The sequence below is a fragment of the Copadichromis virginalis genome, linkage group LG4, assembly GCF_057382275.1.
Source record: "Copadichromis virginalis isolate Kocher_CV1m ecotype Utaka linkage group LG4, C_Virginalis_male_GT1.1, whole genome shotgun sequence".
Lineage (NCBI taxonomy): Eukaryota > Metazoa > Chordata > Actinopteri > Cichliformes > Cichlidae > Copadichromis > Copadichromis virginalis.
In genome coordinates this window covers 3,499,015-3,635,150 of record NC_140621.1, presented here as the reverse complement: position 1 = coordinate 3,635,150, position 136,136 = coordinate 3,499,015, and the positions used below count along the sequence as shown (strand labels likewise).

The following is a 136,136-nucleotide window of genomic DNA, read 5'->3' as shown; positions in this document are numbered from 1 at the left end:
TGTCATAACATTGACTGACTACTACTCCAAATGGCCTGAGCTTGCCTTTTCACCTTCTGCTACTACTGATGATGTCATTCAGTTTCTCTCATCTGTCTTTAGTCGTCATGGCAACCCAGAGAACATCGTGACTGACAATGGTACACAGTTCACCTCTGTAATGTTCACCTCATTCCTCCAGGATAGAGGCATCTCCCACAGCAGAACATCTGTCTACTACTCAGCTTCAAACGGAGCAATCGAACGGTTTCATCGTGCTCTCCACACCTGTATCCAGACAGCAATCCAGCAGTCGAAACCATGGAAGGCGACTGTGCTGGATTGGCTTCAAGTTTACCGTGCAACACAGCATGCAACTACTTCCCTCTCTCCCTATGAACTCCTGTATGGCAGGAAGATGCGTACTAAACTGGATGTCCTCCCTTTGCCTCCTGCTGTGTCTCCACTGGATGACGTTGCACGTCGCTCAGTTCAGAAATATCAGTTGAAAATGCAACGTTACACTGATGGTAGGCGTCACGCACGGAAACCTTCTTTTCTACCAGGAGAGAGTGTGAGGATAAGGAAACCCCACCATGTCCCTAAAGGACATCCCAGATTTACCCCTCCTGTAACAGTAACAAAAGCCAAAGGCTCGAATGCCTTCTTGCTGAGTGATGGGAAGATTTGGAATGCCACTCATCTAGCACGCTGTCGCCCAGTGACTGAAAAGAACGCTGACACTGCTAGGTTGCACCACACCCAGACTGGCTCACCTACTGCTAGAAGACTGCCACGCGTCAAGTACAAGCCTCGTTGGCACAAAGACTATATTGTACCATAATAGGTTGCTTGAAAAGGACATTAGAGAAATGTCATTACTTGTTCTATTTTGGGTTTAAGAAGAACTGATTTCCTGTCACCAATGCACTAGAGAAAAATATTGTAATGGAAAAACGGGAATAATTTCTTTTCATTTTACAATGTCAGGCTTATTTAGCTTTTCTAGCTGTAGTATTCTGATGTTATAACTATTGCGACATTTAAGTTCACCAGTGTATGTTTGGTTTGCTAAACAGTGAATTACTTTATTTCTGTACTATGCTATTTGGTGAACTCGTTTTATAAAGAGAGAGGAGATGTTGTGTTCCGTAATGTTTATATCATATTGCACCACTAGAGGGTGGTGTCGCAAAATAAGAGGTAAAGCGGAGCCGGAAAAGGTTTAGAGAATAGAAAGAGATAGAATACAGTTAGGTGGCTAGCTGATAGCCGATGTGTGTCACTGCTATCCCTTGGATGTTAGTCTGTGCTGAATTCATTAAAGAGCACTGTTCTTCATGAGGACTGGTTATTACCGCCCACCATTACAATGAGGAAATCTGTTTCTTGCACCCATCCTGATTTATTTCCACTACCAGTACTTCCTGCTGGTCCATCTCTGACACAGTGGTCAGCATAATGTATGTGTGGGAACACAAACAGTGGAGGAATTGTGTTGCCAATGGCATTAACCGCATATACAAATGCGACCAGTGAACCTCTCTCTGCTGATGTCGTTGCCCCAACTTGTTTAATATAAGTTAAAGTAATAGTGTGGTAAGTTGTAACATCTGCGTTATTGTTACAACTGACCCCGACTCCTATAGCCATGAACTAGCTAACATTACAGCCAACAGCTAAAACATTAGCACTAAAGACCTACACAGAATATATCCCCATAGACATACAAATAACACAATTTAAGTTTGATGAGTTTAACTGCAAAGCAGATAATGCTATTAGAAATTGAAATAAAGTAGAAAAACTTACTTTTTGGCATACAAATGACTTTTTTTCATGTTAAATTGTCTGTGTTTGACAAAATGTGCTGATTTTTCACATGTGATAGCAGAACTGAGTTGGGCATGCACAGGATGAGTCACATCATTTGAAACTTAGCCCTGATTGGAGAAACTGGAAGTGTTACAACTGACCCACGTTACAACTATCCCCGGTCTCCCCTACACAAAAGAAGAAACAATGTATTCATTAAAGATTATTTTCAGTCATCTTCAGTTACTCCTGTAAAGCTGAAATGTGTTCACCACATATGTTAACCTGTGATTTTTAAACACTGAAATGGAAAATCAGGTTGTCTGCATACAAAAAGCTAAAGACGCCTGGGAAATAGAGACACTAGAGTTTCTAATAGCGTCCAAGAGAAGTGTGCTTGGAGAGACGATAGCTGACTGCAGCCTCAAGATGGCAGTGATGTAGAAGCACATCACTTATGCTTTGGTATAACTGACTAGACAAGCACTGCTTGTCCTGGCTGAACAGTTGAGTTGGGGTTGCTGTAGTTCAGTTCTACTAATTGGAAGGTTTGCAGTTCAATACCAAGCTGCTGCAAAATACTTAGCCTCCCCCCCGAGGATGTAATATTAAAGTGAATACACGTGCTGATTTCATCTCTTTACATGAAAGAACATTTACTTTTCCAGGAGTCACATTAGTGACTTGTAGCTTTAGGCTTAGTAGACGACTCACACATTGACAAATCCAAACACATTTGAGGGTAATACTCTTAAATGTGTAAATGTAGTGCTCAAAGAAAACAGGGAGCACCACAGCAGAGGTCATTCATGTCTGTCACACACAGGACGTGACAGTGAAAAGTGTGGAGACACTGCACACCTGAAGTTTAGCCGATTGTGTTGCGCTGACACTCAGGTCCTTTTGAAGTGTCGTATATTGATTCAATTGTCCAAAACACAAACATACAAAGAATGAAAAATGCTCCTTGTTATAAGAATGCAAGATTCATTTTGATTTGGTTGTCCGCTGAATTTTTAACTCCTGGCTGACCCTTAAAAATGCATCCCTTTAGAGCCCTGGGGACCATAAATGGTCCCGCCCCAAAAGTGCAATAAAAAGATTATATATTCATATTTTTTCCACTTTAAATTGGTCAGTCTTTTAAAACTACTTCTCCCTGAAATATTCATATAAAGTTTTAATTCGATTTTCGTTGTTTTAACCCTTTAAATCCCAGTTTTATTACATGAGCGTCCTGTTTTTTTAGCCCCAAAAAACTAAATATTTTCCAAAAAAAACATTTGAAGTAATATTTGTTTGTTATTATAATTAGGCCTTTAGATGGACCAAAGATTGGCACCAACATTCATTTTGATCGCCTTTTATTTTTTTTGCAGGAGCGCATTTCATAAAATGCACACACTATCGGTCCTAATCGACCACGCCCAAAAAAGTGCTATAAAAAATTTATATATTAATATTTTATTCCACTTTAAATTAGCCAATCTTTTAGACCTACTTCTCCTTGAAATATTCATGTCAAGTTTTAATTACATTTCGCGGATTTTAACCCTTTATATCCCGGTTTCGTCACATGAGCGCACTGCTTTTTTTGCCCCAAAAAACATAAAACTTGAATATTTTCAAAAAAAAACATTTGAGGTAATATTCAATTGTTATTATAATTAGGCCTTTAGATGGACTAAAGATTGGCACCAACATTCATTTCGATCGCCTTTTATTATTTTTTTCAGGACCAGAAAATGGTCTCCAGGTGGCAAATGCTTCTCCTCTAGGCCGAAATAAGTGCATCTTCCCGGGGTAAGTCGCGACGATGACCGGGGCACGATCACCGGGGACTCCTTTTTCCAGCACATACGTCCGGTACCACGTGACAACAAATATGTCATTTCCTGTTGACTAAAAAAAAAAAGCACCCTCTCACGGTCCTAGGGACCGAAAATGGTCCCGCCCGATCAGCGGGCGAAGCCGCTGCTGCACGCCGGAAATGAGGCTTCATTTCCCGCAGGTCTGTCCAAGCAGCCCGCTGTTTTCCAGCAGGGATCAAATGTGGAGCAAGGGCGCCACCCGGTGGACAAATAAAAAAATTACAACTCTAAGGCTCATAGACCAAAACGAAACAGAAACATAAGTAATCACCAAGACATTAACAGTAATAATTCTGCAGTGAAAAATAGCGTTTATAATGGAAGTCAATGGGTCAAAAATGGTCCCTAGGGCTCTAAGAGGATGTGTATTGTTAGCTTAGCCACTGAAGCTAATTTAAGGAAGTCAGACTTGAATTTTGAAATGAAATTATGCCAAACTTTTTTTTAGAGAATTTGGCTATATTCGATTCAACACAGTGCAAATGGCTTGTAACTGAAAAACTAAAATGTACAAAAATGGTCCCAGGGCCTCTTAACATTCTCCACTGTCATTTGAATGTAGAGACGTCTGAGTTACAGAGATAATGAATGAGAACCACACGCTTTAATCCATTTAATGTATGAATCCAGACATTTATTTGGATATTTCACAGTAAAAACCAAACATTTGTTAGAGATGACAAAGGCTTTGCCACATTTAGATGCACTAAAGGTCAGATTTGCTGTTAGTCCTTCATATGTGAGACTCTTTTGCAACAATTAGCAGTTTGCTCGCATAAGCATACTGCAGGTAATGCTGAGTGATGGAGAAGGCTCGGCAGGTTGCCCGAGTGTACGGCTCTTCAAACCAAAACAAAAAGTCACACCCTAACCTCGAGTGTTTTTATTAACACCTTGAGGGGTAAATGCTGGGTTTTATCCCCCAAACATGTAGACTGCTCACTGCCTGATGTCAGATCACATCTGTAGCTGGTGCTACAAAGTGTGCAAACATGTTTCCCCTCTCTAAGCCTTTCTTCTCTTAAGCATCTCCAGATACATCCCCAGGGACTTCTGAATAGAGTCCTTGGTGATGAACTTGACAAAGTTATTGACATCAGCCTCTCTGTTAGCCGCCAGCTTGTCTATGGTTGGCTTCCTCATCATGGACTTTGTGAGCTGTCTGGCGTGATCTGCAAATGAAACAAATGCACATGTAAGGAAGCTGTGCATTCATATACAATTTCTTCTATGAATACTGACATGGGCTTCAATTCATTGCAAAATATATTCAATTGCAGCACTATTGTGGAGCACCTTTTATTTCTTATGTGGGAAAGTGACATTTCTAACAGGTGCTGAAAGCTTATGCTCTTTCTCTGCCTCCTGCACATCCTGCCAAGTACCAGGATGTACTAAATACTGCTGTACAGATGGAAATACACCCATATCGACACTTCTGAGGTACGAGGTTACATCTCCCTACATGCGGGTTCGTGGCACCTCACCTTAAAACAAACATACACTGATAGCAGCTCATTTTTTTCCTACCTGCCTTGGAAATGTTACCTGCAATTTTATTACCCAAATGGTAAATGGACTGGTTCTTATGTAGCGCGTTTCTACTCATCTGAGCGCTCAAAGCACTGATGAGGCCAATCACCGTGGTGTCATCTGCAAACTTAATGATGGTGTTGGAACCATCAGCAGGTCTGCAGTCGTGGGTGAAGAGGGAGTAGAGGAAAGGGCTCATCACACAGCCTTGTGGTACACCGGTGTTCATTGTGATGGTAGATGAGCAGTGGTTATCCAGCTGGACATGTTGGGGGCGGTTGGTCAGGAAGTCCAGTAACCATTTGCAGATGAGGGAACTGATGCCCAGGTCTGTCAGTTTCCTGATGAGTTGTGAGGGGTGGATTGTATTGAATGCTGAACTGAAGTCTATAAACAGCATTCTGGCGTAGGTGTTGTTGTTGTCCAGGTGTGAGAGGACAGAGTGCAGTGCGATGGAGACTGCATCCTCTGTGCTCCTGTTCTGGCGGTATGCGAATTGGTGGGGGTCCAGGGTGGGGGGGAGACAGGATTTGAAGTGTGCTAGGACCAGCTGCTCTAAGCACTTAGTGATGATGGGGGTGAGTGCTACTGGGTGGTAGTCATTGAGGCAAGATGGGTTGGAGTTTTTGGGTATCGGGACGATGGAGGTGGATTTGAAGCAGGCCGGTACCACAGCGTGGGCCAAGGACAGATTGAATATGTCTGTGAGCACTCCTGCAAGCTCCCCAGAACACGCTCTGAGAACACGCCCGGGGATGCCATCAGGACCTGCAGCCTTGTGGACACTGATCCTGCTCAGCACCGCTCCTACATCGGTGGGGGAGAGAGTCAGAGGTTGGTGGTCTGCTTTGGTTGTGGGGTTCCCTCGCTCAAAACGAGCATAAAAGTTGTTGAGCTCATTGAGGAAGGAGACATCAGAGCAGAGGAGGAGCCAGACATTTGAAACACCCGGGGCTTAGCCCTAAAGGGTAGTATGCATGTGGGATTTTTTTTTTTTTTGAGGGGGGGGGGGGGGGGGGGGGTGTAGAAATGACTGAAAGATTAATAGGCTCTGTTTTGAGTTTTGTTCAAAAAAGAATGACTTCATATAGGGAAATATATATATCACACATGCAGGACACCTTAAACTAGTTTTTTAATTAAGCAGCGAGGCAGAACAAACTCGGGGCTGTATCAAGACACGAGGACTAAACCCCAATTCAACCAGACCCAGAACTGATCCAGAATTAAAACAGGACTACAACAGTTCAAAATCAGGACTACTGAGGACTTAACCAAGACATAACCACAATCAGAACTAGATGATAGTAGCACTAAAAATCATCATAGACCTGCACTACACTTATTTTTTAATTCTACCAAAGTACAATATTTAGATTGAGAAAAGTTTATATAATTATTTAGCCTTGTTGTGCAAACAAGCCTGCAGAACTTAATAAATATAGAATTTGAAAAATAGCAAACCTAAAAAGAAACACTAGGTACGAGATACATGAGGACCTATGATACAGTGATACTTTTAGTAAGCAACCATTTGACTAACATGTGTGTCTCACCTGCTCTTGTTCATCTGTTCTGTCCTCATTCTCCATCTCTGCTCCTCTCTCTCCCTCTTTGTGCTGACAATCATCAAATATACAGTTGAAACCAGATATTTACAAACTCTTCAGATCAAAACACAAACACTTTTTTAATTGTAACATCAAATCAGACTAAATGTTTATTTTTTTAGATTGATAAATATAAAAACATATTTGTTAACTTTAAGAGTAAAGAGAGAAACTATCTGTATTTCTTAATTGTAAATGGCACCAAATTGTATTCAAACTGAGCCACACTTATGGAGCTCCACGATTCTTTTCCTGGTGTTTTGGTTGATATCTCTTGATTTTCCCATGTCACAGAAACAGGCTCTGTGTTTTGCCTTATATGCATCCACAGCTGTGCCACCAGTTTACTCACATGGACTCTACTAACCTATCAGAAGCTTCTTCAGCTCAGAATGGAATCGTCTGGAGTTTTCTTATTAATTAACAATAAACTTAGTGTACATGTACTCCTAAATTTAATGAAAGTGATAAAAAATAGACAGCTCTGTCTCTCTTTATTGTGACATTTAACTAATTCAAAATATATTTCAATATTTATCTAAAACAAAAGTTTACTCTAAATTGATGTTGTACAGTAAAAATGTTTTATGTTTTCTCCCTAAAGTGTAAATATCTGGTTACAAATGTGAATATCCTGCTGTGTACTGAAATCCCTCTTGTTTTGCATAGAAATATACTGAACAACATACAAAGCATAATATATAAAATAACATTTACCTGAGTTTTTTCTTTGAAAGAACCCTCTAATGTCCATTCTTATGTTTCAGTGCATAACTGAAACCGAATTAGTCGGGGAGGGTAAGAACTGAAAATATGAAATAAACACACGTAAGCTAAGATTCTCTAAAAAATAGCATTTGTTCGGCTTTTCATTTCGCCATTTGTTGATTCACTTGAAGAGCAAGTAAAATAATATTGGTCAAGTGATCAGTTTCATATCAATCTTTCGTGATGCACCGTCATATTTACATTATTTGTACGGTACGAATGATTTTCTTTGGTACCTGCTCAAACTTAAGCTCTCCTTAGTATGGCTGGCTCCGTCTCTCCAACAGCGCACTCACGGGCAGCAGCTCCCCCCGCCCCCTCGCTCAGTCGCTTAGTGCCTGAGCTTGGATCATACCAATATCAGGGGGGGATTCACGCACAGTCGTAAATTCCCACAGTGTGCACTATGTGCTTCGAATATTGTGTGTACTTTTTGTTTTATACAGTTGTCAGCCAGGCATCTAACTATGAAAAAATTACACTCCAAAATACCCCGGGCTTCTGACAAAACAACCCGGGCTTAAGCCCCGTAAGCCACCCCCACGCTCCGCCCCTGCATCAGAGGATGCGGGGGAGGGTTTGGTGGTCCTGTAGTCTGTGATGGTCTGGAGTCCTTGCCACATGCGTCGGGGGTTGGAGTTGGAGAAGTGTTCTTCTACCTTCTTTTTGTAATGGTGTTTGGCTTTTTTGATGCCCTTCTTTAGATTAGCCCTGGCTGTGCTGTAGGCGTGTGCATCTCCTGACCTAAAGGCGGTGTTGCGGGCCTTCAGGAAGAGACGAAGATCCCGGTTCATCCAAGGCTTCTGGTTGGGGTACATGGTGATCCGTTTCTGGGTGTAAAGTAAAGTGTGCATGTTAGTCCCCGTAGGGATATAGTTCCTCTGCATTTAACCCATTCACCCAGTGAAGCAGTGGGCAGCCACCAATGCAGCGCCCGGGGAGCAGTGTGTAGGGACGGTACCTTGCTCAGGGGTACCTCAGGGTAGCCGTTCAGTGGAGTCGAACCACCGACCTTCCGATCATGGTGCCACCACTCTACCTACTGAGCTATCCCTGCCCACTGTCAGGTGGTGACACTGTCTGTGGTTTTGGAGATGTAATCCAGTACAGATGAGGCGTACTGGTCCAGGTCTGTGTGGGTGAACATATTCCAGTCTGTTGGTGTGGTTGAAGTTCACCTTTATGTGCTGAAGGTGAAAACACTGAGCAAAGGGAGGAGTGTATGATCTGTAGATACTATGGAAGCTGAAGATTGTACCTGACACCGTTTGCTGCTGCCACCTTCTGGCCTTCAGGTGCTCTGGACGTGCTGTTTTTTGTCCTACAGCTTTAAGAGGCTCTGTCTCGGCTCTTAGTTGTTGGCACACCTGTTCACCATAAGTCATCACAGCACAGCTCATGGGCTGGGCTCCTCCAAAGGTAACCACCAAGCTGATGTTGGTTGGAGTTGTTTTATATGTTTAGATTAGTTTGTTGTCTCCTGCATGCTGTCATCTGCTGCTCTCCCTCAGGTATGTTCCCAGCTCAGGTGTGTTTGTGAGGGAGTGTTAGGGACCCGCAGAGACACTGGAGACAATAACTTGTACGAGCACAACTAAACTCATGGCTGCTGATCATTTAAGGTTTACCTTCAAAGTAGGAACTGCTGTCCTCCCTTAAACTGTGTGTACAGTGACTGGAGAACAATCCTCAGTGCTGGCCTACACCTGGGACACTGCAAACCAGGGTGCTTTGCTAGAAAGCAAGTTCAGCACATGCAGGATGTGTTTCTGATATCGCGGTTTCGCAATCTAGCTTTGAGCACATTCATGGTTCCTTTCATCCTCGGCACCAGTTGCTGCTTGTTGGGAACATGACCTCCAATTATCTGTCCACTAACTCTTGGGAAGAGCCCATCAGGATGCTTGGTGAAAAACCTCATTTTAAAAACAGCCCTGCACACTGTTCCTTCACCGTGACCAAAGAGTTCCATGATTCCAGATGCTGACAAGTAATGTCGCTCGATTGTAACAGATCAAGTAGTGTAATTGTGTTTGTGTGCAGTTCTTTATTTATATATTTGGATTGTCCGGGCATACGAGCACAGCTAAACCTACAGCCGCTGATCATTTAACCTTTAGCTTGGCTTCCCAGTTAAAGTGTTTACAGAGAGGGAATGATTGAATCAGGGTGTCATTTCTCATCTGCACGTGTATGTTGTCCATGCTACCTCAGAGATATTTCAAAGGAAAGGTTAGACCTGTCTCCTTGAGGGATTATTTAAAGCTTCAAGTCCTCTGATCCTCCGTCTTGCCATCAGCTCAGTTTAATCTAGACCAGGCTAAAAGTTTATTATCTTAGGATGGTCTAAGTCATCTGGATGTAAAGTGACTTTAATGTGCATTTCGGCTCCGGAGCCTAATAAAGCTCTTTCCTGGCAGGTGTTGGTGGGTCGAGCAGTCTGACGGAGGAACGTAGTCGGCCATCTTGGAAAGAAGAAAATGTTTTCTTCACACACGGTGAGAAAAACATCGTTTTTATAAATCATGAGTCCGAACATTTTACAGACTTTTATACGTGAAATTGTTCGTAGTTTATAAACACATCTGGAAGTGCCGTGCAAACCAAGGCCGAGCTGCTTTTAGGAAACGTGAAAAGTCTATCAGTACAACTTTCATGAATGATCATCATTTATTGTCATTATATCATTATGATTATTGTTAACTACCACCCTTTAGTAATTATTTACAGTTTTCCAGAACATGAGAAACTAAATGCATGTTAAGAAAAGAAAATAGTAAATGGAAAGACGAAGGCTTCAACCTCTTAGACCTTTCCTTATTTCCAACACAGCTGATTTAAATGGTTAAATGACTTCCAGTTCTCCTGGTAACGAACTAATCAATTGATTCAGGTGTGCTGACCCAGGGTGAGATCTAAAACCTGCAGGACACCGGCCCTCGAGGCCTGGAGTTCGACACCCCTGGTCTTACACCAAGGACTAAATGGTTCATTTTTGGCTCGCTGCACTGTAACAGGGACGGGGTGATTTGCAGAGCACTTTGTAAATGAGGACTGTGTGCAAGAGGTGCAAGTGCACGGGTGAAGTCGCACTGTCCCCTCTGCATTTGATTGTCCCTCGTTGGGTCGGGCGTAAAGACTGAGCAGGGCAATCAGCTGGTAGAACCGATGTCCACAAGATGCAATCAGCGATGCACTTGTTTAAATGTATTTTATGCAATAATACAGTCTTTCTTTTCCAAAACGCATCCAAACAATTTACAACACAACAGGTTACTATTATGGGCATCATCCAACAAACAGGTTTCTTATCGAAGCAGAGAGGCCGGCACGACAAAACAAGATTTAACTCAAACACTTATTAAGCTTCTGACTCCCTGCCTGTGTCTTTGTTGCTGTAGGAACAAGACGCCAAAGAGAGCCCAACACCTCAGTGCTCTCAGTTGGCTGAAGATGCTCACTCAAGTGCAAACTTACTTGAGCACTACAGGTGTGATCAGTGTAACAAGAAGTTTCATGCCCCGTGTCACCTCAGAAGACACCAGCGCATCCACAGTGGGGAAAAGCCCTTCAGTTGTGACCAGTGTGGAAAGACTTTTACTCGGAAAAGCAACTTAAAAACACATCACCTCAGCCACAGCGGCGTCAAACCACACATATGCCACCAGTGTGGAAAGACATTTCGTTCTATGGGCAACTTGAGAACTCATCAGCGCCTACACAGAGGAGTCAAACCATACGCATGTAGCCAGTGTGGCAAGGCTTTTACTCAGATGAGCCACTTACAAACCCATAAGATGGTCCACAGCGGAGAAAAACCCCACACATGTGAGGAGTGCGGAAAGACATTTAGTTTGATGGGCAACTTGAGAACTCATCAGCGCCTGCACAGAGGAGTCAAACCATACGCATGTAGCCAGTGTGAGAAGGCTTTTACTCGGATGAGCCACTTAAAAATCCATGAGATGGTCCACAGCGGAGAAAAACCCCACACATGTGAGGAGTGCGGAAAGGCTTTTAATTATAAGAGCAACTTAAAGAGACATAAACTGGTCCACAGTGGAGTTAAAGCACACAAGTGTGACCAGTGTGGGAGGGCTTTTGCTTTGAAGTCGAGCTTGGCGACACACAAGCTGGCGTCGCATGTGACCTTTCTGGGAAAGCCTCCAGCCAGCGACCCCAGAAACACGCCAACAGACGCTGATACGTGATCGGTGCAGCAGTTCAGTTTACACAAACTCGAGCTTAAGTCAACTCTACGCTTACTGACCATGGACACGCACCAGTGCGACCAGTGTGACAAAGCCTAGAACCAGTTTAGAGGTAATTCAGTCAGTTTTTTTAAACAAGCTAATGTGTATATAAAAGATTTGTTACTGGTAATACAGCAAAACTTTATTGTAGTTTTTAAAGTTCAAGTTAAACCATGTGAAATAAGTTGGATAATACACGGTGTTACATATGGGACACAAACGCAGCGTTTTGGGACAACATGGTTTCTGTTGGGTTTACACAAACTGTAAAAATGTTATTACGATGTTATTACGATGTTATTACGATCAATGTTAGCTCTACATGGGTGTTAGATTTCAAAATAAAATCCTTTTAAACGATCGTCTCGTTTCATTTATCACCAGCAGAACAGTCTCCAACAGTGTCCAACTTTATGGCTCATAATGGGCAAAGACGCGGCTACAACTTTGATGCTAATCTGAAGTGAATAAAACTATAATAGGACATGAAATGCATTTAGATCTGTACATATGCTGTAATGATCACATGATGTGGCGCCATCCTTTCTGAAATTAAACCGACAACAGATTTGTTGTCTGGGGCATTTAACACAAACTGATTTGAATAAAACGACATCATGAATGCAAAAAAACGATGCAGCTGCATTCATATTCATATTTCCTCCTCGTTTCCAACTATTAATACAGAAATGCAAATGCATCATTCTTTTCTTGAAATTTAAACACAGGTTTATAAACGGTCTCAGCAGTTCTTAAGTACATTTAGTAAAACGGGTAAACACTTACTAAAACAGTCATTGTGTCCTTACATGCTGTCGTTTTAGCAGACTCTCAAACCAGTTTCAGTCCAGTAGTGTCCGTATCACTGCCGCCCAAAATCAGTATCACGAGCTCAGTGTGTCACATGGCCTTGCTTGACCAGATGGTGCTATTCAAAATGTTGCCAGAAGGGATAATGAGCATCACTCTCATGCCAACAGTTATGGCAAAGATTTTATTCTGCACGTTTGATCTGAGACACGACTGGTTATTAGGGGTGCAACGATATTCGTATCGATATTGAACCGTTCGATACAGTGCTTTCGGTTCGGTACGCATATGTATCGAACAATACAACATTTGTAATTTATTTTATCAATTTTCCTTCTGACGATGCTGTCTGTGTTGAGCGCTCAGAGAATCTGTGTTCGACTACTCCGCCTAGGCTGCACTGTCGAGCGCAGATCCACTGAGCGCTCAACACAGACAGCATAGTCAGAAGGAAGAGCGCAGGGCAAGCTAGCGAGACAGAAGCTAAGCTCTCCTTGCAACAGGCAAATTGAACCTCATTCAGATCTGGCGTTTGGAATTATTTTGGTTTTCATGTGACGTATGACCCTGAAGGTAAGCGAGTCATGGATTAAAGTAAAACAGTATGTTGGATGTGCCATGCAATGCTCAATTACATGGGTGGGAACTAGTGTGTTAGCGCAGTTAGCTCGTTAACGTGTTGGCCATCTAGCCCCATGCACGGGGCGATCGGCGGTAGCTCGTTAACGGAGATTTGCCGTGTTGTGGCGTTAAGGTCATTTCAACGAGATTAACCTGAAAGCACTAGTGGGAACACAACGAATATGACTGCACATTTACACCGACATCATCCTAGTGCAAAGACAAAAACAACAAGCATGCTACTAACTTTAGCCGAGTCATTTAGACAGCTGTTAGCACATGATTCTCCTTATGCTGCTGAGAATATAGCCCAGAAGAAGCGGATAGTATAGCTTTTATTTTGGAAAGAGACATTTCTCTGTAATAAACTCTCTTTTCCAAAGATGAGTGATTCCTCAATCAGATACAGGGCTCGCAATATCGCTAGCCCGACGTCCCGGAGCTAGCGATTTTTTCAGTCGGGCTACCAAAATCTATCTCTGCCCTGCCCGTCGGGCTATTGTAGGAAAAATATATGTCAATGCTTTTGCATTCTTTCAGAAATGTAGCTGGGTAATTATGTCATTGGCATCGGTGAGCCACTGTCAATATGTGACATATTGAAGTCGCGTTTGAATTTGCGCTTGTTTTTTTGCTTTCACTTTGCAATCGTGTGAACTGTGTATAGAGAGCGACAGCACTGATCTGTGAGTGATGATAATTTGCGCACCAATTCCTCTGACATCGTCTTATTAATCGTTAGCTTACTATGCAAACATGACAAGTGAAATCTCCCGCAGCTTAAACATGTGAGAGGTTGATCGCGCAGAGAATCGCTGAGCTTATGTGAGTGCGTGTAAAAGCATTTCAGTTCTGCTGAGCCAAATAAGACAGGTCAGGATGAAGAAGTGACAGCCAAAGAAAAGCTTACCACAAAACGGAGAAGTTATGACCAATCAGACTATAAGGCAAAAAGAAAGTGCAGCTTTATGGTTTCATGGACAAAAGAATTTCTGTGGCTGCGATATGACGAGCTAAATAACCAGGGCTGCACATAAGTGGTCCGCAGGTGCGCATTCGCTGTCAAAATAAAAAACATGCACAAGGGTTAGGGTTAAATTTAAAAACTGTACTTTTGAGTTAAAATATATATTTATAATTTTAATAAATGACAAATTAAAAATGCATGAACATTTTTTTGTATCGAAAAAATATCGAAACGTGACACCAAAGTATCGAACCGAACCGAACCGTGAATTTTGTGTATCGTTGCACCCCTACTGGTTATCCATCAAAGTTCAACACTTTAAAGTCCACAACTTTCCACACTCTGATAAGCACATCCCAGCGGTGACCGCCCCGCCGGTTCCCAGACTGCAGCCTTGCCGTTCGCTCTGGGGCTTATTTTTAGCTACACACATGGCACTTTTCCATTTTATCATTCTTTATTAAACATCTTACAAAGAAGTATTTAACTTTAATTAGTTTTACCAGAGTGTGTATGTTTATGGATGTTAGAGAAAAATACAAGGTGCAGATACTGCACATCTGCAGTCCCCATCAGGTCACATGTGCATATAACCAAAAGTCAAATACAGAAAATGATCCTGCTACTTTGGCCCTAGTGCAACTCTCTGTTGGTCTTTGGTTTAAACTGCAAGAGTGGCTACAAATCTGTGGTTAAGCTGCACTTCCTGCTGTTTCTCCCTCTGTACTCGTTGCTCTTTAGGTCAGTATGTGGTAGTTTTCCATGTCCCAGTGGAGATTTCCTCTCGTGCAAGCTTTCCTCACGCGCACACTGAGCCCTCATCCTTTCTACACAAAATTCGTTTGTCTACTTCATAAACAAGACTAATAGTCAGCAAACATCTTGGCTTCACTTGGATTCTCAAGTTTAAAATACATTGAAAGTTTGGGAAACTATGGTTTACCCTGACGGGAGCATGAATGTGGACAGCAGCGGTGGCACCGAAATTTATTCAGTATTTGCTGAGGCATCAGATTCTCGACAGCTGGCAGTAAAGAAAGAGTCAGGAGGCTGGGTGTAGTGGACACCGGTATATGTCTAAGCACCGACCTGGCAGATCTGATTACAATGTTAAAAACATAGAGCTTAACCCTCATCAGTAACATGACAACTGTAACATGCTGTAAGTATGAGCACTTTTATGAAACTTCACTAAAGTGTATTATTGTGTTGTCAAGCTTGAATGCATTGTAAGTGAATGGGTTCTGTTTGTTCAGCTACAACTGGGAAGAAAAACTTTCTGACCAATAAGGTGGAGACGGTGGCATACTTGTGTTGTATCAGCCTATCGGAAGGTTTTTGAAGGTCTGATTTCAAGATATAACACTGGGACAGATGATAGTTTAACAAGGCTGTAGCAATATTACTGTTGTTATTGCTAATGACTGTTACGTGTCTCTGCTGGAGCAGACCTAGAGTAGATATTATGTTTTGTCTGTCCCTGCTCTCATGAACAAGGCATCTTTCAAACTGCTTGAAGGAATTTCTTCAGTTTCCGTAAGGATTTTGCCAAAGTTTAAGGTCATCCCAACACTGCGACACTCATTCTGAGTTCATTTGTGAAGTGTGACAGAACTTCACACAAATGCCAAACAGGACAACAGCAAGTTAAAACAATGCTGAAGTGTTTTTATTGTATGACGAGCAGAAAAGAATTTGAGGTTGCAACGTTATCCTTGTTGCACTGCAATCTTGGGATGTGAGAACCTGAAAGCCTGAAATCTGTACCCCATCCACAACACACCTTTTCTCTGTACTCCTCCCCAGCACCCTGCAGTCACATGCGCCTGCAGGTAGATAAAAACCTCAAAAGAGACACTGGTCGCCATTCTGCTCAGAAGCTTTTCAGGAGCTTTCAGAAGATTCACGAGTTCAGGCGTCTCCACCGTGCAGACATACAGGAGCAGGTATGGACCTCTCACTCGCTACAAAAACATCTGAGCTGTATTCGGTGCAATACTGTGAGCCAGTTTCTTGTTTAGAGTGGATGTTTCAGGCTACAGCAGCATTACAGTAACTTTTGTGCATTTTTCCTGCAGTAATTGTGCGTTTACAAACACATTTCAGCAGCACATGCAAACCATCACAGTATAAATGCAGCTCTCTGTTTCCATATTTGGCAACCTTTGGTCTTCCACAACAGCTCCAGGACGGTGTAACCAGGGCAACAGAGTAATATATTGTCCTAAAAGGATAATATTTTACCAAGCCTTGCAACATGCTGCAAATAGCGACGCGCTAAATAGCATGTTAGATAAACTGCCAAAAATACATCCAGAGGAGCAGGTGTTTGGTCTCTCACTCTCATGTCATGAGCTCTCAGCAGATGGTGGAACATGAGCCGCTTTGTTTTGGACTAAACTCCATGTTAAACTGGACTTTATGACAGAGAAATATGGAGTGAAAGGAAAGGCCTTACTTCAGCCTGCAAATCGGTTTTTAATGCACAGGACAGATAAAAATAAGAAAACTTTAACTTCAAAGTTGAAATATGTAAGATGTGTGAATTCTTTGAAAAACTAGGGGGTATCTAGGAATGCCTCGAGTATAAACGTAATGAACAAAAAAACACAAAGAAGAAGAAGCAAAGAGCAATGGAAACATGGACGTGTATAACATAGAACAATTACTTCTAGGCTCTGAACACAAACCCTCTGTTGTCAGATCTAGCAGATCCAGTTGTAGTAAAAACTACCACAACTTACAGGCCAATTAAACCACAATATCCCTTAAGCACAGAAGCAAAAACAGGGATCAGGCCAGTAATTGCAGATATGGAAAAAGCAGGCATTTTAGTAAAAACAACTGAAACAACCTGTAACACTCCGATTTTACCAGTGAAAAACGCAAACACGGGGAAATATCGACTAGTACATGACCTTAGATCAATGAATGACATAACAGAACAAATCCCACCTGTGGTGGCAAATCCACACACCATTTTAAATCAAGTAATACCAAAAGAACAGTGCTTTTCTGTAATAGACCTATCAAATGCTTTCTTTTCCATACCACTACACTTTGACTCACAAAAGTTATTTGGATTCACTTTTGGCAACCAGAAGTATACCTATACAAGGTTGCCTCAGGGATTCCAGAATAGCCCCACTCTTTATGCAGAAGCTCTAAGAAAATCCATGTCATTTTGCACGCTTCCTGCCCCAGGTAAACTCCTGCTATACGTTGATGATATTTTGATTACAGGCTACACACAGACTAATTGCGTAGCAAACACACTGACAGTTTTGCAACATCTAGCGAAGCAAGGCCATAAAGTCTCACAGCATAAATTGCACTTGTGGAGCCAAGAAGTAACGTACCTTGGCCACAAACTGACAGGACAAGGCAGACAGCTGTTAGACAGCAGAAAAGTAGCTGTACAAAACGCTCCTAAGCCTGTCACCAAACAACAAATGATGAGTTATTTAGGTCTCTGCAACTTTTGCAGATGTTGGATACCTGAATATGCACTGCTGGACCAACCTTTGCAAAACCTGATCTATGGCAAACACTTAGCTCTGAAAGATGAAATAGAATGGACACCAGAGGCAGATAAAGCATTTATTGACTTAAAACTTGCCCTGCAAACAAGCACAGTTTTAGCTTTGCCTGTCGGTGACAAGCACTCTCCTTCCTGCGGAAGTAGATGGTGCCGAACACAGCTGTATGCTGAAGCTAACTGAAAAAATGAAACCCCGACCAGACATTTTTAGTACACTGCAGCCTACTGTTTTAGAAGTGAAAGCTCTTACTTCCTCTTTTTCAGCACAGAGTGCAGAACTAGCGGCTATCATACGTGCATGCTGCGCAAAGGTCGAGAAATAGAAATATATAAATATTCACACTGACAGTCAATATGCGTTGCACACCAAAAAAGATAATTCAGAAATTACTGAAGGCAATAACTTTGCAGACCGAGCAGCAAAGAGGGCAGCACAGCAACCTGTACAGACTTTGATGTCTGAAACCTCACATCTAATACCACTTGATGTACTTAAAGATGGACAGAAAGCCGCACCCATCGCAGAGCAAAAGAAGTGGTTAAAGTGTGGAGCACGGCTACAAAATGACCTGTAATGGCGAACCAATACTGCCAAAATTGCTACACAAGACAGCAGCATTAGTGACACATAGCTTAACGCATTTGTCAAGGGGTGGAATGATGAATATCCTCCCCAAACACTTCTATACTCAAAATTTTGAAGCTTCAGCACAAGAGTTTATCAGAACATGCATGATTTGCCAGAAACATATTGCACAGGGGAACCTCAGGCCTAAAAGAGGCTTTTCCCCAACACCACCGCACCCATTTCACACAATCCACATGGATTTTATTAAACTGAACGAATGTCAAGCATCAAAATACGCTCTAGTAATTGTGGATGTGTTCTCAAAATGGCCAGAAATCTATCCAGTAAAAAGAGCAGATGCAATCTCAGTAGCAAAATGTTTATGCAACCATTTTATTCCTACTTACGGCATTCCTACTCTGATAAGATCAGACAATGGCCTGAGTGTTTGGGCCTGGTGAAGATGTGGATGCGACTAACCCAGGGTTCGCAAAAGCTCACACCCTTTGAAATCGTTCACGGGAGGCAATTTCCGCTTCCTCTCACTAGTGAGCCTATTAATAAGTCTATAAGAGAAACCACTCTAGCAGAGTGGATGACTAAATTATTTGAGAATAAAGAGATTGTGCTAACAATAAACTGCCGAGCGATATCTCTCCAGTTTCTTGCAGGTTGCACCCAGGTGATTGGATCCTGATCAAAGTGCTCCAGAGGAAAAATTGGAGTTCACCAAGGTGGGAAGGCCAATATCAGGCCCACCACACTGACTGCCTGCAAAATAGCAGAAAGACCATCTTGGATCCACCAAAGCCACTGCAAAAAAGTGAGTGACAACACAAGCATAGACGCCGGTTCCCCCGACTCCTAGGTGTTCCCTGGTGGAGGAAAGGGCTGTTTGGGTATATCCCGCCCTTTTGTCTTCTCGCCAGTGGTCTACTCACCTGGAGCCCGGGTGTGCCTGGTCATCATGAAGAACCTTGTCCTCATAATGACTGGCATTGCGCTCCTAGAGAGCCTACTGATACTCACCTGGAAAGACGAGGACCCACAGCACCACCTGCAGAAGAAATGGTCATATAACAACTTACACCTAAAGGATATGGATAAAGAGCACAACCACCCCTGGCTGAACAATGCCTGGTACCGGTACGTCTACAACCGAGTACATACAGAAGACAACCACACTGGCTGCTACGTCTGTTCACACCTCCCAACAACAGCAATGCAAGCCACCCTATATGGAAAATCACCCAGCCTTTCCGAAGCCCTATGTATATTCTACAAAGCCACCAGCGGAACATGTTCCCCCGAAGACATCTTCGCCTTCAAGTTTGAGTTAAAAAGACAAGGGAAAATCTTTCAATGTCAGGAGGGAACCAGGAATACAACATCCAATGTGTTTCACCTTCGCATACAGCAACAGAAAGCTGGGGATGAACCAAAACTGCTCCCAGACTTTCCGGATGCCGCAGGAAAGACAAGGACCAACCAAGACGCAAGAGGAGCACTGATGACGTGCAACCTCATGATCCAATCTGGGGCAGTGATGTGCCAGCGGAGTTCAAGTTGTGGACCACCGGACAGAAAGTCCTGCACTCACTTTTCCCATGGATCGGGAATGGAAAAAACATGCTAAGGATCGAGACTCTTGACTACCGATTTGGACTTTTCCTGAACAGCTCAACATGGATAAAACAAGGCTCAGAATGAGGAAATCGACGCGATCAGAACAGTGGTCATGCAACACAGAGTCGCCCTGGACATGATTCTCGCTGAGAGAGGGGGCCTCTGTGTCTTATTCAACACCACTTGCTGCACCCATATTCCAGATAGCGTGAATTCCTTGACCATGACCACCGCCCTGGAGAAGTTACGACAACTGAGCAATGCACAGCAACAAGACTATGTCATGAACACAGAGGACTGGCTGACCTGGCTGCTGAGCGGCAGCTGGAGGACCCTCATGATCAAAGGACTTGTCTTGATAGGAGTTCTTCTTTTATTGCTTTGCATGTTCTCTACATGCATTCTACCCTGTATCAGATCAATGATTGGCAAGATGGTACAGGCCACAGTGATCACATATGTTGGACTGCCACAAGAAGATGAACCGGACGAAGAAGATTTAGTATAGGAACACACACACTCACACATACTGAATGATGCTACAATTGAAAAGGTTATAAGCAAGTGATTGTTGGCTGAATAATAAAGTATGATTGAAGTGGTGAAATACGGTAACAACAGGAGGGAATGTCAGGGAGTTTTTATTGTTTTATTTGCTTATGCTTCAAAAGTTATGTTATACATATTTCACCAGACACAGTTTTCTGTTAAAACAGGAAGCTGACCCTGTGACACTGACAAGAGATCAGTACAGAAATACACATCTGCAGAAGTTGACTCGCAGTATATTATTCTTAGAAATTGACTTGCAACACACATACTTTGTGACAAACACACACACACACACACACACACACACACACACACACACACACACAGACAGCATCAGGACCTGCGTAACAGGAAATGTGATTATATTTGCATATTGACGATGTAACCTATAAAAATAAACGAATACTGCAGTTCGGGGTGATTTGCTCTGAGCTTTTCACCCGTGCAGCACGTTAACCTACACAAGTGTCTCAGTGTTGTTTATTCACCTGACTGTTTGTTAACTGTAAATCTCTGACAACCTGAAAATTATTAACCTGATAACCTGGGAAGTCATTAGCTTACATACGTGTAAAATAAATATGAAATCATTTGTAAGCGTCAGTGTTTCATGTGATTTCTAAGTCATTTTTAACATGTGACCTGTTTGGTGTAGGATGCATTTGGTGGGCACTTTGGGGCTTTTTCTGACCTTGCTGCATCTCTCTAACTCGCTGCTGCTGGGAGCCTTTAACATCAAATCCTTCGGAGACACCAAAGCCTCCAACACCACTCTGATGAACATCATTACCAAGGTCTGGGACTTTTCCCTCTTTGGTAGATATGACAGTTTGTACAAAATGTTTACATCCACCCATTTGTAATGCAATTTGGGTCAGAGTGCTTTCAAAACCAATCCAGAAGTGTTATCTTGTGTGTGCGTTTTGAAATAGTTTGAACTGAATTTTGAGAAATGCTTTGGATGATTTGGCCTGTTGCAGAAGTAAACCTGAATATTCCCAGAATATTCCCACCTCTATGCTTAAGGAATGATCAATGAAATAACTGGATGTGCAACAGCTGTAGCGTTGCCTTTACAATCTAAAGCTTAACACATGAATTTTTTCGTGAAAGGTAAAATATAAACAAACGTGATGTTGCAAGATGGACAATCAGGTGATTCATTTTCATTTTTTATGTGTGTTTTGCAGATTGTCCAACGCTATGACGTCATTCTGATCCAAGAAGTCAGAGACGGTGATCTCTCAGCAGTGTTGGACGGTGTTGGATCATCATCACTTAGACCTCAGAGGGTTAAAGAACCTCCCATAAGTTTCTCAAATAACCATTCAAAACAACTTGATTAAAAATTTATATTTCCAGCATGTTTGTAGTGTTTGAGGCATGTTTGAAGTAATTTAACGGCAAATCCTCCGTCTTTGTTCTGGCATAAACATACATCTTATACACACTCAGAATTCAGAAGAAGTGATTTTAAAAAAGGGGAAAAGCAGAACTACAATAAATTTGTCCCGAGAAGCAACTGGACATGTTTAGAAATGAAGTACACACTGGCAGCAAATGAAAAGGTGGTGATTTTCTCCACAGGGAGGCGCTGGTATCGGTGGCAAAAAGCTACACCTATGACGACGGCCCGGAGGAAACTGGACAAGACGCCTTTAGCAGGGAGCCGTTTGTCGTAATGTTCTCCTCCAAACACACTGGTAGGTGCTGTGGCTCGAGTTATACAGCTGTTTCTGCATCACACTGATAATGATGTGGATCCTCATTCAAACATTTGTGCGTGGTAGTTCCTGGGACATGTTAGTCACTAGTCCTTTATCATTCTCATGCGGTGTAAGCGCCTCCGTCACTGTCAACACTCCTTCGTTCCCTTCTCTTCTGTAGCTGTGAGAGACTTTACTCTGATCCCTCAGCACACCTCCCCAGAATCAGCTGTTCGGGAGCTAAATGCTCTCTATGACGTGGTGGCAGATGTCCGCGCTCGCTGGAACAATGATGTATTTACAGCCTACAAGTAAAAATCATTTATTTGGTGGAAAAACACACATTCGGTAAATGCGACTCACACTACTCTCCCTGCAGGACATCGTGCTGCTGGGTGACTTCAACGCAGGCTGTAGTTATGTGTCCGGGTCTGACTGGCAGCAGATCCGCATCTTCACTGACAAGACTTTCCATTGGCTGATCACTGATGCGGCCGACACTACCGTGTCGCAAACTGTCTGCCCTTACGACAGGTAGACAGATTGTGGCAGGTCGTTCTGATGTGTGCACGCAAACTCTAAACTCTAATCATCTTTCTGTGTTTGCAGGATTGTGGTCACTGCGGACATGATGAGAGGAGTGGTGAAAGATAGTGCGAAGGTGTATAACTACATGACGGACCTGAATCTCAAACAAGATCTGGTAACAGATGAATTTCAATCCTTATCTCTGTAAGAATTCATTTGAACTAAAAAGCACAACCTGCCTCATTCCCCGCTGACACTAATGGAAACGTCAATATAAAAAGTTAACATAATGCTGTATTCACTGCAACTGAGACCATAGACTCGTCAGCAAAATGTTTACTGAGCTCCAATCAGAAGAGAGGCATTCTACACAAAGGGCAAAGCAGTCGCCCCATCAGAAATCATGCAGTTTTAAAGCACTTTTGCTTTTTTAATATCAGCTTTGAGCTACAGAAAATCGAGCAACTTTGTAAAGCAGTGGCTGTAGTAACGACCACAGAGATGCAAACAAAATCATAATGCAGTGTATACTGTAGTGATGGCATTACCATGCAGGCACGTTGAGTTTTTCAGCACTGGAAAGAAACCTGTGGAAACTGAAGCCGTCTGCAGCACAAACTGTGAGCCACTAAAAGAACGGTTTCTCTGTCTCTCAGGCGTTGGCTGTCAGCGACCACTTCCCCGTGGAGGTGAAGCTGAGCGGTTAGGCTCACGTTGCTTGAACCGTGACTTCCACAAGCTTTCCACACATCGTGCTCAATCTGCAGCCAGCACAATGATCATTCAGTTGGGGACTACTGTCAGCCACAGCTTCATGAAATGCAAATGCACAATAAAGCCACTAAAAGAATTTCACTGAAAACTTGTGTGTTGTAAAGAATTCGGCTTCTTGTTGCAGTGGAGCACATTTGTCTGGAACATTTACTGAGACCCTTTGTTGATTTGGAAACCTTTAATAACGCGTGTGTATTTTGTTTCACTTCCTTTGTCTGCTTAAATGTCTTCAGAGTTTTGAGTTACTGAAGTTTTTTAATTAATTTCCCAAAACAGCTCAGACACACAGCAAAACACTAACCTGCAAAACTGAGCCAAAAATGTTGAAAAAAAGCGGTAGAGTAATACAATCAGTCATCTTCAGTTACTCCTGTAAAGCTGAAATGTGTTCACCACATATGTTAACCTGTGATTTTTAAACACTGAAATGGAAAATCAGGTTGTCTGCATACAAAAAGCTAAAGACGCCTGGGAAATAGAGACACTAGAGTTTCTAATAGCGTCCAAGAGAAGTGTGCTTGGAGAGACGATAGCTGACTGCAGCCTCAAGATGGCAGTGATGTAGAAGCACATCACTTATGCTTTGGTATAACTGACTAGACAAGCACTGCTTGTCCTGGCTGAACAGTTGAGTTGGGGTTGCTGTAGTTCAGTTCTACTAATTGGAAGGTTTGCAGTTCAATACCAAGCTGCTGCAAAATACTTAGCCTCCCCCCCGAGGATGTAATATTAAAGTGAATACACGTGCTGATTTCATCTCTTTACATGAAAGAACATTTACTTTTCCAGGAGTCACATTAGTGACTTGTAGCTTTAGGCTTAGTAGACGACTCACACATTGACAAATCCAAACACATTTGAGGGTAATACTCTTAAATGTGTAAATGTAGTGCTCAAAGAAAACAGGGAGCACCACAGCAGAGGTCATTCATGTCTGTCACACACAGGACGTGACAGTGAAAAGTGTGGAGACACTGCACACCTGAAGTTTAGCCGATTGTGTTGCGCTGACACTCAGGTCCTTTTGAAGTGTCGTATATTGATTCAATTGTCCAAAACACAAACATACAAAGAATGAAAAATGCTCCTTGTTATAAGAATGCAAGATTCATTTTGATTTGGTTGTCCGCTGAATTTTTAACTCCTGGCTGACCCTTAAAAATGCATCCCTTTAGAGCCCTGGGGACCAAAAATGGTCCCGCCCCAAAAGTGCAATAAAAAGATTATATATTCATATTTTTTTCCACTTTAAATTGGTCAGTCTTTTAAAACTACTTCTCCCTGAAATATTCATATAAAGTTTTAATTCGATTTTCGTTGTTTTAACCCTTTAAATCCCAGTTTTATTACATGAGCGTCCTGTTTTTTTAGCCCCAAAAAACTAAATATTTTCCAAATAAAACATTTGAAGTAATATTTGTTTGTTATTATAATTAGGCCTTTAGATGGACCAAAGATTGGCACCAACATTCATTTTGATCGCCTTTTATTTTTTTTGCAGGAGCGCATTTCATAAAATGCACACACTATCGGTCCTAATCGACCACGCCCAAAAAAGTGCTATAAAAAATTTATATATTAATATTTTATTCCACTTTAAATTAGCCAATCTTTTAGACCTACTTCTCCTTGAAATATTCATGTCAAGTTTTAATTACATTTCGCGGATTTTAACCCTTTATATCCCGGTTTGGTCACATGAGCGCACTGCTTTTTTTGCCCCAAAAAACATAAAACTTGAATATTTTCCAAAAAAAACATTTGAGGTAATATTCAATTGTTATTATAATTAGGCCTTTAGATGGACTAAAGATTGGCACCAACATTCATTTCGATCGCCTTTTATTATTTTTTTCAGGACCAGAAAATGGTCTCCAGGTGGCAAATGCTTCTCCTCTAGGCCGAAATAAGTGCATCTTCCCGGGGTAAGTCGCGACGATGACCGGGGCACGATCACCGGGGACTCCTTTTTCCAGCCCACACGTCCGATACCACGTGACAACAAATACGTCATTTCCTGTTGACTAAAAAAAAAAAAGCACCCTCTAACGGTCCTAGGGACCGAAAATGGTCCCGCCCGATCAGCGGGCGAAGCCGCTGCTGCACGCCGGAAATGAGGCTTCATTTCCCGCAGGTCTGTCCAAGCAGCCCGCTGTTTTCCAGCAGGGATCAAATGTGGAGCAAGGGCGCCACCCGGTGGACAAATAAAAAAATTACAACTCTAAGGCTCATAGACCAAAACGAAACGGAAACATAAGTAATCACCAAGACATTAACGGTAATAATTCTGCAGTGAAAAATAGCGTTTACAATGGAAGTCAATGGGTCAAAAATGGTCCCTAGGGCTCTAAGAGGATGTGTATTGTTAGCTTAGCCACTGAAGCTAATTTAAGGAAGTCAGACTTGAATTTTGAAATGAAATTATGCCAAACTTTTTTTTAGAGAATTTGGCTATATTCCATTCAACACAGTGCAAATGGCTTGTAACTGAAAAACTAAAATGTACAAAAATGGTCCCAGGGCCTCTTAACATTCTCCACTGTCATTTGAATGTAGAGACGTCTGAGTTACAGAGATAATGAATGAGAACCACACGCTTTAATCCATTTAATGTATGAATCCAGACATTTATTTGGATATTTCACAGTAAAAACCAAACATTTGTTAGAGATGACAAAGGCTTTGCCACATTTAGATGCACTAAAGGTCAGATTTGCTGTTAGTCCTTCATATGTGAGACTCTTTTGCAACAATTAGCAGTTTGCTCGTGTAAGCATACTGCAGGTAATGCTGAGTGATGGAGAAGGCTCGGCAGGTTGCCCGAGTGTACGGCTCTTCAAACCAAAACAAAAAGTCACACCCTAACCTCGAGTGTTTTTATTAACACCTTGAGGGGTAAATGCTGGGTTTTATCCCCCAAACATGTAGACTGCTCACTGCCTGATGTCAGATCACATCTGTAGCTGGTGCTACAAAGTTATTGACATCAGCCTCTCTGTTAGCCGCCAGCTTGTCTATGGTTGGCTTCCTCATCATGGACTTTGTGAGCTGTCTGGCGTGATCTGCAAATGAAACAAATGCACATGTAAGGAAGCTGTGCATTCATATACAATTTCTTCTATGAATACTGACATGGGCTTCAATTCATTGCAAAATATATTCAATTGCAGCACTATTGTGGAGCACCTTTTATTTCTTATGTGGGAAAGTGACATTTCTAACAGGTGCTGAAAGCTTATGCTCTTTCTCTGCCTCCTGCACATCCTGCCAAGTACCAGGATGTACTAAATACTGCTGTACAGATGGAAATACACCCATATCGACACTTCTGAGGTACGAGGTTACATCTCCCTACATGCGGGTTCGTGGCACCTCACCTTAAAACAAACATACACTGATAGCAGCTCATTTTTTTCCTACCTGCCTTGGAAATGTTACCTGCAATTTTATTACCCAAATGGTAAATGGACTGGTTCTTATGTAGCGCGTTTCTACTCATCTGAGCGCTCAAAGCACTGATGAGGCCAATCACCGTGATGTCATCTGCAAACTTAATGATGGTGTTGGAACCATCAGCAGGTCTGCAGTCGTGGGTGAAGAGGGAGTAGAGGAAAGGGCTCATCACACAGCCTTGTGGTACACCGGTGTTCATTGTGATGGTAGATGAGCAGCGGTTATCCAGCCGGACATGTTGGGGGCGGTTGGTCAGGAAGTCCAGTAACCATTTGCAGATGAGGGAACTGATGCCCAGGTCTGTCAGTTTCCTGATGAGTTGTGAGGGGTGGATTGTATTGAACGCTGCACTGAAGTTTATAAACAGCATTCTGGCGTAGGTGTTGTTGTTGTCCAGGTGTGAGAGGACAGAGTGCAGTGCGATGGAGACTGCATCCTCTGTGCTCCTGTTCTGGCGGTATGCGAATTGGTGGGGGTCCAGGGTGGGGGGGAGACAGGATTTGAAGTGTGCTAGGACCAGCTGCTCTAAGCACTTAGTGATGATGGGGGTGAGTGCTACTGGGCGGTAGTCATTGAGGCAAGATGGGTTGGAGTTTTTGGGTATCGGGACGATGGAGGTGGATTTGAAGCAGGCCGGTACCACAGCGTGGGCCAAGGACAGACTGAATATGTCTGTGAGCACTCCTGCAAGCTCCCCAGAACACGCTCTGAGAACACGCCCGGGGATGCCATCAGGACCTGCAGCCTTGTGGACATTGATCCTGCTCAGCACCGCTCCTACATCGGTGGGGGAGAGAGTCAGAGGTTGGTGGTCTGCTTTGGTTGTGGGGTTCCCTCGCTCAAAACGAGCATAAAAGTTGTTGAGCTCATTGAGGAAGGAGACATCAGAGCAGAGGAGGAGCCAGACATTTGAAACACCCGGGGCTTAGCCCTAAAGGGTAGTATGCATGTGGGATCTTTTTTTTTTTTTTGAGGGGGGGGGGGGGGGGGGGGTGTAGAAATGACTGAAAGATTAATTGGCTCTGTTTTGAGTTTTGTTCAAAAAAGAATGACTTCATATAGGGAAATATATATATCACACATGCAGGACACCATAAACTAGTTTTTTAATTAAGCAGCAAGGCGGAACAAAGTCGGGGCTGTATCAAGACACAGGGACTAAACCCCAATTCAACCAGACCCAGAACTGATCCAGAATTAAAACAGGACTACAACAGTTCAAAATCAGGACTACTGAGGACTTAACCAAGACATAACCACAATCAGAACTAGATGATAGTAGCACTAAAAATCATCATAGACCTGCACTACACTTATTTATTTAATTCTACCAAAGTACAATATTTAGATTGAGAAAAGTTTATATAATTATTTATCCTTGTTGTGCAAACAAGCCTGCATAACTTAATAAATATAGAATTTGAAAAATAGCAAACCTAAAAAGAAACACTAGGTACGAGATACATGAGTACCTATGATACGGTGATACTTTTAGTAAGCAACCATTTGACTAACATGTGTCTCACCTGCTCTTGTTCATCTCTGTTCTGTCCTCATTCTCCATCTCAATCTCTGCTCCTCTCTCTCCCTCTTTGTGCTGACAATCATCAAATATACAGTTGAAACCAGATATTTACAAACTCTTCAGATCAAAACACAAACACTTTTTTAATTGTAACATCAAATCAGACTAAATGTTTATTTTTTTAGATTGATAAATATAAAAACATATTTGTTAACTTTAAGAGTAAAGAGAGAAACTGTCTGTGTTTTTTAATTGCAAATGGCACCAAATTGTATTCAAACTTGAGCCACACTTATGGAGCTCCACGATTCTTCTCCTGGTGTTTTGGTTGATATCTCTTGATTTTCCCATGTCACAGAAACAGGCTCTGTGTTTTGCCTTATATGCATCCACAGCTGTGCCACCAGTTTACTCACATGGACTCTACTAACCTATCAGAAGCTTCTTCAGCTCAGAATGGAATCCTCTGGAGTTTTCTTATTAATTAACAATAAACTTAGTGTACATGTACTCCTAAATTTAATGAAAGTGATAAAAAATAGACAGCTCTGTCTCTCTTTATTCTGACATTTAACTAATTCAAAATATATTTCAATATTTATCTAAAACAAAAGTTTACTCTAAATTGATGTTGTACAGTAAAAATGTTTTATGTTTTCTCCCTAAAGTGTAAATATCTGGTTACAAATGTGAATATCCTGCTGTGTACTGAAATCCCTCTTGTTTTGCATAGAAATATACTGAACAACATACAAAGCATAATATATAAAATAACATTTACCTGAGTTTTTCTTTGAAAGAACCCTCTAATGTCCATTCTTATATTTCAGTACATAACTGAAACCGATTTAGTCGGGGAGGGTAAGAACTGAAAATATGAAATAAACACACGTAAGCTAAGATTCTCTAAAAAATAGCATTTGTTCGGCTTTTCATTTCGCCATTTGTTGATTCACTTGAGGAGCAAGTAAAATAATATTGGTCAAGTGATCAGTTTCATATCAATCTTTCGTGATGCACCGTCACATTTACATTATTTGTACGGTACGAATGATTTGCTTTGGTACCTGCTCAAACTTAAGCTCTCCTTAGTATGGCTGGCCCCGTCTCTCCAACAGTGCACTCACGGGCAGCAGCTCCCCCCGCCCCCTCGCTCAGTAGCTTAGTGCCTGAGCTCGGATCATACCAATATCAGGGGGGGATTCACGCACAGTCGTAAATTCCCACAGTGTGCACTATGTGCTTCGAATATTGTGTGTACTTTTTGTTTTATACAGTTGTCAGCCAGGCATCTAACTATGAAAAAATTACACTCCAAAATACCCCGGGCTTCTGACAAAACAACCCGGGCTTAAGCCCCGTAAGCCACCCCCACGCTCCGCCCCTGCATCAGAGGATGCGGGGGAGGGTTTGGTGGTCCTGTAGTCTGTGATGGTCTGGAGTCCTTGCCACATGCGTCGGGGGTTGGAGTTGGAGAAGTGTTCTTCTACCTTCTTTTTGTAATGGTGTTTGGCTTTTTTGATGCCCTTCTTTAGATTAGCCCTGGCTGTGCTGTAGGCGTGTGCATCTCCTGACCTAAAGGCGGTGTTGCGGGCCTTCAGGAAGAGACGAAGATCCCGGTTCATCCAAGGCTTCTGGTTGGGGTACATGGTGATCCGTTTCTGGGTGTAAAGTAAAGTGTGCATGTTAGTCCCCGTAGGGATATAGTTCCTCTGCATTTAACCCATTCACCCAGTGAAGCAGTGGGCAGCCACCAATGCAGCGCCCGGGGAGCAGTGTGTAGGGACGGTACCTTGCTCAGGGGTACCTCAGGGTAGCCGTTCAGTGGAGTCGAACCACCGACCTTCCGATCATGGTGCCACCACTCTACCTACTGAGCTATCCCTGCCCACTGTCAGGTGGTGACACTGTCTGTGGTTTTGGAGATGTAATCCAGTACAGATGAGGCGTACTGGTCCAGGTCTGTGTGGGTGAACATATTCCAGTCTGTTGGTGTGGTTGAAGTTCACCTTTATGTGCTGAAGGTGAAAACACTGAGCAAAGGGAGGAGTGTATGATCTGTAGATACTATGGAAGCTGAAGATTGTACCTGACACCGTTTGCTGCTGCCACCTTCTGGCCTTCAGGTGCTCTGGACGTGCTGTTTTTTGTCCTACAGCTTTAAGAGGCTCTGTCTCGGCTCTTAGTTGTTGGCACACCTGTTCACCATAAGTCATCACAGCACAGCTCATGGGCTGGGCTCCTCCAAAGGTAACCACCAAGCTGATGTTGGTTGGAGTTGTTTTATATGTTTAGATTAGTTTGTTGTCTCCTGCATGCTGTCATCTGCTGCTCTCCCTCAGGTATGTTCCCAGCTCAGGTGTGTTTGTGAGGGAGTGTTAGGGACCCGCAGAGACACTGGAGACAATAACTTGTACGAGCACAACTAAACTCATGGCTGCTGATCATTTAAGGTTTACCTTCAAAGTAGGAACTGCTGTCCTCCCTTAAACTGTGTGTACAGTGACTGGAGAACAATCCTCAGTGCTGGCCTGCACCTGGGACACTGCAAACCAGGGTGCTTTGCTAGAAAGCAAGTTCAGCACATGCAGGATGTGTTTCTGATATCGCGGTTTCGCAATCTAGCTTTGAGCACATTCATGGTTCCTTTCATCCTCGGCACCAGTTGCTGCTTGTTGGGAACATGACCTCCAATCTGTCCACTAACTCTTGGGAAGAGCCCATCAGGATGCTTGGTGAAAAACCTCATTTTAAAAACAGCCCTGCACACTGTTCCTTCACCGTGACCAAAGAGTTCCATGATTCCAGATGCTGACAAGTAATGTCGCTCGATTGTAACAGATCAAGTAGTGTAATTGTGTTTGTGTGCAGTTCTTTATTTATATATTTGGATTGTCCGGGCATACGAGCACAGCTAAACCTACAGCCGCTGATCATTTAACCTTTAGCTTGGCTTCCCAGTTAAAGTGTTTACAGAGAGGGAATGATTGAATCAGGGTGTCATTTCTCATCTGCACGTGTATGTTGTCCATGCTACCTCAGAGATATTTCAAAGGAAAGGTTAGACCTGTCTCCTTGAGGGATTATTTAAAGCTTCAAGTCCTCTGATCCTCCGTCTTGCCATCAGCTCAGTTTAATCTAGACCAGGCTAAAAGTTTATTATCTTAGGACGGTCTAAGTCATCTGGATGTAAAGTGACTTTAATGTGCATTTCGGCTCCGGAGCCTAATAAAGCTCTTTCCTGGCAGGTGTTGGTGGGTCGAGCAGTCTGACGGAGGAACGTAGTCGGCCATCTTGGAAAGAAGAAAATGTTTTCTTCACACACGGTGAGAAAAACATCGTTTTTATAAATCATGAGTCCGAACATTTTACAGACTTTTATACGTGAAATTGTTCGTAGTTTATAAACACATCTGGAAGTGCCGTGCAAACCAAGGCCGAGCTGCTTTTAGGAAACGTGAAAAGTCTATCAGTACAACTTTCATGAATGATCATCATTTATTGTCATTATATCATTATGATTATTGTTAACTACCACCCTTTAGTAATTATTTACAGTTTTCCAGAACATGAGAAACAAAATGCATGTTAAGAAAAGAAAATAGTAAATGGAAAGACGAAGGCTTCAACCTCTTAGACCTTTCCTTATTTCCAACACAGCTGATTTAAATGGTTAAATGACTTCCAGTTCTCCTGGTAATGAACTAATCAATTGATTCAGGTGTGCTGACCCAGGGTGAGATCTAAAACCTGCAGGACACCGGCCCTCGAGGCCTGGAGTTCGACACCCCTGGTCTTACACCAAGGACTAAATGGTTCATTTTTGGCTCGCTGCACTGTAACAGGGACGGGGTGATTTGCAGAGCACTTTGTAAATGAGGACTGTGTGCAAGAGATGCAAGTGCACGGGTGAAGTCGCACTGTCCCCTCTGCATTTGATTGTCCCTCGTTGGGTCGGGCGTAAAGACTGAGCAGGGCAATCAGCTGGTAGAACCGATGTCCACAAGATGCAATCAGCGATGCACTTGTTTAAATGTATTTTATGCAATAATACAGTCTTTCTTTTCCAAAACGCATCCAAACAATTTACAACACAACAGGTTACTATTATGGGCATCATCCAACAAACAGGTTTCTTATCGAAGCAGAGAGGCCGGCACGACAAAACAAGATTTAACTCAAACACTTATTAAGCTTCTGACTCCCTGCCTGTGTCTTTGTTGCTGTAGGAACAAGACGCCAAAGAGAGCCCAACACCTCAGTGCTCTCAGTTGGCTGAAGATGCTCACTCAAGTGCAAACTTACTTGAGCACTACAGGTGTGATCAGTGTAACAAGAAGTTTCATGCCCCGTCTCACCTCAGAAGACACCAGCGCATCCACAGTGGGGAAAAGCCCTTCAGTTGTGACCAGTGTGGAAAGACTTTTACTCGGAAAAGCAACTTAAAAACACATCACCTCAGCCACAGCGGCGTCAAACCACACATATGCCACCAGTGTGGAAAGACATTTCGTTCTATGGGCAACTTGAGAACTCATCAGCGCCTACACAGAGGAGTCAAACCATACGCATGTAGCCAGTGTGGCAAGGCTTTTACTCAGATGAGCCACTTACAAACCCATAAGATGGTCCACAGCGGAGAAAAACCCCACACATGTGAGGAGTGCGGAAAGACATTTAGTTTGATGGGCAACTTGAGAACTCATCAGCGCCTGCACAGAGGAGTCAAACCATACGCATGTAGCCAGTGTGAGAAGGCTTTTACTCGGATGAGCCACTTAAAAATCCATGAGATGGTCCACAGCGGAGAAAAACCCCACACATGTGAGGAGTGCGGAAAGGCTTTTAATTATAAGAGCAACTTAAAGAGACATAAACTGGTCCACAGTGGAGTTAAAGCACACAAGTGTGACCAGTGTGGGAGGGCTTTTGCTTTGAAGTCGAGCTTGGCGACACACAAGCTGGCGTCGCATGTGACCTTTCTGGGAAAGCCTCCAGCCAGCGACCCCAGAAACACACCAACAGACGCTGATACGTGATCGGTGCAGCAGTTCAGTTTACACAAACTCGAGCTTAAGTCAACTCTACGCTTACTGACCATGGACACGCACCAGTGCGACCAGTTTGACAAAGCCTAGAACCAGTTTAGAGGTAATTCAGTCAGTTTTTTTAAACAAGCTAATGTGTATATAAAAGATTTGTTACTGGTAATACAGCAAAACTTGATTGTAGTTTTTAAAGTTCAAGTTAAACCATGTGAAATAAGTTGGATAATACACGGTGTTACATATGGGACACAAACGCAGCGTTTTGGGACAACATGGTTTCTGTTGGGTTTACACAAACTGTAAAGATGTTATTACGATGTTATTACGATGTTATTACGATGTTATTACGATGTTATTACGATCAATGTTAGCTCTACATGGGTGTTAGATTTCAAAATAAAATCCTTTTAAACGATCGTCTCGTTTCATTTATCACCAGCAGAACAGTCTCCAACAGTGTCCAACTTTATGGCTCATAATGGGCAAAGACGCGGCTACAACTTTGATGCTAATCTGAAGTGAATAAAACTATAATAGGACATGAAATGCATTTAGATCTGTACATATGCTGTAATGATCACATGATGTGGCGCCATCCTTTCTGAAATTAAACCGACAACAGATTTGTTGTCTGGGGCATTTAACACAAACTGATTTGAATAAAACGACATCATGAATGCAAAAAACGATGCAGCTGCATTCATATTCATATTTCCTCCTCGGTTCCAACTATTAATACAGAAATGCAAATGCATCATTCTTTTCTTGAAATTTAAACACAGGTTTATAAACGGTCTCAGCAGTTCTTAAGTACATTTAGTAAAACAGGTAAACACTTACTAAAACACAGTCATTGTGTCCTTACATGCTGTCGTTTTAGCAGACTCTCAAACCAGTTTCAGTCCAGTAGTGTCCGTATCACTGCCGCCCAAAACCAGTATCACGAGCTCAGTGTGTCACATGGCCTTGCTTGACCAGATGGTGCTATTCAAAATGTTGCCAAAAGGGATAATGAGCATAACTCTCATGCCAACAGTTATGGCAAAGATTTTATTCTGCACGTTTGATCTGAGACACGACTGGTTATTAGGGGTGCAACGATATTCGTATCGATATTGAACCGTTCGATACAGTGCTTTCGGTTCGGTACGCATATGTATCGAACAATACAACATTTGTAATTTATTTTATCAATTTTCCTTCTGACGATGCTGTCTGTGTTGAGCGCTCAGAGAATCTGTGTTCGACTACTCCGCCTAGGCTGCACTGTCCAGCGCAGATCCACTGAGCGCTCAACACAGACAGCATAGTCAGAAGGAAGAGCGCAGGGCAAGCTAGCGAGACAGAAGCTAAGCTCTCCTTGCAACAGGCAAATTGAACCTCATTCAGATCTGGCGTTTGGAATTATTTTGGTTTTCATGTGACGTATGACCCTGAAGGTAAGCGAGTCATGGACTAAAGTAAAACAGTATGTTGGATGTGCCACGCAATGCTCAATTACATTGGTGTGAACTAGTGTGTTAGCACAGTTAGCTCGTTAACGTGTTGGCCGTCTAGCCCCATGCACGGGGCGATCGGCGGTAGCTCGTTAACGGAGATTTGCCGTGTTGTGGCGTTAAGGTCATTTCAACGAGATTAACCTGAAAGCACTAGTGGGAACACAACGAATATGACTGCACATTTACACCGACATCATCCTAGTGCAAAGACAAAAACAACAAGCATGCTACTAACTTTAGCCGAGTCATTTAGACAGCTGTTAGCACATGATTCTCCTTATGCTGCTGAGAATATAACCCAGAAGAAGCGGATAGTATAGCTTTTATTTTGGAAAGAGGCATTTCTCTGTAATAAACTCTCTTTTCCAAAGATGAGTGATTCCTCAATCAGATACAGGGCTCGCAATATCGCTAGCCCGACGTCCTGGAGCTAGCGATTTTTTCAGTCGGGCTACCAAAATCTATCTTTGCCCTGCCCGTCGGGCTATTGTAGGAAAAATATATGTCAATGCTTTTGCATTCTTTCAGAAATGTAGCTGGGTAATTATGTCATTGGCATCGGTGAGCCACTGTCAATATGTGACATATTGAAGTCGCGTTTGAATTTGCGCTTGTTTTTTTGCTTTCACTTTGCAATCGCGCGAACTGTGTATAGAGAGCGACAGCACTGATCTGTGAGTGATGATAATTTGTGCACCAATTCCTCTGACATCGTCTTATTAATCGTTAGCTTACTATGCAAACATGACAAGTGAAATCTCCCGCAGCTTAAACATGTGAGAGGTTGATCGCGCAGAGAATCGCTGAGCTTATGTGAGTGCGTGTAAAAGCATTTCAGTTCTGCTGAGCCAAATAAGACAGGTCAGGGTGAAGAAGTGACAGCCAAAGAAAAGCTTACCACAAAACGGAGAAGTTATGACAAATCAGACTATAAGGCAAAAAGAAAGTGCAGCTTTATGGTTTCATGGACAAAAGAATTTCTGTGGCTGCAATATGACAAGCTAAATAACCAGGGCTGCACATAAGTGGTCCGCAGGTGCGCATTCGCTGTCAAAATAAAAAACATGCACAAGGGTTAGGGTTAAATTTAAAAACTATACTTTTGAGTTAAAATATATATTTATAATTTTAATAAATGACAAATTAAAAATGCATGAACATTTTTTTGTATCGAAAAAATATCGAAACGTGACACCAAAGTATCGAACCGAACCGAACCGTGAATTTTGTGTATCGTTGCACCCCTACTGGTTATCCATCAAAGTTCAACACTTTAAAGTCCACAACTTTCCACACTCTGATAAGCACATCCCAGCGGTGACCGCCCCGCCGGTTCCCAGACTGCAGCCTTGGCGTTCGCTCTGGGGCTTATTTTTAGCTACACACATGGCACTTTTCCATTTTATCATTCTTTATTAAACATCTTACAAAGAAGTATTTAACTTTAATTAGTTTTACCAGAGTGTGCATGTTTATGGATGTTAGAGAAAAATACAAGGTGCAGATACTGCACATCTGCAGTCCCCATCAGGTCACATGTGCATATAACCAAAAGTCAAATACAGAAAATGATCCTGCTACTTTGGCCCTAGTGCAACTCTCTGTTGGTCTTTGGTTTAAACTGCAAGAGTGGCTACAAATCTGTGGTTAAGCTGCACTTCCTGCTGTTTCTCCCTCTGTACTCGTTGCTCTTTAGGTCAGTATGTGGTAGTTTTCCATGTCCCAGTGGAGATTTCCTCTCGTGCAAGCTTTCCTCACGCGCACACTGAGCCCTCATCCTTTCTACACAAAATTCGTTTGTCTACTTCATAAACAAGACTAATAGTCAGCAAACATCTTGGCTTCACTTGGATTCTCAAGTTTAAAATACATGGAAAGTTTGGGAAACTATGGTTTACCCTGACGGGAGCATGAATGTGGACAGCAGCGGTGGCACCGAAATTTATTCAGTATTTGCTGAGGCATCAGATTCTCGACAGCTGGCAGTAAAGAAAGAGTCAGGAGGCTGGGTGTAGTGGACACCGTATATGTCTAAGCACCGACCTGGCAGATCTGATTACAATGTTAAAAACATAGAGCTTAACCCTCATCAGTAACATGACAACTGTAACATGCTGTAAGTATGAGCACTTTTATGAAACTTCACTAAAGTGTATTATTGTGTTGTCAAGCTTGAATGCATTGTAAGTGAATGGGTTCTGTTTGTTCAGCTACAACTGGGAAGAAAAACTTTCTGACCAATAAGGTGGAGACGGTGGCATACTTGTGTTGTATCAGCCTATCGGAAGGTTTTTGAAGGTCTGATTTCAAGATATAACACTGGGACAGATGATAGTTTAACAAGGCTGTAGCAATATTACTGTTGTTATTGCTAATGACTGTTACGTGTCTCTGCTGGAGCAGACCTAGAGTAGATATTATGTTTTGTCTGTCCCTGCTCTCATGAACAAGGCATCTTTCAAACTGCTTGAAGGAATTTCTTCAGTTTCCGTAAGGATTTTGCCAAAGTTTAAGGTCATCCCAACACTGCGACACTCATTCTGAGTTCATTTGTGAAGTGTGACAGAACTTCACACAAATGCCAAACAGGACAACAGCAAGTTAAAACAATGCTGAAGTGTTTTTATTGTATGACGAGCAGAAAAGAATTTGAGGTTGCAACGTTATCCTTGTTGCACTGCAATCTTGGGATGTGAGAACCTGAAAGCCTGAAATCTGTACCCCATCCACAACACACCTTTTCTCTGTACTCCTCCCCAGCACCCTGCAGTCACATGCGCCTGCAGGTAGATAAAAACCTCAAAAGAGACACTGGTCGCCATTCTGCTCAGAAGCTTTTCAGGAGCTTTCAGAAGATTCACGAGTTCAGGCGTCTCCACCGTGCAGACATACAGGAGCAGGTATGGACCTCTCACTCGCTACAAAAACATCTGAGCTGTATTCGGTTCAATACTGTGAGTCAGTTTCTTGTTTAGAGTGGATGTTTCAGGCTACAGCAGCATTACAGTAACTTTTGTGCATTTTTCCTGCAGTAATTGTGCGTTTACAAACACATTTCAGCAGCACATGCAAACCATCACAGTATAAATGCAGCTCTCTGTTTCCATATTTGGCAACCTTTGGTCTTCCACAACAGCTCCAGGACGGTGTAACCAGGGCAACAGAGTAATATATTGTCCTAAAAGGATAATATTTTACCAAGCCTTGCAACATGCTGCAAATAGCGACGCGCTAAATAGCATGTTAGATAAACTGCCAAAAATACATCCAGAGGAGCAGGTGTTTGGTCTCTCACTCTCATGTCATGAGCTCTCAGCAGATGGTGGAACATGAGCCGCTTTGTTTTGGACTAACCTCCATGTTAAACTGGACTTTATGACAGAGAAATATGGAGTGAAAGGAAAGGCCTTACTTCAGCCTGCAAATCGGTTTTTAATGCACAGGAACTGGAAATTATTAACCTGATAACCTGGGAAGTCATTAGCTTACATACGTGTAAAATAAATATGAAATCATTTGTAAGCGTCAGTGTTTCATGTGATTTCTAAGTCATTTTTAACATGTGACCTGTTTGGTGTAGGATGCATTTGGTGGGCACTTTGGGGCTTTTTCTGACCTTGCTGCATCTCTCTAACTCGCTGCTGCTGGGAGCCTTTAACATCAAATCCTTCGGAGACACCAAAGCCTCCAACACCACTCTGATGAACATCATTACCAAGGTCTGGGACTTTTCCCTCTTTGGTAGATATGACAGTTTGTACAAAATGTTTACATCCACCCATTTGTAATGCAATTTGGGTCAGAGTGCTTTCAAAACCAATCCAGAAGTGTTATCTTGTGTGTGCGTTTTGAAATAGTTTGAACTGAATTTTGAGAAATGCTTTGGATGATTTGGCCTGTTGCAGAAGTAAACCTGAATATTCCCAGAATATTCCCACCTCTATGCTTAAGGAATGATCAATGAAATAACTGGATGTGCAACAGCTGTAGCGTTGCCTTTACAATCTAAAGCTTAACACATGAATTTTTTCGTGCAAGGTAAAATATAAACAAACGTGATGTTGCAAGATGGACAATCAGCTGATTCATTTTCATTTTTTATGTGTGTTTTGCAGATTGTCCAACGCTATGACGTCATTCTGATCCAAGAGGTCAGAGACAGTGATCTCTCAGCAACCCAAAAACTCATGGAGTACGTCAACAAGTGAGTCCACACACCGAACATGGAACATTCAGAGTAACACTGAGCATGAAATGCAAACGTATGGAAACATAAAAGTGTGTGTTTGTTTCCCCCCAGAGATTCTCCTCAGTACAAATACATCGTCAGCGAGCCTCTCGGTGCGAGCACCTATAAAGAGCGATATCTCTTCCTTTACAGGTGCACCACGATGAAAAAAATAAGTCTCTACTCTACACACAGTGAAATGATATTTATTCAGTTCAATTTTATTTACACAGCGCCAAATCACAACAAGAGTCGCCTCAAGGCGCTTTATACTGTCAGGTAGACCCTACAATAACACATACAGAGAAAAACCCAACAATCAAATGACCCCTATGAGCAGCACTTTGGCAACAGTGGGAAGGAAAAACTCCCTTTTGACAGGAAGAAACCTCCGGCAGAGTCAGGCTCAGGGAGGGGCGGCTGTTTGCAACAAAACATGGTTCGTTGCAGTGATGCCGTGTAAAAAGCATTTTTAGTTCTTGCTCTAAATATGTATTTTGTAGAAAGGGAAAAAGTCTTTTTCATGGCAGAATGTGAATAGTTTGATTGTTTTCTTTGTTTCTTAAAGCCAAACAATTTAACAAAAATAAAAATGACTTGTTCACGTTGCCCGGGGTTAAAGTCAGGATTGGTGTTGGATCATCATCATCACTTAGACCTCAGAGGGTTAAAGAACCTCCCATAAGTTTCTCAAATAACCATTCAAAACAACTTGATTAAAAATTTATATTTCCAGCATGTTTGTAGTGTTTGAGGCATGTTTGAAGTAATTTAACGGCAAATCCTCCGTCTTTGTTCTGGCATAAACATACATCTTATACACACTCAGAATTCAGAAGAAGTGATTTAAAAAAAGGGGAAAAGCAGAACTACAATAAATTTGTCCCGAGAAGCAACTGGACATGTTTAGAAATGAAGTACACACTGGCAGCAAATGAAAAGGTGGTGATTTTCTCCACAGGGAGGCGCTGGTATCGGTGGCAAAAAGCTACACCTATGACGACGGCCCGGAGGAAACTGGACAAGACGCCTTTAGCAGGGAGCCGTTTGTCGTAATGTTCTCCTCCAAACACACTGGTAGGTGCTGTGGCTCGAGCTATACAGCTGTTTCTGCATCACACTGATAATGATGTGGATCCTCATTCAAACATTTGTGCGTGGTAGTTCCTGGGACATGTTAGTCACTAGTGCTTTATCATTCTCATGCGGTGTAAGCGCCTCCGTCACTGTCAACACTCCTTCGTTCCCTTCTCTTCTGTAGCTGTGAGAGACTTTACTCTGATCCCTCAGCACACCTCCCCAGAATCAGCTGTTCGGGAGCTAAATGCGCTCTATGACGTGGTGGCAGATGTCCGCGCTCGCTGGAACAATGATGTATTTACAGCCTACAAGTAAAAATCATTTATTTGGTGGAAAAACACACATTCGGTAAATGCGACTCACACTACTCTCCCTGCAGGACATCGTGCTGCTGGGTGACTTCAACGCAGGCTGTAGTTATGTGTCCGGGTCTGACTGGCAGCAGATCCGCATCTTCACTGACAAGACTTTCCATTGGCTGATCACTGATGCGGCCGACACTACCGTGTCGCAAACTGTCTGCCCTTACGACAGGTAGACAGATTGTGGCAGGTCGTTCTGATGTGTGCACGCAAACTCTAAACTCTAATCATCTTTCTGTGTTTGCAGGATTGTGGTCACTGCGGACATGATGAGAGGAGTGGTGAAAGATAGTGCGAAGGTGTATAACTACATGACGGACCTGAATCTCAAACAAGATCTGGTAACAGATGAATTTCAATCCTTATCTCTGTAAGAATTCATTTGAACTAAAAAGCACAACCTGCCTCATTCCCCGCTGACACTAATGGAAACGTCAATATAAAAAGTTAACATAATGCTGTATTCACTGCAACTGAGACCATAGACTCGTCAGCAAAATGTTTACTGAGCTCCAATCAGAAGAGAGGCATTCTACACAAAGGGCAAAGCAGTCGCCCCATCAGAAATCATGCAGTTTTAAAGCACTTTTGCTTTTTTAATATCAGCTTTGAGCTACAGAAAATCGAGCAACTTTGTAAAGCAGTGGCTGTAGTAACGACCACAGAGATGCAAACAAAATCATAATGCAGTGTATACTGTAGTGATGGCATTACCATGCAGGCACGTTGAGTTTTTCAGCACTGGAAAGAAACCTGTGGAAACTGAAGCCGTCTGCAGCACAAACTGTGAGCCACTAAAAGAACGGTTTCTCTGTCTCTCAGGCGTTGGCTGTCAGCGACCACTTCCCCGTGGAGGTGAAGCTGAGCGGTTAGGCTCACGTTGCTTGAACCGTGACTTCCACAAGCTTTCCACACATCGTGCTCAATCTGCAGCCAGCACAATGATCATTCAGTTGGGGACTACTGTCAGCCACAGCTTCATGAAATGCAAATGCACAATAAAGCCACTAAAAGAATTTCACTGAAAACTTGTGTGTTGTAAAGAATTCGGCTTCTTGTTGCAGTGGAGCACATTTGTCTGGAACATTTACTGAGACCCTTTGTTGATTTGGAAACCTTTAATAACGCGTGTGTATTTTGTTTCACTTCCTTTGTCTGCTTAAATGTCTTCAGAGTTTTGAGTTACTGAAGTTTTTTAATTAATTTCCCAAAACAGCTCAGACACACAGCAAAACACTAACCTGCAAAACTGAGCCAAAAATGTTGAAAAAAAGCGGTAGAGTAATACAATCAGTCATCTTCAGTTACTCCTGTAAAGCTGAAATGTGTTCACCACATATGTTAACCTGTGATTTTTAAACACTGAAATGGAAAATCAGGTTGTCTGCATACAAAAAGCTAAAGACGCCTGGGAAATAGAGACACTAGAGTTTCTAATAGCGTCCAAGAGAAGTGTGCTTGGAGAGACGATAGCTGACTGCAGCCTCAAGATGGCAGTGATGTAGAAGCACATCACTTATGCTTTGGTATAACTGACTAGACAAGCACTGCTTGTCCTGGCTGAACAGTTGAGTTGGGGTTGCTGTAGTTCAGTTCTACTAATTGGAAGGTTTGCAGTTCAATACCAAGCTGCTGCAAAATACTTAGCCTCCCCCCCGAGGATGTAATATTAAAGTGAATACACGTGCTGATTTCATCTCTTTACATGAAAGAACATTTACTTTTCCAGGAGTCACATTAGTGACTTGTAGCTTTAGGCTTAGTAGACGACTCACACATTGACAAATCCAAACACATTTGAGGGTAATACTCTTAAATGTGTAAATGTAGTGCTCAAAGAAAACAGGGAGCACCACAGCAGAGGTCATTCATGTCTGTCACACACAGGACGTGACAGTGAAAAGTGTGGAGACACTGCACACCTGAAGTTTAGCCGATTGTGTTGCGCTGACACTCAGGTCCTTTTGAAGTGTCGTATATTGATTCAATTGTCCAAAACACAAACATACAAAGAATGAAAAATGCTCCTTGTTATAAGAATGCAAGATTCATTTTGATTTGGTTGTCCGCTGAATTTTTAACATTCTCAACTGTCATTTGAATGTAGAGACGTCTGAGTTACAGAGATAATGAATGAGAACCACACGCTTTAATCCATTTAATGTATGAATCCAGACATTTATTTGGATATTTCACAGTAAAAACCAAACATTTGTTAGAGATGACAAAGGCTTTGCCACATTTAGATGCACTAAAGGTCAGATTTGCTATTAGTCCTTCATATGTGAGACTCTTTTGCAACAATTAGCAGTTTGCTCGCGTAAGCATACTGCAGGTAATGCTGAGTGATGGAGAAGGCTCGGCAGGTTGCCCGAGTGTACGGCTCTTCAAACCAAAACAAAAAGTCACACCCTAACCTCGAGTGTTTTTATTAACACCTTGAGGGGTAAATGCTGGGTTTTATCCCCCAAACATGTAGACTGCTCACTGCCTGATGTCAGATCACATCTGTAGCTGGTGCTACAAAGTGTGCAAACATGTTTCCCCTCTCTAAGCCTTTCTTCTCTTAAGCATCTCCAGATACATCCCCAGGGACTTCTGAATAGAGTCCTTGGTGATGAACTTGACAAAGTTATTGACATCAGCCTCTCTGTTAGCCGCCAGCTTGTCTATGGTTGGCTTCCTCATCATGGACTTTGTGAGCTGTCTGGCGTGATCTGCAAATGAAACAAATGCACATGTAAGGAAGCTGTGCATTCATATACAATTTCTTCTATGAATACTGACATGGGCTTCAATTCATTGCAAAATATATTCAATTGCAGCACTATTGTGGAGCACCTTTTATTTCTTATGTGGGAAAGTGACATTTCTAACAGGTGCTGAAAGCTTATGCTCTTTCTCTGCCTCCTGCACATCCTGCCAAGTACCAGGATGTACTAAATACTGCTGTACAGATGGAAATACACCCATATCGACACTTCTGAGGTACGAGGTTACATCTCCCTACATGCGGGTTCGTGGCACCTCACCTTAAAACAAACATACACTGATAGCAGCTCATTTTTTTCCTACCTGCCTTGGAAATGTTACCTGCAATTTTATTACCCAAATGGTAAATGGACTGGTTCTTATGTAGCGCGTTTCTACTCATCTGAGCGCTCAAAGCACTGATGAGGCCAATCACCGTGATGTCATCTGCAAACTTAATGATGGTGTTGGAACCATCAGCAGGTCTGCAGTCGTGGGTGAAGAGGGAGTAGAGGAAAGGGCTCATCACACAGCCTTGTGGTACACCGGTGTTCATTGTGATGGTAGATGAGCAGCGGTTATCCAGCCGGACATGTTGGGGGCGGTTGGTCAGGAAGTCCAGTAACCATTTGCAGATGAGGGAACTGATGCCCAGGTCTGTCAGTGTCCTGATGAGTTGTGAGGGGTGGATTGTATTGAATGCTGAACTGAAGTCTATAAACAGCATTCTGGCGTAGGTGTTTGTTAGGTATTTTAGTACCATGGTAGCATTTACTGGATATTGTTTTATAGTGACATTATGCAGGAAAACTCTGTCATTCAATAAGGCCCCTTTGTTTCAGTGTTTTTCTCTTTGACCCAAGAATTGATGTGTGAGAATCACAGGCTGGTACAAGGTTGAAATACCACAGAGATCACTCCCTCAGCTACATTAGTTTCTTAATCTTTTAGACGCCTGTTGAAGGCCAAATGGTTTGTTTCAGATTTCACTAATGTAAGAACTCTTCGTTTTGTGCCTTGAAAATATGTCGCTGAGATAATCACAATTGTAGCTGAACTGATACACTACACAAAGGATGCTTCTTCACCCATGGGCAGGAAGACGCTGCCTTATCTTGGTCTGTACTGGTTTAAACTGATAATCTGCTGTCTCATGAATTTTACCCTCTATATAAACTGTTATACTTGTGAATAAAGTTGAGTCACTTTGGGAAGACAATCTAAAGCAGTCTCTGTTTTCTTGTTCTCCCAAGCTGCTCCCGAGCTCGTACTAACACGCTGAATGGCATGCTTGAATATTACTTGAGAATATATTTGACTGTGTTACAGACTAAGGGACATTCTCTGCTGATAGGTGAAGGTACATTCTCTGCTGATAGACGTCCACGCCTCGGAGGAAGCCGATCCACGGAGTAGGCCCTGGAAACCGTTTCCTTCAATTTTGGTGTCAGAAGTGGGATCCTGACGAAGGTAGGCACTCGTCTTTTATTTTATAAGACTGTGTTATGCCTTTCTCAGTGATCCACATAGAAACGGGATACGCTGACGAGGCCTTCTTCAGTGGCCCACATAGTAACAAGTGGGATACGCTGAGGAGCCTTCGTTAGTGGCCCACATAGAAACACAGGAAGTTGCCTGTTGTTTTGTAAATAAAAGCAGAAAGGACACAGGAAGTTGCCTGCTGTCATAAACTAAGAAGTTGCTCACCAGCAGAAAGGACACAGGAAGTTGCCTGTGGTCATAAAACGAGAAGTTGCTCGTTAAAAAGTGAGAAGTTGCTCACTAAAAAGATAAAATTGTTAGCAAAAAGATCAAGTAACCTCAGGTGTGCCACAGCAAAAATAAAAACTAACTTAAATCCTTCAAGCGTCTAAACCCCTCTGGAAATCACTGACCATGGGTCAGAATAATTCAAAGACCTTAGACGGGTCCGATAAAAACTCAAAATTAACTGTAAAACCGAAAAAAATAAAATATAAAATCACAAATAGCGGCTCAGTACGACTCCCACTTCCGGTTACGTTTAACCCACGCTCGCGAATCAATGAAGACTTCCATGATTACGTATCCAGAACATGCGGAAGTGCTTACGTGACTGATTTCGTCTCGAACTTAAGAACTATAACTTTAATGCATCCTAATGTATTTCCGGAGCCCTATCCCGAACGATTATCGCCAGAAAACAGGTCAGTAGAAATGTTAAATACTATTTGTGATAAGGAAAGTAGGCTGATTAAAAAGTCCTGTAAAAAATATATGATAGAATGTCGTGATGTGACCAATCGCATGCTACCGCTATGGAAAAAAGGACCCGAGCCAGACGTAAATGCTTTAAATCAAGCCAGTGTAGGCTCTAGTAAATCCACTGCAGAAAAAACTAGCCTTATATGCCCATCCGTTCAACCTACGGCTCCGCCGCCTTATGATGAAAAGACAGAATTAATAGCTGCTGCGGCGGCTGCACGTCATCAGCGCGTATATCCTGATATAACAGCAGAATCCCAAAAGAGTGAGGAAGGCACTGAAATGACACCTAAATCAGAAGAAGATGACTGGTTTAACCTAGATCAAAGACAGGAACGAGAATACACTGAACGAGAAAGAGAGTTACAGGAACATAAAAAGCAAACAAAACAGTTAATGGCAGAGTGTGAGGAAATCATGAAAGATCCTTTAACTGAACGTACGGAAGCTGAACTGCAGCAAGCCGTTTCCATCATAGATAATCATGTTCAGCGCCACACTAGAGTAGCGAATGGTTTAACTGTGCCAAAAGCAATAACTAACACCAGAAATTTAATAAGGAACTACTTAAAGCAGAAAAAAGAGGAAAAAACTCAAGAGGGCCCCCACAAAAACACCCGTTATAAAGAAAAGCAGGGATCACAATTTAATGACGTCAGCACCTCCCTTCCGTTCATGATAATAGGGGACATGTGTTGCATTCAACCCCCTAAAATTTCAGAGTTAGCAGCAACCATTAAAGAACTTCCCGATCCTCTACAAAATCCTACAGCCTTTGTTTCTGCATTACAGAGAAGTACCAGATACCACCACTTGGGTGGGCCTGACTATAGATATATATTATGTCAACGAATTCCAGGTGTGACTGAATCTCAGCTTATTGAAGAAGTAGAGGAACTAGACCCTAAAAATGACCAAGCAGCCAACACCACCTCGTTTTTGTGGATAAACGATGACAAAATCACAGCCTTTTTTCAAAATCTAAAGAAATTTCTGCTCACAATGTCTAGAGATAAAATTGATTTAAATGCAGTAACCATGTGTAAGCAAAAGCCAGATGAATCTATTCTAGTGTTTATGAAACGTTTCACGCACTGCTGGACTAATGAGGCATGCATGCCTGAAGGAGGAAATGATCAGATTTTCATAACAACATTCTTAAACAATATTCATCCAGAATGTTCACAACTATTGAAGCTGACTGCCACTGATAATCTCTATGACATGAAAATAAAGAACTTTATCACACTTGTCAAAACAAAAGCTGGTGCAGATCTTTTCCCCAACAGCACGAAGGCTAAAAGTGTTAAGATGATGTTGAATTTTGATGTTGAAGGCTCAGAGGAAAGTGAAAAAATGATGTATGCAGGGGCCCCGCCCCCTCAACAAGCGCAGCAGGGAGATTTCAGAAGGAGAGATAGGAGTGGAGACGTATGTTTTTATTGTGGAAAAATAGGACACTGGAGGAGGGAATGCAAATCAGCAGCACATAGGTCTCAACCACAAAACACAGGACCAGCTCCTGCCACTAGGCGTCAGCAGAGCTCTTACAGACAAGGTAACTGGCAACGCAGACAGGAATCACATCAAAATAATGGCCCCTTTGCACTTAGGGAGCAACCTTATAATCCACATTTTAATCCCCATCCATATGATAACGAAAGACTGGACCAACCATAGGGAGGCCCAGGTGATGATGAGGGACAGTGTGAAGCACTACACACGATGCTGCATTTGCAATTGTCCCGTAACACAGAAAGCTTGCCCATGTTAGATATAGAGATAGGTGAAAAGACTTATTCCTTTTTAGTTGACAGTGGAGCCACTAAAAGTTCACTGTCTGGAAAATTCTATAGTGGGCCTGTTTCCTCTGTGTGCATCAACACCATGGGAATAAACGGAACTCTAGTGCAATGCTCCAAAACTCATTCTCTAAAAACACGCTGGGGCCCAAAACCAGACGAAATTACATATCATCCATTCATAATTATTCCAAACTCGCCTGTGAATCTATTAGGCAGAGATTTAATGGCAAAAATGAACTTGTGTATTTCATTTAACACAAAGGGTGAAATGTTTGCAGATACTGATAACAGCTATGTTTTCTCTGCCCTATGCACCGACACCATGGAGAAGGAACAGCCTCTGTGTCAGCTGGACGCCTCAGCGGAGAATGAACTCAATATCCATCTGACTGGTATCCCACGTCACACTCTGTGTCAAAAACATGTGCAAACACCGTTACCAGGTAGCCCCATGCCTGGAAGCCACATATTTGTTTCTCTCACACTGTTCAACAACATGATAACTGCTCACACCAGAGAAGGCCGAACAGTGGTTTTGTCACATAACTCAGACATAGGCTATGACATTACTGCACCATGTCGACACATAGATCTAACCTACCCCATACACTGTACTATCTCTGCTGTCACATTGCCAGCTGAATATCAAAACATGACATTATGGTCAAGAGGTGAGAATGATGTAGGATTTATTGACTGTACACCTTATCATGCTCAGCTGAAAAACAACAAGCCGGTATATGTCAAGCAATGTCCCATTTCCGCTGAAAAAGCCGCAGCCTTAGACATCATCATAGGAGATTTATTGACAGCTGGAGTAATAAAGCCCACAGTATCTCCATATAACACTCCTGTCAATCCTGTGCCAAAGCCTAACAAACCTGGCGTATGGCGTTTCACACAAGACTTAAGGCAAGTTAATGCAGTCATTATGCCTCTGCCACCTATTGTCCCAGATGTTCCCAGCATACTGACATCTATTCCAGCAACAGCCACACATTTTACTGTGGTGGATTTGTGCTCCGCCTTTTTCTCAGTACCTGTGCATGAAGACACACAGCCGATATTTGCTTTTACACATAGAGATAAGCAGTACACATGGACTCGCTTACCCCAAGGCATGGTAGACAGCCCTGCGGCTTTCTCAATGGTGGTACGTGCTACCCTGGACGGCTTCACTCCTCCAGAGGGCTGTACTCTGATCCAGTATGTAGATGATCTCCTCCTCTGTGCTGAAAGTGAAAAACTATGTCAAACTGCCACACACATGCTACTCCAGCACCTCCAACAGACTGGCCACAAAGCATCAGCAAAGAAAATGCAGTACTGTCAGACTTCTGTTCAATATTTGGGATTTACACTGTCTCACGGACAACGTTCCATGACTACAGACAGGGTCAAAGCTGTGACCTCTGTCCCTAAGCCCACTACACAGAAGGAAATGCTGTCCTTCCTAGGCATGGTGAACTATTGCAGACAGTGGATACCAGACTGTTCTTTTCATGACCACATTCTGCGTGAATGCTGCAAAAAAGACAAGCCTCCTCGAATACTGTGGTCCACAGAAATGACTGCCTCTTTCAATGCATTACAGGGAGCGCTGACCTCCGCCCCTTGTTTGGGTCTGCCTGACTACCACTTACCGTTCCACCTGTACGTCACAGAGAACGGCACAACCTGTGCAGGTGTATTGGCCCAAGAGCATGGCTGTGGCTACCGTCCAGTAGCCTTCTACTCAAAGGTGCTGCCAGCAGTAGTTCAGGGGATGCCGGCCTGCCTGAGAGCAGTAGCAGCTTGCTCTATCATGATAAGGGACTGCGAGAAGCTCACACTCTCACATGACACTATTCTACACACCAATCACCAGGTCACGACCATTCTAGCAAACATAACTACACAACACATGACCGCACAACGTCGCTCAGGTTATGAAGCTACACTGACTTCAACAGCAAATCTCACTATAAAAGCAAGCAGCACACCCAATTCGCCAGCACACTTACTCATTCGTATGCTGTGTTCCTCTGACCAACAGGATGGTTCAGACGACCCTGACGATCATGACTGCATGACACGTATACAGGAATCCACAGCACCACGCCCAGAGTTAGAGCAGACACCAATCCCAGACTCAGTCATTGTTTATGTGGACGGGTCCTGTTCAAAACCAAATGACAACTTATTTCTTTGTGGCTATTCGGTGGTGACATTGCCTGACATCATACTAGAGGCTCACTCATTACCATTTCACTCAGCACAAAAAGCAGAACTCATGGCTTTAATACGCGCCTGTGAGTTACATGTGGATAAGCGGGTAACAATTTACACTGATAGCCGTTATGCATTCGGTGTGGTGCATGACTTTGGCACATTGTGGAGACAAAGAGGATTTAGATCTGCTGATGGAAAATCGATTGCTAATTCTGACCTTGTTCAAAGACTTTTGCAGGCTATACAGCTGCCATCGGCAATTGCAGTTGTTAAAACGAAGGGGCACAGCACGGCTGACACAGACGAAGCAGTGGGAAATGCTCTTGCAGACGTAACCGCGAAAGCAGCTGCTGCCTCACAGCAACCACCCAGAAGGGAAGTATTATCTTTGCCTTTACAGCTGCCACTTGTCACGCTCCCAGACTATTTAGAAACAAATGTTGACCTAAAATTCATACAAGAGCAAGCCTCTGCCTTAGATTACACTTACTGGGAAAGTAATGATTGTACCTTAGATAACAGAGACGGCTTATACAAAAACCTTGAGGGTTTGATTGCCCTCCCATCTTCACTACTGCCAATCCTTGTCCGCCATTTTCACGGTGTGAGTCATGTCGGACAAAGAGGGGTAATAGGAGCAATAAAATCAAGATTTGTAATCGAGAAAACATCACACGCAGTAAAACGCATATTAGCAACCTGTCTAACATGTGCACGAACTAATGTAGGAAAACCAAAAGCAAAACATCAGCATTTACCACAACCAGATTTCCCATTTCATACATTACAAATTGATTTTACACACATGCCAGCACAAGGAAGCATCAAGTACTTACTGGTAATAGTGGACCAATTTAGTAAATGGGTAGAAGCTTACCCAACATCAAAAGAAACTGCAGAAGTAGTCTGTCAAAAGTTGTGCAATGAAATAATACCCAGATTTGGAATACCTCACCAAATTAACAGTGATAGAGGACCTTCATTTACATCAGAAGTAATTCAAAAGTGTGCTAAAACTCTAGCAATAGACTGGAAATATCATGTGCCATACCATCCTCAGAGTTCAGGAGTTGTAGAAAGAATGAATAGGACCATAAAAAATCGCCTGACTAAAGCAATGATAGAAACAGGAATGACCTGGATCAAACTACTTCCTCAAATCCTCTGCGAGATTAGAATGACTCCATCCGCAGCAACCAAATTATCTCCATTTGAAATAATCATGGGAAGACCGTTTCCAACACCATGGTCAGCCTCCAGAGGGGCACCGCTATTGGAAGGGGACATAGACACTGCATTGTCTGACTATGTTCATAACCTGGTAGAAACACTGAATAATAACTATCAGAAAGTTTGTCTCTCTCAGCCTCTCCCTTCCATAGATCCAACCCATCCGTGGAAACCAGGAGATGCGGTATTGGTAAAGTTGCTAAAACCAAGGGCACTCGGGGAGGCCGCGTGTTCCAGCCCCCAGACTGTACTTGCAGTGACGAGAACCAGCATCCTAACAGACGGACAACCTCAGTGGATTCATGCCAGCAGGGTTAAGACCAGCCCCACCAAACCACCTAAGGCGTCGGATCAAGTAGATGACGTCTCCGGCGAGCCAGCGCCCGGATTCAATACACCTATAGATGACGACTCAGGCGAGCCAGCGCCCGGATCCAATCCACCTACACACACACAATCACTGATTAACACACAACGCCTGAAAGAACAACAACAAGGTACTCGAACATCCAGCAGGAACAGAAAGCCGAAAGTACCACACAATGTCTAACCTGATAAAGATAGACTCGTTTCATCCTGATAATGGAGAAAATGAAATGCCCATTGTCATCACACGACGCTTATACGGTGTCTCTCGAACCTGGGACCAGGCCAGGAGACGACTAAAGAACTGTCTTTTTTATATATTTAGGTTATTAATCATATCTACTGCATTAACCTTAGGATTTTTATTTACTATTTCGTATTGTAAAGTGCAACCCTGTTCACATTTCTGCAAGCCACATTCTCAATGATAACCCATATAGCTACCAGTACAGCTACTTCAATGTATTTGCAATTAGCACAAATTGATCCTGAGGATGTGCCAGATGTTACCAATGATGTTCCTGATGTGTATATTGAACATTAGGTTGTGAACTATTACATTTTATTATTTGCTTTTTATATTATGTTATTACATTTGTGATTTTTCCTTTCTATTTGAGTTATTATTTTAAAAAATAATAAAAGAGGGGAACTGTTAGGTATTTTAGTACCATGGTAGCATTTACTGGATATTGTTTTATAGTGACATTATGCAGGAAAACTCTGTCATTCAATAAGGCCCCTTTGTTTCAGTGTTTTTCTCTTTGACCCAAGAATTGATGTGTGAGAATCACAGGCTGGTACAAGGTTGAAATACCACAGAGATCACTCCCTCAGCTACATTAGTTTCTTAATCTTTTAGACGCCTGTTGAAGGCCAAATGGTTTGTTTCAGATTTCACTAATGTAAGAACTCTTCGTTTTGTGCCTTGAAAATATGTCGCTGAGATAATCACAATTGTAGCTGAACTGATACACTACACAAAGGATGCTTCTTCACCCATGGGCAGGAAGACGCTGCCTTATCTTGGTCTGTACTGGTTTAAACTGATAATCTGCTGTCTCATGAATTTTACCCTCTATATAAACTGTTATACTTGTGAATAAAGTTGAGTCACTTTGGGAAGACAATCTAAAGCAGTCTCTGTTTTCTTGTTCTCCCAAGCTGCTCCCGAGCTCGTACTAACACGCTGAATGGCATGCTTGAATATTACTTGAGAATATATTTGACTGTGTTACAGACTAAGGGACATTCTCTGCTGATAGACGTCCACGCCTCGGAGGAAGCCGATCCACGGAGTAGGCCCTGGAAACCGTTTCCTTCAGTGTTGTTGTTGTCCAGGTGTGAGAGGACAGAGTGCAGTGCGATGGAGACTGCATCCTCTGTGCTCCTGTTCTGGCAGTATGCGAATTGGTGGGGGTCCAGGGTGGGGGGGAGACAGGATTTGAAGTGTGCTAGGACCAGCTGCTCTAAGCACTTAGTGATGATGGGGGTGAGTGCTACTGGGCGGTAGTCATTGAGGCAAGATGGGTTGGAGTTTTTGGGTATCGGGACGATGGAGGTGGATTTGAAGCAGGCCGGTACCACAGCGTGGGCCAAGGACAGACTGAATATGTCTGTGAGCACTCCTGCAAGCTCCCCAGAACACGCTCTGAGAACACGCCCGGGGATGCCATCAGGACCTGCAGCCTTGTGGACACTGATCCTGCTCAGCACCGCTCCCACATCGGTGGGGGAGAGAGTCATAGGTTGGTGGTCTGGTGTCATGTCTGCTTTGGTTGTGGTTGTGGGGTTCCCTCGCTCAAAACGAGCATAAAAGTTGTTGAGCTCATTGAGGAAGGAGACATCAGAGCAGAGGAGGAGCCAGACATTTGAAACACCCGGGGCTTAGCCCTAAAGGGTAGTATGCATGTGGGATTTTTTTTTTTTTGAGGGGGGGGGGGGGTGTAGAAATGACTGAAAGATTAATAGGCTCTGTTTTGAGTTTTGTTCAAAAAAGAATGACTTCATATAGGGAAATATATATATCACACATGCAGGACACCTTAAACTAGTTTTTTAATTAAGCAGCGAGGCAGAACAAAGTCGGGGCTGTATCAAGACACAGGGACTAAACCCCAATTCAACCAGACCCAGAACTGATCCAGAATTAAAACAGGACTACAACAGTTCAAAATCAGGACTACTGAGGACTTAACCAAGACATAACCACAATCAGAACTAGATGATAGTAGCACTAAAAATCATCATAGACCTGCACTACACTTATTTATTTAATTCTACCAAAGTACAATATTTAGATTGAGAAAAGTTTATATAATTATTTAGCCTTGTTGTGCAAACAAGCCTGCATAACTTAATAAATATAGAATTTGAAAAATAGCAAACCTAAAAAGAAACACTAGGTACGAGATACATGAGTACCTATGATACGGTGATACTTTTAGTAAGCAACCATTTGACTAACATGTGTCTCACCTGCTCTTGTTCATCTCTGTTCTGTCCTCATTCTCCATCTCAATCTCTGCTCCTCTCTCTCCCTCTTTGTGCTGACAATCATCAAATATACAGTTGAAACCAGATATTTACAAACTCTTCAGATCAAAACACAAACACTTTTTAATTGTAACATCAAATCAGACTAAATGTTTATTTTTTTAGATTGATAAATATAAAAACATATTTGTTAACTTTAAGAGTAAAGAGAGAAACTATCTGTATTTCTTAATTGCAAATGGCACCAAATTGTATTCAAACTGAGCCACACTTATGGAGCTCCACGATTCTTTTCCTGGTGTTTTGGTTGACATCTCTTGATGTTCCCATGTCACAGAAACAGCCTCTGTGTTTTGCCTTATATGCATCCACAGCTGTGCCACCAGTTTACTCACATGGACTCTACGAACCTATCAGAAGCTTCTTCAGCTCAGAATGGAATCCTCTGGAGTTTCTTATTAATTAACAATAAACTTAGTGTACATGTACTCCTAAATTTAATGAAAGTGATAAAAAATAGACAGCTCTGTCTCTCTTTATTCTGACATTTAACTAATTCAAAATATATTTCAATATTTATCTAAAACAAAAGTTTACTCTAAATTGATGTTGTACAGTAAAAAATGTTTTATGTTTTCTCCCTAAAGTGTAAATATCTGGTTACAAATGTGAATATCCTGCTGTGTACTGAAATCCCTCTTGTTTTGCATAGAAATATACTGAACAACATACAAAGCATAATATATAAAATAACATTTACCTGAGTTTTTTCTTTGAAAGAAGCCTCTAATGTCCATTCTTATATTTCAGTACATAACTGAAACCGATTTAGTCGGGGAGGGTAAGAACTGAAAATATGAAATAAACACACGTAAGCTAAGATTCTCTAAAAAATAGCATTTGTTCGGCTTTTCATTTCGCCATTTGTTGATTCACTTGAAGAGCAAGTAAAATAATATTGGTCAAGTGATCAGTTTCATATCAATCTTTCGTGATGCACCGTCATATTTACATTATTTGTACGGTACGAATGATTTGCTTTGGTACCTGCTCAAACTTAAGCTCTCCTTAGTATGGCTGGCTCCGTCTCTCCAACAGCGCACTCACGGGCAGCAGCTCCCCCCGCCCCCTCGCTCAGTCGCTTAGTGCCTGAGCTTGGATCATACCAATATCAGGGGGGGATTCACGCACAGTCGTAAATTCCCACAGTGTGCACTATGTGCTTCGAATATTGTGTGTACTTTTTGTTTTATACAGTTGTCAGCCAGGCATCTAACTATGAAAAAATTACACTCCAAAATACCCCGGGCTTCTGACAAAACAACCCGGGCTTAAGCCCCGTAAGCCACCCCCACGCTCCGCCCCTGCATCAGAGGATGCGGGGGAGGGTTTGGTGGTCCTGTAGTCTGTGATGGTCTGGAGTCCTTGCCACATGCGTCGGGGGTTGGAGTTGGAGAAGTGTTCTTCTACCTTCTTTTTGTAATGGTGTTTGGCTTTTTTGATGCCCTTCTTTAGATTAGCCCTGGCTGTGCTGTAGGCGTGTGCATCTCCTGACCTAAAGGCGGTGTTGCGGGCCTTCAGGAAGAGACGAAGATCCCGGTTCATCCAAGGCTTCTGGTTGGGGTACATGGTGATCCGTTTCTGGGTGTAAAGTAAAGTGTGCATGTTAGTCCCCGTAGGGATATAGTTCCTCTGCATTTAACCCATTCACCCAGTGAAGCAGTGGGCAGCCACCAATGCAGCGCCCGGGGAGCAGTGTGTAGGGACGGTACCTTGCTCAGGGGTACCTCAGGGTAGCCGTTCAGTGGAGTCGAACCACCGACCTTCCGATCATGGTGCCACCACTCTACCTACTGAGCTATCCCTGCCCACTGTCAGGTGGTGACACTGTCTGTGGTTTTGGAGATGTAATCCAGTACAGATGAGGCGTACTGGTCCAGGTCTGTGTGGGTGAACATATTCCAGTCTGTTGGTGTGGTTGAAGTTCACCTTTATGTGCTGAAGGTGAAAACACTGAGCAAAGGGAGGAGTGTATGATCTGTAGATACTATGGAAGCTGAAGATTGTACCTGACACCCGTTTGCTGCTGCCACCTTCTGGCCTTCAGGTGCTCTGGACGTGCTGTTTTTTGTCCTACAGCTTTAAGAGGCTCTGTCTCGGCTCTTAGTTGTTGGCACACCTGTTCACCATAAGTCATCACAGCACAGCTCATGGGCTGGGCTCCTCCAAAGGTAACCACCAAGCTGATGTTGGTTGGAGTTGTTTTATATGTTTAGATTAGTTTGTTGTCTCCTGCATGCTGTCATCTGCTGCTCTCCCTCAGGTATGTTCCCAGCTCAGGTGTGTTTGTGAGGGAGTGTTAGGGACCCGCAGAGACACTGGAGACAATAACTTGTACGAGCACAACTAAACTCATGGCTGCTGATCATTTAAGGTTTACCTTCAAAGTAGGAACTGCTGTCCTCCCTTAAACTGTGTGTACAGTGACTGGAGAACAATCCTCAGTGCTGGCCTACACCTGGGACACTGCAAACCAGGGTGCTTTGCTAGAAAGCAAGTTCAGCACATGCAGGATGTGTTTCTGATATCGCGGTTTCGCAATCTAGCTTTGAGCACATTCATGGTTCCTTTCATCCTCGGCACCAGTTGCTGCTTGTTGGGAACATGACCTCCAACTATCTGTCCACTAACTCTTGGGAAGAGCCCATCAGGATGCTTGGTGAAAAACCTCATTTTAAAAACAGCCCTGCACACTGTTCCTTCACCGTGACCAAAGAGTTCCATGATTCCAGATGCTGACAAGTAATGTCGCTCGATTGTAACAGATCAAGTAGTGTAATTGTGTTTGTGTGCAGTTCTTTATTTATATATTTGTATTGTCCGGGCATACGAGCACAGCTAAACCTACAGCCGCTGATCATTTAACCTTTAGCTTGGCTTCCCAGTTAAAGTGTTTACAGAGAGGGAATGATTGAATCAGGGTGTCATTTCTCATCTGCACGTGTATGTTGTCCATGCTACCTCAGAGATATTTCAAAGGAAAGGTTAGACCTGTCTCCTTGAGGGATTATTTAAAGCTTCAAGTCCTCTGATCCTCCGTCTTGCCATCAGCTCAGTTTAATCTAGACCAGGCTAAAAGTTTATTATCTTAGGACGGTCTAAGTCATCTGGATGTAAAGTGACTTTAATGTGCATTTCGGCTCCGGAGCCTAATAAAGCTCTTTCCTGGCAGGTGTTGGTGGGTCGAGCAGTCTGACGGAGGAACGTAGTCGGCCATCTTGGAAAGAAGAAAATGTTTTCTTCACACACGGTGAGAAAAACATCGTTTTTATAAATCATGAGTCCGAACATTTTACAGACTTTTATACGTGAAATTGTTCGTAGTTTATAAACACATCTGGAAGTGCCGTGCAAACCAAGGCCGAGCTGCTTTTAGGAAACGTGAAAAGTCTATCAGTACAACTTTCATGAATGATCATCATTTATTGTCATTATATCATTATGATTATTGTTAACTACCACCCTTTAGTAATTATTTACAGTTTTCCAGAACATGAGAAACAAAATGCATGTTAAGAAAAGAAAATAGTAAATGGAAAGACGAAGGCTTCAACCTCTTAGACCTTTCCTTATTTCCACTTTGTAAATGAGGACTGTGTGCAAGAGGTGCAAGTGCACGGGTGAAGTCGCACTGTCCCCTCTGCATTTGATTGTCCCTCGTTGGGTCGGGCGTAAAGACTGAGCAGGGCAATCAGCTGGTAGAACCGATGTCCACAAGATGCAATCAGCGATGCACTTGTTTAAATGTATTTTATGCAATAATACAGTCTTTCTTTTCCAAAACGCATCCAAACAATTTACAACACAACAGGTTACTATTATGGGCATCATCCAACAAACAGGTTTCTTATCGAAGCAGAGAGGCCGGCACGACAAAACAAGATTTAACTCAAACACTTATTAAGCTTCTGACTCCCTGCCTGTGTCTTTGTTGCTGTAGGAACAAGACGACAAAGAGAGCCCAACACCTCAGTGCTCTCAGTTGGCTGAAGATGCTCACTCAAGTGCAAACTTACTTGAGCACTACAGGTGTGATCAGTGTAACAAGAAGTTTCATGCCCCGTCTCACCTCAGAAGACACCAGCGCATCCACAGTGGGGAAAAGCCCTTCAGTTGTGACCAGTGTGGAAAGACTTTTACTTGGAAAGGCAACTTAAAAACACATCACCTCAGCCACAGCGGCGTCAAACCACACATGTGCCACCAGTGTGGAAAGACATTTAGTTTGATGAGCAACTTGAGAACTCATCAGCGCCTGCACAGAGGAGTCAAACCATACGCATGTAGCCAGTGTGAGAAGGCTTTTACTCAGATGAGCTACTTAAAAATCCATGAGATGGTCCACAGCGGAGAAAAACCCCACACATGTGAGGAGTGCGGAAAGGCTTTTAATTATAAGAGCAACTTAAAGAGACACAAACTGGTCCACAGTGGAGTTAAAGCACACAAGTGTGACCAGTGTGGGAGGGCTTTTGCTTTGAAGTCGAGCTTGGCGACACACAAGCTGGTGCCGCATGTGACCTTTCTGGGAAAGCCTCCAGCCAGCGACCCCAGAAACACGCCAACAGACGCTGATACGTGATCGGTGCAGCAGTTCAGTTTACACAAACTCGAGCTTAAGTCAACCCTACACTTACTGACCATGGACACGCACCAGTGCGACCAGTGTGACAAAGCCTAGAACCAGTTTAGAGGTAATTCAGTCAGTTTTTTTAAACAAGCTAATGTGTATATAAAAGATTTGTTACTGGTAATATAGCAAAACTTGATTGTAGTTTTTAAAGTTCAAGTTAAACCATGTGAAATAAGTTGGATAATACACGGTGTTACATATGGGACACAAACGCAGCGTTTTGGGACAACATGGTTTCTGTTGGGTTTACACAAACTGTAAAAATGTTATTACGATGTTATTACGATGTTATTACGATGTTATTACGATCAATGTTAGCTCTACATGGGTGTTAGATTTCAAAATAAAATCCTTTTAAACGATCGTCTCGTTTCATTTATCACCAGCAGAACAGTCTCCAACAGTGTCCAACTTTATGGCTCATAATGGGCAAAGACGCGGCTACAACTTTGATGCTAATCTGAAGTGAATAAAACTATAATAGGACATGAAATGCATTTAGATCTGTACATATGCTGTAATGATCACATGATGTGGCGCCATCCTTTCTGAAATTAAACCGACAACAGATTTGTTGTCTGGGGCATTTAACACAAACTGATTTGAATAAAACGACATCATGAATGCAAAAAACGATGCAGCTGCATTCATATTCATATTTCCTCCTCGGTTCCAACTATTAATACAGAAATGCAAATGCATCATTCTTTTCTTGAAATTTAAACACAGGTTTATAAACGGTCTCAGCAGTTCTTAAGTACATTTAGTAAAACAGGTAAACACTTACTAAAACACAGTCATTGTGTCCTTACATGCTGTCGTTTTAGCAGACTCTCAAACCAGTTTCAGTCCAGTAGTGTCCGTATCACTGCCGCCCAAAACCAGTATCACGAGCTCAGTGTGTCACATGGCCTTGCTTGACCAGATGGTGCTATTCAAAATGTTGCCAAAAGGGATAATGAGCATCACTCTCATGCCAACAGTTATGGCAAAGATTTTATTCTGCACGTTTGATCTGAGACACGACTGGTTATTAGGGGTGCAACGATATTCGTATCGATATTGAACCGTTCGATACAGTGCTTTCGGTTCGGTACGCATATGTATCGAACAATACAACATTTGTAATTTATTTTATCAATTTTCCTTCTGACGATGCTGTCTGTGTTGAGCGCTCAGAGAATCTGTGTTCGACTACTCCGCCTAGGCTGCACTGTCGAGCGCAGATCCACTGAGCGCTCAACACAGACAGCATAGTCAGAAGGAAGAGCGCAGGGCAAGCTAGCGAGACAGAAGCTAAGCTCTCCTTGCAACAGGCAAATTGAACCTCATTCAGATCTGGCGTTTGGAATTATTTTGGTTTTCATGTGACGTATGACCCTGAAGGTAAGCGAGTCATGGATTAAAGTAAAACAGTATGTTGGATGTGCCATGCAATGCTCAATTACATGGGTGGGAGCTAGTGTGTTAGCGCAGTTAGCTCGTTAACGTGTTGGCCGTCTAGCCCCATGCACGGGGCGATCGGCGGTAGCTCGTTAACGGAGATTTGCCGTGTTGTGGCGTTAAGGTCATTTCAACGAGATTAACCTGAAAGCACTAGTGGGAACACAACGAATATGACTGCACATTTACACCGACATCATCCTAGTGCAAAGACAAAAACAACAAGCATGCTACTAACTTTAGCCGAGTCATTTAGACAGCTGTTAGCACATGATTCTCCTTATGCTGCTGAGAATATAACCCAGAAGAAGCGGATAGTATAGCTTTTATTTTGGAAAGAGACATTTCTCTGTAATAAACTCTCTTTTCCAAAGATGAGTGATTCCTCAATCAGATACAGGGCTCGCAATATCGCTAGCCCGACGTCCTGGAGCTAGCGATTTTTTCAGTCGGGCTACCAAAATCTATCTCTGCCCTGCCCGTCGGGCTATTGTAGGAAAAATATATGTCAATGCTTTTGCATTCTTTCAGAAATGTAGCTGGGTAATTATGTCATTGGCATCGGTGAGCCACTGTCAATATGTGACATATTGAAGTCGCGTTTGAATTTGCGCTTGTTTTTTTGCTTTCACTTTGCAATCGTGTGAACTGTGTATAGAGAGCGACAGCACTGATCTGTGAGTGATGATAATTTGCGCACCAATTCCTCTGACATCGTCTTATTAATCGTTAGCTTACTATGCAAACATGACAAGTGAAATCTCCCGCAGCTTAAACATGTGAGAGGTTGATCGCGCAGAGAATCGCTGAGCTTATGTGAGTGCGTGTAAAAGCATTTCAGTTCTGCTGAGCCAAATAAGACAGGTCAGGGTGAAGAAGTGACAGCCAAAGAAAAGCTTACCACAAAACGGAGAAGTTATGACAAATCAGACTATAAGGCAAAAAGAAAGTGCAGCTTTATGGTTTCATGGACAAAAGAATTTCTGTGGCTGCAATATGACAAGCTAAATAACCAGGGCTGCACATAAGTGGTCCGCAGGTGCGCATTTGCTGTCAAAATAAAAAACATGCACAAGGGTTAGGGTTAAATTTAAAAACTATACCTTTGAGTTAAAATATATATTTATAATTTTAATAAATGACAAATTAAAAATGCATGAACATTTTTTTGTATCGAAAAAATATCGAAACGTGACACCAAAGTATCGAACCGAACCGAACCGTGAATTTTGTGTATCGTTGCACCCCTACTGGTTATCCATCAAAGTTCAACACTTTAAAGTCCACAACTTTCCACACTCTGATAAGCACATCCCAGCGGTGACCGCCCCGCCGGTTCCCAGACTGCAGCCTTGGCGTTCGCTCTGGGGCTTATTTTTAGCTACACACATGGCACTTTTCCATTTTATCATTCTTTATTAAACATCTTACAAAGAAGTATTTAACTTTAATTAGTTTTACCAGAGTGTGCATGTTTATGGATGTTAGAGAAAAATATAATATAAAATAAAATATAAATATAAGGTGCAGATACTGCACATCTGCACCCCCCAACAGGTCACATGTGCATATAACCAAAAGTCAAATACAGAAAATGATCCTGCTACTTTGGCCCTAGTGCAACTCTCTGTTGGTCTTTGGTTTAAACTGCAAGAGTGGCTACAAATCTGTGGTTAAGCTGCACTTCCTGCTGTTTCTCCCTCTGTACTCGTTGCTCTTTAGGTCAGTATGTGGTAGTTTTCCATGTCCCAGTGGAGATTTCCTCTCGTGCAAGCTTTCCTCACGCGCACACTGAGCCCTCATCCTTTCTACACAAAATTCGTTTGTCTACTTCATAAACAAGACTAATAGTCAGCAAACATCTTGGCTTCACTTGGATTCTCAAGTTTAAAATACATGGAAAGTTTGGGAAACTATGGTTTACCCTGACGGGAGCATGAATGTGGACAGCAGCGGTGGCACCGAAATTTATTCAGTATTTGCTGAGGCATCAGATTCTCGACAGCTGGCAGTAAAGAAAGAGTCAGGAGGCTGGGTGTAGTGGACACCGGTATATGTCTAAGCACCGACCTGGCAGATCTGATTACAATGTTAAAAACATAGAGCTTAACCCTCATCAGTAACATGACAACTGTAACATGCTGTAAGTATGAGCACTTTTATGAAACTTCACTAAAGTGTATTATTGTGTTGTCAAGCTTGAATGCATTGTAAGTGAATGGGTTCTGTTTGTTCAGCTACAACTGGGAAGAAAAACTTTCTGACCAATAAGGTGGAGACGGTGGCATACTTGTGTTGTATCAGCCTATCGGAAGGTTTTTGAAGGTCTGATTTCAAGATATAACACTGGGACAGATGATAGTTTAACAAGGCTGTAGCAATATTACTGTTGTTATTGCTAATGACTGTTACGTGTCTCTGCTGGAGCAGACCTAGAGTAGATATTATGTTTTGTCTGTCCCTGCTCTCATGAACAAGGCATCTTTCAAACTGCTTGAAGGAATTTCTTCAGTTTCCGTAAGGATTTTGCCAAAGTTTAAGGTCATCCCAACACTGCGACACTCATTCTGAGTTCATTTGTGAAGTGTGACAGAACTTCACACAAATGCCAAACAGGACAACAGCAAGTTAAAACAATGCTGAAGTGTTTTTATTGTATGACGAGCAGAAAAGAATTTGAGGTTGCAACGTTATCCTTGTTGCACTGCAATCTTGGGATGTGAGAACCTGAAAGCCTGAAATCTGTACCCCATCCACAACACACCTTTTCTCTGTACTCCTCCCCAGCACCCTGCAGTCACATGCGCCTGCAGGTAGATAAAAACCTCAAAAGAGACACTGGTCGCCATTCTGCTCAGAAGCTTTTCAGGAGCTTTCAGAAGATTCACGAGTTCAGGCGTCTCCACCGTGCAGACATACAGGAGCAGGTATGGACCTCTCACTCGCTACAAAAACATCTGAGCTGTATTCGGTGCAATACTGTGAGCCAGTTTCTTGTTTAGAGTGGATGTTTCAGGCTACAGCAGCATTACAGTAACTTTTGTGCATTTTTCCTGCAGTAATTGTGCGTTTACAAACACATTTCAGCAGCACATGCAAACCATCACAGTATAAATGCAGCTCTCTGTTTCCATATTTGGCAACCTTTGGTCTTCCACAACAGCTCCAGGACGGTGTAACCAGGGCAACAGAGTAATATATTGTCCTAAAAGGATAATATTTTACCAAGCCTTGCAACATGCTGCAAATAGTGACGCGCTAAATAGCATGTTAGATAAACTGCCAAAACTACATCCAGAGGAGCAGGTGTTTGGTCTCTCACTCTCATGTCATGAGCTCTCAGCAGATGGTGGAACATGAGCCGCTTTGTTTTGGACTAAACTCCATGTTAAACTGGACTTTATGACAGAGAAATATGGAGTGAAAGGAAAGGCCTTACTTCAGCCTGCAAATCGGTTTTTAATGCACAGGAACTGGAAATTATTAACCTGATAACCTGGGAAGTCATTAGCTTACATACGTGTAAAATAAATATGAAATCATTTGTAAGCGTCAGTGTTTCATGTGATTTCTAAGTCATTTTTAACATGTGACCTGTTTGGTGTAGGATGCATTTGGTGGGCACTTTGGGGCTTTTTCTGACCTTGCTGCATCTCTCTAACTCGCTGCTGCTGGGAGCCTTTAACATCAAATCCTTCGGAGACACCAAAGCCTCCAACACCACTCTGATGAACATCATTACCAAGGTCTGGGACTTTTCCCTCTTTGGTAGATATGACAGTTTGTACAAAATGTTTACATCCACCCATTTGTAATGCAATTTGGGTCAGAGTGCTTTCAAAACCAATCCAGAAGTGTTATCTTGTGTGTGCGTTTTGAAATAGTTTGAACTGAATTTTGAGAAATGCTTTGGATGATTTGGCCTGTTGCAGAAGTAAACCTGAATATTCCCAGAATATTCCCACCTCTATGCTTAAGGAATGATCAATGAAATAACTGGATGTGCAACAGCTGTAGCGTTGCCTTTACAATCTAAAGCTTAACACATGAATTTTTTCGTGCAAGGTAAAATATAAACAAACGTGATGTTGCAAGATGGACAATCAGCTGATTCATTTTCATTTTTTATGTGTGTTTTGCAGATTGTCCAACGCTATGACGTCATTCTGATCCAAGAGGTCAGAGACAGTGATCTCTCAGCAACCCAAAAACTCATGGAGTACGTCAACAAGTGAGTCCACACACCGAACATGGAACATTCAGAGTAACACTGAGCATGAAATGCAAACGTATGGAAACATAAAAGTGTGTGTTTGTTTCCCCCCAGAGATTCTCCTCAGTACAAATACATCGTCAGCGAGCCTCTCGGTGCGAGCACCTATAAAGAGCGATATCTCTTCCTTTACAGGTGCACCACGATGAAAAAAATAAGTCTCTACTCTACACACAGTGAAATGATATTTATTCAGTTCAATTTTATTTACACAGCGCCAAATCACAACAAGAGTCGCCTCAAGGCGCTTTATACTGTCAGGTAGACCCTACAATAACACATACAGAGAAAAACCCAACAATCAAATGACCCCTATGAGCAGCACTTTGGCAACAGTGGGAAGGAAAAACTCCCTTTTGACAGGAAGAAACCTCCGGCAGAACCAGGCTCAGGGAGGGGCGGCTATTTGCAACAAAACATGGTTCGTTGCAGTGATGCCGTGTAAAAAGCATTTTTAGTTCTTGCTCTAAATATGTATTTTGTAGAAAGGGAAAAAGTCTTTTTCATGGCAGAATGTGAATAGTTTGATTGTTTTCTTTGTTTCTTAAAGCCAAACAATTTAACAAAAATAAAAATGACTTGTTCACGTTGCCCGGGGTTAAAGTCAGGATTGGTGTTGGATCATCATCATCACTTAGACCTCAGAGGGTTAAAGAACCTCCCATAAGTTTCTCAAATAACCATTCAAAACAACTTGATTAAAAATTTATATTTCCAGCATGTTTGTAGTGTTTGAGGCATGTTTGAAGTAATTTAACGGCAAATCCTCCGTCTTTGTTCTGGCATAAACATACATCTTATACACACTCAGAATTCAGAAGAAGTGATTTAAAAAAAGGGGAAAAGCAGAACTACAATAAATTTGTCCCGAGAAGCAACTGGACATGTTTAGAAATGAAGTACACACTGGCAGCAAATGAAAAGGTGGTGATTTTCTCCACAGGGAGGCGCTGGTATCGGTGGCAAAAAGCTACACCTATGACGACGGCCCGGAGGAAACTGGACAAGACGCCTTTAGCAGGGAGCCGTTTGTCGTAATGTTCTCCTCCAAACACACTGGTAGGTGCTGTGGCTCGAGTTATACAGCTGTTTCTGCATCACACTGATAATGATGTGGATCCTCATTCAAACATTTGTGCGTGGTAGTTCCTGGGACATGTTAGTCACTAGTCCTTTATCATTCTCATGCGGTGTAAGCGCCTCCGTCACTGTCAACACTCCTTCGTTCCCTTCTCTTCTGTAGCTGTGAGAGACTTTACTCTGATCCCTCAGCACACCTCCCCAGAATCAGCTGTTCGGGAGCTAAATGCTCTCTATGACGTGGTGGCAGATGTCCGCGCTCGCTGGAACAATGATGTATTTACAGCCTACAAGTAAAAATCATTTATTTGGTGGAAAAACACACATTCGGTAAATGCGACTCACACTACTCTCCCTGCAGGACATCGTGCTGCTGGGTGACTTCAACGCAGGCTGTAGTTATGTGTCCGGGTCTGACTGGCAGCAGATCCGCATCTTCACTGACAAGACTTTCCATTGGCTGATCACTGATGCGGCCGACACTACCGTGTCGCAAACTGTCTGCCCTTACGACAGGTAGACAGATTGTGGCAGGTCGTTCTGATGTGTGCACGCAAACTCTAAACTCTAATCATCTTTCTGTGTTTGCAGGATTGTGGTCACTGCGGACATGATGAGAGGAGTGGTGAAAGATAGTGCGAAGGTATATAACTACATGACGGACCTGAATCTCAAACAAGATCTGGTAACAGATGAATTTCAATCCTTATCTCTGTAAGAATTCATTTGAACTAAAAAGCACAACCTGCCTCATTCCCCGCTGACACTAATGGAAACGTCAATATAAAAAGTTAACATAATGTTGTATTCACTGCAACTGAGACCATAGACTCGTCAGCAAAATGTTTACTGAGCTCCAATCAGAAGAGAGGCATTCTACACAAAGGGCAAAGCAGTCGCCCCATCAGAAATCATGCAGTTTTAAAGCACTTTTGCTTTTTTAATATCAGCTTTGAGCTACAGAAAATCGAGCAACTTTGTAAAGCAGTGGCTGTAGTAACGACCACAGAGATGCAAACAAAATCATAATGCAGTGTATACTGTAGTGATGGCATTACCATGCAGGCACGTTGAGTTTTTCAGCACTGGAAAGAAACCTGTGGAAACTGAAGCCGTCTGCAGCACAAACTGTGAGCCACTAAAAGAACGGTTTCTCTGTCTCTCAGGCGTTGGCTGTCAGCGACCACTTCCCCGTGGAGGTGAAGCTGAGCGGTTAGGCTCACGTTGCTTGAACCGTGACTTCCACAAGCTTTCCACACATCGTGCTCAATCTGCAGCCAGCACAATGATCATTCAGTTGGGGACTACTGTCAGCCACAGCTTCATGAAATGCAAATGCACAATAAAGCCACTAAAAGAATTTCACTGAAAACTTGTGTGTTGTAAAGAATTCGGCTTCTTGTTGCAGTGGAGCACATTTGTCTGGAACATTTACTGAGACCCTTTGTTGATTTGGAAACCTTTAATAACGCGTGTGTATTTTGTTTCACTTCTTTTGTCTGCTTAAATGTCTTCAGAGTTTTGAGTTACTGAAGTTTTTTAATTAATTTCCCAAAACAGCTCAGACACACAGCAAAACACTAACCTGCAAAACTGAGCCAAAAATGTTGAAAAAACATAAAAGAGCGGTAGAGTAATACATCTGTAGGGGAGACCGGGGATAGTTGTCACATCTTTGACATTTCTGTCTGTAAATTGGAGCTCTTTTAAGGTAGTGGATTCAAAATGTAATGCAAAGTATTTACATGTCTCTGCTATTAAATAGTGCAGCTACTTTCTCTGCAGCACAATTACCCATTGCATGGTATGGCCTCAAACACAAAGAGTGAAATGTTACAATTAACCCCATAGTCTGGGTTAGTTGTAACATATCCTGGGGTGAAATGTAACACAATGAAATAAGAGTACTAACAAAACATTAACATGTAATCTTTTTTATTCAACACATGAATGCACTTAGAGCCATTTATGTAGCTGTGTGTGTGTGTGACAGAATGCAGAAATCTAGCTTTTGAACATATTCCAACCCCCCAAAAAAGACAAATTATGGAATTTTCTGCAACTGAATATTTCATTAATTTTGGTTGGTCTTCCTTGAGTTTGGCCTCATTGGCTCAGTGGGCATTATAACCTACAACTCTTGCACCAATTTTGAACATAACAATGAAGCTGAAAAAATGTAGTTGTTCACCAGCATCGCAATTCCATTACTTTTTATCATGGCTTACCTTGGTGTGGTTTGCAAAGTGCTTCAGAAAGATGAGTGTTGTGTTCCGTAATGTTTATATCATATTGCACCACTAGAGGGTGGTGTCGCAAAATAAGAGGTAAAGCGGAGCCGGAAAAGGTTTAGAGAATAGAAAGAGATAGAATACAGTTAGGTGGCTAGCTGATAGCCGATGTGTGTCACTGCTATCCCTTGGATGTTAGTCTGTTCTTCATGAGGACTGGTTATTACCGCCCACCATTACATTTTGGCGACGAGTAACCCTGCGTGTTTTTTTTTCTCTGCTTTGAGTTTTTTTGCCGAGTCATCATGACTGCAAACGTCCATCCGCCACCGATGTTTTTGCCTTGCCCTGGAGACCCTCCTTTGCCATTCAACATGTGGATGCGTATGTTCAACAATTATTTGCTTGTGATCAATGCAACAGGGAATGCTTGGCCTGAAGCACGAAGAAGAGCTACTTTACTTCACTGCTTAGGAACTGAGGGACAAAGGATTTTCTACTCACTGCCAAATACAGGTGACACTTTTGCCTCTGCTGTTACTGCCCTAGAACAATACTTTTCACCCAAGGTAAATGTTGTTGTGGAAAGACATGCTTTCAGACAGCGAACACAAGCTTCACATGAGACTGTTATCCAGTATGTGGCCAGCTTGCGTGACCTTGCTTCTAAATGTGAGTTTGATGACAGGACAGAAGAAATGATCCGTGATCAGCTAGTTGAACATGTGTCTAGCCCCAGCATAAGAGAAAGCCTCTTGCTTGAACCTGATTTGACACTAGATAAAGCTGTTACACTGGCAACACAAATGGAATCTGCAGTCCAACAAGCTAAATCCATAGCTGCAGACAGCAGTACTCCAGTCCAAGCTGTGCAGTCTCACTCGCACTCCATGCAGAGGAAACATAAGTACAATGCTCACCCTGCAAAGCCATCTCATGCAACAAAAACATCTAAGAACTGTTTTAGATGTGGTTCAAACAGTCATTTAGCCAACTTTCGTCAGTGTCCTGCTGCCAAAGCTACTTGTAAACTGTGTCATAAAATTGGACATTTTGCTCGTGTCTGCTGCTCATCCAAGACAAGAGATGTACGGGAAGTCCATTTACCAAAACTCACAGTCCTTTACTTAACAGATCCTTCTCATGCATCAAAAGGATTGCAATGCAGCATAAATGTGAGCACACCTACGTCATCAGCTAAGGATATTGAACTGATTGTGGACACAGGTTCTGCAGTTTCTATCCTGCCTAACCACATCTACGAAGAGCACTTCAGTGGTACGCCACTAAAACCACCTGACCTTCAACTAGTTACATACACAAAGAAAACAATCCCTGTGTTAGGCTGCCTGCAAGTCACAGTGAGCAGAGGAAATGCATCTGCCTCAGCTGTGTTCTTTGTTGTAAGAAAAGGAACTCCTCTTCTTGGAAGAGATCTGATGGAAGCGCTGAATGTCAGCATTGCAGGCAATACTGTTCTACCTCCATGTACTGATCCTACTGCTTCTGTGATGTCTACAAACCCATCACCTGCTTCTTGCATCCCTGCTGCCCCAGATATTGGCTGTGTGCGTGTCTTTGTGCATAAAGTGAAAGTTGACCCAACAGTCAAACCTGTGCGTCAGAAGCTGCGACGTCTCCCGTTTGCTGTGAGGGCTTCAGTTTCAGCAGAACTGGATCGTTTACTCAAAGCTGGTGTCATTGAACGGATTGATGCATCACCATGGGTATCCCCAATTGTTGTGACAGGACGGAAAACTGGTGGAATAAGGCTGTGTGCAGACCTCCGTGAACCAAACAAAGCTGTGATCACTGATTGCTACCCCTTACCACATGTGGATGAATTGTTTGCCAGCTTACAGGGTGCAAAAGTGTTTTCTACAATTGATCTTGCAAATGCATACTACCAGCTGCCCCTGCATGAAGATAGCAGAGATTTGACAGCATTCATTACACATGATGGACTCTTCAGATTCTGTAGAGTACCTTATGGACTGGCCTCTGCCCCCTCAGCTTTTCAGAAAATGATGGCTGAAATTCTTAAAAACCTCCCAGGTGTCCAAAACTACCTGGATGACCTTATTGTCTACAGTAAAAGTGCAGCTGAGCATGACCAAAACCTTAGCACTGTCCTGCAGAAGCTCAAAGATGCTGGACTTGTGCTTAACGAAAACAAATGCCATTTTAGGAAGACATCGCTACGCTTCCTAGGTCATGTTGTCACTGCTGATGGCATTCTTCCTGATGAGGAGCATATTGATGCTGTTTTGAGAGCCCCTCCCCCATCCGATGCTGTTGCTCTGAGATCCTTCCTGGGCTTGGTGTCATGGTACTCCAAGTTCTTGCCAAACTTTGCAACTGTTGTAGCCCCTATGCCTGCCTGTGCTAATGACAAGAACACCTTCACATGGACTTTAGATGCACAAGCGAGCTTTGAAGAAGTAAAAAAACTCCTGGTGAATAGTCCTGCACTGGCACTGTTTGACCCTGCCTTGCGTGTCGTGATCTCTACTGATGCAAGTGACTATGGGCTTGGTGCTGTATTTGCTCAAGTGCAACCTGATGCCACAGAAAAACCTGTGGCGTTTGCTTCCCGCACACTGTCTGCAACAGAACAAAAGTACTCAACTGTTGAAAAAGAAGCTTATGCTTGTGTGTGGGCTGCAGAGAAATGGAGAACGTATTTGTGGGGCCGACGTTTTACTCTGCGGACAGACCACCAAGCTCTGACAACACTGCTGAGCACCAAAGGGATTAATAGGGCTGGAATGCGCATCGCCCGCTGGTCTGCCCGCCTCCTGTGTTTTGACTATGATGTTATTTACCGCCCAGGTTCTCAGAACTATACAGCTGACTGTCTCTCTCGCCTGCCCCTGCCTGTTTCTTCCCATCCTACATCAGATGCAGATCATGAAATGGTAGCCCAAGTTTCTGCTGCCATGTCCTCTCTTCCTGTTGCGGACTTTGACTCTGCCTGTTCAACTTGCCCTGAACTGGTTGCTTTGCGTTCACAAATACAAAGCGACTGGCCTGCCTCAATCAAAGCACTTGATGTCACGCTTGCACCTTACTACAAAATCCGTAATGAACTTTCAACCCTAAGTGATTATGTTCTCAGAGGCTCAAGGCTCATTGCACCACTTTCAGTGAGACTTAAACTGATTGCACTGGCACATGAAAGTCATCAAGGGATTGTGCGCACAAAACAAAGACTACGAGACCTCTACTGGTGGCCAAAAATGGACTCACAAGTTCAGTCTGCCATAACCTCATGCCTCCTCTGTCAGTCCAATGACAAAACTGCACATACTAACCCTGCTCCTCTCCAACCCGTCCCACTGCCTGATGGACCGTGGAAAAAATTTGGTCTTGACATTGTTGGGCCTTTTGATACTGCTATACCTGCTTGTAGATATGTCATAACATTGACTGACTACTACTCCAAATGGCCTGAGCTTGCCTTTTCACCTTCTGCTACTACTGATGATGTCATTCAGTTTCTCTCATCTGTCTTTAGTCGTCATGGCAACCCAGAGAACATCGTGACTGACAATGGTACACAGTTCACCTCTGTAATGTTCACCTCATTCCTCCAGAATAGAGGCATCTCCCACAGCAGAACATCTGTCTACTACTCAGCTTCAAACGGAGCAATCGAACGGTTTCATCGTGCTCTCCACACCTGTATCCAGACAGCAATCCAGCAGTCGAAACCATGGAAGGCGACTGTGCTGGATTGGCTTCAAGTTTACCGTGCAACACAGCATGCAACTACTTCCCTCGCTCCCTATGAACTCCTGTATGGCAGGAAGATGCGTACTAAACTGGATGTCCTCCCTTTGCCTCCTGCTGTGTCTCCACTGGATGACGTTGCACGTCGCTCAGTTCAGAAATATCAGTTGAAAATGCAACGTTACACTGATGGTAGGCGTCACGCACGGAAACCTTCTTTTCTACCAGGAGAGAGTGTGAGGATAAGGAAACCCCACCATGTCCCTAAAGGACATCCCAGATTTACCCCTCCTGTAACAGTAACAAAAGCCAAAGGCTCGAATGCCTTCTTGCTGAGTGATGGGAAGATTTGGAATGCCACTCATCTAGCACGCTGTCGCCCAGTGACTGAAAAGAACGCTGACATTGCTAGGTTGCACCACACCCAGACTGGCTCACCTACTGCTAGAAGACTGCCACGCGTCAAGTACAAGCCTCGTTGGCACAAAGACTATATTGTACCATAATAGGTTGCTTGAAAAGGACATTAGAGAAATGTCATTACTTGTTCTATTTTGGGTTTAAGAAGAACTGATTTCCTGTCACCAATGCACTAGAGAAAAATATTGTAATGGAAAAACGGGAATAATTTCTTTTCATTTTACAATGTCAGGCTTATTTAGCTTTTCTAGCTGTAGTATTCTGATGTTATAACTATTGCGACATTTAAGTTCACCAGTGTATGTTTGGTTTGCTAAACAGTGAATTACTTTATTTCTGTACTATGCTATTTGGTGAACTCGTTTTATAAAGAGAGAGGAGATGTTGTGTTCCGTAATGTTTATATCATATTGCACCACTAGAGGGTGGTGTCGCAAAATAAGAGGTAAAGCGGAGCCGGAAAAGGTTTAGAGAATAGAAAGAGATAGAATACAGTTAGGTGGCTAGCTGATAGCCGATGTGTGTCACTGCTATCCCTTGGATGTTAGTCTGTGCTGAATTCATTAAAGAGCACTGTTCTTCATGAGGACTGGTTATTACCGCCCACCATTACAATGAGGAAATCTGTTTCTTGCACCCATCCTGATTTATTTCCACTACCAGTACTTCCTGCTGGTCCATCTCTGACACAGTGGTCAGCATAATGTATGTGTGGGAACACAAACAGTGGAGGAATTGTGTTGCCAATGGCATTAACCGCATATACAAAAGCGACCAGTGAACCTCTCTCTGCTGATGTCGTTTCCCCAACTTGTTTAATATAAGTTAAAGTAATAGTGTGGTAAGTTGTAACATCTGCGTTATTGTTACAACTGACCCAGACTGTTGCTGTTACAACTGACCCAGACTCCTATAGCCATGAACTAGCTAACATTACAGCCAACGGCTAAAACATTAGCACTAAAGACCTACACAGAATATATCCCCATAGACATACAAATAACACAATTTAAGTTTGATGAGTTTAACTGCAAAGCAGATAATGCTATTAGAAATTGAAATAAAGTAGAAAAACTTACTTTTTGGCATACAAATTACTTTTTTTCATGTTAAATTGTCTGTGTTTGACAAAATGTGCTGATTTTTCACATGTGATAGCAGAACTGAGTTGGGCATGCACAGGATGAGTCACATCATTTGAAACTTAGCCCTGATTGGAGAAACTGGAAGTGTTACAACTGACCCACGTTACAACTATCCCCGGTCTCCCCTACACAAAAGAAGAAACAATGTATTCATTAAAGATTATTTTCAGTCATCTTCAGTTACTCCTGTAAAGCTGAAATGTGTTCACCACATATGTTAACCTGTGATTTTTAAACACTGAAATGGAAAATCAGGTTGTCTGCATACAAAAAGCTAAAGACGCCTGGGAAATAGAGACACTAGAGTTTCTAATAGCGTCCAAGAGAAGTGTGCTTGGAGAGACGATAGCTGACTGCAGCCTCAAGATGGCAGTGATGTAGAAGCACATCACTTATGCTTTGGTATAACTGACTAGACAAGCACTGCTTGTCCTGGCTGAACAGTTGAGTTGGGGTTGCTGTAGTTCAGTTCTACTAATTGGAAGGTTTGCAGTTCAATACCAAGCTGCTGCAAAATACTTAGCCTCCCCCCCGAGGATGTAATATTAAAGTGAATACACGTGCTGATTTCATCTCTTTACATGAAAGAACATTTACTTTTCCAGGAGTCACATTAGTGACTTGTAGCTTTAGGCTTAGTAGACGACTCACACATTGACAAATCCAAACACATTTGAGGGTAATACTCTTAAATGTGTAAATGTAGTGCTCAAAGAAAACAGGGAGCACCACAGCAGAGGTCATTCATGTCTGTCACACACAGGACGTGACAGTGAAAAGTGTGGAGACACTGCACACCTGAAGTTTAGCCGATTGTGTTGCGCTGACACTCAGGTCCTTTTGAAGTGTCGTATATTGATTCAATTGTCCAAAACACAAACATACAAAGAATGAAAAATGCTCCTTGTTATAAGAATGCAAGATTCATTTTGATTTGGTTGTCCGCTGAATTTTTAACATTCTCAACTGTCATTTGAATGTAGAGACGTCTGAGTTACAGAGATAATGAATGAGAACCACACGCTTTAATCCATTTAATGTATGAATCCAGACATTTATTTGGATATTTCACAGTAAAAACCAAACATTTGTTAGAGATGACAAAGGCTTTGCCACATTTAGATGCACTAAAGGTCAGATTTGCTGTTAGTTCTTCATATGTGAGACTCTTTTGCAACAATTAGCAGTTTGCTCGCGTAAGCATACTGCAGGTAATGCTGAGTGATGGAGAAGGCTCGGCAGGTTGCCCGAGTGTACGGCTCTTCAAACCAAAACAAAAAGTCACACCCTAACCTCGAGTGTTTTTATTAACACCTTGAGGGGTAAATGCTGGGTTTTATCCCCCAAACATGTAGACTGCTCACTGCCTGATGTCAGATCACATCTGTAGCTGGTGCTACAAAGTGTGCAAACATGTTTCCCCTCTCTAAGCCTTTCTTCTCTTAAGCATCTCCAGATACATCCCCAGGGACTTCTGAATAGAGTCCTTGGTGATGAACTTGACAAAGTTATTGACATCAGCCTCTCTGTTAGCCGCCAGCTTGTCTATGGTTGGCTTCCTCATCATGGACTTTGTGAGCTGTCTGGCGTGATCTGCAAATGAAACAAATGCACATGTAAGGAAGCTGTGCATTCATATACAATTTCTTCTATGAATACTGACATGGGCTTCAATTCATTGCAAAATATATTCAATTGCAGCACTATTGTGGAGCACCTTTTATTTCTTATGTGGGAAAGTGACATTTCTAACAGGTGCTGAAAGCTTATGCTCTTTCTCTGCCTCCTGCACATCCTGCCAAGTACCAGGATGTACTAAATACTGCTGTACAGATGGAAATACACCCATATCGACACTTCTGAGGTACGAGGTTACATCTCCCTACATGCGGGTTCGTGGCACCTCACCTTAAAACAAACATACACTGATAGCAGCTCATTTTTTTCCTACCTGCCTTGGAAATGTTACCTGCAATTTTATTACCCAAATGGTAAATGGACTGGGTCTTATGTAGCGCGTTTCTACTCATCTGAGCGCTCAAAGCACTGATGAGGCCAATCACCGTGATGTCATCTGCAAACTTAATGATGGTGTTGGAACCATCAGCAGGTCTGCAGTCGTGGGTGAAGAGGGAGTAGAGGAAAGGGCTCATCACACAGCCTTGTGGTACACCGGTGTTCATTGTGATGGTAGATGAGCAGCGGTTATCCAGCCGGACATGTTGGGGGCGGTTGGTCAGGAAGTCCAGTAACCATTTGCAGATGAGGGAACTGATGCCCAGGTCTGTCAGTGTCCTGATGAGTTGTGAGGGGTGGATTGTATTGAATGCTGAACTGAAGTCTATAAACAGCATTCTGGGTTAGGTGTTGTTGTTGTTGTGAGATTATAATATTATTTTATGCCATGTTAGACCCCTAATTAAAGATTGTGAATTATTATGTAGTTTTAGTTTGCATTATTCTCCTGAATTAGAAGAAGGTGATAACTCTTGCATTAGTTTGCATTACATTAGACTGCTGATTTATTGTGGATGAATGATATTGTTTTATGATGCATTATACTGCTGAGTTATAAGAAATACTGTTCGCAGAAAGTCATCGCCTTATTTGTCTGATTAGAAGAGAACAGAACATGCTGGAGTTTTCTGCCCCATCTCAGCAGGAGCAGATAAACAGGGAGCCAAGGTCGTAGCTTAGGCGCCGTGTGAGAGAAAGCATGTGAATGTTTAGGCTTTTTATGATAAGGTGGAGACATCAGAGGCTATAAGAGTTTGATCAATGCTCCACCATTTTGAGATCTGATGCTGTCTGCGTACGGTGTCCATCTCCCACGCGTGTGATCATTAAAATCATCGTTTGACTCAACCCGGCCGGACCAGTGTTGTTATTGTGGTTTTTCCTCTTGTCTCCATCCCCAATATTTGAACTCGTAACATTGTCCAGGTGTGAGAGGACAGAGTGCAGTGCGATGGAGACTGCATCCTCTGTGCTCCTGTTCTGGCGGTATGCGAATTGGTGGGGGTCCAGGGTGGGGGGGAGACAGGATTTGAAGTGTGCTAGGACCAGCTGCTCTAAGCACTTAGTGATGATGGGGGTGAGTGCTACTGGGCGGTAGTCATTGAGGCTAGATGGGTTGGAGTTTTTGGGTGTCGGGACGGTGGAGGTGGAGTTGAAGCAGGCCGGTACCACAGCGTGGGCCAAGGACAGGTTGAATATGTCTGTCAGCACTCCTGCAAGCTCCCCAGAACACGCTCTGAGAACACGCCCGGGGATGCCATCAGGACCTGCAGCCTTGTGGACACTGATCCTGCTCAGCACCACTCCTACATCAGTGGGGGAGAGAGTCAGAGGTTGGTGGTCTGCTTTGGTCGTGGTTGTGGGGTTCCCTCGCTCAAAACGAGCATAAAAGTTGTTGAGCTCATTGAGGAAGGAGACATCAGAGGATGCGGGGGAGGGTTTGGTGGTCCTGTAGTCTGTGATGGTCTGGAGTCCTTGCCACATGCGTCGGGGGTTGGAGTTGGAGAAGTGTTCTTCTACCTTCTTTTTGTAATGGTGTTTGGCTTTTTTGATGCCCTTCTTTAGATTAGCCTTGGCTGTGCTGTAGGCGTGTGCATCTCCTGACCTAAAGGCGGTGTTGCGGGCCTTCAGGAAGAGACGAAGATCCTGGTTCATCCAAGGCTTCTGGTTGGGGTACATGGTGATCCGTTTCTGGGTGTAAAGTAAAGTGTGCATGTTAGTCCCCGTAGGGATATAGTTCCTCTGCATTTAACCCATTCACCCAGTGAAGCAGTGGGCAGCCACCAATGCAGCGCCCGGGGAGCAGTGTGTAGGGACGGTACCTTGCTCAGGGGTACCTCAGGGTAGCCGTTCAGTGGAGTCGAACCACCGACCTTCCGATCATGGTGCCACCACTCTACCTACTGAGCTATCCCTGCACACTGTCAGGTGGTGACACTGTCTGTGGTTTTGGAGATGTAATCCAGTACAGATGAGGCGTACTGGTCCAGGTCTGTGTGGGTGAACATATTCCAGTCTGTTGGTGTGGTTGAAGTTCACCTTTATGTGCTGAAGGTGAAAACACTGAGCAAAGGGAGGAGTGTATGATCTGTAGATACTATGGAAGCTGAAGATTGTACCTGACACCCGTTTGCTGCTGCCACCTTCTGGCCTTCAGGTGCTCTGGACGTGCTGTTTTTTGTCCTACAGCTTTAAGAGGCTCTGTCTCGGCTCTTAGTTGTTGGCACACCTGTTCACCATAAGTCATCACAGCACAGCTCATGGGCTGGGCTCCTCCAAAGGTAACCACCAAGCTGATGTTGGTTGGAGTTGTTTTATATGTTTAGATTAGTTTGTTGTCTCCTGCATGCTGTCATCTGCTGCTCTCCCTCAGGTATGTTCCCAGCTCAGGTGTGTTTGTGAGGGAGTGTTAGGGACCCGCAGAGACACTGGAGACAATAACTTGTACGAGCACAACTAAACTCATGGCTGCTGATCATTTAAGGTTTACCTTCAAAGTAGGAACTGCTGTCCTCCCTTAAACTGTGTGTACAGTGACTGGAGAACAATCCTCAGTGCTGGCCTGCACCTGGGACACTGCAAACCAGGGTGCTTTGCTAGAAAGCAAGTTCAGCACATGCAGGATGTGTTTCTGATATCGCGGTTTCGCAATCTAGCTTTGAGCACATTCATGGTTCCTTTCATCCTCGGCACCAGTTGCTGCTTGTTGGGAACATGACCTCCAATCTGTCCACTAACTCTTGGGAAGAGCCCATCAGGATGCTTGGTGAAAAACCTCATTTTAAAAACAGCCCTGCACACTGTTCCTTCACCGTGACCAAAGAGTTCCATGATTCCAGATGCTGACAAGTAATGTCGCTCGATTGTAACAGATCAAGTAGTGTAATTGTGTTTGTGTGCAGTTCTTTATTTATATATTTGGATTGTCCGGGCATACGAGCACAGCTAAACCTACAGCCGCTGATCATTTAACCTTTAGCTTGGCTTCCCAGTTAAAGTGTTTACAGAGAGGGAATGATTGAATCAGGGTGTCATTTCTCATCTGCACGTGTATGTTGTCCATGCTACCTCAGAGATATTTCAAAGGAAAGGTTAGACCTGTCTCCTTGAGGGATTATTTAAAGCTTCAAGTCCTCTGATCCTCCGTCTTGCCATCAGCTCAGTTTAATCTAGACCAGGCTAAAAGTTTATTATCTTAGGACGGTCTAAGTCATCTGGATGTAAAGTGACTTTAATGTGCATTTCGGCTCCGGAGCCTAATAAAGCTCTTTCCTGGCAGGTGTTGGTGGGTCGAGCAGTCTGACGGAGGAACGTAGTCGGCCATCTTGGAAAGAAGAAAATGTTTTCTTCACACACGGTGAGAAAAACATCGTTTTTATAAATCATGAGTCCGAACATTTTACAGACTTTTATATGTGAAATTGTTCGTAGTTTATAAACACATCTGGAAGTGCCGTGCAAACCAAGGCCGAGCTGCTTTTAGGAAACGTGAAAAGTCTATCAGTACAACTTTCATGAATGATCATCATTTATTGTCATTATATCATTATGATTATTGTTAACTACCACCCTTTAGTAATTATTTACAGTTTTCCAGAACATGAGAAACAAAATGCATGTTAAGAAAAGAAAATAGTAAATGGAAAGACGAAGGCTTCAACCTCTTAGACCTTTCCTTATTTCCAACACAGCTGATTTAAATGGTTAAATGACTTCCAGTTCTCCTGGTAACGAACTAATCAATTGATTCAGGTGTGCTGACCCAGGGTGAGATCTAAAACCTGCAGGACACCGGCCCTCGAGGCCTGGAGTTCGACACCCCTGGTCTTACACCAAGGACTAAATGGTTCATTTTTGGCTCTCTGCACTGTAACAGGGACGGGGTGATTTGCAGAGCACTTTGTAAATGAGGACTGTGTGCAAGAGGTGCAAGTGCACGGGTGAAGTCGCACTGTCCCCTCTGCATTTGATTTTCCCTCGTTGGGTCGGGCGTAAAGACTGAGCAGGGCAATCAGCTGGTAGAACCGATGTCCACAAGATGCAATCAGCGATGCACTTGTTTAAATGTATTTTATGCAATAATACAGTCTTTCTTTTCCAAAACGCATCCAAACAATTTACAACACAACAGGTTACTATTATGGGCATCATCCAGCAAACATGTTTCTTATCGAAGCAGAGAGGCCGGCACGACAAAACAAGATTTAACTCAAACACTTATTAAGCTTCTGACTCCCTGCCTGTGTCTTTGTTGCTGTAGGAACAAGACGCCAAAGAGAGCCCAACACCTCAGTGCTCTCAGTTGGCTGAAGATGCTCACTCAAGTGCAAACTTACTTGAGCACTACAGGTGTGATCAGTGTAACAAGAAGTTTCATGCCCCGTGTCACCTCAGAAGACACCAGCGCATCCACAGTGGGGAAAAGCCCTTCAGTTGTGACCAGTGTGGAAAGACTTTTAATCGGAAAGGCAACTTAAAAACACATCACCTCAGCCACAGCGGCGTCAAACCACACATGTGCCACCAGTGTGGAAAGACATTTAGTTTGATGGGCAACTTGAGAACTCATCAGCGCCTACACAGAGGAGTCAAACCATACGCATGTAGCCAGTGTGAGAAGGCTTTTACTCAGATGAGATACTTAAAAATCCATGAGATGGTCCACAGCGGAGAAAAACCCCACACATGTGAGGAGTGCGGAAAGACATTTAGTTTGATGGGCAACTTGAGAACTCATCAGCGCCTGCACAGAGGAGTCAAACCATACGCATGTAGCCAGTGTGGGAAGGCTTTTGCTCAGATGAGCTACTTAAAAATCCATGAGATGGTCCACAGCGGAGAAAAACCCCACACATGTGAGGAGTGCGGAAAGGCTTTTAATCATCAGAGCAACTTAAAGAGACATAAACTGGTCCACAGTGGAGTTAAAGCACACAAGTGTGACCAGTGTGGGAGGGCTTTTGCTTTGAAGTCGAGCTTGGCGACACACAAGCTGGCGCCGCATGTGACCTTTCTGGGAAAGCCTCCAGCCAGCGACCCCAGAAACACGCCAACAGACGCTGATACGTGATCGGTGCAGCAGTTCAGTTTACACAAACTCGAGCTTAAGTCAACTCTACGCTTACTGACCATGGACACGCACCAGTGCGACCAGTGTGACAAAGCCTAGAACCAGTTTAGAGGTAATTCAGTCAGTTTTTTTAAACAAGCTAATGTGTATATAAAAGATTTGTTACTGGTAATACAGCAAAACTTTATTGTAGTTTTTAAAGTTCAAGTTAAACCATGTGAAATAAGTTGGATAATACACGGTGTTACATATGGGACACAAACGCAGCGTTTTGGGACAACATGGTTTCTGTTGGGTTTACACAAACTGTAAAGATGTTATTACGATGTTATTACGATGTTATTACGATGTTATTACGATGTTATTACGATGTTATTACGATGTTATTACGATCAATGTTAGCTCTACATGGGTGTTAGATTTCAAAATAAAATCCTTTTAAACGATCGTCTCGTTTCATTTATCACCAGCAGAACAGTCTCCAACAGTGTCCAACTTTATGGCTCATAATGGGCAAAGACGCGGCTACAACTTTGATGCTAATCTGAAGTGAATAAAACTATAATAGGACATGAAATGCATTTAGATCTGTACATATGCTGTAATGATCACATGATGTGGCGCCATCCTTTCTGAAATTAAACCGACAACAGATTTGTTGTCTGGGGCATTTAACACAAACTGATTTGAATAAAACGACATCATGAATGCAAAAAACGATGCAGCTGCATTCATATTCATATTTCCTCCTCGGTTCCAACTATTAATACAGAAATGCAAATGCATCATTCTTTTCTTGAAATTTAAACACAGGTTTATAAACGGTCTCAGCAGTTCTTAAGTACATTTAGTAAAACAGGTAAACACTTACTAAAACACAGTCATTGTGTCCTTACATGCTGTCGTTTTAGCAGACTCTCAAACCAGTTTCAGTCCAGTAGTGTCCGTATCACTGCCGCCCAAAACCAGTATCACGAGCTCTGTGTGTCACATGGCCTTGCTTGACCAGATGGTGCTATTCAAAATGTTGCCAGAAGGGATAATGAGCATCACTCTCATGCCAACAGTTATGGCAAAGATTTTATTCTGCACGTTTGATCTGAGACACAACTGGTTATCCATCAAAGTTCAACACTTTAAAGTCCACAACTTTCCACACTCTGATAAGCACATCCCAGCGGTGACCGCCCCGCCGGTTCCCAGACTGCAGCCTTGCCGTTCGCTCTGGGGCTTATTTTTAGCTACACACATGGCACTTTTCCATTTTATCATTCTTTATTAAACATCTTACAAAGAAGTATTTAACTTTAATTAGTTTTACCAGAGTGTGCATGTTTATGGATGTTAGAGAAAAATATAAGGTGCAGATACTGCACATCTGCACCCCCCAACAGGTCACATGTGCATATAACCAAAAGTCAAATACAGAAAATGATCCTGCTACTTTGGCCCTAGTGCAACTCTCTGTTGGTATTTGGTTTAAACTGCAAGAGTGGCTACAAATCTGTGGTTAAGCTGCACTTCCTGCTGTTTCTCCCTCTGTACTCGTTGCTCTTTAGGTCAGTATGTGGTAGTTTTCCATGTCCCAGTGGAGATTTCCTCTCGTGCAAGCTTTCCTCACGCGCACACTGAGCCCTCATCCTTTCTACACAAAATTCGTTTGTCTACTTCATAAACAAGACTAATAGTCAGCAAACATCTTGGCTTCACTTGGATTCTCAAGTTTAAAATACATGGAAAGTTTGGGAAACTATGGTTTACCCTGACGGGAGCATGAATGTGGACAGCAGCGGTGGCACCGAAATTTATTCAGTATTTGCTGAGGCATCAGATTCTCGACAGCTGGCAGTAAAGAAAGAGTCAGGAGGCTGGGTGTAGTGGACACCGGTATATGTCTAAGCACCGACCTGGCAGATCTGATTACAATGTTAAAAACATAGAGCTTAACCCTCATCAGTAACATGACAACTGTAACATGCTGTAAGTATGAGCACTTTTATGAAACTTCACTAAAGTGTATTATTGTGTTGTCAAGCTTGAATGCATTGTAAGTGAATGGGTTCTGTTTGTTCAGCTACAACTGGGAAGAAAAACTTTCTGACCAATAAGGTGGAGACGGTGGCATACAAGGTTTTTGAAGGTCTGATTTCAAGATATAACACTGGGACAGATGATAGTTTAACAAGGCTGTAGCAATATTACTGTTGTTATTGCTAATGACTGTTACGTGTCTCTGCTGGAGCAGACCTAGAGTAGATATTATGTTTTGTCTGTCCCTGCTCTCATGAACAAGGCATCTTTCAAACTGCTTGAAGGAATTTCTTCAGTTTCCGTAAGGATTTTGCCAAAGTTTAAGGTCATCCCAACACTGCGACACTCATTCTGAGTTCATTTGTGAAGTGTGACAGAACTTCACACAAATGCCAAACAGGACAACAGCAAGTTAAAACAATGCTGAAGTGTTTTTATTGTATGACGAGCAGAAAAGAATTTGAGGTTGCAACGTTATCCTTGTTGCACTGCAATCTTGGGATGTGAGAACCTGAAAGCCTGAAATCTGTACCCCATCCACAACACACCTTTTCTCTGTACTCCTCCCCAGCACCCTGCAGTCACATGCGCCTGCAGGTAGATAAAAACCTCAAAAGAGACACTGGTCGCCATTCTGCTCAGAAGCTTTTCAGGAGCTTTCAGAAGATTCACGAGTTCAGGCGTCTCCACCGTGCAGACATACAGGAGCAGGTATGGACCTCTCACTCGCTACAAAAACATCTGAGCTGTATTCGGTGCAATACTGTGAGCCAGTTTCTTGTTTAGAGTGGATGTTTCAGGCTACAGCAGCATTACAGTAACTTTTGTGCATTTTTCCTGCAGTAATTGTGCGTTTACAAACACATTTCAGCAGCACATGCAAACCATCACAGTATAAATGCAGCTCTCTGTTTCCATATTTGGCAACCTTTGGTCTTCCACAACAGCTCCAGGACGGTGTAACCAGGGCAACAGAGTAATATATTGTCCTAAAAGGATAATATTTTACCAAGCCTTGCAACATGCTGCAAATAGCGACGCGCTAAATAGCATGTTAGATAAACTGCCAAAAATACATCCAGAGGAGCAGGTGTTTGGTCTCTCACTCTCATGTCATGAGCTCTCAGCAGATGGTGGAACATGAGCCGCTTTGTTTTGGACTAAACTCCATGTTAAACTGGACTTTATGACAGAGAAATATGGAGTGAAAGGAAAGGCCTTACTTCAGCCTGCAAATCGGTTTTTAATGCACAGGACCTGAAAATTATTAACCTGATAACCTGGGAAGTCATTAGCTTACATACGTGTAAAATAAATATGAAATCATTTGTAAGCGTCAGTGTTTCATGTGATTTCTAAGTCATTTTTAACATGTGACCTGTTTGGTGTAGGATGCATTTGGTGGGCACTTTGGGGCTTTTTCTGACCTTGCTGCATCTCTCTAACTCGCTGCTGCTGGGAGCCTTTAACATCAAATCCTTCGGAGACACCAAAGCCTCCAACACCACTCTGATGAACATCATTACCAAGGTCTGGGACTTTTCCCTCTTTGGTAGATATGACAGTTTGTACAAAATGTTTACATCCACCCATTTGTAATGCAATTTGGGTCAGAGTGCTTTCAAAACCAATCCAGAAGTGTTATCTTGTGTGTGCGTTTTGAAATAGTTTGAACTGAATTTTGAGAAATGCTTTGGATGATTTGGCCTGTTGCAGAAGTAAACCTGAATATTCCCAGAATATTCCCACCTCTATGCTTAAGGAATGATCAATGAAATAACTGGATGTGCAACAGCTGTAGCGTTGCCTTTACAATCTAAAGCTTAACACATGAATTTTTTCGTGCAAGGTAAAATATAAACAAACGTGATGTTGCAAGATGGACAATCAGCTGATTCATTTTCATTTTTTATGTGTGTTTTGCAGATTGTCCAACGCTATGACGTCATTCTGATCCAAGAGGTCAGAGACAGTGATCTCTCAGCAACCCAAAAACTCATGGAGTACGTCAACAAGTGAGTCCACACACCGAACATGGAACATTCAGAGTAACACTGAGCATGAAATGCAAACGTATGGAAACATAAAAGTGTGTGTTTGTTTCCCCCCAGAGATTCTCCTCAGTACAAATACATCGTCAGCGAGCCTCTCGGTGCGAGCACCTATAAAGAGCGATATCTCTTCCTTTACAGGTGCACCACGATGAAAAAAATAAGTCTCTACTCTACACACAGTGAAATGATATTTATTCAGTTCAATTTTATTTACACAGCGCCAAATCACAACAAGAGTCGCCTCAAGGCGCTTTATACTGTCAGGTAGACCCTACAATAACACATACAGAGAAAAACCCAACAATCAAATGACCCCTATGAGCAGCACTTTGGCAACAGTGGGAAGGAAAAACTCCCTTTTGACAGGAAGAAACCTCCGGCAGAGTCAGGCTCAGGGAGGGGCGGCTGTTTGCAACAAAACATGGTTCGTTGCAGTGATGCCGTGTAAAAAGCATTTTTAGTTCTTGCTCTAAATATGTATTTTGTAGAAAGGGAAAAAGTCTTTTTCATGGCAGAATGTGAATAGTTTGATTGTTTTCTTTGTTTCTTAAAGCCAAACAATTTAACAAAAATAAAAATGACTTGTTCACGTTGCCCGGGGTTAAAGTCAGGATTGGTGTTGGATCATCATCATCACTTAGACCTCAGAGGGTTAAAGAACCTCCCATAAGTTTCTCAAATAACCATTCAAAACAACTTGATTAAAAATTTATATTTCCAGCATGTTTGTAGTGTTTGAGGCATGTTTGAAGTAATGTAATGGCAAATCCTCCGTCTTTTTTCTGGCATAAACATACATCTTATACACACTCAGAATTCAGAAGAAGTGATTTAAAAAAAGGGGAAAAGCAGAACTACAATAAATTTGTCCCGAGAAGCAACTGGACATGTTTAGAAATGAAGTACACACTGGCAGCAAATGAAAAGGTGGTGATTTTCTCCACAGGGAGGCGCTGGTATCGGTGGCAAAAAGCTACACCTATGACGACGGCCCGGAGGAAACTGGACAAGACGCCTTTAGCAGGGAGCCGTTTGTCGTAATGTTCTCCTCCAAACACACTGGTAGGTGCTGTGGCTCGAGTTATACAGCTGTTTCTGCATCACACTGATAATGATGTGGATCCTCATTCAAACATTTGTGTGTGGTAGTTCCTGGGACATGTTAGTCACTAGTCCTTTATCATTCTCATGCGGTGTAAGCGCCTCCGTCACTGTCAACACTCCTTCGTTCCCTTCTCTTCTGTAGCTGTGAGAGACTTTACTCTGATCCCTCAGCACACCTCCCCAGAATCAGCTGTTCGGGAGCTAAATGCTCTCTATGACGTGGTGGCAGATGTCCGCGCTCGCTGGAACAATGATGTATTTACAGCCTACAAGTAAAAATCATTTATTTGGTGGAAAAACACACATTCGGTAAATGCGACTCACACTACTCTCCCTGCAGGACATCGTGCTGCTGGGTGACTTCAACGCAGGCTGTAGTTATGTGTCCGGGTCTGACTGGCAGCAGATCCGCATCTTCACTGACAAGACTTTCCATTGGCTGATCACTGATGCGGCCGACACTACCGTGTCGCAAACTGTCTGCCCTTACGACAGGTAGACAGATTGTGGCAGGTCGTTCTGATGTGTGCACGCAAACTCTAAACTCTAATCATCTTTCTGTGTTTGCAGGATTGTGGTCACTGCGGACATGATGAGAGGAGTGGTGAAAGATAGTGCGAAGGTGTATAACTACATGACGGACCTGAATCTCAAACAAGATCTGGTAACAGATGAATTTCAATCCTTATCTCTGTAAGAATTCATTTGAACTAAAAAGCACAACCTGCCTCATTCCCCGCTGACACTAATGGAAACGTCAATATAAAAAGTTAACATAATGCTGTATTCACTGCAACTGAGACCATAGACTCGTCAGCAAAATGTTTACTGAGCTCCAATCAGAAGAGAGGCATTCTACACAAAGGGCAAAGCAGTCGCCCCATCAGAAATCATGCAGTTTTAAAGCACTTTTGCTTTTTTAATATCAGCTTTGAGCTACAGAAAATCGAGCAACTTTGTAAAGCAGTGGCTGTAGTAACGACCACAGAGATGCAAACAAAATCATAATGCAGTGTATACTGTAGTGATGGCATTACCATGCAGGCACGTTGAGTTTTTCAGCACTGGAAAGAAACCTGTGGAAACTGAAGCCGTCTGCAGCACAAACTGTGAGCCACTAAAAGAACGGTTTCTCTGTCTCTCAGGCGTTGGCTGTCAGCGACCACTTCCCCGTGGAGGTGAAGCTGAGCGGTTAGGCTCACGTTGCTTGAACCGTGACTTCCACAAGCTTTCCACACATCGTGCTCAATCTGCAGCCAGCACAATGATCATTCAGTTGGGGACTACTGTCAGCCACAGCTTCATGAAATGCAAATGCACAATAAAGCCACTAAAAGAATTTCACTGAAAACTTGTGTGTTGTAAAGAATTCGGCTTCTTGTTGCAGTGGAGCACATTTGTCTGGAACAAGTCTGAACATTTACTGAGACCCTTTGTTGATTTGGAAACCTTTAATAACGCGTTTGTATTTTATTTCACTTCCTTTGTCTGCTTAAATGTCTTCAGAGTTTAAAGTTTTTTAATTAATTTCCCAAAACAGCTCAAACACACAGCAAAACACTAACCTGCAAAACTGAGCCAAAAATGTTGAAAAAACATAAAAGAGCGGTAGAGTAATACATCTGTAGGGGAGACCGGGGATAGTTGTCACATCTTTGACATTTCTGTCTGTAAATTGGAGCTCTTTTAAGGTAGTGGATTCAAAATGTAATGCAAAGTATTTACATGTCTCTGCTATTAAATAGTGCAGCTATTTTCTCTGCAGCACAATTACCCATTGCATGGTATGGTCTCAAACACGAAGAGTGAAATGTTACAATTAACCCCATAGTCTGGGTTAGTTGTAACATATCCTGGGGTGAAATGTAACACAATGAAATAAGAGTACTAACAAAATATTAACATGTAATCTTTTTTATTCAACACATGAATGCACTTAGAGCCATTTATGTAGCTGTGTGTGTGTGTGTGTGTGTGTGTGACAGAATGCAGAAATCTAGCTTTTGAACATATTCCAACCCCCCAAAAAAGACAAATTATGGAATTTTCTGCAACTGAATATTTCATTAATTTTGGTTGGTCTTCCTTGAGTTTGGCCTCATTGGCTCAGTGGGCATTATAACCTACAACTCTTGCACCAACTTTGAACATAACAATGAAGCTGAAAAAATGTAGCTGTGCACCAGCATCGCAATTCCATTACTTTTTATCATGGCTTACCTTGGTGTGGTTTGCAAAGTGCTTCAGAAAGATGAGGAAATCTGTTTCTTGCACCCATCCTGATTTATTTCCACTACCAGTACTTCCTACTGGTCCATCTCTGACACAGTGGTCTGCATAATGTATGTGTGGGAACACAAACAGTGGAGGAATTGTGTTGCCAATGGCATTAACCACATATACAAAGGTGACCAGTGAACCTCTCTCTGCTGATGTCGTTGCCCCAACTTGTTTAATATAAGTTAAAGTAATAGTGTGGTAAGTTGTAACATCTGCATTATTGTTACAACTGACCCCGACTGTAGCTGTTACAACTGACCCAGACTCCTATAGCCATGAACTAGCTAACATTACAGCCAACAGCTAAAACATTAGCACTAAAGACCTACACAGAATATATCCCCATAGACATACAAATAACACAATTTAAGTTTGATGAGTTTAACTGCAAAGCAGATAATGCTATTAGAAATTGAAATAAAGTAGAAAAACTTACTTTTTGGCATACAAATGACTTTTTTTCATGTTAAATTGTCTGTGTTTGACAAAATGTGCTGATTTTTCACATGTGATAGCAGAACTGAGTTGGGCATGCACAGGATGAGTCACATCATTTGAAACTTAGCCCTGATTGGAGAAACTGGAAGTGTTACAACTGACCCACGTTACAACTATCCCCGGTCTCCCCTACACAAAAGAAGAAACAATGTATTCATTAAAGATTATTTTCAGTCATCTTCAGTTACTCCTGTAAAGCTGAAATGTGTTCACCACATATGTTAACCTGTGATTTTTAAACACTGAAATGGAAAATCAGGTTGTCTGCATACAAAAAGCTAAAGACGCCTGGGAAATAGAGACACTAGAGTTTCTAATAGCGTCCAAGAGAAGTGTGCTTGGAGAGACGATAGCTGACTGCAGCCTCAAGATGGCAGTGATGTAGAAGCACATCACTTATGCTTTGGTATAACTGACTAGACAAGCACTGCTTGTCCTGGCTGAACAGTTGAGTTGGGGTTGCTGTAGTTCAGTTCTACTAATTGGAAGGTTTGCAGTTCAATACCAAGCTGCTGCAAAATACTTAGCCTCCCCCCCGAGGATGTAATATTAAAGTGAATACACGTGCTGATTTCATCTCTTTACATGAAAGAACATTTACTTTTCCAGGAGTCACATTAGTGACTTGTAGCTTTAGGCTTAGTAGACGACTCACACATTGACAAATCCAAACACATTTGAGGGTAATACTCTTAAATGTGTAAATGTAGTGCTCAAAGAAAACAGGGAGCACCACAGCAGAGGTCATTCATGTCTGTCACACACAGGACGTGACAGTGAAAAGTGTGGAGACACTGCACACCTGAAGTTTAGCCGATTGTGTTGCGCTGACACTCAGGTCCTTTTGAAGTGTCGTATATTGATTCAATTGTCCAAAACACAAACATACAAAGAATGAAAAATGCTCCTTGTTATAAGAATGCAAGATTCATTTTGATTTGGTTGTCCGCTGAATTTTTAACATTCTCCACTGTCATTTGAATGTAGAGACGTCTGAGTTACAGAGATAATGAATGAGAACCACACGCTTTAATCCATTTAATGTATGAATCCAGACATTTATTTGGATATTTCACAGTAAAAACCAAACATTTGTTAGAGATGACAAAGGCTTTGCCACATTTAGATGCACTAAAGGTCAGATTTGCTGTTAGTTCTTCATATGTGAGACTCTTTTGCAACAATTAGCAGTTTGCTCGCGTAAGCATACCGCAGGTAATGCTGAGTGATGGAGAAGGCTCGGCAGGTTGCCCGAGTGTACGGCTCTTCAAACCAAAACAAAAAGTCACACCCTAACCTCGAGTGTTTTTATTAACACCTTGAGGGGTAAATGCTGGGTTTTATCCCCCAAACATGTAGACTGCTCACTGCCTGATGTCAGATCACATCTGTAGCTGGTGCTACAAAGTGTGCAAACATGTTTCCCCTCTCTAAGCCTTTCTTCTCTTAAGCATCTCCAGATACATCCCCAGGGACTTCTGAATAGAGTCCTTGGTGATGAACTTGACAAAGTTATTGACATCAGCCTCTCTGTTAGCCGCCAGCTTGTCTATGGTTGGCTTCCTCATCATGGACTTTGTGAGCTGTCTGGCGTGATCTGCAAATGAAACAAATGCACATGTAAGGAAGCTGTGCATTCATATACAATTTCTTCTATGAATACTGACATGGGCTTCAATTCATTGCAAAATATATTCAATTGCAGCACTATTGTGGAGCACCTTTTATTTCTTATGTGGGAAAGTGACATTTCTAACAGGTGCTGAAAGCTTATGCTCTTTCTCTGCCTCCTGCACATCCTGCCAAGTACCAGGATGTACTAAATACTGCTGTACAGATGGAAATACACCCATATCGACACTTCTGAGGTACGAGGTTACATCTCCCTACATGCGGGTTCGTGCCACCTCACCTTAAAACAAACATACACTGATAGCAGCTCATTTTTTCCCTACCTGCCTTGGAAATGTTACCTGCAATTTTATTACCCAAATGGTAAATGGACTGGTTCTTATGTAGCGCGTTTCTACTCATCTGAGCGCTCAAAGCACTTTACACAACTTGTGCAATCACCCATTCGCACAAGCACATCTTTCTAAGTGCTTCATAGCTAATGTTCACACACATTCAGAGCAATTTGGGGTTAGTATCTTGCCCAAGGATATTTGACACATAGACCAGGGGAAGCCAGGAGTCGAGCCACCAACCTTCCGATCAGTGGATGACCTGCTCCACCACCTGAGCTACACAAATAAATCTACTTTAAATAAAACATCATTTCCTTGTCTTTGATAGTGTGCAGGAACCCTGGTTTTACTCCCCATGATGCAGTAGACTGCAGAACTACCTTGAACAGCAATAAAGTCGTTATTGACTGCACGACTTTCAGTCTCACATCGTCGGAGGAGTTTTGGCCCGTTTGTCTTTATAGTGCGACTCCAGCTCATTGAGGTTTGGGGAGAATTCTTTCATAAGGTCGCAGCATTTCAATCCAGCTGACGTCTGGACTTTGACGGGGCCACTGCAAAACCTCGATTCTTTTCATTTCCAGCACGTCTGTTGTAGGTTGGCTGCTGTGAAGGGATCGTGGCACAATTTGGGCAAAGCTTTCGATATTGGATAGATGCATGACGTGCTTATGATCGACTCACTGACTGCACCATGCAACATTATGTTCAAACGTTTCCGCTTTGGTGTCAAATGAGTCATGCTTGTCTGGTCTTGAAATGTTGACAAGTGCTAACATGCTAACTGAGCCTGTAGTCTCAGACATGTAGCTCGTTTTGTTTGTTGTAGAGTGTTGTAGTTCGACCTTGTGAAGACCGTGGAATTAACCACCTGAATACTCCAAAACCTCAACGTGCCAAAACGTCTGATTTTACAGAGGGGATCACACATTTCCATCTAACATCTGTTTGACTGAAAAAAACCCACAGCAGCATTGAGATAATAGGACGACAGATTAAACTTTGTTCTAGGTTCTCCTGTGTTGATTATGACACATATGAGCAGCACAGCAGCGAAGAGGACAGACGGAGACATTTTTACCTTGACTTCAAAATGTGGTCAAATGACCAAAGAGCTGTCAGACTTTTTACTTTATCTTGAATAGAAACAAGATTAGAAATCTTGACTCAGGTGAATCTTTTTGGCAGCAATAACCTGACATACACATGAACATATTGTGCAGACCAAGTTGCAGCACCACAGGTGGAAAAAATGACAAGTATAACTGATGTTTAGTATACCTGGAATAGCCAACCACTTGGTCATGGTCTCTGTGGCTGTAGTGAGGACCTGGTCTTCATGCACCAGCTGGTCCACCAATCCTATCTTCAAGGCCTCTGCAGGGCTGTAGAGCAGCCCCAACTGTAGGGCCATCTCTGTGGCCCGATGTCCGACTGTGTTTACCATAGTGTCCTTAAACCTGCAGGAGCAGTTTTACAGTGACAAGACAAAACAAAGATGGGTGTGAAATGTTAATAAAACAGTTTTTAAACTGAGAAGTTGTATTGGTTTTAGGTGCTTTGGCACAAAATTATACAAACCCCGATTCAAAAAGATGAACCGCAGTGAGACTGAAATGAGTTCTTTGTTTTTATCTCCACAACATGAGCAGCGGCGTTACAGCGCAGGAGAACCATGCAAGAAGAAGCTAACTGCAAACCTCTCGCATTCACTGAGCTTAAATGAGACTAATGCATGTAAACTGTGTTTCTACCTTGCTGCTGGTACTATCAATTATTATTGTAATTAGTGTTGGTGTAATTTCTTACCAAAAAGGTGCTACAATGCCGAGCTTGGTCTCATTGAGACCGATGCTGTAACGAGGGTTATCCGCCATTATTCTGTAGTCACATGTCATCGACAGCAGGCAGCCTCCTGCAGGACTGGAGCCCTGGGTGACGAGTAACGAGAAGCCCGCAAGCTTATTTCAGTGTGTTTGCCCCCCAGAATGCACCACTCTGTCCTTGTGTGAGGTGCAGACAGTGTGGAGGTAGGTGCTGCGTTGTTCTATACGTACATTGACTGCTGCTATAGTGATCATGTTGGAGCCATAGAACTTGAGCCACATCTCTTGCACAGCTTTCCAGAACTCCGCACAGTGCTCTGGACTCTTCCCATACATGTCCAAGATGTCCAGCCCGGCTGAGAACACCTTGGGCTGGCTCTGGATTTCAGGGTAAAACACATCCAGAAGCTAAACCCGCTGGATAAACTGTCATTATACTTAGCATGTTCAAACTTCAGCTGTGGAACTGTAAACATGAAAGACTTCACTGTAACGCAGATGTTAGTCCATCTGCACAAAGCTGCTTTAACTGTACCGAGGTGACGACGAGGCCTCTGCAGCTCTTGTCCATCTCCAGCTTCTCAAGAGCAATGCAGACATCAGTGAGAAACTCTAAACTAAGACTGTTGACAGGAGGACTCTGCATGTGCATCACTGCCACACCTGCAGAGACAGAGGCCATGATCATTCACTTGAATGCTGCAGTGATTGCTGCGCCAGGAAACCTGCGATGGAGATTTTGCATGCTTTGTGTCTGCTGATGATGGCAGCTGAGGTCACACTGGATTAAACTCAAATTAGTGATCCCTGAGAGGAAAGACAAACAACCTGAGCGATCGCCGGCCTGCTGCACTTTGCATCCGACTAATTAAGTCAATGGGGTGAGAGGATATTGATTCATACGGGTGTATCCACCCGCTAAGGTGCTTTAACACTTTAATTGGACTGACAGTGATGTGAGAAACTCACCTCAGCGGTCTCCCAGAGGGTTGGCTCTGCTCTGGATGTGGTGAGAGGAGGGGCTTTGGGGGCCACCACGCTGATAAATTCTTTTCTACTTTAATCGCCCACGTTATTGGATTTCACTCTACACGGCACTGCGGACATCAATATCAATGACACAGCCCTATAAAAGTGTGGGAGAAGCTCCTAGCCTCAGTAAACACTTTCCTGATGACTTTATGGGCTCAGTCAGTCATCGCAGCACCAGATCCACATATTTGATTTGCCAGGTTTTTTTGCCCCTCCCCCCTCTGTCTCCTCGCAGTCAGACTGGGAGGCGAGTAATATATAAGATGATATTTATTATAGCATAATAAATATACTAACATTGTTTTTCTGATGGAGAAGAAGATTTTATCGAAGTGTATTACACCTCCCTGGGTTGGTTAATAGCCTTGAGCATCAACTGTTGTTTTAAATATTCACACAGTTGCTTTTTTGCTGGGTTTGCATTATCCATCACGCTGCTCTAAGCTTGCTACGCGCCTCAGCTTTTAAAAATGCTCCTTTTATGCTGGACAATAACTTTTATTTAATTTCATTACAATGCAGCTTTGGTGAGTCACAGGTATTTCTGTTGTGGCTGCCCTTGATGTAATTTGGCTTCTTCTAGTCCAGCAGACGGACTCCAACTCCCCCTGGTGATCGTGGTGATCGTGGTGCTCGCTCAGCTCCGAGTTGAACATGCTACAGCTGGAGAACTGCCTCATGTGCCAGCTGGAGTTAAACAGGGGGAGTTAATGTCTGTGGGACAAGAGACTTACAGGCAGAGCCAGCTGAATTTTCCACACATCTGTATTTACATGACCTTCCCCTACATATTTAGAACAACTCACTCACAGTTGTACTTCATGTCTCATTTACAAAGCATCCTTTCACCTGCACAGTCGTATTAGCAAAATGCTCACCTGAGCTCTGGTCAAAATCCACTTTGATCTTCTGTGAGGTGGAGCTGCTGCTCCGCTGAGCAACAAGCGCAGGAGCCCTGCGAGCAGCAGCATGACCGCTGCAGGAGAGCTGGGACAGAAGACCTGCACAGGAACACAGCACACTGGCTCAGTTCAAAGTCATCGGTCACAAAGCAGCAACACACACATTCAAAAGACAGGAAACAGCCATGTAGCATACTTATTATAGAACTTGATATAATACGTATCAATGTGCAGTCGTGTTAATAGTTTGAAGAGATCCAAGTTGAAATGATGCACGAAAACATTTTTTTCTTTCGCTAATGAACAGAAAAACAGTTTCTCATGAGCTTTTGTTTCCGGAGCCTCTGTGACAGACAGCTAAAGCTAACAGCTGGCATGCAGCACATAACAAACACACGCTTCTTTACACGTTCAGCCTCGTATTCGCTCTCAGCTCCCGTGTTGTGGGTGAGTGGAGTTGCACACACCGACATAAAGAGACAAGCGCTGCGACCTTTGCTCCAGTTTCTGTAGCGCACCGTCGGCAGCAGGAGCTCGGTGTGTTTTGAGGAAATAGAGACGCACAAACTCGGACTTTCTCCCCCCGAAACTCCCAAACCTACCTGTTAAACCCGGCTTGGTCCTCAAACATGCCCTCAAAGCCATTTTCATTCGCTCAGACAGTCACGTCCTCCCGTTCTCGTCTTTAGCGTCTGGTCTTCTTCACCGGGTCTTTTAGAAACAGGCTTTTAGTTTGACTGTGTTGTGACGGAATAGCGCCACCTTCTGGTTGGCTGGCTTCATGATTTTCAATCCTGCCAAAGAATCTCCTCCTCAGTAATTTATTTAGTTTTTTTTTGTTTCTTGAGCCACCAGTCATCTCTTCATGTTTTGTAAGAAAAATATAAAATAAGTGCAGCCATTTAAGCAAACATGCAAATACAGTATATGAGGCAAAAACCGAGTTTGCGCAATTTAGTTAGTTAATATTTGGTGTGAGGCCCTTTATCCTCCAACACAGCCTGAACTCTCTTAGGCAGCTTTCTTGTTGTTTCTTCAGGAATAGTTCCTCTATCCAGGTCTTTTTTTCTGCATTGGCAGTGTGTTTGGGATCATTGCCCTGATGAAAAAAATTAAGGCTTAACCAATCAGACACTTTTCAGATGGTATTGCATGGTGGATTAAACTCTGATAGTACTTTTCTGAATTCATAATCCCATCAGTTTTGACATGAATGCACAACACCACAGGTTCAAATGCACAGAACTGTGCTTTACTATTTGCTGGTTTATTCCTGTTTCTTGAGGACATGACTTCCAGATGCTGTTCATCTGCTGTACATGGGTTTTCAGTCCCGTCACTTCTTCTTTTGTCCTCCACTTGTCCAGTTTCTTCAGACTTTTTGAGGACATGGTGCACATCATCTCGAGATATACATATGATGAGTTTTTACTCGTCTGGATTGTTTTTCTCAAAGGTAATCCTTCTTCCTGCTGCCATGCCTTTTGATTGTGGGTAACTATAGTATTGGTACTGTTCATCCATATATTCATAAAGTGTCACAGACTACAGAAAATCACTCCTATAATTTGCCTCACTGCTCTTGTGCTCCAGTCAGTCATACTCTCTTCATTTAGACCGATGGCCGACTGACTCCAGGAAACACAGGTGATCCACAGAAGCAAGACAGGAAAAACAATCAAAACATTGAGCTCAGTCTAATTAACAGACCGACATCTATACCAAAATAAACAACAGAAACTCATCGTGTGATCAATAATCACACACCCCACTGATAATGTTTGCGAGCCGGGTATAGTGAAACGAGGGATAGAGAATCCAGGATTACCAACTAGCCAACATCCCTGATGCTCAAAGAAACCCTGTATCATAAATCACCATATAATCAATGAAAAATACAAGGTACTTAAAAGCTACTTTTTGTATATTTCTGATCTCCAAACTAGCTAAAAACCTTCAAAATGAAGTAAAGCTATCAAATAATCCAAAAATGTTCAAAAAATCTGTTTTGTGTTGAAGAGACATCAACTGAAGTTGAACTAGAGCGGGGCTGTACTTCTGTGCAAGACCAATTTGTACAAAAACATAGTACATCACATTAATGTAATTCATTATTTAACCAGGCAAGTCACTGAGAAGCATTTTTATTTACTATGGTGACCTGGGAAAAGGAAATCCCGCCCCCAGAAGAAATGGGGGCAGGGCTTTAAAAAATACAGCAGCAGACATCTGAAAACATGCCTGCTGGTAAAACAATGCTTCCTTTGGGGGATTTGGATAAGCATAAGAGAATAGATGGATTAAGAAAGTCCCTTTAAGGACATTATGAGCATCATGTAGATGTACTTTAATTCCATCCTCTTCTGCTTATCCAAGTCAGGGTCATGGGGGGCAAGGAGCCTATCCCAGCTGCCATAAGACCCTGGACAGGTCACCACTTTGTCACACGGCTAACACAGAGAGATTATTCATGCTCACATTCACACCTACCACCATTTTCAAATTAACCTAATCCCAATAACTGCATGTCTGGACTGTGAGCGGAAGCCAGAGTACCACACAAACATGCAAACCCCTGCACGGAAAGGCCAAAGCCAGGACCTTCTTGTTGTGCCACTGTGCTATCTATTTTATGGTCAGTTGATATAAAATTGTATTTATGTAAACTGCTTCAAGTTTTTGTCTATCGAGAAAAGAACACATCATAGACATCATTTTATTGTAGAAGTACTGTGTGGCTGAAACAATTGTTTTCATCGCCAAGTCTGACAGCTAGAAAAACAACCCATTTCCATTCTGCCGGCAACTGACCTGAGCAATGATACGACTTCCTTTAAAACCAAATTATCTCTATGAGCTTCAAAAGCTCATAAGATGGCTCATCCCTTCCAGAAGCGTTTTTTGCTCTAGGCAAAACCACCAACAAAGTCACCAAGCTCCTTACACATGCACATTTCACCCACAGATAACTGTTAACCCTCTGAGGTATAAATCATCATCACTGACTAACCCTGACCTAATTTTTTTTATATACTCATTGAATTGTTCTTACAAGTCTTTGCAAACAGATGACGAAAAAAAAAATAACTCTAGCAAATATCAAAGACTTCCTACCCAATAGGTAGAGCAGGTCATCTACTAACTGGAAGGCTGGTGGTTCAAACCCTGGCTGCTCCAGTCTGCATGCCAATGTATCCTTGGGGAAGATACTCAAACACAAGTTGCTCTTTGATGAATTGGAGAACATCTATCATTCCATGTTCAGAGATTTTTAAGTGCTTCTGTAAATGAGTGAATGAGGCAGGTTATATAAAGCGCTACATAAGAACGCTTACTGTTTACTGTTAGGATTAGGTTTAGACTGCAGACAGAGCAATGGCGTAAACATCCAGATCCAAAAACCCGAAGAGGAGAGTCCTGGCCCCTAGCCCTGCCAGCAGGGCCGGCCCATGGCATAGGCTGTATAGGCAAACGCTAAGGGCGCCGTCCATCAGGGGGCGCCACGCCAGTGCCACAAATGTTGAAAAAAAAAGAAAAGTTGGTACTATTATTTCTAAATACAAAAAATAATCCCACGTTAATTAAAATGCAAAGTAAAGCTTATTTAATAGAAATATTATTTGTTACAACATTATGCCCCCCCTCCCCGCACGGTGCGCCCCCTCCCTTCCCGTATCATGGTTCCTTTTGGACACAAGATGTCAAAACGGTCAAAACTGTCAGGTGCCCAGGGAAGAAAAAAGAGAGAAGAAGAGGAGGAGAAACGAGAAAAAGACAGAGGTAGGTAACGTTAGCCTACATGGAATTATTTGAATGTGATAGTAACCTAAATTTTTAGCATTAAGCTAATGTTACATGATTCGCTAATTGCTAATCAATAAATAGCTAGTTAACTGTTTTAACGTCAGTTAATATTGTGGAGGGGGCTAAATTGTTATGGAAAATAATAATGTAACGTTAGGTAATTACAGTATTCCCACCATTCCTCATTTGTATTCATCTTTTAAGCAGGTGTTTTTTGTTTACATTGTTATTGCCTTCTGGTTAGCTAACGTTTACCCTGCAGGTAATAGTCACTTTTCCACCCCTGTATATATTATAGTTGTAAGCCTAGTTGTTAAAGCGCACATCATTAATGTTAATTAAGCAATATCACATGAGAGGGAATGCTGTTTTTTAATATGAGCACTGCTGTGATTCGGTCAAAGATAATCATAACATAACATTCTCATATGATATTATACTGTTACTTTGCATTCTGCTATTCAGCATTTCACTGTAATGATGACAATAAATTGAATCTAATCTAATCTGCATATCAGTTAACATCATACATATATCTCTTTGGTTTTTCATTTATATTATATCATTTCATTTTATTCCTGGAATCATATGTTTTTATTATTAGACTTTAATACTCAGTGGTGTCACATACTCCTCTCTTCAGATGCACTGTTGAAGTTTCTAAATCCCACCCCTGGGCCATCTACCACATCTACCGCTGCTGCCTCCACTTCAGCAGCACAACCCACCAGTTTTGCAGCAGCATCAAGCGGTGTTCCTGTTGCCTTATTTATATTGTATTTTTAATTTCTTTTATCCAACTTGTTGACACGTTTTATTGTGTTTATGTATGTAAAATTTATTGTATTTCATATATTCATTTTTTATTTTTTGTATTCATTTATTTATTCATATATTTTTTTTATCTTGTTAATTATTCTGATTGTGAATTTGCTTTCTTTAAGTAAAAAAAAAAAAAGGTCAAAGACAAAGCTATTCGGTTTCTTATGAGTACATACACTACACTGCCGATGTAGGGGGGCGCCACCTAAAATCTTGCCTAGGGCGCCAGATTGGTTAGGGCCGGGCCTGCCTGCCAGTGTAGCAGAAATGATGAGGATGATGATGCAGCAGCAGCCGTTCTTCTCTGCGTGAGTAGCTTAATGTTGTTCGTGTGTAATTTACGTTGAGTACACTAACCACGTTATTACATTAATGCATGTAAGGTGAACTAGCAAACATCATCATAGCTACATGCGGCTGTCTTCTTGTTTGATGGCAGATGCTCCCTTCACCCTGGCCAAAAAGGCTAAAATGACCAAAGAAGAAGTGGAAAACAGTTAAACATGAGAGGTTTTTGGACAAAGTTTGTGTTTTTTCCATTGTTTAAGCACTGCTTCCAGCCAAGAGTGATACCATATATGCTCCATAGCTGCAGAAAAGGCTAACATTGTTATCTTTTTACAAAAAAACAGCTGAACATGAGAGGTTTTTGGACAAAGTTTGTGTTCTCCATTCTTTAAGGACCGGTTCGAGCACCGTTTAAGCACCGGCACAGTTTCAAAAGTACCGGTTTCGGATAAAACCTAAACGATACCCATCTCTAGTCTTGCCCAAGGACACAACGACCGAGACTGTGCGAGCCGGGGCTCGAACCGGCAACCTTCCGGTTACAAGACGAACTGCCAACTCTTTGATTATTTGGGATCACTTGGATTATCAACAAAATGTCCATCCATCTATCCGCTTATCCTTTTCAGGGTCGCGGGGGTGCTGGAGCCTATCCCAGCTGTCATAGGGCGAGAGGTGGGGTACACCAGTCTGTCGCAGGGCCAACACACAGGGACAGACAACCATCCACACTCACATCCACACCTATGGGCAATTTAGATTTTTCAATTAACCTATCCCCACAAACAAAATCAACAAAATGTGAAAAATGTTATAATTGCTCATGAATTAATTATGCTTCTTGAGAAAACCTTGTTGTATGAGATGACAGTGATATTTTCCATGAGAATATTTGTGCCAAGTTTGAAAACATCACCTTATGACCATTGTGATACATTGTGTTCATGAGTCTTCGTGTTTTATGGCCTCCACCTTTAAGTACAAATTAAAAACTGCTCCAAATAAGGACAGTGATTTGTACATAGTTATGAGACAGAAGTAAATGCTTAGACAACATCTTTGAGTAAAATACATGAATGTATTGTCCTGTTAGGGACCAAGCTGAGCTAACAATCCAAGAGGTTTTTTTAAAACTCAGAAAGTTATTTCTTTTAGAGCTTTAAATTTCCACTTCAGAACTATAAACAGTCACGAGAAAAATAAAGTTTGTCACAAACGAAGAACAACCGTTCTGTATCTGTAACAATCAAGAGAATGAACCTGGTTAACTGATAATCAGCGACTGTGAGCGCACCTATAAAAGCAGAACGTTTGGCAGTTTGCTGGTTTGAAACATTCAGGTATTAACACAATGCCACAATCGTCCCAGGTGTGGACATCTCATCAAATTCACCCCAAGCTCAGACAAACTCCAAAACACCCAGGAGATACATCGCCAGAATCAGACAAGTTCTGTCAAGCGACACTGCAGAGGTTCTTGTCCATGCATTTGTGTCTTCCTGCATTGATTATTGGCCTACCAAAGAAAAGTTTTAGAGGTCTACAGATGGTGCAAAATGCAGCTGCTCGCATTTTAACAAGAACTGGGAAATTTGAGCACATTACCCCTGTGCTGAGATCTCTGCATTGGCTACCTTGTCAGGTTCTCGTGCTCTCCGATCTCAGGACTCTGGCCTTCTAAAAGTTCATAGAGCCTGAACAAAGACAGTTGGAGAGCTTTTTCTTTTCGTGCCTGTTTCTGTGGAACAACCTCCCTCAAGATATTCAGCAGGCTGCTCTGTGGAGGTTTTTACAGCTAAGTTGAAGACACATTTGTTCATCCTACATGTCTTAATTCTGTGGCTTTTAGTTTTTACATTTTTATTGTTTTTAACTTGTCTTGTGTCTCTTACCTGTGTTGCTATGTATCACTTTTATTTTATTTATCCCTTTAGTTGTACAGCACTTTGTTTGAAAGCACTTTATAAATAAAGTTATTATTATTATTATTATTATCTCACAGGCCTCGATTAACGTGCTGAATGCGAATATTCATGACAGCACAATTAGAAAAAGAACACGAACTTCTCATAATGGACGAGTTGTACGAGAAAGCCTCTTCTGACTGAAACGGCCATCAGAGAAAAGGTTTACAAAGATACATCTGAACAAGAACAAGGTGTCCTGAAACAAGTTTGATTTCATTACGACATGAAACAGCCGGTGGCATCTTAGGAAACATCAGGTGGCGTAGTGTAAAAGAGGTATGTGGTGCGCAGGGTGCTGTACACAGTAAGACATGAGAGAGAGAGGTATAAGAAAGAGAGAGAGAGAGAGATGGTAGGTGTGTAAGTCACGGCCAAGGCAGACGTGTGTGCGCAGCAGCGATACATGACACGCCGAGGCTCAGTCAGTGAGTATTTTAGGTTATAACTGTGTTTTTGCATGTGGCTAATTTTTCAATCTGAAAATGCTAATACAAAAAATATGTATGTTTTTGTTGTTGTTGTTTTCATTGATATTATTTGTTCCACATGGTAACAAAAGTATTGCTTGGAGAAACGGACCATTACAGTCAGTGTTGAATATGCATGTCCCCATATTTGTATACTGGTTTTCTTGATGTTATAAAGTTGTGACTTTGGAGCTAGGGCCGATGTAAACACTGGTGTGTACTCTATAATGTTGTTGTTAACCTTTAATTTAACTGTACTCACTTACATCGCCAACACTTTGTCTTGTAAACCCGTCTAAATGTGTTTTTTCTTCGTTCCAACTGGACTGTTTCTCTCCCCTGAACATCGCTGTCAGCGTCGGCCGCTATCGAGCGCCATAGGAAATCCATCAGCGTGCGTCACCTCTGCACCCTGTAACCCGGGGGACATACTCCGCTGCTTTTCCTGCTGTCACTTTTCTTGTCGATGCCCACCCTTTCCCCCCTCGCACCCCACCCATCATGGATTTGATGGATGTAGACGGGGGCCGTGGCTGTGGAGAAAAAAACTGCGGCCTTACGTCCGGCTTCCCAGAGGACTGCTCCAACCAAGAGTGCCACTGGGAGGAACCTATGTTTGGACTGATTGAATTAGGTGGGTAAACACAGTTGTAAAAGTAGTCTTAGAAATAAAATAATAAAAATAAAAACCTGCAGCTACAGCGCATCTTTCTCTTTAGAAAGAAAAAGAACAAATTGTTGATTGAAGGAAATTGTGGTATCTGAATATTTCAAAGTCATATTTTCTCTTACGTTCCATTGGTGTTAAAGTAGTTTGGGTGTATAATGCTGTTTTCTGGGTGATGCTGAGTACTGCTTGATTCACTCCAGGAACCTGATTTGCTCTGTACATGTGGTTTTAGGCTAAATAAAAGGATTGGTTTCATGGGTTGTGCAACTCACATCTAAGCAACTCATCAGCAGTGGATTGTGTTGTGAGATGTTCGTGCAAGCTTGCATGGTTACATGTCCCTGTTAGTTAAATTTGTCAATATCAGTAGTAAACTTTATCTGATGTAAACATGGCACAAGGCACTGAAATCTAATGCCAGAGGCTCGTTTGCTTATCTTAACATATAGCAGGGGTGTCAAACTCAAATACACAGTGGGCCAAAGGTCAAAACTGGAACAAAGTCGCGGGCTAACGTTAATATTTATTGAAATATATTTATTCCTCCAGATTTAAGAATGAATCTTTTCTTATGGACTCAAACACGTTTTGCTGAAAAACTGAATATGCAACAAGCAAAGCTTAATACTAAACAATATATATATTAGCTGTATAATACCAGTAGGCCAGCTCTAATAGTAATTTGGTATGGCTTCATGGGCCAAATGTAATTAGGCTGCAGGCCAAATTTGGCCCGCGGGCCAGAGTTTGACACCTATGACATATAGGGTTTCCTTTTCTTTTCTTCTTTTTTTGTTTATTAGCTAGCACTCTCCATTTCCACTTTTTGTGTCCAGAGCGTATATAAAAGTGTATATAACAAGAAACACCACACATGGTTATTGAAGTTGTGTTTTGAAAGCTCAAGCTGATGTTTTAAATCCAGACTTTACAAGCAGGGGGCCTGACCTGAATGTCAGTCTGAGGGACACTGCAACCTTAGCCAGTGTTGCCAACTCCTCATTAAGGAAAATCGCTATTGGCTTAAAGCTAAACGATGTCATCGCCTAATTTGCACAATTGGTCATGCTAACGTCATTGTAACCTATGTTGTAGGAGAGAAAAATAACATCGTGGAAGAGACAAAGTGAGTAAAAAATGCAGTTAGAGTTTATTTAGAACTACAAATTAAATTTCTTTTAGCAATTATTGTTTTTTAATGTCACAATTCCAACCCTGCTCCTTTACCCGGGCTTGGACCGGCTGTGATCCGAAATAGGCGCTCTGGTGGAGGTACTCTGTGTGTGTTTGTGTGTTTATTAGTAGTTTTAAACCTTGTGATCCACAAAACAGCATAAGAGTAAAAGAAGAACTGACTGCGTTACAGTCAGTGCAGGAGCAGCGGCTTCGCTCATGTGCGATTCATTTGCAGTTTGGACGCATAGGGGTGAAAATCACCTGCTGGGGGAGGACTATCCTCCGCCCGTGAGCACTTTGGCACGGGCGAGGTGCCCACGGCAGCACCGCTGCTTGTTGTGAAAAGTCGCTAAGTTGGCAACACTGGCCTTATCATTGACTGGTTTTATTTTCTCCTTGTATGCAGTCAGTGATAAGGAAAGGGGGGCAACTCTTCTAAGAAATAAAAGGTCTGACTCTAATGACGTCCTTATTAGAGTCAGAAGCCTTTCCAGGTATTTCACATGTTGCTAGCCTGTGAAGCCTGTGTTTCCAGGCAGATCCACCCTGCATTCTCCTTGTCGTTTTCTCATTATATCAAGCAGGCAGCGGTGGTAATATGAGGACATGATTCTAGCTACACTCTTTGTCTAGTATCTGGAAATGTTGATCCTTTTTATTATCTGTGCTGAAAAGGCATGTCCACCTTTATGTACAGTCTATGGTTGGTGCTAAGCTAAGCTAACCAGCTGCTGGCTATAGTTTCATTGAATTATTTGTAAAGAAATCTATACAATATGTAAAAAAAATACACACACACACACACACACACACACGCATATATATACATATATACAGGGCTGCACATAAGTGGTCCGCAGGTGCGCATGCGCTGTCAAAATAAAAGACGCGCACCACATAAGAAATTGCGACGCGCGTTTGCGTACATAAGATTTTCTGGAGGAGGACAGAGTTTGTTTAGAACTCTTAAAGATGTCGAAGAAGCTCCTTTAAGCAATTACTTTGGTTTTCCTCCACCTCCAAACAAATGTCAGGAGTCCGAACCACAAAAGAAGCGCGTATTCTCGGAAAAGTGGTTGCAGGAGGTGAGCTGGCTTCAAACAAATGATGAACGCACAGAGAGGTGGTGCCATGAAAATCCCACTCTAGCGGACAACTTCTTATCTGGTGCACGTTTTTTATTTTGACAGCGCATGCACACCTGCGGACCACGTATGTGCAGCCCTGTATATATGTACATATATGTGTGTGTGTGTGTGTTATGTATATGAGGAAGATAGATGGAAACAGATCAAATTGAGATCTGATAAAAACAGATAATTATTTCTTCTTGCAGTGTGCGTGACTGTGATTTACATCCCCCTGATGTTATTTGGCCTCCTGGGAAATATACTAACAATTCTGGTGGTTTGGCTGCGTCCACACATGAGAACCTCCACCTACCTCTACCTGAGCAGCATGGCTGTTAGTGATCTGCTGATACTCCTGCTGCTGCCTCTGGATTTATATAAGGTATCTACTGACACAGTGCATATTTTGTAATGCATGCTTGCTTTACTTTGGCCTGAACACCAGACCTACAGCCACGTTGTGGCACTAAGCAATCAGATCATGATGTTAGTTAGGTTTAGTCGAGTCACAGAAAATCACTCCATTGGGTGAACAAAGCAGGCACAATAGATTCGCTTCCTGTTTGTGTTTTCTAGTAATTGTTTAAAGATGTTATTGTTGCCTTCCCCTCAGGGGGACCCCTGCCTCTAAATTAAATCTTGTTACATTGAAAGCTTGTGTCACACTTAGAGAAATCTTAAATCACTCTTCTATCGCAGGCTTGGCACAATCACTTTAAGTATGTGGATAAATAACAAGTCATATTTTTGTTAGTTGCATGGGTTTTTATCATATTCCTTGTGCAGCGTAACTTAATTAACACAAGCAAAGACAGATCTGGCCTTTGATTCTGTAAGACGCCAAGAGCTTGAAGAACAAACGTTACAACTAACCCATATGTTGCCACAATAATAAAGAGCCCTAATAAGTTTTTAATTTTTCTTTCATATATATTGTCAGAATGGCAGACGCTCAGTAAAACATGGTTTACATAACGAGGTCTGTGTACGTACAAACTCAAAGACAGGCTTCAGACTGAGCTGAGCACTGAATTTCCAACAGTTTCTTTGTACTTATATAGCCCCAAATCACAGCAACAGGTGCCTCAAGGTGCTTTATATTGTAATGTAAAGATCCTACAGTGGAGAAAATGGAGACAACCCTAAAAATCAGACAACCCTCTATGAGCACACAATTTTGGTGCTAGTAGGAAGGAAAAACTCCCTTATAACAGGAAAGAAACCTTCTGCAGGAGCTGGCTCAGGGAGGAGAGGCCATCTACTGTGACTGGTTGGGGTGAGGGGAGGAAGGCAGCACTCTGTATAATTTCATAAAGAGAAGACATCTTTAAAATAGTCATCTGAAGCATACAGTCAATCAACAGATGGGCCGACAGGATGTGGCATTAAAGGAGCTAAAAGCTCAGTTCAGTGAGGATGATCTGGTCACAGTGGGGCAGTTGTGTGTGGAGTTTGCATGCTCTCGTGTGCCTGTGGGGGTTCGCTCTGGTTAGGTGGGCACTGACTAAAAAACGATACCTTTTGTCTTGATAAGTAGAAAATTATGATTTTCTTATAATAAAGTAGTTTTCAGAATGTTCATTTAAACTAAGCAGCTGAGTTAATATTAAATACTTGTTCTTATCTGAGTCTGTTGACATGCTATGCACTGCTCACATATTCTTTACAGGTTAAAAAAGGTATAAAATGCAATCAGAGGAAAATAATTGTTCTGTCTCTCCAAGCTCTGGAGGCCCCGGCCCTGGCCCCTGGGAGACCTTGCCTGTAAGCTGACTATGTTCCTCTCAGAGTGCTGCACCTTCTGCACCATCCTCCACATCACCTTCCTCTCCCTGGAGAGATACCTGGCAGTCTGCTGGCCGATCACAGCCAAGACAGTAGTGACACGGCGCAGAACCCGGGCCATCATAGGCTGCCTCTGGCTGAGTGCGGCTGTGAGTGCCGCACCAGTGCTGGTCATGGTTGGAGTGGAGGACGTTGGACGAGAAGACCTCGGGCTCATCCAATGGAAAGAAGACGGGGGGTGGACAGGCAGGGAAGGAGATCAGGGAGGGTTTATGATGGGTGGAGGAGAAAAAGAAAGCAGACACATGGATGGAGGCCCAGAGGGAATAAAGTGGGGTGAAAAAGAGACAAAGAGTTGGGAGGAACGAGCTGGTGAACTGAAATGGATCGGAGAAAAAGTGGAGACAGAAACAGCAGAAGTAGATAACAGGCCACCGGAAGACAAAGGTGAAATGAAACTTGAAAAACATACAGTTGAACATGGAAGGGAGGGAGACGGAAAGATGGGATTAGAGGGAGAGCAGCAAAACAAAAAGGAAGACGAGGGAGGAGGACTGGACGGAAGCTCCAATGAAGGCCGTGGGGGAGAGACTGACAAGAGAGAGTGCCGCTGTACACATTTTGCCATCTCCTCTGGCCTGTTGTCAGCCATGATGATTCTCTCCAATTTGTATTTCTTGGTACCTCTCTGCATTCTGGGAGTGGTATATAGTCTGATTGGGCGCACACTGTGGCTCCGCCCAAAAAGCAGCCGTAGAGACCAGAGTCACAGGAACACTGTCAAAATGCTGGGTGAGGAAGCACACACACACACTATGCCTAAACCTAACCATAACCTAATAGTAACCCTGACACTAAAACCATATTTTGAGCCTCAAAAATACCTTCAAACTTGTGGGGACGTGGATTTTATCCCCATAAAGGCTGTTGGTTCCCACAAGCATAGTAAACTTCCAATTTTTGGTCCCCACAAAGATATGTAAGCACACACACACACACACAATTTCAAATTCTTTTAAATTCTCACCAGTATGGCGGCCAGGTGAAAGACATGTTTTTTGTTTTGGGGGGGATATTCAAGCAGTTTTGTTTTTTGTTTTATTTACGTTGGTAGAGTTGTTGATGGGTTAGTTCGTTCTTGGAAGCCTGTCCGTCATGGAGCCGTATAGAAACAGCTTGATACAGAATGGAACCAAAGGGTCACAAACATCCAAAGATGAGCTTTCAAAAAGCCTGGAGAACTACTCCTGAAGACTGCTTCAAGAAATTAGACGAAAGCTGCCTGAGAGAGTTCATAAAGGCAGTCATACCTAATACTGACTCAGACGCTCATTCGACCTGTATTTCCATGTATGTTTGTACATGGTTACATTAATGGCTGTGCCTATTTTCCATTTTTTAAAACAACATATAAAAAAACTGAGGGGTGGGCAAAGACGTTTGCATACTGTAGTCCATGTAGTACGTGCCGTGATTGGTCAGGACTCGATCTGGAACGTTGGCGGTTCTGACTTAATGTTCTCATCTTTTTTTCTTCAGGAGTGATCGTCTTGGCGTTCGTCTTGTGTTGGCTGCCGTTCCATGTTGGTCGAACCATATTTTCTCTTTCTCTGGGCACTGGGACTGAGAGACAGGAAACTTACCTGGACACTAACTCCCAGTCAGACACTATCACGCATGTCAGCATGGACAGAAAAGATGTCACCATACCCACTGTTACTAACCCACCTAGCCACTTAGACCTGGACATAAACACTGAAACACTGTCCTTGCACTCTCATATCATGTCACACACAAAAGGGCGACATGAAAAGACCGACATACATAATGGACACACTCAAAATAAAAATGTTTCGGCTCATGTTATTAATACACAACCAGACAACAGAAACACACATAACCAACTGCAAAGAAGCACAAACACAATCACACACAGCCTGCAAAGTAAGCTATCAATTACCGTAAAGTCCCAACATGACAAACCTGAAACAGCGCCTCCCATCCCCACAACTGCCTATTCTGCAGCATCTACAGAGCTGCACTATGACCACACCTACAATGACACAGTCTTCAGCGACACATACGCACCCCCTGATACACACTTGTACTTTTTATATTATCTGTCTCAGTATTTTAATCTTGTGTCCTCCGTGCTCTTCTACCTCAGTGCCGCCGTCAATCCTTTATTGTACAACCTGATGTCTGCCAGATACAGACACGCTGTACGCAGCCTCATACGCACACAGTCTCACGCACAAGCTCGTCGCATGCACACGCTCACCGTGCACCACTCCACAACCACTTTGTGATGGCAAAAAACAAATGGATGCACCCACTGCAAGCAAAAAAGAGGAAACAATCAAACAAACCTCAATTTCTTTTCATTACAATGTGGTACTGTACCACAAATTGAGAATGTTGACATTTATTAATAAAAAATATTTTAGGCATAAATTAAAAAAGGCATATTAATGCTTATGCTTAGACCAATTCTAGCACAAGTAGTTTTAATTCTTTATGTAATTTATGTATAAGAAAACCTCCACATGAACTTCATATACTGGGCAAAAATATTGTGAATGGCATTTCATCAGTACATGGAATAGTTCATGCAATAATGCACAGGCTAAAACACATAGTCCAGTTTTAGCCTGTGCATTATTACATAGCCGGTTTGTTTCACCCAAAAAAATCTATGCACAATGAAAATACACTAAGTCTTTTGTTTTGTCTAAAAATGAGTGATGCTAATTCAGTTAGACTTTTGGGCTAGATTTTTATATCCAGAGTCCACTCGCATAGACTTCAGCCAAAGTCCAAATAAGCTGTGTCCAAATTCAGAGGCCGCATTTGTAGACCGATGACATCACAGCCAGGCGACGAAAGCTGCCCAAATTCAAAGACTCCGACAAATGCGTCCGACAAATGCGTCCTTCATTTCCCCAGATTTGAAGGATGGGTCAGCTGTATCCTTCGATGCCCAACCTGTCCCAGAATTCATAGTGCAGCCAATTCCAGTTTCCATCAACGGAGGCAGCTACTTAGTTTTAATATTCCTCTTTCTGGGTCACAAAATAAACTTTTAACATATTTTCAGGGAGAATGTAGCTGTGTAAACCTCAAATATCTGCTCGATTTATCAAGACATTGCATATTTGCAAAAGCGCTCCGACGTTTTCGGAGACGTCTGTTACCCACCAGCTCGATAGCTAGCCGGGGTTCAAGGCTCACTAGAGCAGGCGGAAACTCCCGGCACATCGTTTTCAGACCCCGCGGTTTTACACTACTCAGGTTAAACATGATACATAAGTCACTTAGACAACTTAAAAATGTTATTATTTGGCTTTTTTCAGTGTTTTATTTGTTCCTGAGTAAATCTGTTTGGCTGAGATTAAAGTTATAGTTTTTACACAGCTGAATAAATGTCAAGCAGACAGCTGATTATCAGAAGTGTGAGATGCTGGAGAATTTACTCCAGTGTCCTGTTATATTTTAGGGAGCAAGGAGCAGACGGCTGATTTTATTAAACTCCACTGAGACAGCGGTGACACAAATCTGAAGGCTAGACCGTCCCATTTCACAGCCTCGCACTTCCAGCCTTCTGGGTCTTCGAAGGACCCGGCCTATGTTGACCGTGAAGGCCGGGTCCTTCGAAGGATGCAGGTCTTGAATTTGGACACAGCAATACTTTCACTCAGGAGCCATCATGGAATACTTCCAGGAACCTTGTCAAAAATCTTTTGGATTGGTTTTCCTAAAAATTCCATTTTCCTATCTTTACAATACAGTTAGGGCTGCCACAAACGATTATTTTGATAGTCGACTAATCAGATCATCATCCATTGGACGTAAAACGTACAGCTTATTGCACCAGCAGCATCTGCTCTTATATAACTATCATTAGCTTACAGCTTTAAGTGTTTGTGCTAACTAAAAATAAAGACAAGATGAGAGTTTATTGAATTTTAATGAAGTTTGCAGATTGTTTCGGTGAAGTTTAATAAACTCCTTGCTATCTAAAATATAACAGGACACCGGAGTAAATTCTGGAGCATCTCACACTTCTGATAATCAGCTGTCTGCTTGACGTTTATTCAGCTGTGTAAAAACTATAACTTTAATCTCAGACAAACCGATTTACTCAGGAACAAATAAAACACTGAAAAAAGCCAAACAATAACATTGTTAAGTTATCTAAGTGACTTATGTATCATGTTTAACCTGAGTAGCGAAAGACGGCGGTGGGTTTGAAAACGATTTGCCGGGAGTCCGGTGTTCTCACGGCTCTAGTGAGCCTCGCCCCCGGCTCGCTATCGAGCTGGTGGGTAACAGACGTCTCCGAAAACGTCGGAGCGCTTTTGAAAATATGTGGTGTCTTGATAAACTGAGCAGATATTTGAGGTTTCCACAGCTACATTCTCGCCTGAAAATATGTTAAACGTTTATTTTGTGACCCAGAAAGAATAATAAGAGTAATATTAAAACTAGCTAGCTGCCGCCATTGTTGGAAACTGAGGTGGGCCGCACTATGAATTCTGGGACACAGCTTCTTCTTCTTCTTCGGGGTTTAACGGCAGCTGGCATCCTTGTACATGCAGTGCTGCCATCTTCTGTTTCAGTTCGTTATTACACTCTTAAATCCTGCTACTTATTCCTGCGTCTTTTGGGATCTTACAAAGCTTCAAACGACGCGTCGACTATTAAATCAGTCGTCGACGAGTTTGATAGTCGATGTAATCGTGACTAGTCGACCAATCGTGGCAGCCCTAAATACAGGGTTAGTGTTACCACCTATAATAGCTCAGACCTGAGAAGGTTAACCAGACCTGAATCCTAACTTTAGATGAGTTATTAATGACCAGCTGAATGTCAAAAAGTTAAAACATGTTTTTCCCTGAAACTTTTATTTCCACTGTACCACCATCTTTGCTGATGTGAAACAATCCCCAGTAGTTCTATTAGGGATATTTGAGTGTCATGTCTCCTCTGTCATCTCTGTTAGTCTTATTGATTTATAATTATGTTTGTTTTTTTCTCCCACAGTCAACAATTATATTGACTATTTGTATGATCACAACGCGGTACATCTGTTTGGTGTACAAAGACTTATTATTATTAAATGTAAGAAACATGTTAATCTTATTTATGTTCATCCACTTGTAAATTAAATTGGTGTCACTGTGTGTCACATGATGAGCTTATTTGCTTTTTTTTGGTGAGTCTATGAACTACAAACTGTAGCTCTAGTCCATAATATCATCATATTTTCTCAGTGGCTGAATAACTCAGCAGGTTAAGAGCTGAACTAGCAGTAAGAAGTCATAATTTTGAGACTTGGGTTTCTGTTATATAACTGCATCATAGGTGCTGAACCAGCATGATTCAGCGTCATGCTCGATATAACTGGACTTTAGGCTACATCTCTATGTACCATTCAAACCAAAGGCAGGCAATTAATTTTCCCGAGGTGCTCCTGGGACTCTTGTAGAGTGCTGCACCAATAAGCTGAACTCAGTTTCGTATAATATTACTTTTATCTCCATAATACATAAATTATTATTATATAAAGCTGCCAATGGTAAGAGTGGATGCTGTAGGGAATGAAAATATGAGACAGGCATTGTAAAAATGCAAACATTTTATCACTATTTAATCAAATCCAGAAAAACAACTGTAAACAAAATGTCTTGATGCATTCTCAATAATCAAGGTAAGTAAATCTCCAAAAGTTGATTCTGTTCATCTGGACGTTTCTGCCACTGAAAACGCTACGTCCAGAGACCTGTAAACAAAATGTGCATGTTCTGGCAAAATGTTAAAGATTTGAAGTGCTGTTGCAACTTTGCATTTAGTTTTTTAGTTTATCTGGTATTTTTCAGTTATTTTTTTCTTGTTAAGTGAAGAAATACTTGCCTGTTTTAGGCTTGAATAAGTGCAACAAGAGGTCGAAATACAATGGACACTGGACAGGTGATCATCGCCAAGAGAGAGGATCTGTACCTGGACTTGTGAAATTTTATAAGTAAGAATGTTTGTTCACGTGTAAAGGTAGATCCAAAGACAGCCAACATCTTCTGAGCACGTCTCCTTATGTGTGCAAAGATCTTTTCTTTGAGAGAATCCAGCAGTTATCCTGACTTGAAAATACAGTGAAGGAACTGTTGGAAGTCCAGAAAGCACTGGACAAGGAACCGTTAGACGGGAAGAAACAGAAGTAGAAAGGTGAGACACTAAGCTGCCAACTAAGCTGCCTTTCCAGCACAACCTCACGTGTCTGAATTTACAGTTATGTTTTCATGTTGACATACTGTATTAACACAACTGATCTAAAATCAGACAAAAAACATAAAATCAGAGTAGAAAAAGTAATTTTTTTACTGTAACAACCACAAACATGTTTAATGAATCATATTTCATAACTTTAAATGTTTTAAAGTTTAAAATCATATGCACAAGTTTTGCAAACAACAAAGTTATTTGCAGCCAATTACCTTTTACCCTTTTTTTAATAACCACATCTATTTACATAACCATCAGCTGTTCTGCATTCAATAAGATGCCACACAAATATTTGTGCCACTCCAAAAACATAATTTCTGTCCACTATAAAGGAGAACATCACAGCCTGATACCTGCAGGTCTGACAGCAGCAGGTGTATCACTCCTGTTTCTACCTGGAGACAGCAGTCGCCTCATTGTTCTGACACAACACAAAACTATCCACAACTCTACACACTAACTACACAAGACAACACATTAACTACACACTCCAAACACGCTAAACGTCACAAATCTCTCACATCTCAAAACTCGCGCTCTCTCTCTCTCGCCGTCACTCCTAAATCTTCCCCCTCTTCCTAAACAGCCAAATGTCATGTCGCCATATTATTTTTTGATTGGTCGACATGGTGCATTTTCCCACACACGTTTTTTGTTTTGTTTTATTTTTTTGCTCATAAGCAGAGAGTGCTCGCTGCTGTCCTTAGACAGTAAACGTGACGAAACTATTCAGGAAAAAACACGCGTATATATTGTTCATCATAACTCTGGTTTTACGTGGCCTATCAACACAATGTACTGTAAAAACTGGCATATATCACCTTGTTGCCCTGTCATCTTAAAGTGGTCATGTGATTGGGTTACCACGACTACTTTATTCTTCCTCAGTTAAACAGCAGCACTCATTTTGGCCCCTAGCTGCAGGTGTTGTGCCAAAAAGTGATCGTCTGTCAGACAGTGATTGCTGCCTGCGGGAGCGCACAGCTGCTTAAAGCTGCAGCTCCCAGATTACTTACAGCTACTTGCTACAGCAACTGATATAAGATGCGGTAAGCTGAACACAGCTTCAACCGTCTGTTTGTTGAAAAATAGTTACGCGACCGCATTTTTTGTTCGTAATGGTAATGGCGTTGTAACGATTGCAATAATAATTAGTTACATTACTCGTTACTGAAAAAAGTACCGCCATTACTAAAGCCATTACCTGTAACGCCGTTATTCCCATCACTGGGAACAAATCAAATCTTCTGGAAAAAACTGCAAAATGTTGCTGGGGAAAAGTACATCTGGAATAAGCTGCCTACCCTGCAACCATCAACAGATTTCAGTTAAGCAGAAGAAAATCAAAATTACAAATAAATGTAATCGTTCAAGCGTGAATGTGAAAGCTTAAATCTGAGTTACTCAAGTCCAGTACGTCTTCTTATATATATTGACTATTTGGAACATTGTTTTATATTACTTTAGCTTAACAGCTAATAAATACAGATGTGAAAAGCATGGCTAAGTAATTAGCTTAGCATTTGGATCTCCAGCATACACAGGCAGACAGAAAAAGCCGGTTATTGATGCATTACTAGCATAAGTTTAGGACTAAAACATATTTTATCTGTTAATAGTATTGAATTTAAGATCCTCAGGCATTTTTCAATGTGACACCTATCTTCTTATTTGTTTAAGAAACTTACTATCAGCAACTAATCTAAGAGCCTCCAGTGATGTTTGCTGCTTCAATGTGTGCGTTTTAGCTTAGTGTGTGTTTGCAACTTATACAATGCTATGCAGTTGTTCAGTCTGACGTCACTAGCCGTGTCTGGGCCTAAACTCCGCTGCAGGTCCATATATCAAACGATCACTATGGCATTACTGAGAGTTGAAAAACAGTCTAAAGTCTTTCATCTTTAATAAAATGATCAGCGTTCTGCTCTACCAGGTGTAACAATTGAGTTTAACATCCAGGCATCCATGAAAACGGAATTTATGACATTTAACGGAGTTAGAAGTTAGCAGGGAGTTAGCTCGCTAGCTTCTATCTAAATACAATATAGCATGTCCTGACTGCGGGGTTTTGGAAACAAATTAAAACGTACAGCTCTGCTATCACTTCCAGCATAAATGAAGACAGAAAACTAAACAGCAGTGACGTTTGTAGGGTTACTGAAGTTGGGCTAGCTGCTATATAATGATGTGCTACGTGACCGCTAGCGACACAGCTATGTTAGCATAATATAAACAAGCTAACTTTTTTTCCACTCGATAAAAGTTAATGTGAGTGTTCTCGGTGGTCAGGAACAAATGTAATCGCATGGCAGGATGCTGTAAAAGGACCAAACTTCAGCCAGGAGAACAACTGAGATAATCCATCCACAATACGAGGTTAGTCATTCATATACTGCTGCATGGGCTGGGCTGTAGTTACATCCTAAGGTTTTAAAAACTGACCTTAAATAAATAATTAGCGGTAATAAAAGCCGAGGGAGGTCAACAGTGATCACTGACTGTTTTAGGAGCTTTTTGAGATAGAAGAAAATATGAGAAAGACCACAGGAACACTCACGTTTCTCAAAATGTATTTCGTTAATTAATTTAATTGCAGTTTGCAAGCAAACATTAAACATGTTAACAACACAAAAGCCATATTAAACGCAGACTACTTTAGGCCCGGAAGTAGGATTCGTCACGTCATCACTTAACCATTTTACACCACCAAGTGTAAATACTGTATTAACGTTCCTAAGCACACTAAAGCACAAAACTTTGGTTGGTATTGTGGGGAGAACCCTGACAATTTGACAGGGTTCTCTTTCTTTCTTTAATTTACAGAGTTGGAGTGTGCTGTAAGTGTTCTCAAAATGTAATGAAGAAAAAGACACACACACACACACACACACACACACACACACACACACACACACACACACACACAAGGAAGAGGGCTATCATGTTGATTCATGTAGTTTAATAGAGGCTGATGTGTTTTATGTAATATATATGACGTTTCATATACTGCGGTGTCAGATACTGATATAAATGCCTTTGTTTGATTCACAGTTGAGGGTTTATCTCCCTTGTGAAAGAGGTTATGCTTTCTTCCATGCTAGTCTGTCTGCCAGCAGAAATGGATTTCTTGAAGTTTGGTGGACAGACTGGCCTTAGGCTAAGGGACAATTGATTTGATTATATCAATATTCCAGGCCATTTCTGCTATGAGATCAGGTCTTTTTTTGAGAACTATGTGAAAAAGAAGCAGTACCCCCCCCCCCCCCTCAAGGGCTGGCCCCCGACAGCCACAGAAACACACCACCAGATCCGGGCGGGCGGCAGGGGGCGCAGGACGGAGGGACCGGACCCGATAACACAGGAGGCCAGGATAGGACAGTTCAGGAGGCCGGCCACGAAGAAGGCCGTGGAGGCGCACAAAAGGTTCAGGAGGCCGGCCGTGCGGAAGGCGACGGCGGCCACTCAGGCGAAGAGGGTCTGGGGGCCGGCCGTGCAGAAGGCAACGGCGACCACTCAGGCGAAGAGGGTCCGGGGGCCAGCCGTGCGGAAGGCAACGGCGGCCGCTCAGGCAATGGTGGTCCGGGGGCCGGCCATGCGGAAGGCAACGGCGGCCGCTCAGGCAATGACGGTCCGGGGGCCGGCCGTGCGGAAGGCAACGGCGGCCGCTCAGGCAATGGCGGTCCGGGTAGCCTAGCCAGCGGTCTAGAAAATGGCCGTTTAGCTCCAGACCCAAACGAGGCTGGGCCAGGCGAGGCTGAAGGCACGGAAGCCAGGGCCGCAGCGGGCGAAGATGCTGAAGACGCTGCTGCAGGCGATGATGCGGACGCTGCTGCAGGCGATGATGCGGATGCTGAAGACGCTGCTGCAGGCGATGGTGCGGATGCTGAAGACGCTGCTGCAGGCGATGGTGCGGATGCTGAAGACGCTGCTGCAGGCGATGGTGCGGATGCTGAAGATGCTGCTGCAGGCGAAGATGCAGACACGAAGGCTGGACCAGACGAAGATGCAGACACGAGGGCTGGACCAGACGAAGATGCAGACACGAAGGCTGGACCAGACGAAGATGCAGACACGAAGGCTGGACCAGACGAAGACGCAGACACGAAGGCTGGACCAGACGAGGCGACGACGAAACCGGGCCAGGCGTGGATGAAACCGGGCCAGGCGAGGATGAAGCCGGGCCAGGCGAGGCTGCGTCCTCAGGGTGAGGCGTGGCAGTAGCAGGTGGTAGCGCTGCAGGTGGTGGTACTGCAGGAGGCGGCGCTGCAGCCACGGGTGGTGAAGCAGCCACAGGTGGAGAAGCAGCCACAGGTCACAGAAGTCAATTCGCCTGTCCGCCGAATTTGAAGTCAATTTAGGATACTTTCCTTTAATAAACGGTAAGCATTATACATATGTTCCTCACTTGGCTTGCTGTTTGTTTGCTAGCGATAGGCTACTTGACGACAGCATTAGCTAACCAGTGTTCTCTAGACCAGCGTTCCCCAACTTTTTGGGTGTTTCGTGGCCCGGGGGTTGGGTCAGGCAAAATTGCAGTAGCTTCCCTGATCATTTTACAAACATAAGTGAAGAGAATCTGGACTAAAAGGCCTAGACTTATGGTTGTGTGCTGAATCTATGAATCAAACTATCACCTGGAAACATAATTAACTGGTCCATAGCTGTGAAACTGGACATGAGTTCTTGATTCTATGGAGATTAACAGTAATCCAGAAATTTACAAATTTGTCCCAGGGGCATCGCGTAAATGTTGTCCCTGGGACATCGCGTAAATGTTGTCCCTGGGACATCGCGTAAATGTTGTCCCTGGGACATTGTGTAAATGTTGTCCCTGGGACATCGCGTAAATGTTGTCCCTGGGACATCATGTAGAAGTTGCCCTGGGACATCGTGTAGATGTTGTCCCTGGGACATCGTGTAAATGTTGTCCCTGGGACATCGTGTAGATGTTGTCCCTGGGACATCGTGTAATTGTTGTCCCTGGGACATCGTGTAAATGTTGTCCCTGGGACATCGTGTAGATGTTGTCCCTGGGACATCGTGTGATAGCTTGTAAATAATGGAATGAAAATTATTGATTGTTATTAACTTGTGAAAAAGAAGTGTAACAAATCCACATGTTATGTTCTTACACCCTTACAGAAACTGTGACTCCTTCACAATGTCAGGTAAATGTCAACTCATGTTGAATAATCAACCAATCAAGCCTTTTATTATCACATGCAATGTTACACGTACAACTGCAATGAAAATTTCACCCCCTTCTGACCATACATATATTGCTTAAACATCACATTGGGAAGACAGGTCGGAAACAGTTAGGAAGGTCAGAAAACAATTTAATTAATAGATGAGGGGAGAGGAGGAGAAAAAAGAACTACAACCAGACAAAGCTCCTAGAAGACTGAAATGGATGATGGTTGCAGCATGCAAAAAGAAAATGATATCTGTTGACTACAGCATATGCTTTCTCACAGATTACCTTGTGGGAGTAGCTGGACCAAACTCTATTGGTATTTCAAGTTTGAAATCCCTGTTTGACCAGACTAACATTTCAGATGAGGTACCTCTTGACATAAAAATCCTTTTATGTTGTCATAAAACTAATGTTAAATTCTGCTTTAAATACACTTTATTGTACAATTTACTTAATGAATCGTATTCCTTAGTTCTGTTTTTATTTATATGTATTTATTTATTTGTTTTATAAGGTAATAGATGGCCTAATCTATTTGCAGTGTGAGGTATGTTGAAAAGCTTGTTTGATCATAATGACATAGCATGTTTACGTTTTTTGTAATGTATTTGAAAACATAGGTGTATTTATGTTATTTTTATAGAATTTCCCTCACATTTATCCAATACCAAGCCAAATCACTGGAAAAATTTTGGATGGGTCCACAAGAGCACAAAGTGCATACTTTTTGAAGGTATGACTTGGACTGTGGTAACTATGTTCTTATCACAAAGGGTTTATAAGTTGCCACTATAAACAAACAGCATTTTCCAAAATTGAAGCCTTGTCAGAAGAACCTGAAAAATACCTTTCTGAAACCTTTTCTGTGTAAAGACTTGTTCAAAAGCAATGCACACAGATTAAAACATTTCTGTCTTGGCCAACTGATAAAGAACACCAAAAATTTAGTGGTGCGTGTTGAGTCTGTGGTCTTGATTTGTTTTGTACACACTATAGAAATTAATTAATGTAAACAAAAAATGACACTTTCTATATGTTTGTGTATCTGCAGAATTAATCACAAGTCTCACCTGACAAGCTTTCGCAGTTTTGCAGTGTCATTCTTGACAGAAAAACATACTTGTCATTCTTTTTATTTCCAGAAAAACATCTTTCAGATGTATGAGAAATTGATTGGAGCCTGTCTGGAAAACGGCAGCCACTGGACCTTGTTTGTAAGTTGCACAGATTTTGCACTCTCTCTAGTGCATGATACTTTTCAGTGTCCCTCATTAGGAAAGCTCAAGGTCCAAGCCTACCATTTCCATCTTTTTACAAAACAGTTTTGTGACATACCCAAGAGGACCATAGTCTATATGAATTCATTTGGCGAGTCGGAGGTCAGAAAAAGTGCGGTGTTGAAAAACTGGAGGTAATTAATTAACATATTTAACATAACATATTTAATTTAATTGAAATCATTACCGAACGTGGTTATTGATTTCTCTATATGCTTTTTATTTGTAATAACTGCGATCTCTCAGCTCATTTGCTTCAGCAAGAGGCTGCGCTGGAGAGTGGACCTTGTCACATGTGAGCCACTCATGTGGAGTGCATGTCATAATGGTACTGAAAACTATAGCTTTAACCTATATAAGTAATGTTTACATTTTTGCCTATTCAGTTTTTAAAGCCTTAGAGGCAGGATGGTAAAATCTCAAATTTTTTTGTAGATTGAACCATTTCAGCAGTAATGCTTTGCTTTGGTTGCTCTGTTTTTTTTTTTTTCCTCGGGGGGGGTTAAAAACAAACAAACATTTCTTTGTTAATCTAATTCTTTTTGTTCTTTTTTTTTTTTTCTTCTTCGTCAATTATTAGTTTGCCCAATCTCTCATTGACGGTAAAACACAAGTGGAGGAGTACAACACTGAAATCACAAAGCTCAGGTCCCGACTTTGCCACTACTTATTTTCCTCAATAGGTAAAGATAAAATTAGCTGCCTTCTTTTTCTCTAACATTGGAAAATGTAACTTGTACTTAAACAAATTATATTTTGCAGATCGAACTAGGAAGTGCAGTCAGTGCTGGTGTGTGATTGCAGCCAAAGACCGGGTACACTATGACATGTCCTTAGCCATATAGATTGTTTATTTAATGGACTTTGTTCATTTGTTTTTTGTTTGTTTATTTCTTCTTCTTTTTTCTTTTTTTTAATTCACAGGTGCAGTGCCAGAAATGTGGTGCATACAAGCACATGCGTTGTTCAAAGTCTGTTTGTGGCATCTGTATCTTCTGTGAGAGTAAGTCACAATATAACTAAACAATGTCCAAAAATGTTTAAAGTGAAAAATTTTTTTCGTAATTTTGCCTTTGCACACCCGGACTGTGTAATTAAAGTGGACGTTTCAAGATCCAGTTTTTACACAAAACTATTTTAGACATAACTGTGTCGTATTGTGGGGATTTCTCTTCACAATTAAATTGATATAGTGCTGTTTATATCATTCTTCTTTATGTAACAGCACAGTGCAGCACAGCAGAGGGAAAGGAGTTGTGCAGCATAGTGGGTGGCTATACAGGAGGAGCAATAGAAGTAGCCAGTGAAGAATGTCATCAGGGAAAGCATCAGGCAGCGAATGACAAAGGAAAAGTTCCTAAGGGAGAGAACATCTGCAGCAAATCGACAAGTAACAGTGAGATAGGAAGACTGACAGTCAGAGATGAAGGTACACAGACTGAAAGAGATGAAGGCACACAGACTGAAGACAACGAAAAAGAAGCAGAAGTATACGGCACAAGTCTGAGTACAGATAATGCTGCTGCTGATGATGTTGACAGGATCGATGCAGATACAGAATTCCAAACTGATTCAGAAGGAACTAGTACAGTTTACAGAGTGCATGGTCGCTTATCTGTACCAAGCTCAAAAAAGAAAACCTACACAATAACAGAAGACGAGATCAAGCGCAGAATCAACGCAGAGAACATGTCAGTTCATGTTTTCAGAGGTTTGATTGGGGTAGGTATACATTTCGTGATTTTGATGTCACCTGAAATAAATCCGGGTTACTCGTATCAATGAAGTGACAATGTGGCTGGAAATTGTGCATTTGCTGCAACATATACACAATTACACCATGTAAACAAAAGCATTTAACTTTGTTTGTGCGTGTGTGTCTCTCTCTGCTCTTTTGGTGTTTGCACTTTTTCTTTTTTAGGGCCGTAAAGCCAAACTGCCCGTAATGATTCTTGACAGGCCTAAGAAGGCCAAAACTAAAGTAACAGTGTTTAGTGTTCTGAGTGAAGAGGAGGCTGGGGAGCTAGCCCTCGGGTTTGCCGGAAGATTGGCCTGCGATGTCACAACAGACATGGTCTGTAAAGGCATCGACCATTCAAGTGCTGATATGACAAAGTAAGTTAGTAAAACAATATGAAAGTTGTATCTTTTTTGGTATTATTTGTCATTTCCCCGTATTTGGGTTATTGGTGTAACATTGTTAATCTTACTTTCTAATAACAGACAGACTCTTCTCAAAATCCAACACAATCTTAAACATGAGCTGACTGATTCCTCAACCTTCAGTTTGCTGACACACACCTTTGGCCCCGCTGCACTGGATTCTGTCATTTCATTCCTGTGTGAAAAACTTGATCTTGTCTCTTAAATAATGAAACCTTTTGTGACTTTTGTTTGTTCTGTAAATCAGAATCTTGAAAATTGTTCATTGTTGTTCTAAGTTTGTGTTAACTATTTGGCAAAAATGATTGGTTCCTAATCCAAACAGCATAATGACTGTTCTAACACATATCTTAAAAATGCTACAAAGAAAGAAAATTATCACATATGTTTCAATATGAATGTAATTGTGTCACACTCGGTTTGTAGTAGCTTTCCTGTTTTATTTTGAGTTTTGGTATGTTTACACTGTTATTTTTATTTCCCGTGTGTTCGTCTTCCCTTATTAGTTTTACTGTATTTAATTAGTCTGATTTAATAACTTATAATTATTTACTTTCCAGTGTGTATATATGCTCCTCGTTTGGATTATTGTTTGTTTGAGTTCTGCCTGTCTTTTCTATTAAAGATTTGGACTTTTGGACTATTAGTGGACCTCGTAGGTTTTTATTCTGTTCAATTGGTAATTGACTGGGTTTAATTTAGTGGCCTGGAAAACAGGCCGGAGGGGTCTGGTCATTTTAACCCCCTAAGACCCGAAATCTTCCATGGCATGCATTTTTAATTTCTCTTTGATATTTGGGCCGATTGGAACCCGATGAATGTAAAAAGAAAGAATTACCAGGTTTTGTTTTTTTTACCTAATTTTTGTTTCTGAGACAAATGAGAGCCACATATGAGGACATTAATTTGAAATTTCGATAGAACAGTTGCCGTATAATGTCCTCGTAACTGTATATCAGGCACTTGTTGATCAAGATTTAGTATTTTGGTCTAAATAACCCAAAATGTGATGTCCACATGTGTGGACGCCAGGCTGGAGTAAAGTGTTAGAGCTATTTATACCTATGTAAACTTTTATACACTGGTTTTTACCTGTCTTGTTTCAGAAAGGTTTAAAAGGGTAATGTCCACAGTTTATTTGTTTATTTATTTGTTTGAATTCAACATATTTTATTAAAGTAATTGAGCTTGAACACAGAAAAAACTGAATCAAATAATCATAAAATCAAATAACTTGCACTATACTGAAGTCTAATCTACTCTGAGCTAATGCCGGTTTCCAACACTAATGATCGGGCGAAGGAGAGAGATGAGGGTGTGCACGGCCACTGGTGCTCTTATCCCTGTTCTTTGTGATACAATCCAACAGGAAAGCAGTCAAACCCTTGGACATTAGCCAAGTTAACGTTCACAAATATATACACACAGAGGAACTCTGAGCCCCAATGTCAGCATTAGCACAAACATGCCACTTCATACCAAATCTCAGTGTGAGGTCAGGTGTTAGTCTCATTCCATTATTCTGGCTATATTTTCTTACTCATTACTATTAAACTTATACTTAAGACTAACTATTAACAAAATCACACCCCAATAACTCTGTTATTACACTTTGTATTTAATCATAAAAAGGCTGGATGTTGAAACCTTTTACTTCTATTTTGTATGAGCCAGGATTCTCAACAGCTGATACTCTATGTCCAAAAAGTGACAGGTATCGTTTTATGGAGCAAAAAACTTAAGAGCGCATATTTTATAAATAATACCAACAATTGCAAATACAGACCTTTAATAGTAATAAGTAATCCTTTATTTATAATGCATAGCAATATAAAAATAGTAACATATGAAAATATTACAATGGGCACAGATGAATTTGTATCAAAAACAGCAACCAAGCCAAAGTAATGAATAACACACATAAATAACAACTGCTTGAGAGAGCAAACAATTTCTTTTCATCTGTTCCTTGGCAGAAAGTTAAGACAGCTATTCAGCTTTAGGTTTCAATAAACAGAAGTAATGGATGCAGTCCCTTTGAAATGTCACACAAAAGTCTACTTGTGCATATACTTAGCTTTAACTCTTCTCTTTTTTGTTTTGTATTCCAAAAGGTTTTCATTTTCTCCAGAGGATGTCTCCCTTTCAGTGGTTATCGACTGTTCACATTCATTTTCACAGACTGTTGGAATGTCGATGCTGGCCGAACGTTTCTTGCTAGAATACAATGGCCTAATTTTGCGTGCATTATCTGTCGTCTTTATTTCGTACTGGCATATACTTTTGCCTACTTGTTTTGTTTTTAAGACATTTGTATGCAGTTCATCTATCATTGCAGTAATACCCTCTGGAATGAATGCCCACTGTTTAACTGTGTCTAAAACAGCATTTAGTTTTCCAACCGCATCTTCTGTGCATTTTTTGTCTGTGCTTTCAACTACAGGAGTGTCATTCAAAGTTGATAGAGGACTTTTCAGAGAGTTTTTCATTTGTTTAAAATGGCTACAAGCCACCTTCAGGCAAGCACATGTGTTATAGTGAGAGAACGTACAACAAGTGCACTGAAGTGTTTCAGCCGATGCAAAAAAACACAGATTTCCAAACAAACTTGGCATTTTTATCACTTTCAAGTCCTCACAGTGTACAAAGTAATGCCTTTCTTTCACTGCAATTCTTGCCAAGGTAGAAATGTCTGTTTCCATGTTTGGATAGATGTCATTGTCAGCCTCTGCTAATTTTGCAAGTAACACTAGATGCTTGCAAAGAAGTCCTCGTAAGCCATATGTACAGTTGCAGTAGGACTCAACAGGGCAGACATCATACACCATGTCTTCTCTTGACTCAGATGGGACTTGATATGCATTAACTCCATGGCTGTTCTTGACTGTAATTTTAAGAGCCCAACCACTTTCCATCAGTCTTGAAGCAGAGTCTGAAACTTGAGACAAGGTGTCAGCAAACCTGTTTTTCATGCGGCCCACATCTTGCAGGGTTTTTATGACTGAGAAGTAGTCGTCGGCCTTCCCTAGGAGCACTTCAATCAGATCATCCAGACGCCTATTCTTGTAGACAGATAAAAACTGGTATTTCAGGCGGTGGAAAAATCTGAAAAACAGTTATTTGAAATGATTAGTAACTGTAATTGAAGGAATTTAAAGTTTTAATCAAGACTGTATTATTTTTTTAAAAATTGGAATACCTATTGCACACGTCTTTTATAAAGGAATGCTCTGTGCCGGTTTAGCTGATTTAGGCAAATCCACCTACTCTGTTTTTTGTTGTGATAACATAAAAAACGCTGCTAGAATTTAAAGGATTTGCCTAAAACCTGTTCTGGCAATGACATGACGAACCTACTCAGTTTAGCCTCTTGGATTAAAGCATAATATCTTTTTTTCAGCAATACAATTGAATGAGGTCAAAATAATAAATCATACCTTTCAATCACATTGTTTGTTTCAGAACAAGCGTGACTGAAGCGACGGCCGTAGTCACACCACATGTGGCCAATGCCTTCCCAGTGCTTCTGAAAATACTGGCACACCAAAGGGTATTGCTTAAATGTCTGGCAGAACTCTGCTGATGTGGCTTTAAAGTCGTCCTCCTAAGAGAATTGGATGCAACAGAATATATTTCAATCCATTTAACAGACCTATTGAAATCTTTAATATTATGTATTGAAGCCCTTTTCCTTTTATTGAATAACATTAAGAATTTTAAGTTATTAATAATATGTCGTGTTTTTGTATTAAGAAGCAATTATTTTTTCCCTTACAATGGCTAAGAAGGAACACTAAACCTATAAGCATATTTGGTTTCAGCATCTGTCTGTGAAAGAATCCCACTCACAAGTTCTACTGCACAGTGGGTGACACAATGATGTTCTGCACAGCTTAAGTACTTGTTTTGATAAGCAAGATAAGAAGCCAGTTTTAGAAATTGTTTCAAAAATCTATTTTGTATCTCTCTGTAACTTTTTTTAGCAACTGAAAGTTATTATGCTCTTAGTGTAATCAAGAAATCAAAATGTGAAATAGACAAATTACACTTACAGATGTGCAAGCTTTCAGCTTACAAAAGAAAGAAATGATTTCATTTCTCTTTTGGGTGTTAGAAAGCCCATGGACCCCGGACTCTGATTTTGAAAGCCATCGATTAACAGCCTGTGAATGTAAGAGAAAAAAAGTTAATCTGGAGAGAGAGACAGAGGAGCAGCTGTACAAAAAGCATAAAAGAAAGCTGACGTCCAAAAATAACTTTGTCACTCACTGGACAAGAGGACCTGTGCATTACAGAAATCAACCAGGCAAACATATTTTTAAATGTCAAAAAGAGCTTTGGGAAGCAGCCACCAGAAGATGAGTGCACTGTGGTCTTAAATGGATGGACATAGTCACTCAACATTTTATCCCTTTATATTCATTAACCTGAGTAGGTGAATATCACAATGAGGCAAATCATAACAACAGGACCCTGTTGTAAAAATGTGTTTCAGGTGCATCTTAGACAACGTGAAAAGAAAACAATGTGGTTTACCTGCAAGACATGGTACCAGCATAGAAGGATAGCTGACTCTGGAAAAACCTTCTGCAAAGCATTTATTTCCGCAAAGTCTTTGTCAACCATAAATGCTCTACAGAAAAAAAGAAAACACTAAATGAGATTAAACAGTATGAAAATGTTTTTGCTATCTCAAAGCACCACTTCAATGCCAAATTAAACATTTCAACTCACAAGTAGATATATAAAATACTGCATACAGCCTATAGGAATAACTTTAACAACTGGAAAGGAAAGTTTTTTGCAGCCCATGCTGCAGCTATAGCATTAGATTCTGGCATGTTATAACTTTTTTGAACCGCTAGCCTTGGGGAGGCTAGCGGTTGAGCTACAGACTGGGAGGTTTGTGGCTGGACACAGAACTGAGCCGGAGAATGGCGATAAAGTCCTGGCTCAGAAGGGGCGGCAGAGAAACAGTCTCTTGGTTTTACAGAGGGTTTGTACACGCCCACTTGCGAAGGATCTGTTACCACGAAGGTGGGTATAAGCGACCCGTACAGTCTCCCATCCCGCTCTGAATAGCCCCAGAAAACAAAGTCCTGTAGCCGCCTCTCTATAGCGCGCTGGGACTCCCCGCCCGGGTTTTCCAGCCACAGGTCGATGAGCTCCTGTGTGGCATCGATGAGATTCTCCCGTAGCTCCTTAGTCGGATTAAGCGTGCTGGGTCCATTTCGTGGTCGCGTCGTACTGTCACGGTTCGGGGCAGCGGCCGTGTGAAGAGTGGAAGGAGGACTCAAATGCAGCACTTATTCAGACGTGAAGGGTGATTTATTAACAATACCAGACATAAAGTGGAGATGGCAAACAGAACTAAGGACGAACTAAACTGGGATAAACTACACAAAGGAGTGGCAAACCTGAACATGAAGGGAGAACAGCAGGGAGAGCACGCAGGGGATTTCACAAGGTATGAATACAGACGACGCGACGAGGAGCAGAGGAAAACACACACTATAAGTACACAGAGACACTGGGAAATCACACACAGGTGGGAGACACAGCTGGACCTGGTTAACCTGACGAGACAGGGGAACACTGACACCAGGGACCAATAGAGGGAGCACAAACTCAGAACCCAGTACCTAAAATCCCAAAACACAAACCATCCCAAAACAGCCCATGAATAATAAAGAGAATAATAACAATAAAGAACACAAACACAAAGTCACCGAGTCATGGTCGCAGGACCATGACAGTTATGGTTTTTGGTCTTAGTACCTTTAGTGTTTTGTTTCTTAGTGTTTTGCCAGTTTGTTTTGGTTTCCTGGTCTTCCCTTGCCGTTATCATTAAAGGATCACTTTTCTGTTGAAACTTACTACTCCTCGTCCTCATCTGCTTTTGGGTCCCTTTTTCCATTACACAGCGGCGCACCCCGCCGTGACAGAACGACCCGACCAGTATGGACCCAGCGGATGTCTGCGAGGATTTTTTTGAGTTCAGCGCACGTGTGACCATCCTCCAGGGACAATGGAACATCTATTCTGTATGCAGACAGGAGAGTGAGGCGGAGTCAGTTAAAGTTCGGCTTCTCCAGATCCTGTCTGCTTACCCTGTCTACACGGCAGAATTGTCGGAGGATGTGCAGGATTTCGTTCGCACTGTTTTTTCACTTCAACAACATCAGGACTGTGAACAGGAATCGCTGCCGCTGCCTTGCGTGCTTGAGACAGTTCGTGTCGGCTCGCTGAGACTCGCTGCAGCGTCCCCACCTCACAGCTCACCAGTTTCCACGCCCTCGTCACAGTCTCGCCATGCTCTTGCCACGGTCCAGTGCGGGGAAGCACTGGACACCATAGACTTGGACCACGACGAGCGCCAGTTAATATTCTGCGCTCTATTGGAGGAGGAGCTCCGGTGGAAGCCATGGCTCATTCCGGAGCACAAGCCCTCTTTCCGGGGAACTCGACTGGCTCTCGGGGGACCTCGGAGTTACCAGGGACTTCCACCTATCGCTCCGCCGTCTTCCACTCCCAAGAAGAAACGGCGTGCGCGCCACCGACGCTCCGCACCACGAACGCAAGTGAGTGACTATGTTTTGTCTCCTCATGTTTTTTCTTCGGAGGTTATGGAAACTGACACTGCTTTTCCGGTTCATGAGCCCGGCTGTAAAGAGACTGTTTGCACAGGAAATGCTAGCCATCAGGCTCAGCTAAGCTGTTGTGGGACTGCTATCCAGGCCGTTTTGGAGCCGGGGACGGAGGTGCAGCTTGTGCAGCCTTTTTTAGTGTTAGCTGGAGGGCCCGAGGAGCCCGTCCGGCCTCACGTTTCGTCTGCTGGAGGTTCGGGAGAACCCAGCCAGCTTCATGTTTCGTCTGCTGCAGGTTCGGGAGAACCCTGCCAGCTTCATGCTTCGTCTGCTGGAGGTTCTTTATTCTCTTCCCCCTCCTGCCCCCCCCCCCCCTCTTTCTTAAATAGATAACTATCATATCTGATATCATATCTCACAGTACAATAATATTGAATGGGTTGCATTGTTGTATTTTGTCATGTTTCTCAGGTCTTTGTCTGAATTTCTACGAACATTATTGCTAAGGATTGTCTTATTGCATTGGAGTCACACTGGGTTAAATATGTACACTTGGGTTTTAAGGGGTATTTATTATTTTCTTCTTTTTTTTGGGTTGTATGGAAGCCCCAAACGCAATTTCATTGTTCTTGACAATGACAATAAATAAATAAATACTAATACTAAAATACTAAATACTAACCCAGCCAGCTTCATGTTTCATCAGCTGGAGGGCCCGAGGAGCCCGTCCAGCCTCATGCCTCGTCAGCTGGAGGGCCCGAGGAGCCCGTCCAGCTTCACGCCACGTCTGCTGAAGGGCCCGAGGAGCCCGTTCAGTCTCACGCCACGTCAGCTGGAGGGCCTGAGGAGCCTGTCCAGTTTCACACCTCGTTAGCTGGTGGGCCCAAGGAACCCGTCCGGCCACCTTCTGCTTCACCACCTGTGGCTGTAGTGCCACCACCTGCGGCTCCCGCGCCGCCGCCTGCAGGACCACCACCTGCTGCGCTACCGCTTGCTGCTTCTGCGCCTCAGCCTGAGGACGACACCTCGCCTGGTTCTGCCACACCTCAGTCTGAGAACTCATACAAACTCATTTCACCCACTATAGACTGTGTGTTGCTGCAACTTACACAGCCTCTTGCCACGTCAGCTGGGGGGCCCGAGGAGCCCGTCCAGCCACCACCTGTGGCTGCCTCACTGTCACCTGGTTCTGCCTCTGCTACACCTGGTCCAGCCTCTGCCTCTGCTATGCCTGGTCCAGTTTCTGCTACGCCTGGTCCAGCCTCTGCTTCTGCTACGCCTGGTCCAGTTTCTGCTACGCCTGGTCCAGCCTCTGCTTCTGCTACGCCTGGTCCAGCCTCTGCTTCTGCTACGCCTGGTCCAGCTTCTGCTTCTGCTACGCCTGGTCCAGCTTCTGCTTCTGCTACGCCTGGTCCAGCCTCTGCTTCTGCTATGCCTGGTCCAGCTTCTGCCTCTGCTTCTGCTTCGCCTGGTCCAGCTTCTGCCTCTGCTTCGCCTGGTCCAGCTTCGGTTTCTGCTTCTGCTTCGCCTGGTCCAGCTTCAGCCTGTGCTTCGCCTGGTCCAGCTTCGGCTTCTGCTTCTGCTTTGCCTGGTCCAGCTTCGGCTTCTGCTTCGCCTGGTCCAGCCTCAGCATCAGCTCCTGCTTCGCCATCGTCAGGTCCAGCATCGGCCTCTGTTCCTGCTTCGCCTCTGCCTGGTCCAGCTTCGGCCTCAGCTTCTGCTTCGCCTGGTCCGGCTTCGGCCTCTGCTTCTGCCTCGTCTGGTCCAGCTTCTGCCTGTGCTTCGCCTGGTCCAGCTTCGGCCTGAGCTTCTGCTTCGCCTGGTCCGGCTTCGGCCTCAGCTTCTGCTTCGCCTGGTCCGGCTTCGGCCTCAGCTCCTGCTTCGCCGTCGTCGGGTCCGGCTTCGGCCTCAGCTTCTGCTTCGCCTGGTCCGGCCTCGGCCTCAGCTCCTGCTTCGCCGTCGTCGGGTCCGGCTTCGGCCTCTGTTCCTGCTTCGCCTCCGCCTGGTCCAGCTTCGGCCTCGGCTTCTGCTTCGCCATCGCCTGGCTCTATTAATAAAAATAGTGTACATGTACATACGTGTACATACCTTAATAAAAACAAGCAGGTGAGATGTTAGAATGCTTTTATTTTTATTTTAGTGGACACTCAATACAATAGACAGCTGCTGGGGTTTGGGGTTTGTTTAACCTGAGTAGCGAAAAGACCGCGGGGGGGTTGAAAACGATGTGCCGGGAGTCCGCTGTTCTCGCCGGCTCTAATAATCCTCGACCTCGCTGTCTGCTATGGAGCTGGCGGGTCACAGATGTCTCCGAGTCGGAGCGCGTTTGGAAATATATGATGTCTTGATAAATCGAGCAGATATTTGAAGTTTACACAGCTACATTCTCGCTTGAAAATAACTTAAAAGTTTCTTTTGTGACCCAGAAAGAGTAATATTTAAAAGTTTTCAGCCCCGCTCGTCCGCCATTGTGAAAGAAGTGTGAATTTGAGAAACTGAACCAGTTAAAAAGAGTATATTTCACTGAGGTTGTGAAATAAGTAAATGTAATTGATGTGAATGAGGAACCAGCTGAACAGTATATTGAAAGCTCATGTTTAGTGTTTATATAGCATTTATTTGTGTGAAATAAATCAGACAGACACGTTCTGGAGGAAAGCAGAGACGCATCGTGTCTTCCTTATTCTGCTCTTCACCTGCTTTTACAGGTAACATATTTGTCATCGTGGTCTTCATCCTTGGGACCCGTAACATTTTCACCCGTACCTACTCCTCAGGTGGGAGCAACTAGTGTCCAGCAGGTGCCTGTACCCATTCCTGTTTCCGGTGGAGGCTCAGGTGAGCCCATCCAGCAGTTTTCCTCGTGTTCTGGAGGCTCAGGGGTCCTAGTTCAGCTAACTGCTTATCCACTGCCACTACAACCTTCATTATAACAACCACCTCTACAAACTCTACTCCAGTCTCTAGCCCTGTTGTCAACTCTGTTACCTGTTCAGTCTTTAGCTCTGGCATCAGCTCTGTTTCCAGCTCAGTCAGTAGCTCAGCCACCTGTTCAGCCACTTCCATCCTCTGCTGGAAGCTCCAAGGAGCTCATTCAGCCAGCAGGGGACCGCATCTCGCTAATAAATCCTTGACAGACTGTTTGCCGTTGCAACCTGAGCCAGCTGTGTGCCTTGTGCAGCTACAGTTAGCTCCACCCATGCCGGAGGTCTCTGCACCCGCTGGCCCTGCCTTTGTTCCTGCTGGGGGTTCAGGAGAACCGCTCCAGCCTCATGCCATGTCGCCCAGCACCTCTCCGTTTCCTCTCCGTGCTGGAATCTACTGGGGTAGACAGTGACACTGCAGAGCCTGTGACGATTTTTGAGGTTAACAAACTAACTGGACTATTGAGACATTCTCAGGACATTTACAGACTCCCATGTTATAATGTGCCCAAAGGGGCCACAATATGGAGCTCCTTACATTAAGGAACAGTAATATTTGGGAATCTTTATGGGAGCATTAAGAGGCGACCTTGGAATTGAGTCTTTCCAGTACTTTCTAACAATATTTGCAGAACCCTGTGCCATGTCTAGTGAAACGTGCCTACCCAAAATGCAGACTTTGATATGAGTAAATGAACAAAAGCAAACTTTTGGTGAAGCAAAAGTCCAAAAGGCAGCAAACGACAAAATCCATACATTCTATCAGGCGGAGAACAATGGAAACTCACATGCAGACAAATGATACAAAACAGTACGACAAGACTGTGGAGCAGTTCTGAGTCACTGGCTGTGGATCATTGCAGGAATGCCCACGTGGGGGCGCGTAGAGAAAGCAAATCTGTTAAGGGGGACGGCTGGGTGGGCAGCAGTGGAGCAACTCAGCAGGGAGGCTGGGAGACCAGTGATGGAAATGGAGCTTAACTACTGCTGTTGGTGATGACAGGGGAACTGTTGCACTCCCAGTCTCCTCAGACTTGTGCCTTTTTCAACTGTGTAGCACCTAAATGTGCATCACGTTAGCAACACAGCATTTGTATGTGACACAAACACAACACAACAATGGAGGATGTGATGGTATACCTGCTGCTTATATGTGTATATAATATATATCTATAGCTTTTTGTCAGGTTTTTGTGCAGCTTTTTAAGCAGGTGCTTAAAAAGTACCAGAGAAAACCCTAAAAACTGAGTCGAATCAGGTCAAGCCGAGTAGGTTTTAGTGGAAAAGGCCTGATACGGTCAAAGTTTCAGCTGGCTCTAGAAGCTTTGCAGGTTCAGGGTCCTCTTGCTTGTTATGAGCTGGCTTCACCACATGAGGTACAGGAATAATAAAAGTGTCTGGGCTGGCACAGAGGCTGTATTATCTTGCTTCACCATCTCGTGGTACAAATCAGTATTACAAGAAAGAACAACCTGGCCCTCGTTCAGCCTCTTCAAGAGATATTCAGATATAAAGTTACATCTGCTGTTTCTTCACATTTTGTTCATAGCTTTAGTTAATTATGGAAAACTATTTTCTAATTCACCAATAATGAATTAATTCAGCCCTTTAACAGGAAATCATTTAATTAATTCACAAATTCAAGTGATAAACATATTATAGACCAGTGTGAGCATCCTGAGAAGGCCACACTCACAACAAGATGTTAAACATGTTTCAGGTTGTGCCTCATAATAATTAGCACTAGCATCATACTCATATCCTGTCTGATATATAATCTGAATGTGAAGTTCTTCACAGTCACATATTTAACGGTGGATGTAAGAGCTGTGCTCCACCACTAGATGATGTTGTGGATCAAGGTTTGTAATGGAGCAGCTGGTCCACTGTGAATCACTGCACCTTTGTGTTTGTTTGTTTGTTTTATGAAGATTTGTGACTGAACAGAGATTTAAACACTGAAATAGTCACGACTCAGTCACGTTAATGTGCAAACATATTGATGCCTGTTAATTAGGGCAACTCTCTTAGGTGCTCAACTCACGTGAAACCCGGGGACACGATGCTTTAACACTGCATTGCAACATTATCACATTTTATTATAACAATACTTTTCTTAAGAGAGTATAGATAATTCTACTAATCCACTTAATATTAATGTAATTACTAATAACCTAATCCTCCATATATATTATTTCTAATAGCTGCATCGATATATTTTTATTGTCCTTATTTTGACTTTTTTAGCGCTGAACGCAAATAGTAATAACAGTCAAGTTACAATTATGTCCTGATAGATTTGTTGTAATTTTCTTTGCACAATACTGGCTCACTGCACTGGTACATAAAATGTTTGTCCTATCTACGGTAAACAAAATACTGTACAGTGCTGATGTAATTAGCAGATAATAAGTCATGCGTTATTCTAAATTTTGTTGTGTATACCAGTGTCAGCACTGGTCTTGTTTCCTGAACTGGAGCAGCTGTTAAAAGAGCTTCAGTGTTTGGCTCCCGTTTGTTGATGCTTGTGCTGATCTGATGATTCTGAAGGTCAGAACGTCCTTCAAAGGCCGCCGTGTTTAACACAAGAGACATGAGAAATATCGTCATTCATTCCCCGCCTTCCTCTCTTTTTGTTGACACAGCTGTGTCATTTTGAATTTACCCAAATTAAATATCACTTCCGTCCTTCTCCAGCATCTTTGTGATTGTGACCCAGTTAACGAAATAAAAGCAATGTCAAGCTCATTTTCAAATTCTTTATTAGCAATTTTAATGACATTATGCGGAGCAGATGTTTACCAAACCACCAGAGAGGAGTCTTATTAAGCTATTAGTTAGCAGAGGTTAACCCGGCAGTGGCAGGGCATGAATTCAAGAACCTTATCTGCATGTGTTGACCTTCACTCGAGGAAACATGGTTGTTTGTTTTGGACACCAGTGTAGAGCATTTCCTTATATATCATCCGCAGGCCTAGATGTCAAGAAAAGACATTCAGCTGACAGTCAGCGCCAAAATGTTTGTTATCACTTCTCTCCCAGTAAATAATGTGTATATTTCTCATTGTTCGCATAATTAAACTCCTGAGTACATACATTTCATTACAGTACACAAGCACATGCTAAAAACACACAAACAAGCAGATGTTAAAATACTATCCTACACTCAAACACTGCACGCAGGCGTGCTGTAACTCTCCCTCCCCCAAAGCAGGGCCAGCATCTCTGCAGCAAATGATTTAGCAATCTAATTATAAAGTGTGGGGAAACATCCTTTCATGTTTACTACCAGTATTCATTACCTGTAGAGGTGCAGCTCAGGGAGAAGCATTTCAGTGGAGACCCGTAAGATTTAGAGCAAGTTAATGTGATAGGAATTCAGCACTTCAGGGTGGAAAAAACACTGGAAGCTGTTTAGCTTTATAACTTTCAAGCTTTGCAGTAAATGTCTTCAAGTAAACGGCCATATTTTTGACTCTACTAAAATTATTGAAACATTTAGATACATTAAAAATATATGTAAAAATGTACAACTTAATGGTTGGTGGACATAACATATATTAATCTATTAGGGTAGCTTTGCTTGATTCACAGTTGAAATAATGTTTATTTGCTTTAAACCAGGCCGTGGTGTGCCTGAGGTGACCATATTCAGGATATCCCCTCTGTTCAACAACATTTGGATGTTCACAATAAGGACAAATGTATTACAAATCAACAGGGTTTGCCAAGTGCTGAGCCAAATAATGCTCAATAGCTCCAAACCTCCTCTGGAATTAACTTTAGCACCACAACTTTGCACAGAGAGCTTAGTGGCATGAGTTTCCACACCCAAGCAGCTCCTGTAGGTGTAAGATGGCCCAGCACTTTTGTCCATGTAAGGATGAAATGATCACATTATGTGTAACTTTGCCCAATTTTACTATGTGTATGCACCAATGGAAAAAACATTTCCCAGTTTCTTTTCAACAAAAAAGATCACATTGATTGTTTTTTTTTAAGTTAACTGCAATCGTTGAGTGTAATAATTCGATTACGGTAAATAACGTTAAACAACCCCTAAGCACCTCCACAGAGGTCCAGGTGAGTCACAGCTATTTTGGCTGCAGTGGAGCCTGCGAGCAGGTATACAATGTATACCCTGTTGTACTCACAGAGATTTATAGTTTGCCTATAAATATTAAATAATAAATAATAAAAGGCTGCGGGATCTAAAGGAGCAGTTGCTCCTTTTTGACAGCACAGCTCCCTAAAATGTAATAAACCTGCAGACAGGAGCAAGGAGACAAGGGGCATCAAATCCATTTAGAATGATTTAGACTGAACCCTGCAGACATGCTTGAATGAATGAAATGGATTACAATGGATATGATCCTGGTCCTGTCCTTTCTCTCGTTGTTCTATAACCTGTGAGCATCATGGCAGGTATAAAATGAATTCACATTTAAAACGCCAGCTGATCAGGAGCACACATGTACAAATATAAAAATATGAATCAACATGATCATCAAATCTGGGGCTCAAAGTGGGTGTGCGAAGTTCCTCCAGTGGCTGCTTGAGTCTGACTCCTGTGGTAAAATGTCCTGCTTAACAACATTATAAAGCATGTTTACAGCCTGGTGCAAAGAATGGCTTGGACTAGTTAAATTTACCCTTTTTAATTTTTCATATTTATTTCCTATCTTATTCATAGCCTTTTCCTTTTTTGTTTTCTTTAGGTCACGAGCAGTTGTCCAAGCATTTCACTACATATCGTACTGTGTATGACTGTGTACGTGACAAATAAAATTTGAATTTGAATTTGAATTTGAAATTTGACTTGTGTGGTTTCCTCCTCTGACACCAGACAATGGTTGATGTCATGGTGCTCTTATGCACCCGCAGATTTTAATTGAAGTAGTTGTCATGCTGACATCAGTATTTGCTCAAAGCACTTTTTCTTAAACATTAATTTAACTCAGCAGGAGCAATAAGCTGCGTAAATGAATGAGTCCGTTCCATGAACAGCAGGTTTCCCATATCTGACAATCTTGTAGCAGGTGGGACTTGTTTGCTCTTCTCTGCTAAACTTAGATTTTCATGCTTGTTAATAAAACGCGCAGCTTTAAGTCCTGCCATATGTAAAAAACAAAAGACGGGCAGAAGGAAGAGCTTTCAGGCAAAAACCTGCTTCCCTGATATGTTCTGTATGTAATACGACGCTATCCAGTGTCGTGCTTTGATGCGATCTACACTGTGCCAATACTGCACCTGTTACCGTGCTTGTGGCTGTGCTCCGGTCTCTGCAGCTTGCTCACTTGGGTTTGCATTTGCAATTTTTTTGCTTTTTAGCCTGACGAAGCGAAAGAGAGCATATGAGAGACATGAGAGATGAGAGCAGTCCGATCCAACAAATAAAAGCTGATTGGATCTGCAGCTGGCAGCATGACAGGAGGCTGCCTCTTTTCACCTCCAATTCTGGACCTCAGCATTCCTTCCAATTTTGACCAGCGATGGCTTATTTACAAGTTGGCCACACACAAATTTGTTTTTCTTTCTGCTATACCCGCGTCACTTTGTGTTGTTTGAAATAAGTGGGAACATCTATAAAGTCACACAGTAATAGAAGCCGCGCAGCTGAAGTCACGACGCAGCCTAAATGAAGTGTGTCATAGTCCCAATAACTCTTATGTGCATAAATATAGTGGTGGACAACTTGTAATGTAAACCCAGACTGATTGTTACTAAAGGTATAAGTGAAGTTAGTGAGCATAACTGGGCCTGAATGTCAGCAATATCTTAGTTTTAAAGCCTGTTGTAATGTTAGTCTGTCTGCCTGGTCTTAAGACCATTTAACTGTTGAAGACAGCAGAGCTGATACCAGCATCAAACCATTCAGTTCATTTACATATTAATGTTAGTTAAATTAAACATTTGAACAATGTATTTCATCAGTTATTAACTTATGTTGCCAGCCTTTTGCTTTGACAATGTGTATGATTT

At 42.5% G+C, this 136,136-nt stretch overlaps 11 protein-coding genes, 3 long non-coding RNA genes and 1 pseudogene across 28 annotated transcripts; 12 read left to right on the top strand and 3 right to left on the bottom strand.

Annotated features, from left to right (window-relative positions):
• Positions 1 to 8,876: 8,876 nt before the first annotated feature.
• Positions 8,877 to 12,088, top strand: LOC146710593 (uncharacterized). Its single transcript, XM_085453153.1, has 3 exons — positions 8,877 to 8,995; positions 9,997 to 10,074; positions 10,978 to 12,088. The coding sequence occupies exons 2-3, from the start codon at positions 10,057 to 10,059 to the stop codon at positions 11,785 to 11,787; spliced, it is 828 nt and encodes a 275-aa protein (XP_085309279.1). The 5' UTR covers positions 8,877 to 8,995; positions 9,997 to 10,056; the 3' UTR covers positions 11,788 to 12,088.
• A 7,041-nt stretch (positions 12,089 to 19,129) lies between these two features.
• LOC146710592 (uncharacterized) lies at positions 19,130 to 20,197 on the top strand (annotated as a pseudogene).
• A 971-nt stretch (positions 20,198 to 21,168) lies between these two features.
• On the top strand, positions 21,169 to 23,598 carry LOC146710591 (deoxyribonuclease-1-like). Its single transcript, XM_085455326.1, has 7 exons — positions 21,169 to 21,308; positions 21,705 to 21,825; positions 22,083 to 22,217; positions 22,402 to 22,514; positions 22,600 to 22,754; positions 22,830 to 22,923; positions 23,405 to 23,598. Exons 1-7 carry the CDS (start codon positions 21,171 to 21,173, stop codon positions 23,453 to 23,455), a joined length of 807 nt encoding a protein of 268 aa, XP_085311452.1. The 5' UTR covers positions 21,169 to 21,170; the 3' UTR covers positions 23,456 to 23,598.
• A 7,033-nt stretch (positions 23,599 to 30,631) lies between these two features.
• On the top strand, positions 30,632 to 33,592 carry LOC146710590 (uncharacterized). Of its 2 annotated transcripts, XM_085453154.1 has the most exons (3): positions 30,632 to 30,750; positions 31,749 to 31,826; positions 32,730 to 33,592. In XM_085453154.1, exons 2-3 carry the CDS (start codon positions 31,809 to 31,811, stop codon positions 33,537 to 33,539), a joined length of 828 nt encoding a protein of 275 aa, XP_085309280.1. In that variant the 5' UTR covers positions 30,632 to 30,750; positions 31,749 to 31,808; the 3' UTR covers positions 33,540 to 33,592. The 2 variants fall into 2 exon arrangements, with proteins under 2 accessions (XP_085309280.1, XP_085309281.1); XM_085453155.1 differs by lacking the exon at positions 30,632 to 30,750 and having other exon boundaries at positions 31,555 to 31,826.
• Positions 33,593 to 37,408: 3,816 nt separating this feature from the next.
• Positions 37,409 to 41,764, top strand: LOC146710589 (deoxyribonuclease-1). Of its 3 annotated transcripts, XM_085453148.1 has the most exons (10): positions 37,409 to 37,537; positions 37,808 to 37,947; positions 38,628 to 38,766; positions 39,163 to 39,251; positions 39,327 to 39,428; positions 40,237 to 40,352; positions 40,537 to 40,649; positions 40,735 to 40,889; positions 40,965 to 41,058; positions 41,540 to 41,764. In XM_085453148.1, exons 3-10 carry the CDS (start codon positions 38,629 to 38,631, stop codon positions 41,588 to 41,590), a joined length of 858 nt encoding a protein of 285 aa, XP_085309274.1. In that variant the 5' UTR covers positions 37,409 to 37,537; positions 37,808 to 37,947; position 38,628; the 3' UTR covers positions 41,591 to 41,764. The 3 variants fall into 3 exon arrangements, with proteins under 3 accessions (XP_085309274.1, XP_085309273.1, XP_085309275.1); XM_085453147.1 differs by lacking the exon at positions 37,409 to 37,537 and having other exon boundaries at positions 37,717 to 37,947; XM_085453149.1 differs by lacking the exon at positions 37,409 to 37,537 and having other exon boundaries at positions 37,805 to 37,947; positions 39,348 to 39,428; positions 41,540 to 41,763.
• A 2,370-nt stretch (positions 41,765 to 44,134) lies between these two features.
• On the top strand, positions 44,135 to 51,994 carry LOC146710588 (uncharacterized). Of its 3 annotated transcripts, none has more exons than XR_014919973.1 (2): positions 44,135 to 44,938; positions 47,846 to 51,994. It is a non-coding gene; the product is annotated as an uncharacterized LOC146710588 (long non-coding RNA). The 3 variants fall into 3 exon arrangements; XR_014919972.1 differs by lacking the exon at positions 44,135 to 44,938 and adding an exon at positions 45,290 to 45,654 and having other exon boundaries at positions 47,849 to 51,994; XR_014919971.1 differs by lacking the exon at positions 44,135 to 44,938 and adding an exon at positions 45,290 to 45,654.
• A 3,859-nt stretch (positions 51,995 to 55,853) lies between these two features.
• LOC146710587 (uncharacterized) lies at positions 55,854 to 58,613 on the top strand. Its single transcript, XR_014919975.1, has 3 exons — positions 55,854 to 56,051; positions 57,053 to 57,130; positions 57,821 to 58,613. It is a non-coding gene; the product is annotated as an uncharacterized LOC146710587 (long non-coding RNA).
• Positions 58,614 to 62,343: 3,730 nt separating this feature from the next.
• On the top strand, positions 62,344 to 66,669 carry LOC146710586 (deoxyribonuclease-1). Of its 3 annotated transcripts, XM_085453151.1 has the most exons (10): positions 62,344 to 62,473; positions 62,744 to 62,883; positions 63,564 to 63,702; positions 64,099 to 64,187; positions 64,263 to 64,364; positions 65,173 to 65,288; positions 65,473 to 65,585; positions 65,671 to 65,825; positions 65,901 to 65,994; positions 66,476 to 66,669. In XM_085453151.1, exons 3-10 carry the CDS (start codon positions 63,565 to 63,567, stop codon positions 66,524 to 66,526), a joined length of 858 nt encoding a protein of 285 aa, XP_085309277.1. In that variant the 5' UTR covers positions 62,344 to 62,473; positions 62,744 to 62,883; position 63,564; the 3' UTR covers positions 66,527 to 66,669. The 3 variants fall into 3 exon arrangements, with proteins under 3 accessions (XP_085309277.1, XP_085309276.1, XP_085309278.1); XM_085453150.1 differs by lacking the exon at positions 62,344 to 62,473 and having other exon boundaries at positions 62,648 to 62,883; XM_085453152.1 differs by lacking the exon at positions 62,344 to 62,473 and having other exon boundaries at positions 62,738 to 62,883; positions 64,284 to 64,364.
• A 7,201-nt stretch (positions 66,670 to 73,870) lies between these two features.
• On the bottom strand, positions 73,871 to 80,865 carry LOC146710584 (uncharacterized). The gene is made up of 2 exons (XR_014919974.1): positions 80,796 to 80,865; positions 73,871 to 74,430 (listed from the first exon to the last, which is right to left on the bottom strand). It is a non-coding gene; the product is annotated as an uncharacterized LOC146710584 (long non-coding RNA).
• LOC146710585 (uncharacterized) lies at positions 76,938 to 80,266 on the top strand. Of its 2 annotated transcripts, XM_085453156.1 has the most exons (3): positions 76,938 to 77,135; positions 78,134 to 78,211; positions 79,115 to 80,266. In XM_085453156.1, exons 2-3 carry the CDS (start codon positions 78,194 to 78,196, stop codon positions 79,922 to 79,924), a joined length of 828 nt encoding a protein of 275 aa, XP_085309282.1. In that variant the 5' UTR covers positions 76,938 to 77,135; positions 78,134 to 78,193; the 3' UTR covers positions 79,925 to 80,266. The 2 variants fall into 2 exon arrangements, with proteins under 2 accessions (XP_085309282.1, XP_085309283.1); XM_085453157.1 differs by lacking the exon at positions 76,938 to 77,135 and having other exon boundaries at positions 77,946 to 78,211.
• A 1,662-nt stretch (positions 80,866 to 82,527) lies between the features above and the next one.
• dnase1 (deoxyribonuclease I) lies at positions 82,528 to 86,452 on the top strand. 2 transcript variants are annotated; one of them, XM_085455363.1, is made up of 9 exons: positions 82,528 to 82,666; positions 83,347 to 83,485; positions 83,882 to 83,970; positions 84,046 to 84,147; positions 84,956 to 85,071; positions 85,256 to 85,368; positions 85,454 to 85,608; positions 85,684 to 85,777; positions 86,259 to 86,452. In XM_085455363.1, the coding sequence occupies exons 2-9, from the start codon at positions 83,348 to 83,350 to the stop codon at positions 86,307 to 86,309; spliced, it is 858 nt and encodes a 285-aa protein (XP_085311489.1). In that variant the 5' UTR covers positions 82,528 to 82,666; position 83,347; the 3' UTR covers positions 86,310 to 86,452. The 2 variants fall into 2 exon arrangements, with proteins under 2 accessions (XP_085311489.1, XP_085311490.1); XM_085455364.1 differs by having other exon boundaries at positions 82,560 to 82,666; positions 84,067 to 84,147.
• Positions 86,453 to 88,928: 2,476 nt separating this feature from the next.
• On the bottom strand, positions 88,929 to 94,342 carry eci1 (enoyl-CoA delta isomerase 1). The gene is made up of 7 exons (XM_085453141.1): positions 94,221 to 94,342; positions 93,595 to 93,717; positions 92,220 to 92,347; positions 91,916 to 92,062; positions 91,668 to 91,789; positions 91,140 to 91,318; positions 88,929 to 89,488 (listed from the first exon to the last, which is right to left on the bottom strand). Exons 1-7 carry the CDS (start codon positions 94,267 to 94,269, stop codon positions 89,322 to 89,324), a joined length of 915 nt encoding a protein of 304 aa, XP_085309267.1. The 5' UTR covers positions 94,270 to 94,342; the 3' UTR covers positions 88,929 to 89,321.
• Positions 94,343 to 101,467: 7,125 nt separating this feature from the next.
• Positions 101,468 to 108,036, top strand: LOC146710581 (growth hormone secretagogue receptor type 1-like). Its single transcript, XM_085455361.1, has 5 exons — positions 101,468 to 101,600; positions 104,149 to 104,324; positions 105,667 to 106,519; positions 107,267 to 107,433; positions 107,620 to 108,036. The coding sequence occupies exons 1-5, from the start codon at positions 101,468 to 101,470 to the stop codon at positions 108,034 to 108,036; spliced, it is 1,746 nt and encodes a 581-aa protein (XP_085311487.1).
• Positions 108,037 to 116,323: 8,287 nt separating this feature from the next.
• On the top strand, positions 116,324 to 121,289 carry LOC146710580 (uncharacterized). 4 transcript variants are annotated; one of them, XR_014919967.1, is made up of 9 exons: positions 116,324 to 116,385; positions 117,149 to 117,569; positions 117,718 to 117,750; positions 117,847 to 117,936; positions 119,061 to 119,163; positions 119,243 to 119,295; positions 119,405 to 119,483; positions 120,402 to 120,595; positions 120,704 to 121,289. XR_014919967.1 is itself a non-coding variant. In XM_085453140.1 (8 exons), the coding sequence occupies exons 2-8, from the start codon at positions 117,357 to 117,359 to the stop codon at positions 120,263 to 120,265; spliced, it is 1,131 nt and encodes a 376-aa protein (XP_085309266.1). In that variant the 5' UTR covers positions 116,324 to 116,385; positions 117,149 to 117,356; the 3' UTR covers positions 120,266 to 120,353. The 4 variants fall into 4 exon arrangements, 1 of the variants encoding a protein (XP_085309266.1); XM_085453140.1 differs by lacking the exons at positions 120,402 to 120,595; positions 120,704 to 121,289 and adding an exon at positions 119,706 to 120,353; XR_014919969.1 differs by lacking the exons at positions 119,061 to 119,163; positions 119,243 to 119,295; positions 119,405 to 119,483; positions 120,402 to 120,595; positions 120,704 to 121,289 and adding exons at positions 118,346 to 118,417; positions 118,526 to 118,778 and having other exon boundaries at positions 117,149 to 117,936.
• Positions 121,290 to 122,426: 1,137 nt separating this feature from the next.
• On the bottom strand, positions 122,427 to 125,492 carry LOC146710579 (uncharacterized). 3 transcript variants are annotated; one of them, XM_085453138.1, is made up of 4 exons: positions 124,913 to 125,487; positions 124,696 to 124,806; positions 124,081 to 124,247; positions 122,427 to 123,748 (listed from the first exon to the last, which is right to left on the bottom strand). In XM_085453138.1, exons 1-4 carry the CDS (start codon positions 125,045 to 125,047, stop codon positions 122,701 to 122,703), a joined length of 1,461 nt encoding a protein of 486 aa, XP_085309264.1. In that variant the 5' UTR covers positions 125,048 to 125,487; the 3' UTR covers positions 122,427 to 122,700. The 3 variants fall into 3 exon arrangements, 2 of the variants coding, with proteins under 2 accessions (XP_085309264.1, XP_085309265.1); XM_085453139.1 differs by having other exon boundaries at positions 125,180 to 125,487; XR_014919966.1 differs by having other exon boundaries at positions 123,843 to 124,247; positions 124,696 to 125,492.
• Between the last annotated feature and the right edge of the window lie 10,644 nt (positions 125,493 to 136,136).

What these genes read in the sequence shown, in the direction of transcription:
- LOC146710591 (XM_085455326.1), top strand. Translation starts at nt 21,171, where the DNA reads ATGCATTTGGTGGGCACTTTGGGGCTTTTTCTGACCTTGCTGCATCTC. An exon ending in GGTTAAAGAACCTCCCATAA is followed by an intron (nt 21,826 to 22,082) that starts GTTTCTCAAATA and finishes GCAAATGAAAAG; the next exon opens with GTGGTGATTTTCTCCACAGG. An exon ending in ACTGTCTGCCCTTACGACAG is followed by an intron (nt 22,755 to 22,829) that starts GTAGACAGATTG and finishes CTGTGTTTGCAG; the next exon opens with GATTGTGGTCACTGCGGACA.
- LOC146710589 (XM_085453148.1), top strand. Translation starts at nt 38,629, where the DNA reads ATGCATTTGGTGGGCACTTTGGGGCTTTTTCTGACCTTGCTGCATCTC. An exon ending in CTCATGGAGTACGTCAACAA is followed by an intron (nt 39,252 to 39,326) that starts GTGAGTCCACAC and finishes GAAACATAAAAG; the next exon opens with TGTGTGTTTGTTTCCCCCCA. An exon ending in ACTGTCTGCCCTTACGACAG is followed by an intron (nt 40,890 to 40,964) that starts GTAGACAGATTG and finishes CTGTGTTTGCAG; the next exon opens with GATTGTGGTCACTGCGGACA.
- LOC146710586 (XM_085453151.1), top strand. Translation starts at nt 63,565, where the DNA reads ATGCATTTGGTGGGCACTTTGGGGCTTTTTCTGACCTTGCTGCATCTC. An exon ending in TGATGAACATCATTACCAAG is followed by an intron (nt 63,703 to 64,098) that starts GTCTGGGACTTT and finishes TGTGTTTTGCAG; the next exon opens with ATTGTCCAACGCTATGACGT. An exon ending in GCGCTCGCTGGAACAATGAT is followed by an intron (nt 65,586 to 65,670) that starts GTATTTACAGCC and finishes CTCTCCCTGCAG; the next exon opens with GACATCGTGCTGCTGGGTGA.
- dnase1 (XM_085455363.1), top strand. Translation starts at nt 83,348, where the DNA reads ATGCATTTGGTGGGCACTTTGGGGCTTTTTCTGACCTTGCTGCATCTC. An exon ending in CTCATGGAGTACGTCAACAA is followed by an intron (nt 83,971 to 84,045) that starts GTGAGTCCACAC and finishes GAAACATAAAAG; the next exon opens with TGTGTGTTTGTTTCCCCCCA. An exon ending in GCGCTCGCTGGAACAATGAT is followed by an intron (nt 85,369 to 85,453) that starts GTATTTACAGCC and finishes CTCTCCCTGCAG; the next exon opens with GACATCGTGCTGCTGGGTGA.
- eci1 (XM_085453141.1), bottom strand. Translation starts at nt 94,269, where the DNA reads ATGAAAATGGCTTTGAGGGCATGTTTGAGGACCAAGCCGGGTTTAACA. An exon ending in GACCAAGCCGGGTTTAACAG is followed by an intron (nt 93,718 to 94,220) that starts GTAGGTTTGGGA and finishes GTTCCTGTGCAG; the next exon opens with GTCTTCTGTCCCAGCTCTCC. An exon ending in GGATTTTGACCAGAGCTCAG is followed by an intron (nt 92,348 to 93,594) that starts GTGAGCATTTTG and finishes CTGTCTCTGCAG; the next exon opens with GTGTGGCAGTGATGCACATG.
- LOC146710581 (XM_085455361.1), top strand. Translation starts at nt 101,468, where the DNA reads ATGGATTTGATGGATGTAGACGGGGGCCGTGGCTGTGGAGAAAAAAAC. An exon ending in GAACACTGTCAAAATGCTGG is followed by an intron (nt 106,520 to 107,266) that starts GTGAGGAAGCAC and finishes TTTTTTCTTCAG; the next exon opens with GAGTGATCGTCTTGGCGTTC. An exon ending in TGGACAGAAAAGATGTCACC is followed by an intron (nt 107,434 to 107,619) that starts ATACCCACTGTT and finishes GACAACAGAAAC; the next exon opens with ACACATAACCAACTGCAAAG.
- LOC146710580 (XM_085453140.1), top strand. Translation starts at nt 117,357, where the DNA reads ATGAGGGGAGAGGAGGAGAAAAAAGAACTACAACCAGACAAAGCTCCT. An exon ending in AGACTAACATTTCAGATGAG is followed by an intron (nt 117,570 to 117,717) that starts GTACCTCTTGAC and finishes TTGTTTTATAAG; the next exon opens with GTAATAGATGGCCTAATCTA. An exon ending in TAATCTATTTGCAGTGTGAG is followed by an intron (nt 117,751 to 117,846) that starts GTATGTTGAAAA and finishes TTATTTTTATAG; the next exon opens with AATTTCCCTCACATTTATCC.
- LOC146710579 (XM_085453138.1), bottom strand. Translation starts at nt 125,047, where the DNA reads ATGTTGAGTGACTATGTCCATCCATTTAAGACCACAGTGCACTCATCT. An exon ending in AGCTGAAAGCTTGCACATCT is followed by an intron (nt 124,248 to 124,695) that starts GTAAGTGTAATT and finishes CAATTCTCTTAG; the next exon opens with GAGGACGACTTTAAAGCCAC. An exon ending in ACAAACAATGTGATTGAAAG is followed by an intron (nt 123,749 to 124,080) that starts GTATGATTTATT and finishes ACTGTTTTTCAG; the next exon opens with ATTTTTCCACCGCCTGAAAT.